The sequence below is a fragment of the Lepus europaeus genome, chromosome 5, assembly GCF_033115175.1.
Source record: "Lepus europaeus isolate LE1 chromosome 5, mLepTim1.pri, whole genome shotgun sequence".
NCBI lineage: Eukaryota > Metazoa > Chordata > Mammalia > Lagomorpha > Leporidae > Lepus > Lepus europaeus.
In genome coordinates, this window is record NC_084831.1 from 84,922,390 (window position 1) to 85,066,568 (window position 144,179).

Here is a 144,179-nt window from a genome sequence, read left to right on the forward strand (position 1 = left end):
CATATGATCAGGAAAAGTACAGGACGTTATGAATGGAGTAGGACAACTCGCCTAAGCTAGGAATCGTGGAAGGCTACTCCTAGGAGCTCACAGTTGAGGAGAGACCTAGCTTGGGTCCTGAGAATACAGGGATGAAATGACACTGTACCTGCCCCCAGGAAGCATACCGGTTAATAGGAATCTGGGGCCTGCACTGTGGCATAGCAGGTTAAGCCAACGCCTGCCATGCTAGCATCCCACATGGACACCAGTTTGAGTTCTGACTACTCCATTTCCAATCCAGCACTCTGCTAATGCACCTGGGAAAGCAGTAGAAGATGATCCAAGTTTTTGGGCCCCTGCACACACATGAGAGACCCTGACAAAACTCCTGGCTCCTGACTCTGGCATGGCCCAGCTCTAGCTATTGCGGACATTTGGGGAGTTGACCAGCAGATAGAAGATCTCCCTCTCTCTCTTTCTCTTTCTCTCTCTGTGTGTCTGTGTAACTCTGCCTTTCAAATAAATAAATAAATCACGCATACATGAGAGAGAGAGAGGGAGAGGGAGAGAGAGAGAGAGAGAGAGAGAGAGAGAGAATCCAAGCTGTGTAAACTAACAATGTCAGCACAGCACGATAGGAGCCATGGAGATGGGATATGCAAGGTGAAGTGTGGAAGAAAGAGGCCCTGGCCAGAACTGTGGTAGGGAGGCATATCAGAAAAGACCAGATCTGGGAAGGGAGTCCAGAGGGAAGTGCAGGCTTCAGTCAGGAGGTCACGGGAGGAGCAGTGTGGCCCTGCAGGACACCGTCTAGAGCTGTGCTGTCAGGCACTGACAGTTAGCCTCGGGACCCAGTAATCCTTCTTACCACAGAAATTTGATCATGGAAATCTTCAAACAAAAAGCAATGCTGAAAGAATACCCAGGTCCTGCTTCTCAGATCCCACCATTAAGATTTTATGCAATTTATCACATGTATGTCCATTCAAATTTCCAATATCAAAAAAGTAAAGAAAAAACACATGCTATTAAGGAACCTTTTAGGCTATCATATGTTATCTTTTTTTCATGGTTATTTTAGAAGTTGAATTTACATAGAATCAGAGGTTTTATGAATGCAATTTTTTTTTGAGAGGCAGAGACAGTATCGCCATCCACGGGCTCACTCCCCAGATGCCTGCAATGGCTGGGGCAGAGCTCGACCAAAACCAGGAGCCAGGAACTCAATTCAAGTCTCTCACTGGGTGGCAGGAACCCAGCTACGTAAGCTATCAACATTGTCTCCCAGGGTTCTCCTTTGTAGGAAGCTGAAATTAGGAGGTGGAGCCGACACTCTAACCCAGGCACTCCAGGATGGGATGCGGATGTCCCAACTAGCAGCCTAACCACACCCACCACACACACACAAAATTTTTATGGGTCTTCAAATAAAGAAGTTAAGGGAGTACCTGGGACAGTAAATAAACAAAAATACTATCAGTACAGAAAAATATAATTCATAAAGTGTTTTCCTCTATCAAGAAGTTGTTTTTTGTGTTATTTGACAGCTATTGAAGGGCTTACGCTGATTAGGAATAGTGGATTTATGAGTTAAATTACAGTAGGTGGTTTAAATTCCCCCATTCGACTGATAATTGGATTTCCAGTTTCTAGATTTTTATGAAGGTTTAGCTGTCAAGCGTTCTTAGGATTTTTAAAGTTTTTTATGCGCTCGTTCTGGTAATTTAAGCATGCTAGTAAGAATCTGTTATGAATATGTATTATAAATATGAAGAAAATGAAAAAATGTGCTGAGACATAATCTCACTCTTAGACGTGAGTGCTTTGCCAATGCGTATTCCAGGTGAGAACGCTTCAGACAAGAGGCATTTCTGGGAAGATAGGAGATCTAATTTGGAACCCTGCCTTAGCTGCGTTGCTCCAAACTTCAGGACTCTTAAGAATTACCTGCAGAGCTCGTACAAATGTAGATCTTGAATGACTCTCCAAATTTTAATCAATAGGCCTAGGATGGGCTTCCAGGATCTGCGTTTCCAGCAAAAGATTAAGACAATGCAAAACCACACCTTCAGAGACAGGTCCTCCTCCTGTGTCACTCAAGTTGACGGAGCCTATTTTACTGTAACTCTCCAGTCCATGTGGATAAGACATTTGTGACCCTTCCTTGAGGACATATATGTTAATATTAGTGATACAGGACAAGTTACTGGAACTAATCCCTTTTCTATGAAGAACTACAAGTGCTGGGTGAAATATGTCTTTAAATATCTTCTTAAAGGCATCTTACCTTTAGGCAAAAAATGTTCATGCCATATCAAAGTGAAGCCAGGAATCCCTAGTGTGGCTGAGAACAAAAATTACTTTTGCCCTGATGCTGTTGGCTGCAATGGGAAAAATTGAGATGTAGTTTCCACAGCTTTGGTTTATGGAACACCCAAGATGGGGAGTCTTAAAAATACAAACACACACACACACACACACACAACAGGGAATGGCACTGTGGCATAGTGGATTAAACTGCCACCTGCAATACTGGCATCCCATATGGGCACTACTTCAAGTACCAGCTGCTCCACTTCTGATCCAGCTCCCTGCTAATGTACCTGGGAAAGCAGTGGGAGATGGCCCAAGTGCTTGAGCCCCTGCATCCACATGGGAGACCCAGATAGAGTTCCTGCCTCTTGGCTTCTGTCTGGCCCTGCCCCAGCTGTTGTATTTATTTGGGGAATGAACTAGTGGATGGAATATCCCTCCCTCTCTCTCTCTGTAACTCTGCCTTTCAGATAAATAAATCTTAAAAAAAAAAAGGAATAGTTCTAGACTGCCATACTTTTCAGATATTTGGAAAAATTAAATGTGATCCTTTATAGCAGAGTATTCCCTCATCCTAGACCTCAAAAAGGAACTATAAATAATTTTCCAAGGAAAGCGAGTGTGTCAGACTACAAAGATGGCCCTGTTCTGCCTCTGTCTCTGTAACCATGCCTTTTGCCATCTAGCTTTGCAGTGTATTGCCACCCTTCCCCTTGACTTTGGACTTCATCGAATGATTTGCCTTTGCTAATGAGAGGTTTTCAGATAAGATGCAAGCAGTGAGAGTTTTCCCTAATGGTTAAGACACCTACATCCCCTTTCAGAGTGTCTGTGTCCAAGTCCCAGATCCACTCATGATTCCAGCTTCCTCCTGTTACACACCTTGGGAGGCAGCAGGTGATGGCTCCAGTGGTTGGGTCCCTGCCACCCACACTGGAGATCTGGATTGGGTTTCTGGCTCCCAGCTTTGCCCTGGCCTAAAGAGGGCACTTGAGGGGTGAACCAGTAGATGGGAGCTCTCTTTGTTTCTCTCTCTCTGCCTCTCAAACAGCAACAGTCATAAAAGATGCAAGCAGAGGCTTAAAATGGGCTTGCTCATTGGAGTTTGCTTTTGGCACCTTTGCCATAGCCATAAAAATAATCTCCAGCTCATCTGCTAGCAGCTCTGAAAGAAATGAATATGAGCCCAAAGGGATTTTTACATTAGAAAAAAAGGCTTCTAAGTTTCTTAAGAGGCATTTGTCACACAGTAGCCTGACATGCTAAGTACAAAGAAATGTACTTTGTGGTAGATAGAGTAACTTGGAATATATAAAAAAAGTGATTTGAATATATAGAAAACTCGCAGGGGCTGGCACTGCGGCATACCAGGTAAAGCTGCCGCCTATGGTGCCAGCATCCCATATGGGTGCAAGTTCAAGCCCTGGCTGCTCCACTTCCCATCCTGAAAGGTGCTTCCAGGTGCTAATGCACCTGGGAAAACGGTGGAAAATGGGTCAAGTCCTTGGGCACCTGCACCCATGTGGCAGACTCAGAAGAATCTCCTGGCTCCAGACTTCAGCCTGGCAGAGCCCAGACTTTTACTGCCATTTGGGAAGTGAACCAGTGGATGGAAGAGACTCTCTCTCTCTCTCTCTCTCTCTCTCTCTCTCTCTCTCTCACTGTGTGTGTGTTCCTCTCTCTGTGTAGCTCTGCCTTTCAAATAAATAAATGTCTTTAAAAAATCAAAAAGTTTCCCATTTTGAGTGGTGTCTTTGCTGCAGTTATCTTGTCCCTGATCGACTATTGTTGGGGAGGTGTGGATGTAGTTTATCTTTAGTTCATGGGACCCCAGATAAAGGGATAAAGCCTTCCCTGTGGTGCCGGCATACCATATGGGCACCAGTTCAAGCCCTGGCTGCTCCACTTCCCATCCAGCTCCCTGCTAATGCGCCTGGGAAAGCAGCAGAAGATGGCCCGAGTCTTTGGGCCCCTGCAGCCACGTGGGAGACCCAGAAGAAGCTCCTGGCTTTGGCCTGGCCTGGCCTGGCCATTGTGGCCATTTGGGGAGCGAATGGAAGATCTCTCCCTCTGTCTCTCCCTCTCTTTATTTATGACTCTGTCTTTCCAAAACAAACCAAAACCCACAATGATGGGACATGGAGGGGTGTGAGGAGAACATGAACAATTTTGGTTATGAGAGTGCACTCTGGTAAATTGCAGAAACACTACTGAGTTTTCACGCCTCCTTGTACTCAGATCCTTTGCCGAGCAACTTTACGGTACTCTTCACCATGGGCAGGAAGATCTGCCTTGTCCCTTTCACAAAGACTGGGCCATGCGATGCACTTTGGCCAGTAGGATATTGTCAGACATCACAGAAGCAGAGGCTTGAAGTGTGCTTGCTCACTTATCTCTGTCTCTGTGGCGCAAAGAGGCCCAGACTAGTCCAGTTGTCCCAGGAATGAAATGATGAACAACAAATGAAGCAGCCACACGCAGCCAAGGTGAACCTTGGCGTGCTATGCCAGCACGCAGCCTGCTGGCCCCCAAGCATGTGAACGTCTCCTGCTGAGATCAGCAGGGCCACTTAGCTGTCCCACAGTGGACCCAGATGTGTTTAATTGATTAATGCTTACTGTAATTTTGTCCTCTGGACAAATGGCCCCCTTTTTGTGAATTTTCTCAAGTTATTCAATGTGAGATAATTTTCTGCAAAAAACCTACTCTGTAAACGTGATAAGTAGACGTCTTTAAAGTATATGAGACATCTTTAAGCTCTCTTCTCGTACAAGAACAGACAACTCCTTCCATGTGGGCAATGTCTGGAATGGCAGAAAGATGTTTGACTTAAAGTCACTCTGACATGGCTTAATAGACATTACGATGCACAAAGGAACCCAGGCTATAAATAAGTGGTTCTGTAACACCAAGGACAACCAGCTTCAATATCTTGACTAAAATCCCGCGGACATAAGTCAAGAATGTAATTGTTCCCGACCCCTCCCAAGACTAGCACTGATTTTTTTTTCTATTGCCATATAACAAAAATTGCTACTGTCTCCAGGATTAATTTCCTCTTGGTAATAGAATCCCCATGTTTCTCTAGCAAAGTACATGGACACCTAGCTAGCAGCTACATTTCCCAGCCTCCCTTGCAGCTAATTATGCAGCTTTGTGATGAATTTCTCACCGATGAAAGCTGAATGGAATGATTTGTGCAAAGTCTGTGTCACCGCCTTAAGAGAAAATAGCTCTCGCTCTACTTCCTCTCTTCCCCTTTTGCATAAACTGCATGCAGATGTGGTGTGAGACCAGTTTCAACCACGTGGTCAAGAACAGCACCCCAGGGGAGTGCTTCTCAAAATTTACTGTGTATAAGAGCCACCTGGAATCTTGTTAAAATGCAGATTCTGATGCAGGACCTTGAGGCACTGAGCTCTGCTCTGCAGCTCAGCTCTTCCCCTCCCACTCCTTTGTTTTCCGGCACAGTATTTTGTGCTGCTTTTGCCACAACAGCATGGCATGTGCCCACCTACTGCATCGTGTAAGCGGAGGGGGGTGCTCGACCTGCAGGCTCAGGAAATCTACCAGAAGATCTGCAGCTGCATCCAGATCCAAGCAGAGAGTTACAGCTGGGGGCTGTGGAGAATGCTCCTTGGGTGGCTTCTTCTTTCTCTAGCGAAGCACGAGCTGAGTTTGTCTTCTGAGAGTAAGGAGGAAAGGAGAGACGAGGTGGCGGCGGGAGGGACAAGTCGCCTGTGGAATGGGAGCAGACAGCTGAGCTGAGTAAGCTCACAGGACTGCGGGCCAGTGCCGAGGGCCAGGCTGCACCTGCCCACTCGGACTTTTTGCTGGTATCGGTAGGTAGAGCTCTGGTTGTCTTCAGGCGCTGGGGAGGGGATAGCGAGGTGTCCCAGGACTGTGCAAAAATGCGCCGCCAGACACTGCACAGCTGGCTTTAGGAAGGACCCTGGTTGGAGCAGTGGTGGAAATGCTCCCACGATGACAGATTTCAAGTCCCCAAGGTGAGGTCGCTGAACTCAGGCTGGGAGAGAGCTGCCTAGGAGCCTCACGCAATACAGCGATCCCCTGATCCAGACCCCAGCATCCTAAAAGCTTCCTACCATAGAAAATAACAAAACATTCAGGAAACGGCACACTTTGACTGTTAACTGGTTCCCTTGTTTCTGTATACTTCTCTTCATTGCATCCAAGCCTCCCAGTGGCTGTAGGAAACCAAACAGGTCCGTGCTGGGGCCTGAGCCGGAGGTGCCACGTGTATGACATGGTCACTTTCCCCAGGCTCTGGGACTCTGTCCTGGGCCTGGCAGAGGAAACCCGAGCTCACTGGGAAAGGAGGGCTTGCAAGGACTGAAAACAACCTGCCTTTGTGGCTTGGAGAGCGGTGTCCGGTGTCTGGCAGGACACGAGCAAGTGTCAGGGGATCCAACAGTGGGATGTCACCAAGTCTGTATCTACTCTATGACCCCGTTTTCTCTCACTGCACCAGAAATAGACTCCAGAGGTCTTCTGGAACCGGCTAGGAGGAGACCTGATGGGGTGGGGGAAGGGCAGGGAGCGCCCTGAGGCAGGCTAAGGATCGGAAGAAAGTCACCCCGGGGAAGGCAAAGCCACCAGGGAGTCCTGCTGATCGCAGCTTCCCTGAGCTGTGTTTTGTTAGAGCTGTGGGGGATGGAAGCTCTCTTGGTTCTAAAATTACACCATGGGAATGAAGGTCTACACTGAAGTTTCCTCTTTGAAGAAGCTTTCTGTGTAAACTTAGAAAACTTTTTTTTTTCCTTAAAGGACTTTGCATAAGGGACAGCCATAATTTGGGTTCAGTACTATTCAATATACTCTTCTGAGGAGGAAGGCGCAAAGTAACTCTCCACAGAGGAGCTACCGCGTTAGGGAGCCACTGGTGTTTATAATCAGGACTGTGTGTAATTCAGAAGTGTGTGAGACAGCTCAGCAGGCAGCATTTTCACTCTCTTCAGAGCAAATATTTCAGAGAGGAGCTGTATTGTCAACATCTCTGTTTGCAAAACCCCTGCTTGTTCAGGCTACAGTTGCAATCGCAAAGGCACCCAGAGATTTAGAAGCAGTCACAGGGGCTGGCGCTGGTTCAAGACCCGGCTGCTCCACTTCTGATCCAGCTCTCTGCTATGAAAGCAGTAGAAGATGGCCCAAGTCCTTGGGCCCCTGTACCCATGTGGGAGACCTGAAAGAAGCTTCTGGCTTCAGATCGGCGCAGCTCCGGCCGTTGCAGCCGTCTGGGGAGTGAACCATCAGATGGAACACCTCTCTCTCTCTGCCTCTCCTCTCTCTGTGTAACTCTGACTTTCAAATAAATAAATCTTTTTTTAAAAAAATTGCTGAATTAGGGGTAAGAGTGACCACTAATGAACGAATGAATAAATAAATAAATAAATAAATAAATAAATAAAAGAAGCAGTCACAGAAGAGGAGGAAAACCAGGGGGAGAAAAGGCAGAATTTGTTAACACACACACACACACACACCAAGGCATTACGTTAGTGCAGCAGTTCCCAGATCAAACAAATTATGGTGGGGGTGAGGGGAGAGGAGCAGAGAGGGCAAAGGAAACCTCACTGGACATTAAAAAGAAATTCCTGCTTGCTGTTATTACCATCTCATGAAAGAAGGCTATTTTTAATACCAGCGAAGTAGTAAGAGAAGAATCTTAGTGTAGATGTCCTTTAAAAGGAATACACTTAGTTGATGGGGAAATTGAACATATGGTTTTAGTTTTTCTCATTTGGGGCTAGTGGTGAAAATACCTTTAAATTTTTTTTTTAATTTATAAGGAAAAGGGGGGGGGGTTTCATCCACTGGTTCATCCTTCGAATATGTGCAATAGTCGGGGCTCAGCCAGGCCAGGGCAAAGAGCCAGGAACTCAATCAAGGTCTCCTGTGTGGATGACAAGAACCCAGTTACTTGTACCATCACTGGCTGCCTCCAAAGCTGTCCCTAAGCAGAAAGCTGGAATTGGACATTGAGCTGGGGCTCAAACTCAGACACAGTAATACTGGATACAGGCATCCCAAGTGGTGTTACTAACTCTATGCCAAATGCTTACTCCTATAAATTATTGAAGGACATTGATATTTGAGCATTATAAAAATTTAATAATTGTTCTTTTACCTTGTTGATAAGTCCTTGATGTTCTGTTACGAGAGAGAGAGAGAGAGAGAGAGAGAGATTGTAGCAATGCAATGTTTATAGTTTTAAAAGGGAGTTTTGAGGCCGGCGCAGTGGCTTAACAGGCTAATCCTCTGCCTTGTGGCGCCGGCACACTGGGTTCTAGTCCCGGTCGAGGCGCCGGATTCTGTCCCGGTTGCCCCTCTTCCAGGCCAGCTCTCTGCTATGGCCCGGGAAGGCAGTGGAGGATGGCCCAAGTGCTTGGGCCCTGCACCTGCATGGGAGACCAGGAGAAGCACCTGGCTCCTGGCTTCAGATCAGCAGAATGTGCCAGCCGCAGCGGCCATTGGAGGGTGAACCAACGGCAAAAAGGAAGACCTTTCTCTCTGTCTCTCTCTCTCTCACTATCCACTCTGCCTGTCAAAAAAAAAAATTTAAAAAAATTTAAAAAAGGGAGTTTTGAAATGGGCATTTGACCTTGACCTCCCGGTGAAGACATCCTTGTTGCACATCGAAGTACCTGAGTTTGGCTCCAGTTCCTGACTCTAGCTTCCTGATTATGCACACCAGGAAGGCAGTGGTAATGGCTCAAGTGATTGGGTCCCTGACACCCATCTAGGATACCTGGATGGAGTTCGTGGCTTCTGGCTTTGGCTTGACGCAGCTCCAGCCATTGTGAGGATTTGGGGACACTTACACATATCCTTCCCCACCTGTGCCAGTTTTTCTGGTCTGGGAACTGTAACACTATATGGGTTTTCCATTGGCAGATGTTTTGAACCATAACTTGATTGCCCTCGTCCCCCAGGTCAACTGTGCATGACCATGCCTGGCTTACTCTGCAGGATCTCTAGCAACTCCTGATCTGCTTCAGTTAACAACCTTACTTCCTTTTTTAAATTTTATTTATTTATTTATTTTAAAGTCAGAGCTACAGAGAGAGAGAAGGAGAGGCAGAAAGAAAGAGAGAGAGAGAGAGAGAGAGAGAGAGAGGTCTTCCATCTGCTGGCCCACTCCCCAATTGGCTGCCATCATTGGATCTGTGCCGATCTGAAGCCAGGAGCCAGGAGCTTCCTCTGGGTTTTTCACACGTGGGTTCAGGGACCCAAGGACTTGGGCCATCTTCTACTGCTTTCCCAGGTCATAGCAGACAGCTGGATTAGAAACTGGGATCCAAACCCGTGCGCATATGGGATGCAGGCGGCAGCTTCACCCGCTATGCCATAGTGCTAGCCCCCAACTTTGCTTTCTTACGGCTATGGATTTTATGAATACCAAACTGTCACAGGCTCTCTTATACAAACCTTCTCATTTGATTGTGAATGAAATAGCTAAACTGGTTCTGCCTGGTATGGAAGAGAGACTTGAGTGGTTAAGAATCTGGGCTCAGGGCCAGCACTGTGGCACAACAGCTCAGAAAGTTAAAGCTCCAGCCTGCAGCACCAGCATTCCATATGGTGCCAGATGGAGTCCCAGCTGCTCCACTTCTAATCCAACACCCTGCTAATGCTCCTGGGAAAGCAGCGGAGGATGGCCCAAGTCTTTGGGCCCCTATACCCATGTGGGAGACCTGGAAGAAGCGCCTGGCTCCTGGCTTTGGATCGGCTCAGCTCCAACCCTTGTGGCCATTGGGGAATGAACTAACAGATGGAAGATTCCCCCCACCCAGTCGCTACCTCTGTCTGTAACTTTGTCTTTCAAATAAATAAAATAAATCTTAAAAAAAAAAAAAGTCTGGGCTCCAGAATTGGATGAGTTGGCTTTAGAGCTCAACTTTACTGCCTACCAAGCTATCTGGTATTCTGACTGGTGGTACAGCTGAGAGCTGCCACTTGGTTTCTCATCTGTATGATAATCATAAGAATAAACATAGCTGTGTGGACATCACTGTGCAGCAGGTTAAGCTGTCACTTGGGACATCCACACCCCTCATTGGAATGCTAGATTGGGTCCCAGCTACTCCACTCCCAGTCCAGCTTCCTGCTAATGCACCTGGGAAGAGCAGATGCTGGCCCGAGAAATGAGTCCCTGCTACCAGTATGGGAGAACTTGAACGGGTTCCTGGCTCCTGACTTTGGTCTGGCCCAATCCTGGCTGTTGTGACCATTTGAGGAGGGAACCAGCAGATGGTAGATTCTCTCTGTTACTTTGCCTTTCCAATAAATAAATAATTTTTAAAACAAAAATAATTATAGCTAATATACACATAGCAGTTATTATATGCCTACAAATTCTGCTAGCCCTTAAATTCTAGCTTGCTTAAGAATAATCGCATGGAGCTATTATGAGAACTAAATAAGTTAATATTAATTAAAAATACCCTTACAATCATAAGCATCTAGCACATAATAAATGCCTACTAAAATTGTGCCATTACAGTTTTCCATAGTTTCCTTTTTTTTTTTTTAAAGATTTATTTATTTATTTGAAAGTCAGAGTTACACAGAGAGAAAGAGAGGCAGAGAGAGAGAGAGGTCTTCCATCTGCTGGTTCACTCCCCAATTGGCCTCAATGGCTGGAGCTGTGCCCATCTGAAGCCAGGAGCCAGGAGCTTCCTCTGGGTCTCCCACGCAGATGCAGGGGCCCAAAGACTTGGGCCATCTTCTACTGCTTTCCCAGGCCATAGCAGAGAGCTGGATCAGAACTGGAGCAGCCAGGTCTCGAACCAGCCAACGCCCATATGGAATGCTGACACTGCAAGCGGCGGCTTTACCCACTACGCCGCAGCGCCGGCCCTTCCTTTTCTAATTTATAATAAATGTCTCATGCTTTTAAGTCAGTCTTGCACTTGTATAAACACTTGGCTCTTTCCTAAAATGATCAGTGGGAATAACCCCAAGTCAGGTGCACGCTGCTCACAGTAACAAAAAGGCAAGACCTCAGAAGCCTTCTCCTAGTGGACTCAGTTGCTTACTCAATGCTTTCAGGCACGCAGAGCTCAAGTTCAGCCCTGGCTACTTTCTGTACCATACCTCTCCTGTGTTATTACGTTTTATTGACTCATGAAACAAATACAAGGTTGAATGTCATGTAAATTTAGCATTGTGGAGTGGTGCTCCTACACTTTGTTTCATTATCACTATCTCTTCATTAGATGCTGGGGTTATGTTAAAAACAAAAACAACACTCACAGTTCCTGCCCCTGTGTGGCTGTATTTGGAGATAGGAATATTATCCTGTATTTGGAGATGGCACCTCTAAGGAAGTAATTAAGGTTAATAAGGGCATCAGGCTGGGGTCCCTCTGTCCCTCCACCTGTGTGACCACAGCTGCCTGGCAGCAGCCCACTCGCACACAGCAGGAGCCTCAGGATGAAACCTCGACCTTGGCCCTCCTGGCCTCCAGAGCTGCAAGACCTCAATGGCTGTTGTTCACACCACCCCGTCCGTGATATTTTGTTATTGCAGCCCAAGCCGACTCATAGTGTGTCCCAGGGCCCCTCAAATTCAGTGAGCCCCACACTGAACTCATCATCATCTCCTCTGCCCCCAGCCAAACAAGCAATAACAACCTAACAAACGAAAGCCAGCTTTTGCTTGGTAAATGGCCCCAGGCCCTTAGATGCTCAAGTCAAAATCCTGGGCGTCCTTCTTGTCTCCTTCCTCTCCATCTCTCACTCTCCTGTCACCCCTCAGCCAACCTGCCGCTCAATAAAAACTTATAAAAATGCAGATCTGCTCATGAGACTTCAACTTCCTTACTTAACACTCTTCCGTGGCTTCCCACTGCCCTTATAATGAGGCAAAAACCCCTGCAGGTTTGACCTCCCTTCTCCCTGCTTGCCCTGCCTCTTGGCTCTCAGTCCCCAGCAGCCCCAGGTTTATTTCCATGCGTGTTCTGTGCTCTCTCATCTCTCCCCGTCTCTCTGTGGGATGGTCTTCCTTCCTGACACGCTCTACTCTGTCCACCCCAAGCTGACACACAAATAAATTATGAATCACTCGAAGCTGCTGTAGTTGGCGACAGGACAAGGCTGTGAGGTGGAAAGATCTAGACTTTCAAATGGCCAGATCTTGGCTGTAGTCAAGTTCCGTGCTCCTGTTTACTGAAGTGATTAGCGTATCTCCGTGTTCTTGTCCTGCGCTCTGACATGTGTTCACATTAGGCCCATGACAAAGCATCATAACTGCTGTCTTGAGAGCGCGCAAAGCCATCTTCTAAGCACAGGTTGGAGGCTCACGCTGGACCTTGCTCTAGAGGGGAGATATTTTAACATATGAAGTCATCCTGAATGCTTTATTTGTTCTAGAGAAATGTAAATCCCAGAAATAAGATATAATGATAGGAAACACACAGTGCAAGAAAATAAATATCACATGATATGTGTTTTTAAAAATGGGGGCTGCTGCTTAGGTCTGTGCTATCTTGTAATAATTTCCCCAAGAAACTCATTAAACCGGGGTGTCGACTTACTGGGCAACACTATATTTTACCAACAATCGAACTGAAGTCATGGAAGGCCATTAAAATGAAATGAATAACTTCATCTCCTCTGTGAAACCATCTGGGGATTCTAATTCACACTTATTGAGAGAGAAAAAATTCTTCTCTTCCATCCAAATTAAGCAATCAGTAAATATAATGTTAAGGCAATTAGACTTGTATTAGACAAGAGATTGAATTACATCAAATTAATCCCTTGTTGGCTTAGATCTCCAGGCCACGTATTTCCAGCAACCACATCTGGGTTTCTGTGGTAACCATAACCTGTATTAAACATATACATATGAGAGATATATATACCCTGTATTAAACATATACATATGAGAGATATATAAGCATATATATAACCTGTATTAAACAGATCCATAGAAGGGATGGGTGTTGTTGTGCATTCATAGCAGAGTGTCAGGGCTAAGCTGCTCTGTGCTTCTGACCCAGCTCCCTGCTAATGCACCCGGGAAGGCAGCAGAAGATGCCCCAAGTACTTGGGCCCCTGTCACCCATCTAGGAGACCAGGGTGGAGTTCCTGGCTCCTGGCTTCAGCCTGGCCCAGTCCCAGCTATTGTGGGCGTTTGAGAAATGAACTGGTGGATTGAAGATCTCTCTGTCTATCCCTCTTTCTCCGTCACTCTGATTTCAAATAAATAAATAGATAAATAAATATTAAATATGTATATATAGATATGCATATGTACACACATATGAGCTACACTAAAATGTATACAGAAACTTTTTTAAGATTTATTTTATTTTAAAGTCAGAGTTACACACACAGAGAGAGGAGAGGCAGAGAGATAGAGGTCTTCCATCTGCTGGTTCACTCCCTAGTTGGCCGCAATGGCCGGAGCTGCACCAGGAGCCAGGAGCTTCTTCCGGGTCTCCCATGTGGGTGCAGGGGCCCAAGGACTTGGGCCATTTTCTACTGCTTTCCCAGGCCATAGCAGAGAGCTGGATCAGAAGTGGAGCTGCCGAGTCTCGAACCGGCGCCCATATGGGATGCTGGAGTTTCAGGCCAGGGCATTAACCCACTGCGCCACAGCACCAGCCCCTACAACAAATTATTTTAAAACAACCAATTAAGAAAGGTTAAAGACACTAATGTTGGTATTAAGAGAGGTAAACACTCAATTACTCAGTGTGAAATATGTGTTTGGTCTTCTCACAGTTTCCTGATGTAACGTTCCTAAAATGCTTAGAATCTTGAAGTAATATGTGTCTTTTATATCCCACTGAGGTAACTGGTGGCTGGGGGACCCTACATGTCCTTGGGAGGAGGTCTGGTGACCAGAGGAACCAGCCAAGTGATTAGAAGATTGGAACTTTCAGGGCTGGCGCTGTGGTGTAGCGGGTAAAGCTGCCACTTGCAGCACCAGCATCCCATATGGGTGCTGGTTTGAGTCCAGCTGCTCCACATCTGATCCAGCTCTCTGCTGTGGCCTGGGAAAGCAGTAGAAGATGGCCCAGGTCCTTGGGCCCTTGTACCCCCATGGGAGACCTGGAAGAAGCTCCTGGCTCCTGGCTTCGGATCGGTTCGGCCTCGGCCCTTGAGGCTATCTAGGGAGTGAACCAGCAGATGGAAGACCTCTCTCTCTCTCTCTCTCTCTCTCTCTCTCTCCCCCTCTCTGTAACTCTGCCTTTCAAATAAATAAGAAATCTTTTTTTAAAAGAAGATTGGAACTTTCAGTCCCAAACGATCCTCTGCCCCTAGCTCCAGAGAAGAGAGGGAAGCAAAAGGTTGAGTCGATAAACCAGTAATTGATGATTTAATCAACTTGTATAACATGTCTACATAACAAAGACCCCCTAAATCCCCAAAAGGACAGGGCTCAGAGAGCTTCCAGATAGCTGACCTTGGAGGTGTCTGCTGTGCCCAGACTGCTCATGGGAGCTCCTTTTCCCTTACCTTGTTCAATGTATCTCTTCCAGCTGGCTGCTCATCTGTGGTCCTACAATGAATGGCTACGTGTAAGCAAAATGTTTGCCATGGCCAGCAACGTGGCTCAATAGGCTAATCCTCCGCCTTGCGGCGCCAGCACACCGGTTCTAGCCCTGGTCGGGGCGCCGGATTCTGTCCCGGTTGCCCCTCTTCCAGGCCAGCTCTCTGCTATGGCCCGGGAGTGCAGTGGAGGATGGCCCAAGTCCTTGGGCCCTGCACCCGCGTGGGAGACCAGGAGAAGCACCTGGCTCCTGCCATCGGATCAGCACGGTGCGCCGGCTGCAGCGCGCCAGCCGCAGCGGCCATTGGAGGGTGAACCAACAGCAAAAGGAAGACCTTTCTCTTTGTCTCTCTCTCTCACTGTCCACTCTGCCTGCCAAATAAATAAATAAATAAATAAAATAGAAAAATGTTTGCCTGAACTCTATGAGCTGCTCCAGCAAATTAATTGAACCCAAGGAGGAGGGCATGGAAACCCTGATTAACAGCCCTGAACTTGTAACTGGCCTCTGAAGTTAGGTTTACTCTTGGGAGATGGAACCCTCAGCCTTTGGCATCTGATATTGTCTCCAGGTAGTGTCAGAATGGAACTGAATCAGAGGACACCCAACTGGTGTCCACCCAAGAATCTGTGGCAGAATCGCTTGCTCCACACATCTAGGTCCCAGGAGTGTTCTGTGTTGTGACACAATAGCAGGAGAAACTTTGTCCTTACAAACTGCCACCAGTGAAACGAAAATTCTTTTTTTAAAAAAAATATTTTATTTATTTATTCGAGAAGTATAGTTACAGACAGTGAGACGAAGAGAGAAAGGTCTTCCTTCTGTTGGTTCATTCCCCAAATGGCTACAATGGCCAGAGCTGTGCCGATCTGAAGCCAGGAGCCAGGAGCTTCCTCCATGTCTCCCATGCGGGTGCAGGGGCCCAAGGAGTTGGGCCATCTTCTACTGCTTTCCCAGGCCATAGCAGAGAGCCGGATTGGAAGAGGAGCAGCCGGGACCAGAACCAGCGCCCAAATGGGTGCCGGTGCCACAGGTGGAGGATTTAACCAAGTGAGCCATGGTGCCAGCCCCCAAAAATTCTTTTTTAGAACAAGTTGTGGAGTGGAAATGAATGAATCTGTAACAGTCAACAGTGTGTCCGGGATGCCTTTCACAGCTCAATAGCTCAGTGGCTGAGCATCTTCTCCAATATCCTACTACACGGGCACCTCTAAATCCAAACGAAAGTTCATTTTTTCTCATGAGCCATGACTCAACATCTTTAAAAATAATAATTCAGTAACATGAGAGAAGCGGTTTCCACCCACTTGGGAAACCAGTGAGGAGCTATGTGGTCCTTCTCGCTCCAATTTATGCCAGAGGTGTCAGCAGGCGGTCAGCCTGTCTTCTGGTGTTGGTGCCCTGAGGTCTGGCACCGTGGAATCCCTTCCTGGGAAGGAAAGGAATTCACATGATTTCAGTGTTTCCTATGAGCCAGCTTGTCAGTTGAATGCTATTTCATTGAATCTCCCTCCAGCAGCTTGATGGGTAGGTTGGTATCAACACTCCAGTTTTGCCTGTAGGGAACGGAGGTGCAGAGGGTTGAAAGGATCGACCTAAAGTTTCAGGGCTGATTTTTGGCAGGGCCAGGGTTAGTGCTCAGGCTCCCCAAGTCGTCTCAGCACATTTCATATTCTTCAAGCTGCCTCGCCTGGCACAAATCCCACGCTGTGAGACACTGCGCTAACATGTGATTCCAATGAGGGTCAGGCAACCAAGCCAGGAGGAGCTGGCAGTGTTTGCTGTTTGCGGGAGCCACAGTGTCACACGTCTGCCCAAATAGAAAACTTCCTTTTCACTTTCAAGGAGGATTTGGATGCAACTCCAGCAAATATTTATGGAATATCTTCCTAAACCAGACCCTGTGCTGCACAATTTCCTGTATCTCTTTTGTGACAAAAAATGATTTCATCGAAATACATGAAGATGATAGAAGCTAAATATCAAAAACTAATGGCATGCATCCTGTGGCGAAGGAGGCACACTACTGGAATCTTCCCTGCATCCCTTATTCATGGGAAGGGGTGTGATTGCTGTCTCAAAAGCAAGCTTATTTAATGCCCAAACAACAGCAGGTAGAGGTGTATTTTGTTCTTTCCTTTAACCAAGCTCAGTATTTTTCAATCCTTAGTGTGACTAAGGATTAGATCTGTGTACCCACTGTGGAAATGTCTCAAGGATGACTTGATGTATGTAATGTCCCACCTTTAGGCTGACCTTAGAGCCTCGCCCCTGCTTTGGTTGACTAGGACCTGGTGTCTACTTGGGTGTCATTCCTGTATTGAGGGAACCAACCCTGTTCTCCGCATGTTAGCCCTATGGTCCAAATGGGACCTCTTGCGGCCATTTGCCTCCTTGGCCATGGTGATTGGTCCAAAAGACAGGCATCAGCCTGAGCTGGAGCAACACAACACTTTCTCAGACTTCGCTAAGCGGAGCTACAGAGAGCCACACGCACACCCCTTCTCCTTTCTGGTTGGGGCTCTCTGGAAGTGAGAACCTGGAGACCTTGGAGCCTCCCTTGAAGGGTCAGAGACAACGCTCCAGGGCCAGAGCCCCTGGGTCCAGTCTCCTCAGAGCAGCTTCTTCTCTGCCTTCTCATGACTTAGCTCTGTGAATCATTAGTTGGAGTTTTTCCTTCAGCAACCAAAGGACCCTGGATAAATACATCAATGAGATACTTTTTTGTTTGTATATTTACTCAAAAGGCAACATGCTGTGATAGAAAGCCTGCTGGAGTTGAAATAATATTGAAAGGACTTTGGATATCACTAGGCACTAAGCAGCTATTGCTGACGTGGGAGTTGGGGAAGACCGTGAAAGATAAGCAGCCCAGGACCAGGGAGGTTGTCAGTCCAGCTCAGAGCTTGCTCTGCTCGCTGCTGGGGCCCAGCTGTATCTGAATAATTTTCACAACCAAGTTCAGATATGAGCATTTAATCTAGTAGTTAAGATATTCACCTCCCATACCAGGGCACCTGCGTTCAACAGCCAGCTGTGGCTTCTGACTTCCACTGATGCACACCTTGGGAGGTAGCAGCGATGGCTCAAGTAGTTTCATTGTGGCTACTCATATGGGACACCTGGGTTGCTTTCCCTGCTGCTGGTTTCAGTCTGGGCCAAATCCCAGCCACTGTGGGTATCTGGGGAGAGACCCACACGAGGGGAGCTCTGTGTATCTGTCTCATAGATGAATAAGTAAATAAACAAATTAATGAGATTGTCTGCTTCTCACTGCCCATTCTCCATTCAGCTGCAGGGCCCCATCCTCTGTTAACCGTGGGCCCCTGTACATGGCTGCATCCTTACTGACCTCCCAGGCACTGAGCTCACCCTAAGCACCTGCAGGGTGAAGAGCAGTCCTGAGTATTGGCTGCAGCTACAAATACAACTCTGCATGGGAAACGCTCAACCATGGAACCCCAGGGGCAGGGATTAAGAGTGGGGGGTTAAACTTTTAATTTAACTCTGTAGCCTTCTAACTCTGAATTCTCTGAGCCCCAGAATATTCATCTATAAAGGGGGAATGATAACACTTTAGCCTTTAGTGCTTTCATGAGAAGTAAGTAAGTATGCAAAGTGCGGGTTACAACGCCTGTTCTAATTGGCAGTTTGTGCGTGCGAATTGCAGGGATGGTGATGTGGTTTTTGGTGATGACAACGTTTTGACTATAAAGTATTCTCCGGCTTTCCAGTAGAGAAATTCAGCAGAGCAAAGTCGTCCTTTTTCTTCAGGATCGTGTGATGAGTCACCAACAAAGACAAGACTCAGATGATGGGCTCCTCCTGGGGATTTCTGTGTCCTGATGAGCCAAAGGCCTGCATGATGGAAGTGCATGGTTAGTGTCAGGGCGGGAAGGGTGAATCAGTGCTAACTGCCTTCCATTTTGTTTCTATATTTTACTTTACAAAATAAAATGTAACTAAGGAATACTTTTAAAACGCCTGCCATCCTACTTGGGGTGGTACTTTCTTATCTTTTAGATTATACTGGGGCCGACCGTACTTCTAAATTCATCCTTCTCGGTTCTAATTTTTTTTCTTTAAGAATTTTTAAGTTTTCTTCACCTGTATTAAAAGTAAGTGCTTGGCCCCAGCCTAGGTGAAAGACAAGGGAGCTCTTGGGTTTTCCCAAAGCGACATCTCGAGGAGATGCAGATCCCTGAGAGGATATTATTAACAGCCTGCTTCTTGTAATTGAGGCCTCTTTGCAGACAAGGCTGCTGTTGAAGCTCAGCTCTCACCAATAACCCTTTCCTCTTTTTGATCAAGTGTTTAATTTCTTTGAAAGATTTTCTCAGATTTCAACTATTACTGAGAGCTTTTCATTTTACCCTAACCCTTTACTGGCTAAATCTTGCATAGCCATTATTTCAAAAAAGGGTATTTCTGTTCCCTTAAGTAAATAGTACAAGGATTTGATCTTCTTTTCTTGCCTAACACTGCTGAAATGAGGAATTATTTGGAAAGTTCTTTTGCTACATGGCTACTTTATAAAAATTAGGTAAAGTTAAGCTTTGCAAAAAAACAGTCCCAGGTGACTCTGTTATCTACAGCAATACCAACAAAAGCATAACTTACAACAGATCAATTCCCGAACCTGGGTTTGGCCATTGTTTTACTTTCTTCTTTGAAAAGTGCCATGTATGCATTTATGCCTCAGCTTTTCTTCCAACTCTTGAAAACATTCTGATTTCAGGAAAGTGTGACATGTTCCTAAGCAGGTAAGAAGGAAAAGAGGAAAGGCTGGCCTGGATGATACAGACGTCGGTGACCATGGGGCGAGCACTTGGTGTCGCGGTTAGGACACTGCTTGGGACTCAGGTGACCCAGGAGTGCCTGGGTTTGAGTCCCAGCTCAACTCCTATTAACGCGCACCCTGGGAGGGAGCAGAGGATGAATCAAGTAGTTGGACTTCTACCAAACATGTGGGAGACTTGGATTGATTTTATGTTTCCTGGCTTTGGCCTGGCCTAGCACCAACTGTTGTGAGCATTTACGGATGAACCAGCAGATGGGAGAGCTCAGTGAGTCTGTTTATCTGACTCTCGCTCTGTCTTCCATGCAAAGAAATAAAATAATTTTTTTATAGTGTAGGGATAAGAATACTTGCCATTAGTACTTGAATAAACAGGAAATTGATTCCTTTTAAAACATAAAAATAACATAAAAAATAAAAAATCACCCCAGCATGGCTTTGGTCAGGCTTTTCTGAAGACTTTGATAATACTTTAACTTGTCTCAACTCTGACCATAGCTTTAGTTAACTCCCAAATCTGGGTTAACTGCTTGTGTAGTTAAAAACAAAACATAACAACAACAACAACAAAAATACTGGCATTATGCCAAAGAGAAGGTCTGGCCTTTGCTCTAGACTTTTGGGAGATCCTGTCATCCCTGAGAGGGGTGTCTTTCTGTGGGGTGGGGTTTTGCTCACATGAGAAAGGCCCACCATGTGCCATAAGGGGACAGCTCTGGGTCTTCTGGTTTTATTGGACCTGGAGACTGGGTTGAACCATCAACCACTCATGCTGATGTGAAGATGCCCCAAGAAAAACTCTGGACACTAGAGCTTAGGGGAGCTTCCTTGGTTGGCAACCCAGCAGGAACATTGTCCCCCATTGAAGGTGAAAGGCAGTCCTACACATTGGATATGGTATGAGGATGTCCTTCAGGGGTCATGGGTTGAAATTTAATTCCAATTGGGAGGTATTAACCGGATACAAACTTAATGCAACCACAGTGTTTAGAAGTAGGGCCTCAGTGCTGGCATTTCCATATGGGCGTCAGTTTGAGTCCTGGCTACCTCACTTCTGATCCAGCTCCCTGCTAATGTGCCTGAGAAAGCAGGGGAGGGTGGCCCAAGTCCTTGGGCCCTTGCACTCATGTGGAAGATCCAGAAGAAGTTTCTGGCTCCTGGCTTCAGCCTGGCCCAGCCCTGGCCATTGCTGCCATTTGGGAAGTGAACCAGTGGGTGGAAGACTTCTCTGCCTCTGCCCCTCCCTCTTTGTAATTCTGCCTTTAAAATAGCCTCTGGGCAGTGATTAGGGTTAGATAAGGTCATCAGGATGGAGTCGCATGATTGAATTCTCATGAAGAGGGAGGGAGGGACCAGCTTTCGGCTTTTGGCTTGCGGCTCAGCAGGTTGAGTCTTGTCTTCTGCACTTTTGATGCAGCTCCTTGCAAATGAGCCTGGGAAAGCAGCAGATAGTCCAAGTGCCTGGGTCCCTGCCATCCATGTGGGAGACCCGGATGAAGCTCCTGGCTCCTGGTTTCAGCATGGCCCAGCCCTGGACGGTGTGACATCTGGAGAGTGAACCAGCAGATGAAAGATCTGTGAATCTTCGTCTTTCTTTCACTCTGCTTTTCAAATAAATAAGAAGAGGGAGGGAGACCGCACACACACACACACACACAAGCTCCCTGTCTCTCATTCTGCGATTTCCTACAATGTCTCAGGATCCTTCTCTTGACCTCCAGAAACATGAGCCAAAATAAAGCCTTTTTGTTAAAGTGCACCTGGTAGTATTGTGTTGTTGGGAACAGCAAGCAGACTATCGCAGATTGCCCTGCCTCCATGGGGAGGGCGCAGTGGAACCTTCACATCTGAGACTCTCTGGCTCTGTCCTATGTCCCTCTTCCTTTGACTGATTTTTATCTGTGTCCTTGCCCTGTTAAACCATGACCATGAGAATAGTAGCCTTCTGTGGGCTCCGAGCCTTTACAGTGAATTACAGAATCTGAGGGTGGCTTGGGGGAACCTCTGACTTTGGAGTTGGTGAAGAATGTCCGGGAGACTGTGCCCTTGAACTTCAAACTTTGGCTCATTGGGTAGCGCTCCTCTTCAGTTTGCCCACAGCTCTCTGTCATCACCTCTACTGTAGTGACCAAAACACTGTTGTTTTTTGTTTTGAAGATGTATTTAATTTATTTGAAAGGCAGAGTGACAAAGACATGGAGGGAGAGACAGAGACAGAGAAAGATCTTCAATCCGCTGCTTCATTCTCCAAAGGGCTGCGAAAGCTAGGGCTGGGCCAGGCTGAAGCCAGGAGCCAGGAGCCTGGAGATCCATCCTGATCTCCCTCCCACGTGGGTGACAGAGGCACAAGCATTTGGGCCATCATCCATTATCTTCCCAGGCACAATGGCAGGGAGCTGGATGCAAAATGGAGCATCTTGGACTCAAACAGACGCTCCGATACGGAGCGTTGGCATCACAGGCTGCAGCTTGATTGCTGTGCCACAAGCTAGTCCCTATTCTTGGTTTTCAGATATTTATTTATTTATTTGAAAGGCAAAGTTACAGAGAAGCAGAGGCAGAGACAGACAGACAGAAAGATCTTTCATCCGCTGGTTCACTCCCCAAATGGCTGAAATGGCCCGAGCTGGGCCAATCTGAAGCCAGGAGCCAAGAGCCAGGAGCATCTTCTGGGTCTCCCATGTGGGTGCACTTGGGCCATCTTCTACTGCTTTCCCAGGCCATAGCAGAGAGCTGGATTAGAAGTGGAGCAGCCAGGACTTGAACTGGAGCCCATATGGGATGCCGGCACTGCAGGTGTTGGCTTTACCAGCTATGCAACAGCACTGGTCCCGTGTTCTTAGCTTTTAAATATTTAATTATGTAGTAGCAAAAAAAAAAAAAAATGTTCAAAGAGTGAAAAAAGGGTCACCATGCGTGGTTATTTCATTAGTAGGGGTAGTACAGTGTCAATAGAGAAACCGAGGTTCAGAGGGGTTAAGTAAATTGGTCAAAGCCACACCGAGTAACAGAGCCAGGATTTGTGGGAACCTCCTCCTTCTACCGGCAGAGCCCAAGCTACTAACCACCGCATCATTCTCCCTTGGCGCTTGTTGCAAATAAAAGAAAAAAGCTGAAGTTTAAATCTTTCACCTCATAGAAAAAACAACAAACAAGGAATTCATTGTAAGTTCTCCTCCCCTCCCTTTTCTTCCTCTCCCATTTCCCACTTTGCCCCTGCTGTTGTCTGTGCTAGATTGAGGAAAACAATGGCTGTACAGTACAAGGAGAAGGTAGCAGTAAATGGAGAGATTTCAAAGGGGAAATCCACTGGACCTTTGGCTAGCCGGATCTGGAAGATAAAGAAGAGAGAAAAATCAACAAAACTTTCAAGTGTTTTGGCTCAGGGGACTTGGAGGATGTTATTGTCGATGACAGAGAGAGTGGATTTGGATTTAAGATAATAGTCTCATTTAAAAAAAAAAACAACTCTATTAAGGTATAATTTACATACAATGAAATTTATACATGTTAAGCGCTTATTTGGAAGCATTCTGAAATATGGAGTATTTGCACCATCTTAAGAAGATGACACTTGTCGGTCGCCAGGAAGCTCCTTTGTGGTCCTTTCTTCCCACATCACACTCCCAACCCACTCATTTGGTTTCTATTACTGTAGAGCCAACTTACCTAATCCACACTGCATGTAAACAGAACCACACGTGATGTGCTTTGTGTCTGGTTTCTTTTGCCCAGCCTAATACCTATGAGAGCCATCCATGCTGCTGAATATACCAACGGTTTAGTGGTTGGGTTTTTTTTTTTTTTTTGGGGGGGTGTGGTGGTGGTGAGAAAATATATTCCATTATATGATTATACCACAATTCGGTTAGACCTTTATCTGTTGGTGAATCTGATAATTTGGAATGAAGCTGTCATGTAGTTTATTCAAGTGCACTTCTTTCTTGGACAGGTGTGTTCATTCCTCCTGTGGGTACACAGCCAGGAAGCAGAAGTGCTGGCTCACAGCACTGATGTATGTGAGCCCTTTTAAAAAAAATGGCCAGTGGCTTTCTGAAGTGGGTGCCCCATTGCGTATTCCCACTCACAACACGTGAGTGTGCCTGTTGCTTCACACTAGTGCTAGACTTTTCCATTTTGGCCATTCCAATCATGCAATGGTGTTTTACTGTGTCTGTAAAATAGTTCTTTTAAGGCTGGCTCTGTAGTGCAGTAGGTTAATCCTCTGCCTGCAGTGCCGGCATTCCATCTGGACTCCAGTTTTAGTCCCGGCTGCTCTTCTTCCCATCCAGCTCTCTGCTATGGCCAGGAAAGGCAGTGGAAGATGGCCCAAATGCTTGGGCCCCTGCTCCTGTGTGGGAGACCCAGAGTAAGCTCCTAGCTCCTGGCTTCAGATCAGCTCAGCTTCAGCTTTTGCAGCCATTTGGGGAGGGAACCAGTGGATGGAAGACCTTTCTCTCTGTCTCTCCTTCTCACTGTCTGTAACTCTATCTCTCAAATAAATAAATAAAATCTAAAGTTTTTTTTTAAAAAATAGCTCTTTTGAGGTATAGTTTATATACCATAAAATTTCACCACTATAAGTGCACAGTTGATGATTTTTAGTAAATTTAGAGGCCTGTGTAAACATCCCCACAAACCAGTATCAGAATATTTCTATCATGCAGAAAAGTTTCCTCATGTCCACCTGCCATCATTCTCTGCACCCCTGCCAGCCCAAGAGACTTGCTCATCCTTATTTCCACCTCTACAAATTTACTTTTCTTGGATACTCCACAGAGACAAAATCACTTAATAGGTAATCTTTTGCTTCTGCCTTCTTCTACTTGTCATATATATGAGGTTCATCCATATTTAACTTATATGTCAAAAACTATTTAAGGTCTGAGACGTCATCCTACTTGCAAGCTAACCAGCTAACTTGCCAGAGTTTTACAGCTGCTCACAGAAGACTTGAGGCTTCCAGGTCAGGGAGAAAGGGTTTCATTCCTCACAGCCAACCAGGCAGCATGAACATAGCATTTGTGTCCCTTAATGTCCACAGGGTGACACAGGTGGGCTGACGTGGATGCTGTGTATGTATTAGGTTATGTCAAAGACATGGGGCCTCAAGCTTAGGAAAACCCAATATTTATAAGGGCTTCGAGCAAACCTACCTACCATTTGGAGAGACATGTTATCTTTATTAAAGAGTACACCAACAATCCGTCTCTCTGCTTCCAGGGATGTACTATCTCAATCTTCCCAGGATGTTTGCTGTACAATCAACCTTGAAAAGATGTTCTGAAAGAAAGCCAATTAGAGCCTCAGACCATGGGTGATTATCTCCAAGCACAATATGCCAGTAATCTGTTTTGTTTCCTACTCCTTCCTTTTTCCCCCCACTGGGTAATACTCCACAAAATAAAATACTATATACATAAAAACCCAGAATTTTTTGTAGCTAACTACAGTATGTTTTTCTAATTGTCAGTTGAGAGATATTTGGATTTTTTCCAGTTTTTGACTATGAGAAAGCTACCATGAAAATCCAGAAACATGCCTTGTGTGAATATGTTTTCATTTCTCTAGATTCTTTGGAATGGAATATCTGGATTGTGTGGTAACTTATTTGAAACTTCTTGAGAAACTACCAAACCATTTTTTCAAATTAACTATACCAATTTACATAAAATGAGTGCTCCAATTTCAGCATATCCTTCCCAATACTGCTATCTAAATATGAAGTAGTGTCTCATTGTAGTTTTTTAAACTTCAACTAATTAAGTAATTAATTAATTTGAAAGCCAGAGGGAAAGAGAAACAGAGAGGTACCTTCCATCCACTGGTTCTCTCTCCAAATGCCTGCAACATACAGAGCTGGGCCATACCTAAGTTGAGAGCCAGGAATTCCAGCCAAGTCTCCCACACGGCCCAAGAACTTGGGCCTTCACCTGTTGTCTCCCAGGGTGCAATCAGCAGGAAGCTAAAATCAGAAGCAGAGCTAGGGCTTGAACCCAGATAATCTGATACAGGATGTGGGTGTCCCAAGCAGTATCTTAACTGCTGTGCCAAACACAGTTCACCTGTTTAAAATACAATTCACTGGGTTTTCATCTGAGTTGTGCAATATTACTCTTATTTTAGAACATTTACATCATCTCCAAGAGAAATTATATCCATTGGTAGTCACTCACCATTCTTTCCCCACCCTGTCCATCACTCTTATACTTTGTCTCTATAGACCTGACTATTCTGTATTTCATATACATGGGATCATATACTATGTGATCATTTGTGATTGGCTTCATTTCTTTAGCATAATGCTTGGAGAGTTATCTATGGCATAACCTATATCATTACTTCATTCTCTTTTATTGATGATAATATTTCATTGCATGGATATAACATATTTTGTGTTGATGGGCATTTGGATTGTTTACACTTTTTAGCTATTAAGGAACAATGCTGCTATGATGTTCATTGAAAATTTTTTTATGGATACATATTTTCATTTATCCTGAGCAGATGCCTAAGAGTGGAATGGCTGCACCATATGATAACTCTTGTTTGACAGTTTGAAGAATTACCAGACTGTTTTCCAAAGTGGTTACACCTTTTACGTTCCCAGCAACATTGTAAGAGGGTGCCAGTGTTTCCATTTCATCACCAATACTTCCTGTCATCTTTTACTTATAGCCACTCTAGCAGATGTGAATTGCTATCTCACTGTGGTCTTAATTTTCATTCCCCCAATGGCTAACGATGTTGAGTATCTTTAATGTGCTTGTTCACTATTTGTTTACTTTGGGAAAATGTCTATTCAAATCCTTTGCCCAGTTTCTAATTTTTGTTATTGTTGCGTTTTGAGTTCCTTTATATTTTAGATCCAAGTGCCTTATCAGATTAATGCTGTTTTTTTGAAGTACCAAAGTTTTAAATTCTGATGAAGCACAATTTATCAGCTTTTTTTTTTTTTAAATAAAAATGTATTTACTTTTAAGGGGCTGGTGCAGTGGGTTACAGTGTTGCTTACAGTGTTGGCATCCCCTATCAGAGTACTGGTTTGAGTCTTGGGTGCTCTGCTTCCAGTCCAGCTTTCTGTTAATGTGCCTGGAAAGACAGCTGATGATGGCCCAAGCACCTGGGCTCCTGCCATACGGGAGACCAAGGTGCAGTTTCGGGCTCCTGGTTTTTACCTGATCTCTATCCGTCCATCACTTCCTCTCTCTGTCACTCTGCTTTCAAATAAATAAATCTTTAATATGTATCATCTGTATTACATAGTTTTTAGTGTACATTTTCTCCTTTAATAAATCAATCACACATATATTTCTGGTGCTACTTTGAATGAAATTGTTTTCTCTCTTTTTTTAAGATTATTTATTTGAAAGACAGCATTACAGAGAGAAAGGGAGAGACAGAGAGTGAGAGATCTTCCATCTACTGGCTTACTTCCCAAACGGCCTCAACAGCCAGGGCTGGGCAAGCCCAAAGCCAGGAGCCAGGAGTTTCTTTTGGGTCTCCCACATGGGTACAGGGGCCCAAACACTTGTGCCACCTTCCACTGCTTTCCCAGGAGCATTAGCAGGGACCTGGATTGGAAGTGGAGCAGCAGGGTCCTGAATTGGTGCCCATATGGGATACTGGTGCTGCAGGCAGTGGCCTAACCCACCGTACCACAATGACAGCATGGATATTGTTTTTCTTTCTTTTTTTTTTTTTTAAAGATTTTATTTATTTATTTGAAAGGCAGAGTTATAGAGAGGCAGAGAGGCAGAGAGAGAGAGAGAGAGAGAGAGGTCTTCCATTTGCTGGTTCACTTCCCAAATCCGCAACGGCCAGAGCTGGGCTGATCTGAAGCCAGGAACCAGGAGCTTCTTCCAGGTCTCCTACATAGGTTCAGGGGTTTAAGCGCTTGGGCCGTCTTCTGCTTTCCCAGGCCATAGCAGAGAGCTGGATCAGAAGTGGAGCAGCCAGGACTTGAATTGGCACCCATATGGGATATGCTGTTGCTGCAGGTGGCGGCTTTACCCACTACGCCACAGTGCTGACCCCTGGAAATTGTGTTCTTTTTTTTTTTTTTTTTTTTTTTTTGACAGGCAGAGTGGACAGTGAGAGAGAGAGACAGAGAGAAAGGTCTTCCTTTTCCCGTTGTTTCACCCTCCAATGGCCGCCGCAGCCGGTGCGCTGCGGCCGGCGCACTGCGCTGATCCGATGGCAGGAGCCAGGTGCTTCTCCTGGTCTCCCATGGGGTGCAGGGCCCAAGCACTTGGGCCATTCTCCACTGCACTCCCTGGCCACAGCAGAGAGCTGGCCTGGAAGAGGGGCAACTGGGACAGAATCCGGTGCCCCGACTAGGACTAGAACCTGGTGTGCCAGCGCCGCTAGGCGGAGGATTAACCTATTGAGCCGTGGCGCCAGCCGGAAATTGTGTTCTTAATTTTGCTTTTGGGCCGTTTATTGATAACACACAGAAATATAATTGATCTCCTGTATGTTTCTTGTATCTTTGGCCTTACAACCTGTTTATTCTAGTAGCTTGTTGTGGATTTTTTTGGGATTTTCTACACATGATATTGTGTCATCTGCGTCTACAAATTTTTTACCTATATTCCAATCTGAATGCATTTATTGATTTACTTGCCTTATTCCTGATGGATGACTCATCTGAATGACGTCAGCCTCGCTGATTCTGTCAATGGCTTCTACCCAAGAAGGCCTGTGGGAGGGCCTGGCCAGGAAATGACAAAAATCAAGACAATGCTAGGTGGTATTCCATCAGCATGGAGGATCTTAGTCAAGACAAAGATAAGCAGGAGCTTACTCTGAGAGGTGGGAAATAGAAGCTCCCTGAACTGGCATTATCTGTGTGCAAATGCTGTTGGAAGGCCTGCGACAGGATGTAGACATGCATTAAGGGAGGGCAAATCCCTTCAGTGTGAAAGTCGAGCTTGAAATATTACATTAGCTGAGTGTACCGGCTGCCCTGCCCATTAAATATTCATGTTAAAATTCCTGTCAATCACCAGGAACAACCTCGTCCCACTCAGATCTACTAAAGAGAAGCCGGGCAGGTTATGCAACAACTTGGAAGGTGGAACGGCTTAGCTTTTCTTGTCCACATGATGCCAAAGAAGCATTCAGTATTGAAGGTCAAACTACTGCCTTCCCTGACTGTCTCAGAAAGAATGTTCTCGGAGGCTGGGGAGTGTCACTGTGGCTCTCAAATTTGGATGTCCATGAAAGTCAACTGTGAGCTTTGTTGGAATGCAGATTTCTGGGCTCCCACCGTCACCCTCCACCCTCCACCTGATTCAACAGGTGCAAGTAAAGTCTGCAGAGGGAGCAGCTTTTGGGTGATGGTGATTTATGAGAAGGCATGGATTTAGAAAAGTTTGCACCAAAAATAAACTTACTTCTTCATTCCATTTTCCACCTACTTTCTGCAGTACGCTTGTCTAAGGCCTGCAAACCATCCTGAAAACACTGAAGTCATTGAGAACACAGAGTTCTGAAACAGCAGTCATTGTTAGGAAGTATTTTTTAAAAGACTTATTTATTTATTTGAAAGGAAGAATTACAGAGAGACAGAGAAGGAGAGATACATAGAGAGAGAGATCTTCCATCTGCTGGTTCACACCCCAAATGGCCACAATGGCCAGAGCTGGGCCAGACGGAAGCAAGGAGCAGTTGGGACTCAAACAGGTGCCCATATGGGATGCTGGTGCTGCAGGTGGAGACTTAACCTACTATGCCAAAGCACCAGCCCCTCCACAGGAACCTTAAATCCAGCCCCTCCACTCCACCTCCCACAACCCTAGGGTGAATTGAGTTGTGGCAGAGTTAAATCTCCTCAGTCAGCTTTGGCTTGGTGCAGAGGCTGACACGGGAAGCCAAGCCTCCCACAGAGAGGTGGCAGCTTGACCCACGGGGAAGTGGTGCGGCGATCCATTGGGCTGGTCTTCTTTACAAACCCTGACCACGAGGCTCACTCTGCGTCTGCAGAGAAGGGGCTGTGGGAGCATCAGTGGTGGTGCCAGGAGCTGAGCTGTGTGAAAGGTCACTGAGCTGACTTCCTGTCCTGCCTCTCCACCTTGCGAGCTGAGAGATTTTGCACGTCAGGCCACTTCTGTCCATTTCAGTTTCCTTATCTCCCCAAATAAGGGCAGATCAGATATTTGCATTGTGGTGTAGGACTTGGGCATACAGTCTCCCTTTTGGTTCCCACAAGTCTGCAGATGCCACAAAACAGGAATCCTTCTCTTATTCACAGGTGAGCAAGCAGAGACTGAAAATGTTACAGGAGTTGTTCCAGGTCCTCGGGCTAGCGTGGACCTGAAGCTGGGCTCTGCCTTCCATTGCTGTGCCCTTGCTGTCAGCCCTGAACGGCAGCTGTAAGGAGTACAACAGGTTGAGGATGTGGAAGTTCCCGGTATCCTTCCTCCAGGTCTCCCACGCGGTACAGGGGCCCAAGCACTTGGGCCATCTTCTACTGTTTCCCAGGCCATAGCAGAGAGCTGGATCGGAAGTGAAGCAGCTGGGACTCAAACCGGCGCCCAAATGGGATGCCGGCACTGTAGGTGGTGGGCTTACCCACCACACCACAGCTATGCCACAGTGCCAGCCCCATGGCATTTTTTCAATATACGATGAGTGTATCAGGATACTGTGTCATTAGAAGGTGGGGAGCACCTAAGCTCAGCGTGCCCATACCCAGCAATACTTTGGGATATGGTTTTCTGAGATGCAACAATAGTTCTCTCTCTCTCTCTCTCTCTCTCTCTCTCTCTCTCTTTTTAGGTCTAAAACATGTTTATAGATTCTTAGGGATTATACCCACAATGCCTTGTTACTATCTCTGCAAAAGAAAACACCATGAGCACCCACAAGGGCTGACTGGCATGCAAAACAGGGCAGGCTTAAGGAGGACTTCCCCACTTCAGAGGCACTGCTGAATCGCGGGGAAGCTTGTAAAAGGTACTGACTCCGAAGGCTCACTTCTTCACGCGCTCAAGGTCCCATCCTCTTCCTCCCTACCCCCACCAGCTCATTTCCCCAGGGAGCGGGTGATTCAGACACTCTCCCTCCTCAAACTCCATCATTCTTTCTCCCAACATCTTTGTTAGGGCTAATTGACTCCCCATCCCCATTCATAAGCATGGCTTCGAAATACCCTTTTAACAAGATGACTGTCCTCCCTCCTCCAAGTCCCTGCTGCAGAATTCCTGGGAGATGGCTGCCTTTAGAGTCTCTCCTCTCCCACGCCTTCACTTTGGCCTCTGAAATCAACATGCCCTTCCATTGGCTCACTCGTTGGCCTGAGTTTCCGCCCACTTCAACTTCCCTGCCCATTTCTTTCCCTGCCCTCATTGTCTCCTGCACCCCTTCTTGGATGGCTCTGCAGACTTGTTGGGGACCCACTCTCTCTTGTTTCCTGCTGGACAGGGACCAAGACTGTGAGGCAGTTCCTCTGACAATGAACTACTTCAGACCAGGTGCAAACTGTGGTTGCTCCCTGGAGCAGCTGCCCTCAGGGAGGTGCCGATCTTGCCATTATGTTTCCTAAAGAAACGTCTTGATGTTAGCAGGATTCCTCAGCTTAATCCCTTGGACTTTCTCAGGCAAGTTTCTGAGGCACAGCAACTTTTGACTTTGGGTTTGGACTAAAGAGATTGAGGGTAGGCGAGAGGAAGGCAGAGAAAGGAGGGAATGAATGTGATATTTACTGAGCATTTATAGGTAGGAGGAAAGATTTCCATGCATTGTGCTATAAATACGCAAAGAAGCCCAGTGAGAGAGACATGGTTATTCCTGCTGCATAGAAAAAGACACTGAGATTTAGGGAGCCTAAATACTTTGTGCAGGCCAAGTTATAAATAGTAATAATGGGGCTGGCATCTCATTTGGAGATGACTCCCAAACCTGTTGTTCTCCCCGTAATTCCCGAAGCTGCTATGGTCCTTTGTTATCTTCTCAGGTTATCCCAGACATCTGGACGACACATATATGTAGGATCCCCAAACTGAATTTTTAGGGACCTACTCTTCCCTATACTGGAACTTTAGAATTTTTTTTTTTACTTCTGGCTCCACAAAGCCCAAGGAAAGACTTCGCTTTTGGAACTGCAGATGGTCTGTAATGTTTGAAAGGCAAAGCCGGGGCATTTGCCTGGGTTATAGGCACATGTGACTTAAAACCCTAAGGCACATGTGATGGAATGAATAGGCCGCAAAGGCCTGGGGGCAGCAGGGGCCTGGGCAGAGCCCGCACTCTGCCACTGACTGGATCTGCGAAGCTTCGGCAGCTCCATGGTTTAAGCCACAGCAGTTGGTTGAAAGAGCTTCTCATGAGTCTACTGTTCAATGCTTCTATTTGGGCTCAATAGTAACATCGATTCTTGGTGAAATGGACGGCCAGTGCTGAAGCTCAATAGGCTAATCCTCCGCCTGCGGCTCCGGCACACCAGATTCTAGTCCTGGTTGGGGCGCCGGATTCTATCCCGGTTGCCCCTCTTCCAGGCCAGCTCTCTGCTGTGGCCAGGGAATGCAGTGGAGGATGGCCCAAGTGCTTGGGCCCTGCACCCCATGGGAGACCAGGAGAAGCACCTGGCTCCTGGCTTCGGATCAGCGCCATGCGCCAGCCGCAGCACGCCGGCCGCAGCGGCCATTGGGGGGTGAACCAAAGGAAAAGGAAGACCTTTTTCTCTGTCTCTCTCTCTCACTGTCCACTCTGCCTGTCAAACAAACAAACAAAAAACAAAATAAGAAAGGTGAAATGGAACTCCTATAATGGAAAAGCAGGACCCAGACTCTTGTCTGCCTCCCTTAGCTCAAGGTGTCCTTGTGTGTCCTTTATCAAAATGAACTCACTGATTTGAGGGAGTGACACAGCTGGCTTTCCAAGGTTCTAGTCACCAGATTCAAGGAGTCCTCCTCTTCTCCAGTAGACAAGAACCTTGCGGCCACTGTTGTCCTGGGGTGGTTTGTGTAGGGAATTCCAGGTCCTGGAAGAATGCAGCTGCTACCTTCAAGTAACCCCCAGGGCAGCTGGAGCCCACCTGGCCACCGTAAATTCCCTACAGAGCATGGCATCACTGACCAATCAAAGGAAGGTCACTAGCACCACTGACCAACCAGGAACTTGGACAGGAGCTAATTGCATGCCTCTCAGCTCTAACAGTCAGTCGATAAGAACCTTCACCTCTAACTGCTTGGGGAACCCAGGGCTTAAGCTGCCTGGTTCTGTGCTCTGCGCTTTGCAATAGCACCTACTTTCCTCCATCGCTCCATGTGCATATCAGGTGCGCAGACCCCGTTTTGGGGTTCTACAGCAATGCCTCCAACTAATTTGGGGTGTTGTCTGGCAGCAAGGGTGATTGCGTAGAGCCTTCCATTTATCAGGAAAACTTTTTTCTCGTGCCAGCTGTGTCCATCAACAGCCACATGAAAATCACGGGAGACAGAAGACTTTAAATGAGAGAAAAAGAAGGGCGAATCAAACAGTAACTCGAGATGGGCCCTTGCTTTTAGCAAATAATCTTCAATAATCCACATAAAGCAAGAATAAAATGTCACAGTTATTAAATGCCCTGAGGTTCTTGCTTTTAATCTCCCTTTCTTTAAAAAGTTATCCGTTCCATATGCACAAGGCACTTCCCCTCCTCCCGACTCCCTCCGTCACCTCCCCTCCCCAGCGCTAGAGTCGTTTATTTGAGGATTTACTCAGTGTCAATCAACAGCCCATCTGCCTTGCACCAAAAATAAAAAGAAAGGAAAAGGAAAAGAGGTCCCTTTTTGTTCTTTCAGCACGGAACGAACGCCCTTCCCCCACGCTGCTCCGCGGTCCAGGGCCTCGGGCAGTGGTTTCCTATGCAAAGCAGAGGATTCCCCTGTGTCCGGGTCCCTCCTGAGCCTGCCAAACCTAGGCTTTGCTCCCGGGCTCCTAAAGTGCTCTCCTCCAAACGCAAAGCTCTGAGGAAGGCGAAGGGCCCCTGGCCGGCATTTTGTAAACCAATCTTTTTGAGAGCTTTTACCCGCCTGGGAAGCCTTCGAAAGTCTTCAGCATTCTGGATAAACACCCGGGGGTGGGGTGGGGGGCAACTGCCAGGACCTGGGAGGTAAGGGGGTGTTGCAGGAAGGACTTGTTTGTTCTCTTTCTGTGGGGTTATTTGCATGAACATTGGTCAGGATTTTTTTTCAAAGAGATGATTAAAATCTGACAGCAACACTAAAGGGGGGGGGGTGAAAACTGGAAAATGCACAAACGTGGGGAGCAAGGCTGGAAGGGAAGTCAGTGAAATGAAGTGATTTTGATAAAACCAAAGAGCCAGTTACCGCATTCTCTCTCTCTCTCTCTCTCTCTCTCGCTCTCGCTCTCGCTCTCGCTCTCGCTCTCTCTCTCTCCCTTTCCTAAATTGACCAGATTCACAGTAGGCAGCTTCTCTCCTCTACACATTGCCTCCTGCGGGATCAGAGTGAGGAGCTCTCTCTCTGAGAGTGGCCAGGAGCAAACACAAGAGCATCCGCTCTCAGGGCCGACGCTACCGCGAGGAGGAGGATTGAATTCAGTGACGGAGGAAGCAGAATTGATGGGGGAGGTTTGAACTCAGGGCTCATTGATACAGCAGTTGGGACTTTAAATATTCAGCCCATACCTGACAAAAGACCTCACTGTGACTAGCTAGCTAGCCCTCTAGGATTACAGCCTTTTCATTACAAAGGTTCCATGAAAAAAGTGTATGCAGGGTGCCGGAGCTGTGGCATAGAGGGTCAAGCCGCTTGCAGTGCCGTCATCCCATATGGACACCTGTTCAAGTCCCGGCTGCTCAACTTCTGATCCAGCTCTCTGCTGGGCCCCAGCACCCGTGTGGGAAGACCTGGAGGCAGCTCCTGGTTCCTGGTTTGGATTGGCACAGCTTCTGCCTGTTGCAGCCAACTGGGGAGTGAACCAGCGGATGGAAGACCTCTCTCTCAGCCTCTCCTTCTCTTTCTGTGTAACTTTTTCAAATAAATAAATAAATCTTAAAAAAAAAAAAAGTGTATGGAGACCTGAGGGTTGCACAGATGTGCCCCCAGATGGGTGACGTGGCAGACAGGGGTGGGTGAGCTCTTGGCTTAGGCAGGGAAAGCCGGAAGGACAGCATTGTTATTGAGGACCCTGTTCTCCCTGCCTGGCTGGCCTGAGGACCCCCTGCCTCCGCAATTCCCAGGAGGCTGACTGAAAATGCAGATGGCCCAGATCTGCCAATCAGAGGCTGAGGGGGTGGGACTGAAAATGCAGATGGCCCAGATCTGCCAATCAAAGGCTGAGGGGGTGGGGGCAGCCCTCCCCCCACCCCTGAAGTAATGAACTTTTCAGATGTTTCTCATGCACATCAAAGTTTCAAAATCATTGTTTTAGAACTGGCTGAGCCTCTCTTACCTGTTTTCATTTAGCAAAGTTAGAAAGAGGTGATTATTCATTGATCCTAGCACATGAATGTACCCTTCACTGTTTTATTTTTATTTTTTTTTCTACAGGCAGAGTAGACAGTCAGTGAGAGAGAGAGAGAGAGAGAGAGAGAGAGAGAGAAAGGTCTTCCTTTGCTGTTGTTCACCCTCCAACGGCCGCCGCAGCTGGAGCGCTGAGGCCAGCGCACCGTGCTGATCCGAAGCCAGGAGCCAGGTGCTTCTCCTGGTCTCCCATGGGATGCAGGGCCCAAGCACTTGGGCCATCCTCCACTGCACTCCCTGGCCATAGCAGAGAGCTGGCCTGGAAGAGGGGCAACCGAGACAGAATCCGGTGCCCCGACTGGGACTAGAACCCTGGGTGCTGGCGCCGCAAGGCGGAGGATTAGCCTAGTGAGCCGCGGCTCTGGCCCCCTTCACTGTTTTAGATGGGTGTCTCATTAGCGCCTGCACATAATCCTTGGGGCCTCCACTCTATCGGCAAAAGGTAACCACAGTGAGACCCTGGCTCTCCAACATGGGATGTGGTGTGCCATGTGGAGACTTAACTACTTATCCAAATACCATTCCGGCTGTGCAGAATTTTCACTTTTCACCAGTCGGTTTCCAGGCATGGGAGCTGGGAGTGTCGTGTGCGCTGGACACTGGGAGACAGCAAATTGTTGGGTTGCTTGTACCAAAGTTGGAGAGAGAAATGAACTGAGTACAGAAAGCACCTTCATAGCAATCATCATAATTGATCACTATGCACTGAGCACATATATCCTACTTAATTTTCATTACAATCCTACAAGTTGGAATTTTATCTTACAGATGTGTGATCTGAAATAAGAACGATTAAATTACTTATCTGAGCCCACAAATATATGGATATGAACAGAAATAGTTTTTGGTTGCATATAAAAACCTACGCTCTCTTCATATACCAAATTTCTGTCTTGACCTTGACTGACAGATTAAATAATTATTCTGTCACTTTATACCCTTTATTTACCAAGCACCAGGAACCACATGAGGTACTTCATATCCATCAGTTCATTTACTCTTTAGAATGAGCCTGTGATGGGGTTCAGGACGGGACCCTGGAACATGACTCCTGCGCATTTGAGGAAACAGAAGCAGGAAGGCCACACTCACCTTCTCCTCGCCCTTCTCTCATGAAGCAGTCCATAAAAGAATTTTCTGGCCGTCCTCTGCAGTGGTATTGTAAGGCCTTCGCGAGCTACCTTCCACCTGGAACAAAGGAACATTGCACACCCAGAGAAGAATCTGGACAAACAGGCCTCGCTGCGTGCGTTCCCTCTAATTCGTTGCTTTTAGATATCACACCCTGGAGTCTTCCCATCACACTTCTGTATGCCTGTCCCTACAAGACAGCTTCCCCTATTTCCCCGAGTTTTCATTTCTGAAGGCTCCCGTATCACATAAAACTTCCATTCAGTTCTCTTGTAGGCTCCTCTCCTGCTATTTTGTCATTTGTCAGAGTGGTCTCGGCCTTGAGCCTGGTGTTGGATTAGAAAACATTTCTCCCTTGCTCCTGAAAGCAGACACTCTTGCCTCTCCCTGCACGTAAGAACCTGAATCCAGAGAAGTTAGTAACCCTCAGAAAGGCTTCACACTGGCTGATTCTGGAGCCTGGCTCATAATCAAGATTAGCCCTGCTGTGGGGCTTCGGCACTGGGGTCACAGAGTCCAGGCACACCATGCACCAGTGTTTTTCCTAGATAAAGCCAGCAACAGATTGGGGGATTTCTCTTTCCTTTAACTCCTTTGTCCGGCTCATGCCCCGAGACCCTGCTGCTCATTCCCCACCCCGAACACACAACCGTACTGATTTGCTTGACAAATACAGGGAACTCCTTCAGTTCAGGCCACCAGCTGTCTTCCTGGGCCAGGGATGGTGGAGGGGACCAGAGCCTGCAGGGGCAGACTGGGCTTGGGATGGGACTGGCGGAGTTGGGGCCAACTGGAGGAAGACGAAAGTTCCATGTGACGGGGACAGAGTGGTTCTTGTGTTGCTGATGCCGGGTGGGGAGCCTCGGCCTGGCCTCTGAGTGGTCTGGCAAAAGAAGCTCCCATACCGATCCTTCTTTAATTTAGAAGGCACTTTGGGTTCTGCCAAGGGAACACATTCAGCAAGCTTACAGTTGTTATTACTACAAGTTCAACTAACATTCACTGAGCCCCCACTATGTATCAAACACAGGGAATATTGGAGAGGGGAACCGACCGACCCTGTTTGCCTTAGGATTGTCTCATTTTACTTCCTAGAGCCCCAACCCCAAGGAACCTCCTGAGTCCTGACTCCCGGGCAATCGGGGTGGATTCATTCTGGCAGGTAGCTGGGATTTGGTGTCTGTCTTCCCGGAGCTCACAGTCCAGAGATGATGGGAAGGCATGGAAAGTGATTCTAGCAATCCAATACTTGTGTTTAATTCATGAATCAATTGAAAGACAGTGACACAGAGAGGGAGGGAACACACACACACAGACACACAGACACACAGACACACACACAGATTCCAACTGCTGGTTCATTCTCCAAATGGCTGCAATAGCTACAGCTGATCTAGGAAAAAGCCAGGAGCCAGGAACTTCATCGCTGTCTCCCAAATGGGTGCCAGGGACCCAAGCACCTGGGCCATCATCTGCTGCCTTCCAGGAACATTAGCAAGGAGCTGGATCAGAAGTGGAGTATCGAGGGGGTGGGGGGTGGGCACAGTGCTGTGGTGTAGCAGGTAAAGCCACTGTCTGCAGTGCTGGCATCCCATATGGGTGTTGGTTCGAGTCCTGGCTGCTCCACTTCCAATCCAGCTCTCTGCTATGGCCTAGGAAAGCAGAAGATGACTCAAGTCCTTGGACTCCTGCACCTGTATGGGAGACCTGGAAGAAGCTCTTGGCTTTTGGTTTCGGATGGTCGCAGCTCTTGCCGTTGCAGCCATCTGGGGAGTGAACCAGTGAATGGAAGACCTCTATCTCTCTCTCCTTCTCTCTCTCTGCCTTTCAAATAAAATAAATAAAATCTTAAAAAAATGTGGAGCAGCAGGGACTTGAACTGGAAAGAGCATTGCGAGCCTTAGTGTAACCTGCTGTGCCACAGTGCTGGCCCTCTAAATGATGGTTTTGATGCAGCATTTGATTTGGGAGGAAAGAGGGTTTAATATATTTACTATGCCCACTAATGCTATGATAAAAACATGTTTTTTCATTCACTAAAAATTCTGAACCTTAACTCATTAGCGGATCTCACTGTGAAACAAATCTAGAATTCAAGCAAAGTTTTGTTTTAACTTGTGACGGGATTCAAGGACATGTTACCCCAAAATATGGCATCCTGGCATTTGGGAAAACAGCAGAAGCAGGCAAGCCACTCTCATCTGCCCCTCTCTCTTCTCACTTGAAATAAGGCAAAGAACCCAGGAAGGTCTCTCTCGCTGTCTCCTCCGCTTTCCTGAAGCAGGTGAAGGACTCATTCCTTCCCGTGAGAGGTGCCCTGTCTTTGTCTCTGAAGACACAGGCACACAGAAAAGAATGTGCACAAATAGGCCTTGTCATGTTCCCCAGGTTATCACCAAAGATCACAGCCCCTTTGTCCAGCTAGACCTCTTTGCCCTGTGCAGTTCTCTCATCAGACCCAGTACAAAACCATACAGGTTTCCTTGCTTCTTTGAGTATTTATTTTAGAAGACTCTGATTATATTACAGAAATTTCCATGCTTTTCTCTTGTCAATAGGCCTTTTGTTATAGCTACTAAAGCCATAAATCTAAGATAGGAAGAAAAGATATTTTCTTTTCTCCATAAATATGAAATAAACTATTTCTTTTCATGGAATAAATTCTCCCTTCACTCTGTTAGTAATCCAACATTCATCATTTCTTGCTTCAACAGACTTTTGCATGTGCGTGTGTCTAGGCATTGTCTGCTCCAGTGCTAATAGAAATATAATGTAAGCCAGAAATAGAATATAAAATTTGGGCTGGCACTGTGGCGCAGCAGGTTAAGATGAACCTGTGCTGCCAGCATCCCATACGGTTGCCAGTTCAAGAGCCGGTTGCTCCACTTCCGATCCAGCTCCCTGCTAATGGCCTGGGAAAGCAGTGGAAGAAAACCAAAGTCCTTGGGCCCCTGCATCCACATGGGAGACCCGGAAGAAGCTCCTGGCTTCAGCCTGGCCCAGCCTTGTTGCAGCCATTTGGGGAGTGAACCAGCAGATGGACGATCTCTCTCTCTCTCTCTCTTTAACTTTGGCTTTCAAATCAATCTTTTTTTAATTAAAAAAATTTCAAAGAATTATTTATTTGAAATGCAGAAATAGACACAGAGAGATCTTCCCTCTACTGACTCACTCCCTAAATGGCTGCAACAGCTGAGGCTGGGCAGGGCTAAAGTCAGTGCATTAGCAGGGAGCTGGATTGGAAGTGGAGCATCCAGGACTCCAACCAGGTAACTATATGGGATGCCAGTGTCACAGGCAGCGGCTTTATTTGCTAAGCCACACCCTGGCCCAAATAAATAAATGTTTATTTAAAAAAAAAAGAAAAATTTTCTGATGGCCATACTGAAAAATATTTTAAAAAGAGAAATTAATTTCAGTGCTTTATATTTAATATATTAAAATGTATTTTAATATGTGATTGTTAAAAATATTCATGAGATCTTGTAGAGTTTCTAATTCAAACCAGCCATGTTTAAAGTGTTCAGTACCCATAAGTGAACAGTACTTACCCTGCAAGACTGCATAGACCTACACAAAGCCAGTGAAACTTAATTCAAGTCAAAAGTCTTTGCCTAAATTAAAGGACTATTTTGGAAAACAGTATTTATTCCTGCACAGGTTTCGGCTCCTCCATAATTCAGATCATCCTGCCACTTGGCTCTGGGTTCCAGCTGAGTTGAACACAGGACGTTCTAAGCCCGAGAACAGAGGAAAACGTAAAGCAAACTGCATGCGCTTAACTGGGCTCCTGGTGAAGAGGCCAGTCCTGGGCCTGCTTTGCAACACCCCCAGGTGTTTCCAGTTATCTCAAAGGGGTATTCTGAAGTCTGTGAAGCCAAATATAAATTCTTGGATATGTAAAAAGCAATGATTGTCTGTGCCTCTTGGCATGTTCTTGACAGGAAAGGAGAATTGTGAAGCCCAAGTGATGCTGTCATTCCCAACAGGCTGCAAATCACAAACAGAAGTAATGTGACAGAGGACATAAAAGGTCCATGGGAACACTGGGTGGGAGTTTCCCTCAGCGATGATAAAGGCACATTCCACTTCACCATCTGTTAAAAATTTTTTGACCCCGTTCCTTTCAATTTTGCTCATTGGCCCCCAAGATAATCATACCCATGCTCAGGTTTTTTTTTTTTTTTTTTTTCATTGTTTATTCCTGTTGCAAATATTTACTGAGTCCTATAGTTCAAGGACCCACATAGGCAATGAGGTTGGGTGAGGAATTTTAAAAATGCTACTGGTGGGAGAGACAGAGAGGGAAACAAATGTGCTGCAAAGGGATTGTGGCTGGAAGCAGGATCTGAACCATGCGCTAAGGGGCCCAAGTGGAGAACTGTGACGTCATTCTGGCTCTGGCTAATCAAGGATTACCCTAGTGCAGATAGCCTTGTACAGTAGTATAACTCGGTCCACTTGGAAGGGGCCAGAGTCTGAGCCAGGCCAGCAAATGCACCCAGATTCACCCTGCATCCATGAACAACGGCAGGGCAGCCAATCTCGCAGTAGCTTGTGGTTACACTGGGGCCCTGAGAGGTACAAGAGGCGGGAGGCAGGGATCCTGGATAAGAAACAACCTTTGCTGCCTTTAACACATTTTTGTTTGGGGCGGTGGCTTCACCCGCCAGGCCCCAGCCGGCCCCAGTAGTACATAAATTAGGCTGCAGGTTGTGCAATGGCAAAGACAGCTATAAGAAATGGGGAGGGTCCCTTACACCACACCTGGGAGATCAGCAGCCAGACAGGTGAGAATAGGAGTATCTAGGCTACTGCTTGCAGTGCCAGCATCCCATTTGGGCGCTGGTTTGAGTCCCGGCTGCTCCATTTCCGATCCAGCTCTCTGCTATGGCCTGGGAAAGCAGTAGAAGATGGCCCAACTCCTTGGGCCCCTGCAAGCATGTGGGAGACCCAGAAGAAGCTCCTGGCTCCTGGCTTCAGATCGGCTCAGCTTCGGCCATTGCAGTCATCTGAAGAATGAACCAGCAGATGGAAGACCTCTCTCTCTTTCTCTGCTTCTGCCTCTCTCTAACTCTGCCTCTCAAATAAAGAATATAAATAAATCTTAAAAAAAAAAGAATGGGAGTATCACCCCATCACTCTCCTGGGTTCTCAGAAATATTCAGGAAGGCTTTGGGGGTCCACAGGTCATGGGATTTAGGGGGGGTACACAAGTGGTGGAGGCTGCATAGTTGTTCGTGGATTTGGAGGGCCAAGGAGACCCCCAGCTGACCTCGTCATTCTGGAATGAGAGACATGACTGGAAGCAACTGACCTGGGAACAACTCACCTTTGGCGTGGTGTGAAGTGTGGGCTGGAGTGTGATGTGGTGTGAGTGTGTGTGTGCCCTCTGAGGACCCTGAAAGAGGGGAGCAAGGCCCATTCCGTAGGCTGTCCCCTGGTTCTTGCAGCAGAGTCACTGTTGGAACTGGAGTGTCCTTAGACATTTTTTCTATAATATACATAGAAGAACACTATATATATTTATTTTGATATGTATTCATCTATTTTTTCCTTTACATGTTTTTGTTCAGAGAGCTCCCATCTGCTGATTCACTCCTCAAATGCCTGGATCAGCCTCCACCTAGATCTACAGGCACAAGGTGAGGCAGAGGCACAATCCAGGTCTCCCACATGAGTGGTAAGGACCCACCTACTTGACTGGCATCTACAGCTAAGCCAAATGTCTGTCCATTTTTCTTTTTCTCCAAACTTTGAGAAATAGACATACACACACACACACACAGAGTTCCTGCTACCGATTTACTCTCCAAATGCCAACAATGTCTGGGCTTGGACAAGGCCAATGCCAGGTGCTGGGGACTCAACCCAGGTCTCCCATAGGGGCAGCAGGGATGCAATTAGTTGAGCTGTCATCCCTGCTTTAGCATTAGTAGGAAACTGGAGTCAGGAGTCAGAGCCAGGAATCGAACCCCGAGCACTCCCACGTGGGACACGGATGTCTAAATGCCAGGCTACATGCCCACACCTGCCATCCTCTTTTTCCTTCTCTAAAGTCCACCCTTTGAGACTGAGAAGTCTGAGCTCTAGAGGAGAGCAGTGATGTGTCACAGGTGCTGTGATTCAATCCCGGGTTTTCCCAAGTCCCTGTGTCACTCATTTCATCTTGCAGCCCCTCTGACCAACTCTGGGACAAATCAGGGCAGCGTAGGAGACCTTCTCCAGCCCTCGCGGGGCAGTTGCGGGCAGCACAGGCCAAGCCCTCTGCACTGCCAGCATCCCTTCCCCACTCCCCCAGCCCAGCTATTTCTGACTGCAGAGACCTGACCTGTCTGTCCACAGCCCAGCACCTGGTGGGTGGGTGGATGGAGATGAGGCCAACTCCACCCACAGTCACACACACCGGACTGAAGCCGAGGCTCTTCCTGTTCTCAGTGGCAGCTGCAGCCTGTGTTCCCAGGGCCCCTGGCTTGTTCCAAACCCATACACTTGCCGGGCCACATTCAAACTCATATAGCCCTGTGAGGTGAGTACTTGCCTGTGAGTGGAAAAGCTTGAAAAGTTCTAGACTTTTCTTTGGCATTTCCATTCAGGCCCGCTAAGCCTGACAAACAATGAGGTCACTGTGTGTGTCATAGATTGAGGGAATTGCACCGTTGACCACAGATGAAGAGTTATCCTAAAATGCATGGCGTTAAGTGGCCAGGCCTCCCCGCCCGTCCGCGGGGCTGTAATTTGTGCAGCTTGGGTATTTCCTGGGTCCATCCCACCTATCTTAGGGGACTTGGAGAACACAAAGGCAGGTTTCTCACAAGCCTCTTGGTCTAGGAGTGCAGAGGAGTTTCTCTGAATGCGGGTTCAGCTTCATGGCTGACTGGAATCCCTGAAGGAAGGGACCATGTCTGCTCTGGTCAATTCGGTGAGCGCAGGACCTAGGTTGTCAATGGATGGACAGAGGGATGGATGGACGGATGGGTGGAACTTTGAAGAGTCTTCCTGCAGGAGAGAAATTTGGAGTCCCATTTCTTTGGCTGTCCAGTTGATTTCTCCACTGTGGAGTGTTTTCATGAGCACAGCCCAGCGTATCAGCCAGCAGAGAGAACGATTTTAAAAGACCAGACGGCAGGGACTTCCCCAGAGGGATTTCCCTCACTGCAAAGAGGAGCCGGGGGAGAAGAATGTTAAACACACACATGCGTGTTTTTGAGCACCAGGCACTTTACCTCGTTCTCACAAAAAGGTCGTAAGAGAAGAAGCCACAATCCAGCAGCTTTTTCCCTGCGGGGGTTGCTTTGTGGGGGACGATTCACACATCATCTCTTCTGAATGTCACGGGCCTTTTAGGCCAACACTACTGCATCCATTTTTCAGATGGGGAGACTGAGGCTCTGAGGGAGGAGCCAGTTTGGATGTGACGGTCGCAGGAATGAAATCGAATTCCCAAACCCGTGTTCTTAACTGCAAGGCCAGATATTTGGTTTTCTTTTAGAGAGGACAAAAAAAAGTGAAGCTGAGAGGGTTTAAAAATCTTCCTGGAGCCAGTCAGGGGTAGAGCCAGGATTCGAAGCCACCTCTGCCTGATTTCGAATCCTGGCCTCCTTCCAACTCTCCACACGCTCCTTTCCTCTGAGTCACTCAGTGGTGTGGGGGCAAACCGGGAAAAGGAACTTCAGGTGGACAGAGAGAGAGCGATTTTGACCAGAAACTTAGCAATGTTATCTTTTGCACAGTTGTTGGTGTTTAAAAGTTTTCCCTAAGGGTCCAAGGATTGGGGCAGCATTGAGCTGCTAAAACAGAAAACAGAATCAGGCCCCTGGGAACTGATTTTACCATTATTTCAATTCTTTTTAAAACTTACTGTATCGACTAGGAAGTTCATGCTCTTGGCATAACATTCAAACCATGCAAAACAGTGTCTACTGAACAGCAATGTCTCTCTTCCCTACCCATCAGTTATCCAGAACCCCACCCAGCCGCAGCCATTACTCCTTCCTACCTGGGGTAGAGCTGGTCTACCCCCCTCCCCCCGCCCCATCAGCTTCCAGGCCAGGAGAGAGGGAGGGGGTGGGAGGAGGAGGAGGAAGGAGGTGATTGAATGAATACCTTCCACTCCTAAGGCCCCCTGGGGAAGCAGGAAGTTAGAGGCCAAGGTGATGCAATCCCAGGGGGCACTGAGTGATACCATGGCCCTCTGCCAGGCTGGGGTGGGACAGGCCTGCCCCTCCACTGCTGGAGAGCCTACCTGGCCTTGTTCTGGCACTGGGAACCTGGGAGTGTCCAGAGTTCACTCCCTCGGTGAACTTCGGCACCTGCTTGTCTCTGAGTCAACTCAAGGCCAAAGCCCGTGGCCTGTCGAAGCCAGACACAAGGGAGGCAGTGTGGAACAGCAGCCAAGCAACAAAGGGTGAAATAGGCCCCCTCTGGGGACACTCAAGGGTGCAGGCGGAGGTCATGCTTTTCCATGGACAGAGGTGATCAGGCGGCAGATGTAGCTGGCGACCGGAGAGGTTGATAATCACCACCAGGCACTACTGTGTCACACGGGTTATGCTGCTTTCCCATTGCAGCCATGCCTAAGACCACCTCAATGGGAAACACCTTCCCCCGGTGTCATCCACTGTCACCAGCTCTCAGCAAGACAAATACTCGGGGGTGGGGGGGAGGGAAAGAAATCTTGCTTGGTTTCCAGAGTGTTTGTCCCTTTCAGAGGAGAAACGCCTGCCTGCTCGCTCCGTTCAACAGCAGGAAGTGTCCTGATGACTTCGACTTCGTTGCTCATTATTGTTTTTGTCTGTCAGCCTGGAAGATCAAGATCAAGCACCCAAATCCCTCCCTGTCATAGATGAAGGAGCTGGGGGCCGCTGCAGTGCCACACCCGAGTCACAGGCAGGAAGTGGCTTCCCCTGGCAGAGAGCACCTGCTGGAGAGCCATCTGGCTGGCAGGTGGAAGGCCCACCCCACAGCCTGGCCAGTGTACAGGGCAGCCCTGTCAGTGCTTGTCAGCAGGGACAGCATCTGAATTCTAGGGCTGGAAAAGCAAGTTTTTCAAGTCCCCAAACCCCATAACCTAGTCTTCATTTCCCCGCAGCGCCTCCCAGAGGCCTCAGGAAGCAGACTTAGGATAACCAAACCCTGTTGAGGTTAAGAGCTAATAATGTACAACAAGGCAGCAGCAGGATTCCTGAATCTTCCTCTCTCTCCTTTAAAGATTTATTTACTTGAAAGACAGAATGATGGGTTGGGGAGGGGGAGAGAGAGAGAGAGAGACAGACAGACTCCATTCACTAATTCACTCCCCAAATACACAGTCAGAGCTGGGCTAGGGTGAAGCCAGGAACTAGGAACTCCATCCAGATCTCCCACGTGGGTGGCAGGGACTCACTGTATCCTCATTGAGCCATCCCCTGCTGCCTCCCAGGTGCATTAGCAGGAAACTGGATTGGAAGCAGAGGGAGGAATTGATCCCCAGCATCCTGATATGGGATGCTCAACTCACTATATTTTAATGCCTGCCTCTGTTCCAGAATCTCTTTGCCTAGCAGAAGGTCTACCTGTGAAATTAAAACCATAAGCATTGCCTCATGGGTAGAAAATTAGATAACAGGAAGTATAGGACTAGTAAAATTGACTCAATATTGGGGCTAGGGAAATATACTTTCACTCGCCCCATGTTTTTGTTGTTGCCATGGCAAGAGTCACATTTTTTAAAATTATTTATTTATTTTTAAATTTTTGACAGGCAGAGAGGACAGTGAGAGAGAGACAGAGAGAAAGGTCTTCCTTTGCTGTTAGTTCACCCTCCAATGGCCGCCGCGGCCGGTGCACTGCGGTCGGTGCACCGCGCTGATCCGAAGGCAGGAGCCAGGTGCTTCTCCTGGTCTCCCATGGGGTGCAGGGCCCAAGGACTTGGGCCATCCTCCACTGCACTCCCAGGCCACAGCAGAGAGCTGGCCTGGAAGAGGGGCAACCAGGACAGAATCTGGTGCCCCGACTGGGACTAGAACCTGGTGTGCCAGCGCCATAAGGTGGAGGGTTAGCCTATTGAGCCACGGTGCCGGCCAAGAGTCACATTTTGAGCTTGAATACTAGTGCTGACATTATTGGTTATGTGATGTTGAGCATGTGGTGTAACCCCTCTACCATTTCTCCTCAGGACACGCCTGCCAAATATAGTCTCTCCCTTACATGGTGTTGGAGGCACTGAGATTTGGGCTCGCAAATGCTGCTAAGTGGACTGTAATTTTTACTAGTCCCTTGCTAGGTGAAAGAACTCACAATGTAGTGAAATTTTTTTTAATTCATATTTTTAAATCATATTCATCCACTAACATATTTGAAATGTCCTTTATTTAATTAAATGATGGCACTGCTGTGCAGTGGATTAAGGCACTGCTTGCAGGGCTGGCATCCCTTATCAGAGTGCCTGTTCCAGGACCAGCTGCTCCACTTCCGATCCAGCTTCCTGCCAGTGCTCCAGGGAAGGCAGCAGAGAATGGTCCGACTATGCATGCCCCTGCCACCCATGTGGGAGACCCAGATGGGGCTCCTGGCTCCTGGCTTTGGCCTGGCCCAGTTCTTGCTATTGTGGGCATTGGGGAGTAAACCGGCAGATGAGCAGATGGACTCTCTCTCTCTCCCCTTCTCTGTGTCACTCTGTCTTTCACAGGAGTAAATAAATAAATCTTTGAGAAATATACAGAAAGACAAATACAGGAAGTCCTTACTTAGCCAGGTAAGAAATTGGTCTCTCAGGATCTGTGCCTCTGCAGCCAGGAATATTTGGACTAGGTGATGCCAACAACTTAAGGAGGTGAGCTCTCTTTTGTTTTCAGGTTTTCTTTTTGGTTAGTGGTTTTCAGGAGCTTAGAAATAAAACTGAAATGTTGGAAACAAAACCTTGAAGCCCACGCCCTTCAGTCTCACGTTCCTGATATTTTTCCGGGAGGTGGATTTCTGCCACCTCTCCTTGTCCCCCCTCCCCCTCCCTGGGGGCTGCTCTTCTTGGATCCAGGCTGATGGGAGGCCTTTGCTTGGGGACTCAGACACAACAACCACCCTGGCAGGAGCGCCCACCTCTTGCTTGCGAAGGTTTGTTGGGCAGGCAGAGCTAGGAGAGGGGGCTTTGGAACAGCATGGCAGGGACCTGCTCTGCTGAGGGTCAGCGCCTTCCAGAGTGGGCCAGGGAGCCGGTGAGGCGGCCACCAGGCCCCATGGCTTTCTATGAAGAGAAAAGAAAGGGAAAGTGGGAGGGAGGGAGGGACTATTAGCTGAGCCAGCCAAGCTCTTCACATCAGAAATCCATATGGTCCACGGGAGAAAAGAAAAAAAAAAAAAAACCAGGGAAAATGAATGTTGAGCCAGGTAGTGAGCAACACCTGTTGTGTTCAGAGCCGAGCTACTTAAATAGCAGCGCCCCAGGCGCCACTTCAGGTGCTGTCAAGCTGTTGCCCGGTGCTCACACCTGGAGCAAGGGGAACGCAGAGGAAAGAGCCTGTGTGAACTCGCTGAGCCTGTGTTGGGGTAGGTGAGAGGCAGAGCCGCGGCCCAGGCGAGGGACGACCAGGCCATCCCTCCTCCTGGTACACTGCTTCGCTCCAGCCAGCCAGCGAAGGCCAAGCTTTTCACTTGCAGCGTCTGTAACTATTTGGATTCTTGGGAACACGGCACGTAAATCTGGTCTGGCTGCAAACCCCAGCACGGCCTTTGCAGCAGCTTTCCCGGCTGCCGGCTCCTCGGCGCAGTTGGGGAGGCGGGTTGCAAACGGGGCTCTGGGAGTTTGAGCGGAGGGTGAAGGAGGCATTTCTTGGCGGCTCCTTAGGGAGAGGGGCCTAGGCTCTTGTATGGGAGACAAGACTGGACAGGTGGGAGTGGGGAATCACACACTCACCCTCTTGTGTCCCAGCAGCAGCTGAAACTGTGGTGGCCGCTGTGTCTGTGGTGGGCACGGAAATGCGTGGAACATGGGGTCAGCGCCAGCTGCATACTCAGGGGAGGCGAAAGTTGAGGCTGTCATGGCCTGCATTCACCTCCTGACCAGCACAGAAGTCCGCTCAGATGGCCCCTGAGAACTGATGGGCTCCTCTTCCCAACTCCCGGCTCAAGGACATCCGGTTTGCAAGCTTGTCCATGGAGGAAGTTATTCACACCACAGTAACCAGCAAGCATCAGGAACCAGGTCTTCTGTTTTTGCCCCAGAGTCACAGGATCAGCACAGCACTTCATTGCTTCCACTCGGGTCCTCCTATCTTCATTTCATTCGCCCATGCAGTGACTTACTAAAAGACAGGGGGAGGGAGGCGCTGTGGCATAGTGGGTAAAGCCACCTCCTGAAGTGCTGGCATCCCATATGGGCACTGGTTCGAGTCCTGGCTGCTCCACTTCTAATCCAGCTCCTCGCTAATGGCCTGGGAAAGCAGTGGAGGGTGGCCCAAGTGCTTGGGCTCCTGCACCTACGTGGGAGACCTGGAAGATGCTCCTGGCTTCAAATAGGCTCAGCTCTGACCTTTGAGGCCATTTGGGGAGTAAACCAGCAGATGGAAGACTTCTCTCTCTGTCTTTCCATATCTTTATCTGTAACTCTACCTCCCAAATAATAAAATCTTAAAAAAAAAAAAAAACACTTTAAAATAAGATGCATGGGGAGGAAGAGAAGGGAGATTTTAAAAAAAGATCCGAGTGTTGTCACCTCCTGCTTAAACCATCCAACTTGACTGTGGCTTAGGAGAGCAGCCCACGTGCTGGGCCCCCAGACCTCCCAGCCTTGTCTCGCTTTAGCCTTCTCCCCGTGACACTCGCCTCATCAGTTCTTCCGTGGAACTGAAGTCAGGCTCTCATCACACATTCTCAGCCACTGGCTGCTCACCACATAGTCACAAACTTCCTGACGGTTCCTAGTCTACTTGCAGTAGGGTGTGCCTGGATGACCACTTCTGTGGCCAGGGAGCTGTGTGGGGAAGTGACATACTCCTGGGTATTTCAGAGCTGCAGGGCCTTCTCCCAGGTCTCCCTGCTACCGCCGCCATCAGGGAGGCCATGTGTGGAGACAGCAGAATGAGAAACAGAGTAAGTAACCTGGGAGCTGAGTCAGCATGTGCCAGGCCGCGGCCTTGAGGGAGTTGCCTGATTATGTGTGAGAGGGAAATACATATCTGCTGTGTTTTGTTCCTACAAAATAATTAATCGCAGCAGTTCTCGCATATTCTGGTCTCAAGACTCCTTTAAACTCTTACAAAATGTTTGATGATACCAAAGAGCTTCTGCTTCTGTGGGTTCTACACGTCAATATTCCCAAATCAGAAATATGAGAAAATGTAACTATTTATATATCAGTTCAGTTAAAAACTACAAGGACAAGGGCAGGTTTTTGGCCTACCAGTTAAGATGCCAGTTGGATCACTTGCATCCCATGTTGGAGCACCTGGGTTTGAGTCCTGGCTCTGCTCCCTGCTAAATGTGTATCCTTGGAGACATCAGGTAATTGGGTCCCTGCTACCCCATGGGAGACCCAAATGAGGTTGCCGGCTCCTGGCTTCAATCTGATCCAGCCCTGGCTGTTGTGGGCATTTGGGGGAGTGAACCAGTCAGTGAATGGGAGCTCTCTGTCTCTCAACTGCTAACTAGCTAGCTAACTAGCTTAAAATGCACAATAATAAAACTCTTAATTTTATCATACATAGCTTTTATGAAAAACAGCTAGCTTCCAAAACAAACTAGTGGTGGTGTTTTTGCAGATCTCTGGATTAACTGAAGACAGCTGAATTCTCATAGCTACTTTTTTTTTTTTTTTTTTTTGGACAGGCAGAGTTAGAGAGAGAGAAAGGTTTTCCTTCCATTGGTTCACTCCCCAAATGGCCACTACAGCCGGCGCACTGCACCAATCCGAAGCCAGGAACCAGATGCTTCCTCCTGGTCTCCCATGCGGGTGCAGGGCCTAAGCATTTGGGCCATCCTCCACTGCCTTCCCGGGCCACAGCAGAGAGCTGGACTGGAAGAGGAGCAACCGGCATAGAACCCGGTGTGCCGGTGCTGCAGGTGGAGGATTAGCCTAGTGAGCCGCGGCGCCGGCCTCTCATAGCTACTTTTGCATTTAATCAGTTACAATCTGGTTTGGTTGGTGTGGTGGCGGTGGTTATTGTTGTTGAGTGTATGAGGAACTTCTGGTCTCATACAACTAATGCAGTTGAAAGGGAGTAAATTCGGGGCTGACGTTGTGGCGTAGTGGGTAAGGCTGCTGTCTGAAATGCTAGAGTCCCATTTGGGCTCTGGTTCCAGTACTGGCTGCTCCACTTTTGATCCAGCTCCCTGCTAATGGCCTGGGCAAGCAGGGATGTACGTCTAAGTCCTAGGGCACCTGCACCCATGTGAGAGACCCACAAGAAGCTCCTGGCTCCACTTGGCCCTGACCCAGCTCTGGCTGTTGCAGCCATTTGGGGAGTGCACCAGCAGATAGAAGACCTCTCTCCATCTCTTTCTGTAACCCTGCCTTTCAAATAATAATAAAAAAAGAAAGTAAATTTAAACAGGCTTCTCTGATCATCGCAATATCCTTTGGGGATACTGCATCAAACCGCCACAAGTAGCAGTTTCCTAAAAGCTAGTTACAATGTGGAATAAGAAACCACGGCAATGAGCTTCTCAGATTCTGTGCCATGAAAACCCATTAGGCTCTCTTGAATGAATCCTTTACCCTTGCGTGATCCCATAAGCTCATGATTGGTTATTTGGAAAAGATTAGTTCACTGAGTTATGCAGATCTTCTAAGGGTTGCCATGTTTCATTATAAAATATTTTTTCAAATTCTCATTAATTCGCATCACCATCAATCTCCTTGGGCCCTGCAAGTACTTGGAAGCTGCCAAGCTCGGGCGATGGCGGCGAGTTTCCTAACATTCTAATTTTTGTTTGAAAGCTTGAATTTTTTCTTTGGCAACAACACTGTCAGTTATTTTCCTTGAAGTGACAGGCTCACTTTATTCATTTTCAAGAAAATGTCTGCAAACTACCCAAGTTTCAATAACCATAGTTTGTCAGTTTTTTCAAGTTAAAAAATGGTATTCCATAATAAAAGCCTGTAGTCCCATCTGCAACTAAAAAAAAAAAATCAAACAAGTACTTTTACTCAAGACGCCCATCGTGGCTGCGTGTGTGGAAGTGCGTTATGCGTGCTTCCTATCCGTCATACGGAATATTAAAAAGATGCCTACTCCAGGGTGCACATAAAAGAAACAGCTCCTACCGCTTAATCAAAGGCACTTGTAAGTGAAACCATTTTTCCCCTCTGCAGTGCGTGGGATAAAGAATGTGAATGTAGTGGCATTGGTACAGATTGGTGCCTCTGCCTTGATTTGTGCTAAGGCACCAGAGCTCTTGCATGTAAATGCTTTTACATCATCAGTGCGAATGTCAACCCAGTGGGAGAGGGCCAGAACATCTTAGTATCATGAAGTAACTGTGACTTCACAGAACCTCTGGAAGGATCTCTGATCTGTGCACCACCAATCTAGACTGTTCTCACTAATTCATTCACACTTTTCCTTCTGGCCAGAATGGGCTCAACACCCATCCTCTCCACCAGGCATCACACTCTCCACCCTAGAGCCCAGGTTCATGATCAAGCTCACAGGGCTCCTCCCAAAACGTTCTAACATTCTCACATACCTCATGGACATACATTATCTCTTACCACAATAGTCATTGGACTTTGGCATCGTCTTCCTTCCTGCATTTTCAGCACCAGGAGAGTAGAGATGAGCTTTTTGACTCACAATTGCAGGTTTAGTGTGGTGGGATTTGGACGTGGCTTGAGCGTGCACCATCCAAGTTTCATGCACTTGAAGCTTATCTTCGGTGTGAAGATTATCTCCCATGCTGGGAGGTGGTAGACCTTTCAGAGGTTGGGGCTTAGTGGAAGATGAGGTCATCAGGCGGGGGTGCCACTGTCAGGAGGGATTCATGTGGCTTCCTAGGGATCCCAGTTAATTCTTACAAGAGGGAGCTGTTGCAAAGTGAGGTCACCCCATGTACTTGCCTTCTTTTGCATGCAGCTATATCCTGACCCACCTCTGCACATGCTGTGATGCAGCCAGGAGGGCCCGCATGAGAGGTCTCGGAGCGTGGGCTGCCCTTCTTGCACTGTCAGCCTCCGCAATTCTGAGCTAACCAAACCTCTTTTCTGGCTTTCTTTTTTTATTTACATGAGAGGCAGAGTTACAGAGATAGAGAGGGATGTCTTCCAGAGATATTTAGCCACAGACAGATGCTTAACCTACTATGCCACGGCACCGGCCCCACCAAGCCTCTTTTCTTGATAGAGTACTCACCCTCAGGTATTTTGTTATAGACACAAAAATAGATCAATGCACAGTTTCTAGCATAGTGTCTGGCAAATGATAGAACTCGAATCTTAGTTCACTGAATGAATGAAGGGGTCTGAAGCAGCCGAATGAAAAGGCCTGATGAGCTTACAGGGGGCTCCTGTTGTTTTGGGACAAACCAGAGGGATTCTGGGAACTTGCTTAAACCATAGTTCACAAAGTTTTTCCTAAGTTCAATGTAAAAACAGATAACAGGTGCCAGCACCATGCATAGAAGGTTAAGCCAGGGCTGGTGCTGTGGCACAGTGGATTAAAGCCCCAGATTGCAGAGCTGGCATCCAGTATGGGGCACCAGTTTGAGTCCCAGCTGCTCCACTTCCATTCCAGCTTCCTGCCAATGCACTTGGGAAAGCAGTGGAAAATGGCCCAAGTGCTTGGGCTCCTGCACCCATGTGGGAGACCCAGAAGAGGCTCCTGGCTTCCGATTGGCCCAGCCCTGGCTGTTGCAGTCATTTGGGAGAGTGAACCAGCAGATGGAAGACCGACCTCCCTCTCTCTCTCTCTCGTTTTGCATTTCTTCCTTTCAAATAAATAAATAGCTATTTTAAAAGAACAGATAACATGTCTCTGACTATGTCTAAAATAACTGTTTAGCACGTTCCTGTTCTGGGAGAAGGGGAGTGTGTGAGCGGGTCTGGAGAAGGGATATTAACAAGTACATTTAGCACCAATAGTCCTTGAAGATATTATAACGCTCTGCATTTATATCGTACCCCATGGACGCTTTCGTAAGAGCTGTTAATGAGTTGGAACTTGACTTCCTGGCCTTTGCATTTGCTCCTCTGGTGAGGGCTGGTAAGTTCTTTGAGGGCCAGAACTGTGTCTTCCTTGTCCTCTGTCTTTATGATGTCCAGCCCAGTCCCTGGCATACGGAAAACATTAAATAAATGTTCATGAAACTGTCACATGACAAGAAGCAAGGGGATGCGACAGGAAGAAGGAACAGCAAAGGACTTGTGTTGGGAGCCAACACCCTAGGATTCCCAATAGCACTATCTCCTCTGTTCAAAACACAGCGGACAAACCCAGTGGCTGTCCTTGGCCACGGTTAGCAGCTCTCAGGCCCACCCCCTCCCTTTCTATTTTCTGTATTTCAAATGTCCAGGACCAAGCCATGCCAGGTATGGAATGGAGTAGAGGCCACACCAGTGGCTGTCAACCGGACTGCACATCAAGTCGTCCCGGGGGAGTGGAAAAGGCACGGCTTGGCGGCATGGCGCAGACATCAGTGTTGTGAAGGGCTCCCCTCAGACGCGGCGACGCTGCCACGCAGCCAGCACACAGAGCTCGGGGATCATCAAGGAGCAGGGAACTCAGCTTCTCATGGAGCATCCCTTCCTCCATGGGAAGGAGGTGGAAAACCAGGCAAGGAGTCCTTGAGAAAGCATCTCTGACTCCCCATTGCCACGCCTGCTGTCAGTGCTGGGGAAGAGGGTGTTGGGTTGGAACCGGCTCCCAGGCTGTGTTGTGAGCTGGGGACCAAGGCAGTGGGGTCAGCTTTGTGCCGGAGGAGCGTGTGTGATTCTTCTTTTTTTAAAGTTTTACATTTTTTATCCTTGTTTTTTTTTTTAATAGAAAACAAATATAAATTTCATAGGTGCAACTTTTGGATTATAGCGGTTCTTCCCCCCATACCTGCCCTCCCAACCCCAAACCGTCCCACCTCCTATATATGCCCTCCCCCGTCCCATTCTTCATTAAGATTCATTTTTAATTATCTTTATATACAGAAGATAAACTCTATACTAAGTTAAGATTTCAACAGTTTGTACCCACACAGACACACAAAGTATAAAGTACTATTTGAAGACTAGTTTTACCATTAATTCTCATAGCACAACTCATTAAGGACAAAAGTCCTACATGGGGAGTAAGTACACAGTGACTTCTGTGGTTGAGTTAACAATTGACACTCTTGGGGCTGGTGCTGCGGCTCACTTGGTTAATCCTCCGCCTGTAGCACCGGCATCCCATATGGGCGCCGGATTTTAGTCCCAGTTGCTCCTCTTCCAGTCCAGCTCTCTGCTGTGGCCTGGGAAGGTAGTGAGGATGGTTCAAGTGCTTGGGCCCTGCACCCGCATGGGAGACTAGGAGAAGCACCTGGCTCCTGGCTTTGGATGGGTGCAACGCGCCAGCCATAGCGGCCATTTGGGGGGTGAACCAACGGAAGGAAGACCTTTCTCTCTGTCTCTCTCTCTCTCACTGTCTAACTCTGCCTGTCTAATAAAAAAAACAATTTACACTCTTATTTATGGCGACAGTGATCACCCGAGGCTCTTGTCATGAGCTGCCAAGGCCATGGGAGCCTCTTGAGTCCACAAACTCTGACCTTATTTAGACAGAGCCATAATCAAACTGGAAGTTCTCTCCTCCCTTCAGAGAAAGGTACCTCCTTCTTTGATGGCCCGTTCTTTCCACTGGGATCTCACAGAGACTACATTTTCTTTTTTTTTTTTTAAGATTTATTTATTTTATTTGAAAGAGTTACAAAGATAAAGAAGGAGAAGCAGAGAGAGAGAGAGAGAGAGAGAGAGAGAGAAAGAGAGAGAGAGAGAGGTCCTCCATCTGCTGGTTCACTCCCCAATTGGCCACAATGGCTGGAGCTGTGCCAATCCGAAGCCAGGAGCCAAGAGCTTCTTCTGGGTCTCCCATGTGGGTGCAGGGGACCAAGGACTTGAGCCATCTTCTACTGCTTTCCCAGGTCATAGCAGAGAGCTGGATCAGAAGTAGATCATTTGGGACTCGAACCAGCGCCCATATGGGACGCTGGTACTGCAGGCAGTGGCTTTACCCACTACGCCACAGTGCCAGCCCCTGTACGATTCACGTTTAAAGCACAACCCTCTCCAAGTCTGTTGTTCACACCTTTCAGCTACTTGAACTAGAGGCAAATGGCATGGCACACTGCCCTAGAAAGACAGGTGTGTGATTAAATTCTGCTTACAGTGTAACTCCCAAAGGGGGGCACAGGCTGAGAGTACCGGGAGCAGTGCTTATAATAAGCCCTTGTTTGTAGTTCAATTAGAGTTCAATAGCACAAAGACCCCTGCCTCCCCGCTTGCTCCCACACTCGCAGCCATGGCTTCCTCTAATAAGGTTCTCGAAGCTACTCTCTGATGGCGGGGTGGGTCTAAGACCAGTTACACTTTAATGGTGTTTACACAGCCAAAGGAGCTCAGCTTGTTAGAACACTGAGCCGCGAGGACAGGCCAGCCTCAGCTCAGGGCTCGGGTAAATTAACCTTTAGTCGGTTTGCCCTGATTGATCCCATGCCTCACTCTCAGGGCATTTGAAGTATTTAAAAGCGCGTAATGAAGGATCCGACAAGCCTGTAACCATGGTGGTTTAAGAACACTGCTCTACTATTCCTTTTGAAATTTCCCACCAAATTAAAACTTATTTAGAAGATATTGGGCTGAACACAAATTAATCATTTTGGGGAGAAATTAGTCTCTAAATGTGGACCACAAACGTATGTACATAAAAGAACTTGTTTGACACCCAAGGAAGAGCGGAGGCCGGGCTCACGTCTGTTCGCATGGACGGTGCTTGGGGAAGCCTGCCTCCCCTCTGCAGTTTGCACCTGCAGGAGGGCACGTGGGGGCCTTCGCCTCCATGTGTCAACAAACGCAAGTTGCCTGGTGTGGAGCCTTCAGAGGACCATCCCAGGCTGTGATTGGGCTCCGGGTCTGGACAGAATTTGGCCAACCAGAGGATGGAGTAGGATTTGGAAAGTGCGAGACCTGGGTAAAATCTCACCTCTCACTTCCTGGCTTTGTGACCTTGGACAGTCTTTTAATCTCTTTAAGTTGCCCTTTCCACATCTGTAGAATGGGGATGGTAATAGTCCCTACCTCTCAGAGCTGCTAGGAGGATGAACAAAGATGGTCTTAGTACACATTCAATAAATGTTAGTAAGACAAAACCTAACCCAACCCAACCAACCAACAGCAAAAACAGAACAAAAAGCCCTGAAGAACCACACAAAGTGTTTTAGCTGTTGGAAACTGCTCCTTCTGCTGTACCTCCTACCCTTGTCCATGGGCAGGCTAATTGCAGTGACTTCAAAGAAAATTTAAATAAATATGTTGTGGAGACCTAATGTTCAGATGTCCAACGTTAAAGACAAAACTGCAGTGTTGGAACTGGCCCCTTGATGGCTGCTGCTCTCCGAAGAAACTTTTAGAATGGACAAGAGTCCACAAGTGCTCTTCCTCCTGAGCAAGACTTAGCCTGCATTTCTCAGCTTCCCTTGTGTTAGACGTGGCCACCTGATGGAGCTATGGACAAGAAATCGGGGTGGAGTGAGGTGTGCCACTTCCAGGCACAATGCTGGCTCTCTTTTGTCCACTTTGTTGGCTGGATTGGAGAGGACAGTAAGGGCACTGAGTGCCTAAGGGAGAGCCCACACAGAGGGAAGAGGGAAGGTCCTGCTCCTGCCTACATGGCTCTGTGGTGTGAATCGATGTGAATTCTTATTGCCTTAAGCTGCTGATACTGGTAGCTGTGGTGGCAGGTGTCCGGTTTGCCTATCCTAATGAGTACAGTGAGCTTTTCTGTTTTCTCACAGGCTTCTGAAGTTTAGGTAAATCACTAGGTCAACAGGAGAGTTGGTCCTAGTTTCGGATCAACCTCTCACTTCCTAATGGATCTAAATGGTCTTAGAGATACGAATATGAGATTCTAAAAATACTGTCAATGAGTCTATCCATTTCTTTGCGGATAACACAACTGCTTCCCTGCCTTTGCATAGACTTGGCTAGAAAAGGGGTTAAGCCCTTGGAGGGAGACGTCAGCGGCTTTGCCTCTCCTTTCTTTGGAGCGTGGCTAATATGCAGGCTATTTTGTTCAGTCGCTTAAATGACTGCCATGACTTAGGCCAAGATCCTTAAGTCCTTTGTGCCTCATTTGCTCTGTCTATAGAATAGGGAATAATGCCACAACCTACCAGATGGAGTTCTAGTAAGAATTAAAATTAATTTTGGTGAAGCGTCGATCATAGTGACTGGCCCTACTAGCAGTCCTTCAATACGTGACTGGTACAATACATTAATGTGCTTAGAACCTGATTTATTTCACAAACAGTTGTTGAGCACTTGCTATGGACAGGCAAACTGTTAGAGAGGCAGAGGCAAATGGGTAGCTAACCACACGCGCACACACACACACACACACACCGCGCCCTCAGTGCATTCAGACCCTGGTCCTGGCAGCCCCTGTCCTTCCCTCGCCATCCCCACTTCCCACACCAAATACACACACAGAGGTGTGAAGTAGAACACAAAGAAGTGGATTTTGAAAGGGCCAAGTTCAAAGGCGATGTGCGGCCAGACTTCTGCTCTTCCTCCGTGGGATCGGGTGCTTCTCCCTGAAGGAGTTTCTCCCTCTCTCCCTAAGGCCCAGTGTTGGCAGCTGCAGGAGGGATCGAATCTCAGGGAGCTCTCAGTGGAGAAACAGAATCCTCGGCTGCGGCTTAGGCCTGACTCCCTTGGTCTGAGGGACTCTGGGGACAGGGGAGAGGTCAGAGTTCAGCAACACTGCGCTATTTCCTTCTGGGGTGGGGTGGGGGGAGAGAAACGGGAAGCCTTGCAAAGTGTTGAGATGAGTTATGTGATAATTACAGGCCCGCACATCATTGTCCTGAAAGCAAAATCTCCAATAGTCATTCCACACGCAATGCTACAAAGCCTTTAAGGATAAGCTTAAGAAGGATTCATTTACAAAGACCTAACAGCTAGAAGGCACCAAACTCACTGTAAACAGGAAGATGATGTTCAGCATCGCAGAGTTTAGGAGCTGGGGAGCACCTCAAAGTCATCGAACCCAGGTCCTCAAATGCTGATCCCTGATGCAAATTCTGCTGATGACATGAAAAAAATTAGGACTTTTTAAATCTCCCAATATAATATAAATATTAATATTAATATAAAATAAATATAAATAATTTTATTCATTTTCTTATCCTTTATTCTTTTTTTTAGAAGTAGAAAACAATTAACTTTTTTTTAAGATTTATTTTTTTATTCGAAAGGCATAGTTACAGAGAGGCAGAGGCAGAGAGAGGGAGAGGTCTTCCATCAGCTGGTTCACTCCCTAAAAGCCCCAATGTCTGGAGCAGGGCTGATCTGAAACCAGGAGCCAGGAGCTTCCTCTGGGTCTCCCACACATGAGCAGAGGCCCAAGCACTGGGGCCATCTCCCACTGCTTTCCCAGGCCATAGCAGGGAGCTAGATTGGAAGTGGAGCAGCCAGGACTTGAACCGGCGCCCATATGGGATGCTGGCACTGCAGGCAGTGGCCACAGAACTGCCCTCCTTTATTCTTAGATGATGGTCTTTCTCATTTTCGGTGTTGAATTATTCCTTCTTTTACAGATTGATAGTGGTATCTTAGATGATAGTTTATTTTTATTTTTCTGTACATGGGATTTTAAAAATCTGCCTGTAAAAATTAAAAAATGGCAATTCTATATTGTCCTCAAGTGTTTTGAAATATATTCTTCCTGAAAATCCAAAATCTAGAAACCGCTCATTGAACTCAATTACCATATATAATATATTAAGGATCTGATTCCTGGGCTGGGTGTTGTGGTACAGCAAGTTAAGCTGCCACTGGAATGCCCATGTCCTGCATCAGGAGTGCCCGAGATCGAGTCCTGCCTCAGCTTCCAATCCAGCTTCCTGCCAATGAGTCTGGGAGGCAGCAGCTGATGGCCCAAGTACATGAGTTCCTGCCACCCATGTGGGAGACCCAGAGAGAGAGAGTGTTCTAGGCTTCCGGCTGTGGCTCACCCCTGGCCACAGTGAACCAGTGGATGGAAGATCTGTCTCGTCCTCTTCTTCTGTTGCTCTGCCTTTCCAAATAAACAAGGAAAATAAACTGACCTAAAAAGTCAATGTAATTTCTCTAAGTTTTGAACGTACATCTGACTGCGGGAGCTTGCTTTGGTATTTGGGAGCAAGAAACAGCTTCCTCAAGCAAAACCAACCTGAATATGAAGAAATCACTTCTGCAGATGCTAAAAAAAGTAACAAAGCCACAAACCCACAAAGTGGAATGGCGGGAAAAGCCCGAGATGAAACACTGTCCTGGCTTCTCGCCCTTGCACTTCTAGCAAGGCCTGCACCAGAGGAAAGTTGTTTTACTTGCTGGGCCTCAGTATCCCCATTTGTAGAGCTGGGGTGTGGGAGCTCTCCCCACTGCTGTTCAAGGCTATCTCCTGTTCAACGTTCTGCTCTTACACTATGGAGTACTACTCAGTTATTAAAAATAAATCCTGCCTTTTGCAACAAAATGGATGCAACTGGAAACCATTCTATTTAGTGAAATAAGCCAGTCCACAAACAACAGATAGCATATGTTTTCCCTGATCTGTGGTCATTAATGGAGTGCCTGAAGTGTAATGTATAGGAGTGCAATGGACATTTTGAGATTCATTGGCTTTTTATAGCCCTTGTCTCTTCTGTTGAGGAATAGTGTTTTTTTCTTCATACTATTTGTTGAAATTTTTACTTAGTGCAAGGTTAACTTTACCATCACTGAAAGTGGATCTTTGTAAAAATTAAGAGTGGAAATGGGGGAGGGACGAGTGTTGCTGTGGATTCGTTCTGAGAGGAGGAGCGTGGTGGGGCAAGAGGTGCAGAGTCACCACACAGACCCTGGGAGTCAGGTGAAAACAGGCCAGAGGTGAGCAGCCCACAGACTCATTTATTTCAGTTGGTACAGCAGCTTCATAGCTGAGGCAGCCAATCCAGTCAAGGGGCAGTTTATGCCCTAACCAATCACAGCCTGTTGCCAGGCAGGCTCCTTTGCCAGCTGGGTGCATTCCTGAGTAACTGACACTCGCTTGCCAGCAGCCATCTTGCCACGGCCTTCACATTCCACCACAGAGGAGGAAGAAGGGTTGGATCGTGGGAAGTAAGGACATGAGGATGGGAAGTATCATTATGTTCCTAAATCTGTATATATGAAATACACGATTATACACATGATTATACACTATACAATATACACTCGTGTAACTTAAATAAAATTAACACGTACACACACACACACACTCTGCTCCTGTAGATGGTGACAGTGTGGCTAGTGGTGGCAGGTGCAGGCTCTGGCAGACACTGAATGCAGACTCCACTACTGACTGAGGGCTCTGGGGTCAGTCACTGCATCTCTCTGTGCTCAGCTTCCTCAACGACAAAGTGAGGCTACCGATGGCCCATAGTTCACGAGGGCTAGATTAGGTAAGTTTACAATGCACTTCGATAGGGTCTGGCATTCAATAAAGTCTCAACAAATGTTAGCTGCTTTTGGTAACAGCCTATGTTTTTTTAAAAGAAAATGTTTCATCGCTTGGGAAAACGATTGCTCTGCACACATTAGGTTACACCGCAGAGCCGATCCTGTCCTGATCGGAAGAACACCTCCAACGTTGCCAACAAGATCCCAAATACTGAAATCGTAAGTACAGACCCCATTCGAAGCCCTTTACACATGGACCTCATTCTTTTAAACAAATATTTAAAATTTTTACTAATTTATTTGAAAGACAGACAGACAGACACACACACACACACACGGATCTCTCATCTGCTGGTTCACACTCTAAATGCTTGCAGCAGCCAAGGCTAGGCTGGGTGGAATCAGGATCTGGGAACTCAATTCAGGCCTCCCAGGGGTGGCAGGGCCCAGGTACTTGAGTCAGTCACCCACTGCCTCCTGGAGGGCAGACAGCATCAACCATTACAGGAGCAGAGCGAAGGCAGCCTTGGTGTGATATAGGAATGCCTTTGACCACACTACTTAAAGTGATGGCATGTTGGTCCTTCTGAAGGGTGGCAAGAAAGGTTTGGGTAACATATTGTAATTAACATAATAATGATGTCTTCAGTAAAGTTTACAAATATCCTGAAGCACTCTGTGATATGATGTACTTCTCATTTTATGGTCCTATCTATTTTTTTTTAATTTAAAGATTTATTTAAATTTAGAGAGAGAGAGAGAGAGAGAGGGATTTTCCCTATGCTGGTTCACTCCATCCAGGTCTTCCAAGTGGGTGACAGGGGCCCATGCGCTTGGGCCACCTTCCACTGACTTCCCAGGTGCATTAGCAGGGAGCTGAAGCGGAAGTAGATCAGAGCTGGTACATATATGGGATGCCATGGTCACAGGTGGCGGCTTAACCTGCTGCACCACAATGCCATCCCCTGTAGGAAAAATATTTAGAACAAAATTACTAAACCTTAAGGGTTTGAAAAAGAAATACGTGATTGCTGGCCCTATGGCACTGTGGGTTAAGCCACCACTTGCTACACTGGCATCCCATATCAGAGCACCAGTTCTGGTCCCAGCTGCTCCACTTCTATTCTAGCTTTGTGCTAATGCACCTGGGAAGGCAATAGGAGACGGGCCCAAGTGTTTGGGCCCCTGCCAACAACATGGGAAACCTGGATGGAGTCCCAGACTCCTGGCTTTTGCCAGGATTGTGGCCATTTGAGGAGTGAACCAGCAGATGGGAGCTCATGCCCTTTCTGTCTCTCAAATAAAAAATAAATAATTCTTAAAGATTTTAACAGAGAAATTCTACCTCTAGAAATAATTCTAGGGACTCTGGTCAAATATTTTTCAAGACTGATAACTAAGTTTCTACTGTATCTAAACTAACAAAGAAAAAGTCCAGCTATGAGGACTTGTCAAATAAATGATGGAGCTATGCAATGAAATATTAGGAAATCATAAAATATTGTTTTCAAAGAATATTTTTTTAACTTTTATTTAGCAAATATAAAATTCCAAAGTACAGCTTATGGATTACAATGGCTTTTTCCCCCCCATAAGTTCCCTCTCACCCGCAACCCTCCCAACTCCTGCTCCCTCTCCCATTCCATTCACATCAAGATTCATTTTCAATTATCTTTATATACAGAAGATCAATTTAGTATATATTAAGTAAATATTTCAACAGTTTGCACCCACACAGAACATAAAGTGTAAAATACTGTTTGAGTACTAGTTATAGTATTAATTCACATTGAACAACACATTAAGGACAGAGATTCTACATGAGGAGTAAGTGCACAGTCACTCCTGTTGTTGACTTAACAAATTGACACTCTTGTTTATGGTGTCAGTAATCTCCCTAGGCTCTTGTCATGAGTTGCCAAGGCTATGGAAGCCTCTTGAGTTCGCTGACTTAGATCTTATTTAGACAAGGTCATAGTCAAAGTGGAGGTTCACTCCTCCCTTCAGAGAAAGGTACCTCCTTCTTTGATGGCCCGTTCTTTCTACTGGGATCTCACTCGCAGAGACCTTTCATTTAGGTCCTCTTTTTTTGTTTTTCCCCCAGAGTTTCTTGGCTTTCCATGCCTAAAATACTCTCATGGGCTCTTCAGCCAGATTCGAATGCCTTAAGGGCTGATTCTGAGGCCAGAGTGCTGTTTAGGAGGTTTGCCATTCTATGAGTCTGCTGTGTATCCCGCTTCTCATGTTGGATCGTTCTCTCCCTTTTTAATTCTATCAGTTAGTATTAGCAGAGACTAGTCTTGTTTATGTGATCCCTTTGACTCTTAGACCTATCAGTATGATCAGTTGTGAACTGAAATTGATCACTTTGACTAGTGAGATGGCATTGGTACATTTGTACAATTTGGGACATGCTCAAGCTGACTTGCCCCAAATGGTAGAGTTAGAAATGTGCCAGGGGATTCCAATTCAATCCCATCAAGGTGGCATGTATCAAATAATATTTTTTAAAAGATTTATTTATTTATTTGAAAGACAGAGTTACACAGGGAGAGGAGAGGTAGAGAGAGAGAGAGAGAGAGAGAGAGAGAGAGGTCTTCCATCAGATGGTTCACTCCCCAATTGGCTGCAACAGCTGGAGCTGCGCCAATCTGAAGCCAGGAGCCAGGAGCTTCTTCCAGGTCTCCCATGAGGGTGCAGTGGCCCAAGGACTTGGGCCACCTTCTCTTTTTTTTTAAAAATTTTTGTTTAATAAACATAAATTTTGAAAGTACAACTTTTGGATTATAGTAGTTTTCTACCCCATAACCACCCTCCCACCCACAAACCATCCCATCTCCTACTTCCTCTCCCATCCCATTCTTCATTAAGACTCATTTTTAATTATCTTTATATACAGAAGATCAACTTAATATATTCTAAGTAAAGATTTCAACAGACTGCACACACACAGACACACAAAGTATAAAGTACTGTTTGAATACTAGTTTTACCATTAATTTGCATAGTACAACACATTAAGGACAGAGATTCTACATGGGGATAAGTGCGCAGTGACTCCTGATGTTGATTTAACAGTTGACACTCTAATTTATGACGTCAGTAATCACCTGAGGGTCTTGTCATGAGTTGTCAAGGCTATGGAAGCTTCTTGAGTTCTCCAACTCTGACCTTATTTAGACAAGGCCATAATTAAAGTTGAAGTTCTCTGCTCCCTTCAGAGAAAGTTACCTCCTTCTTTGATGGCCCGTTCTTTCTACTGGGATCTCACTCACAGAGATCTTTCATTTAGGTCACTTGTTGCCACAGTGTCTTGGCTTTCCATGCCTGAGAAACTCTCATGGGCTTTTTTAGCCAGATCTGAACGCCTTAAGGGCTGATTCTAAGGTTGGGCCACCTTCTACTACTTTTCCCAGGCCACAGCAGAGAGCTGAATTGGAAGTGGAGCAGCCGGGTCTCAAACTGGTGCCCATATGGGATTCCAGCGCTTTAATTCCAGGGTATTAACCAGCTGCACCAGAGCGCCAGCCCCTTCAAAGAATATTTAATGTCATGGAAAGTTGCATCACAACTGTATTTAAGAAAAGAGGGACATAAAACTATAGCCTCACAAACATATCTACAGATACAAAAAGTTTTTATATGCATTTTCATACTCATTTTAAATGCCTTAAAAGAAAACTTGGAAGAAAATAACACCAAGGTGAAATACGAAATAATCAAAATGTTAATAGCATTTATCTCTTGGTAATAGGATTACAAGCGCTTTAATATTTTCTTTTTGTATTAATTTTCCACAATGCATATATGCCATTAATGTAATGGAGGGGAGAAGCCTATTTAAGGCACATGCAAAAAAATGACTGGACTAATCTCTGTTTGAAAGGATGATTATAATCACATTCAGAAAACAAAGCACAGAGACCAAGGTTTTCACTGCCCGCAGGCTATTGACACAGTTGCGGGAGCAAGCAGGTGACCTGATTTGCATCTCCATGTTTTTCCCAGCTCACGCCTTGGGAGAGCTGACAAAGGCAAACCAGAAGTCAGGTTCCCTGCATCTCAGTTACTGAGCATGTACCAAGTTCCTGGTGCTACTGGGAGGGTTTTATGTGACTCGTCAGTTAGCATGCATAGCAACTTGGATACTACTATTTTTTTTTAAAAAGACTTACTTATAACTTTGACAATCAGTTACAAAGAAAGAGGGAGACACAGAGAGAGATAGAGAGATCTTCCATCTGCTGTTTCACTCCCCAATTGGATGTAACAGCCAGCACTGGGTCAGGCTGAAACCAGGAGCCAGGAGCTTCATCCAGGTCATCTAGGTGAGGTGGCAGGGGCCGGAACCCTTGGGCCCTCTACTGTTTTTTCCAGGCCATTAGTGGGGAACTGGATCAGAAGTGGAGCAGCTGGGCTGTGAACCAGTGCCCATATGAGTTGCTGGCCTGACTTGGTATGCTGCAACGCTGGCCCCGATATGATCATTTAATGCTATTATTTGAAGTAGACACTATTATTAACCCAATTTTACTGATGAAGAGACCAGAGAAGAGGACAGCTTGCTCAAGGTCACACAGTTGGCACAGAGTGGAGCCGATGTGCTGGGATGCAGCGCCCAGGGTTATCCTCTCTCTGAAATCGGCACTGGAACTAGAGAAGATCACAGAGGTTTGTATGTGGGAAGGAATTTTTCCCGCATCAAAACCCACGTGTCATTTTAATATCTGAAACACGTTTTTAAAAAGGGGAGCTTACGTTCAGTCCGGGGAGACACCAGCTGTTCTCCCATTTCCTGTTAGGATCACCGGGGAGCCTTAGTTTTATGTGACTCTGCTGGGAAATCGTTGTGTTGACCCAACCACTTCTACTTCGAGATGATAGGCCTGGGCCCAGAGCTTCAAAAGAACCTCCCATGGGCACCCACTTCCTATGTCATGGGCTGATGCTTTTCTACCCTTACACCGTAGGACGCATAGACTCATGTATCAGGACTCCGTGTTACAAGGAACAGACTCTACTCAAACTCACTTAGCTAGAAGAGGGAATTTAGGAATTTATTTGTTCAAATAATCGGGAAGTTCAAGGAGAAATAGCTTCAGGTATAGCTTGATCCACTCAGTTCTAAAGGAGAAAGGAAATGAACACGCAGTGCTGCAAGTGTGGTGAGCCGGGGCTCCTGATACCCAGAGTCCGTCCCACTGATCTCATTAGGTCTCCCTTCTCTTTCCCCGAGGCAATACCAAGCCGTCTCGATTGCCGTAGCTTCACAGTAGGTTTTTTTTTTTTTTTTTTATTTATTTGACAGGCAGAGTTAGAGAGAGAGACATAGAGAAAGGTCTTCCCTCCGTTGGTTCACCCCCTAAATGGCTGCTATGGCCGGCGCGCTGTGCCGATCCGAAGCCAGGAGCCAGGTGCTTCTCCTGGTCTCCCATGGGGTGCAGGGCCCAAGCACTTGGACCATTCTCCACTGCACTCCCGGGCCATAGCAGAGAGCTGGCCTGGAAGAGGGGCAACCGGGACAGAATCTGGCGCCCCAACCGGGACTAGAACCAGGCACCCATATGGGATGCCAGCGCCGCAGGTGGAGGATTAACCACGTGAGCCGCGGCGCTGGCCCCTATGGTAGGTCTTGAACTCAGGCCGAGGAACAATCCTCCTCGCTGATGGCGGCGCCATCCCCTCTTCCTCCTGCTGCTTCCTCCTTTTCTCCTCCTTCCTCCTCTGTCCGTCATCCGCACCCAGTGAAATTCACCTGCTTCCCGTGTGAACTGGTGTAAGAGCTCACCGATGGCTCCAGCCTCACGCCCGCCGCGATCCCGGCCGGGAGCCCTCTCCTCACAAGCGGAAGCTCCCGTGTGCCCCTCTCAGCAGCCTCCAGGCCTGCCCACCGCTTCTTGTCAGACTTCCCCCTTCAACAGCTTCCGCAGTCGGAGCCCCGCGTCCTGCCTGTTGTCTCGCTGCTTTCACCTAACAGAACGCTTTGGGGTGCAGTCACATTTTTCCATTTGTCACTAGTCTGGTCCTTCTTATTACTCAAATGCACCACTGCATGACTACGATGAACTTTGTTTATCTATTCACAGGTTGGAGCTCTTTACGAGACTGGCCATTACAACTGAAGCTTCCATGATCATCTGTCTTTCGGTGAACAAATGCTTTCGTTTCTCTTTGGTAAATATCTGAAATTGCTGGTTACATGGTCAGTTGATTAACTTGTTGAGAAGCTACCAGGGGTGGGCTTTCGAAGCAGTGATTAAAACTCTGCTTGGGACCCCGGCTCCCTGTACTGGAGCGCCTGGTCTGGATTCTAGCGCCGCTGCCTCCCATCCGGCTGTCTGCTGATGCACACCTGGGAGGCAGCAGGTGGCGGCTCAGGTTCTTGTTCCTGTCATCCCGTGGGAGACCTGGACTGAGTTCTAGGCTCCTGGCCTCAGTGTGGCCTACGCCTTGGCTGCTGAGGGTGTTCGGGGAGTGAACCTGTGCATGGAAGCTTTCTCTCTGTCCATCTCTCTGCCTTTCAAGTAAAATGAAAGGAAATAAATAGGCCGGCGCCGTGGCTCAACAGGCTAATCCTCCGCCTTGCGGCGCCGGCACACCGGGTTCTAGTCCCGGTCGGGGCACCGATCCTGTCCCGGTTGCCCCTCTTCCAGGCCAGCTCTCTGCTGTGGCCAGGGAGTGCAGTGGAGGATGGCCCAAGTGCTTGGGCCCTGCACCCCATGGGAGACCAGGAGAAGCACCTGGCTCCTGCCATCGGAACAGCGCGGTGCGCCGGCCGCAGCGCGCTACCGCGGCGGCCATTGGAGGGTGAACCAACGGCAAAAGGAAGACCTTTCTCTCTGTCTCTCTCTCTCTCACTGTCCACTCTGCCTGTCAAAAATAAAAAAAAAAAATAAATAAATAAAATAAAATAAAATTATAAAAAAAAAAAAAAAAAAAGGAAATAAATAAACATTTTCAAAAAGCAAGTGCTACACTGTTTTCCCAGTCAGATGGGCCATTTTTCACCCCGGCTGGCAGTTTGTGAGGCCACCAGTTTCTCCGTACCCTTCCTTGTCCCGGAAATTTTCTCTCTTTTCGCTTATGACCATTCTAGTGGGTGTGTGGTGGTGTCTCGTTTCAGCTTCGGTGCGTATCTCCTAATGCCTCACAGTGTAGAGCATCTTTCTGGGTGCTCATTTGCCATCTGCATACTTTTTCTGGAGGAGTGACTTTTCAAATACGTTCGCCAGTTTTAATTGTTTGTTTTCCTAATATTGGGTTAGATAAATTCTTTTTGTATCATAACTCTTTTGTGGATATATGTTTTGAAAATACTTTCTCCCAGGCTAGGACTTGCCTTCCCTTTTTTATAACAGTACTTTTTGAACAGAAAGTGTTTTCAGTTTTGATGAAGTTCAATTTATTGATTTTTCTTTTTTTTTTTTTGAGTCAGACTTAAGAATAATTTTCCAAGCCCAAGATCATTAAGATTTTTTTTTGACAGGCAGAGTGGACAGTGAGAGAAAGAGACAGAGAAAGGTCTTCCTTTTTGCCGTTGGTTCACCCTCCAATGGCCGCTGCGGCCGGTGCGCTGTGGCCAGCGCACTGTGCTGATCCGAAGGCAGGAGCCAGATGCTTCTCCTGGTCTCCCATGGGGTGCAGGGCCCAAGGACTTGGGCCATCCTCCACTGCACTCCCTGGCCACAGCAGAGAGCTGGCCTGGAAGAGGGGCAACTGGGACAGAATCCGGTGCCCCGACCGGGACTAGAATCCGGGGTGCTGGTGCCGCAGGCGGAGGATTAGCCTATTGAGCCGTGACGCTGGCCCGATCATTAAGATTTTATTCTATGTTTTCTTCTAGAATTTTTATGTTTCTAGTCTTGTATTTAGGTGTATTATCCATTTCAAGTGGCTTATTAATACTGCATGATGTAATGATCAAGTTTCTTTTTGCATGTGACTATCTAGTTATTCCAGCACCATTTGTTGAAAAGGCCATTCTTTTTCCAAACTGAATTGCCTTGCTATCCCTGTTAGAAATCAATTGAGCCTTTACTTATGGGTCTATTTCTAAACTTCTAATTCTATTCTATTAATCTGTATGTCTATCTTTTTAAATGTTTCAATTATTTGATCTTTATTTATTTTAAAGTCGGAGTAACAGAGAGAGTGAGAGAAAGAGAGTTAGAGAGATTTCTCATTTACTGGTTCTTTCTTCAAATAATGATTACAGCTGTGGCTGGGCCAGGCCGAAGCCAGGAGCCTGGAACTCCAAGCAGGTCTCTCTCACGTGGGTGTCAGGGACTCAAGCACTTGAACCATCATCTGCTGATTTCCCAGGGTGCACATTAGCAGGCAGTTGGATTGGAAGTGGAGTGGGGATTCAAGCCCAGGCACTCTGACGTGAGGTACAGGTGTCCCAAGCAGCAGCCCAACACCTGTGTTACAATGCTCGCCCTGTACGTCTATCTTTATAACAAAGCCAGCGTCACACTATTATTGTGTTGATTATTGTGCTAAAAAACACAGAGCGTGAAACATACCCTCTTGAGATTTTAAATGCAAGTGTAGTGTTGTAAGTGTGTGCACATTGCTGTGTGACAGAGCGCTAGAAGTTTCATTTCGCATGACTAACGTGATCTACCAATTAGACAACAGACTCCCATCTCTTCACTCCCCTGGTCCCTCACAACCACCATTTTCCTATCAGTTTCTGTCGATCATTCATGTAAGTGGAATCAGAGTGCCCTTCTGTGATGGACTTATTCACTTGGTCTTCACGTGATTCACAGCCATGTTGTAGCATATGGCAGACTTTGCTTTTTTAGAGCTGAATAATATTTGTGTGTGTGTGTGTGTGTGTAGTTCGTGTCCTGGCTACTCCACCTCCAATCCAGCTTCCTGCTAATGGCCTGAGAAAAGCAGCAGAAGATAGCTCAGGTGTTTGGGCCCCTGCTACCCAGGTGTACCTGGAAGAAGCTCCTGGCTCCTGGTTTTGGCTTGGCACAGCCCTGCCTGGCCATTGTGGCTATTTGGGGAGTGAACCAGCAGATGGAAATCTCTTTCTGTCTCTCCCTCTGTCTCTGTAATTCTGAATTTCAAATACATCTTTCAAGAATGTGTTTATTTATTTATTTTTAACTTGAAAGACAAAGAGAGGCAGAGAGATCTTCTACCCACTGGTTCACTCCCCAACTGCCTGCAACAGAGGGGGCTGGGCCAGGCTGAAGCCAGGGGCCTGGAACTCATTCAGGGTCTCCATGTGGAGCCAAGGGACCTAAATACGTGAGCCAGCAGCTGATATCTTCCAGGGTTCACACTAGCAGAAAGCTGGAATCAGAAGCAGAGGTGGAACTCAGAACTGGAGCTTCAATCCTGGCACTCTGATATGGGATGCAAGGGCTCAAGTGGCATCTTAACAGCTATGCCAAATGCCTGTCCCAATAGCATTTATCTATTGATAGATGTTTAGGCTGTTTCCACCCTTTTGCCATTGTGAATGCTTTAATAAACATTGGAATGCAAATATTCTTTGAGATCCTATTTCATTTTGTGGAACATTTTTTTAAAAAAGATTTTTATTTTGTATTTGAGAGGCAGAGTTACAGTGAAAGGGAGGGACAGAAAGAAAGATCTTCCATCCACTGGTTCACTCCCCAAATGGCCTCACAGCCCGAGCTGGGCCAATCCAAAGCCAGGAGCTAAGAGTTTCTTATGGGTCTCCTACACAGGTGCAGGGGCCCACGGACTTAGGCCATCTTCTACTGCTTTCCCAGGCCCTACCAGAGAGCTAGATCAGAAGAGGAGCAGCCAGAACTTGAACCAGTGCCCATATGGGATGCTGGCACTGCAGGCGGAGGATTAATCTACTGTGCCACAGCGCTAGCCCCTGGTTATATAGTCAAGACAGTATAGAACTTGGTGTATAAAGAAACATGCAGACCAAAGGGACACAATAAAGAGCCAAGAAACAAATCCATGCATTTATTGTTAATTGATTTTTGACAAAGGTGCTAAGAACATATAATATGGAAAAGACAGTGTCTTCAATAAATGATGTTGAAAAAAGATCCAAAAAATCTAAAAATCCACATGCAGAAGAATGAAACTAAACCTATCTTTGGACCTTTCTCTAGTACTGTATATAAGAACTGACTGAAAATGGAATAAAGACTAAAATATAAGACTGGAAACTATAAAACCACTAGAAGAAAAATACACAGAAAAAGTTTTTTGATATTAGATTCGACAATGATTTTTGGGGGAGCCCATGACCACGTAAGTACAGGCAACAAGAATTTTATATTTATGGGATCCATTTTGTGGCCCAGAATATGGTCTGTTTTGGTTGATGATCCGTGCATATCTTCAACGAAAGATCTTTGGTTTGGATCACCTTAATTTAGAACCATTTTGGTGATTTTACCACCGGTTAATGAATGAACACCTGGGGCTTCATTGCAGACATTAAAAACTTCTTCCGTGGCCGCTTCTTTCAGCTTCTGATGGACTCTGACAATACAGATTTTGTTTTGCATGTGTAAGGAAGTCAGATGCTATGTTCTTCTCCCTTGATGTATGAAATTCTTCAAAGTCAATACCTTGTTCACCATCTTCACTGAACATTGTCACAGACCAGTGGCTGAGTCAGGCCAGCAAAGTTGCCTGTAGACACCATGTTCCACGCATTGACAGCCACATTCACAGCCTGCTTCATGCTGAACTCCTTTTGCAAACCTTCTCTACCCATGACCCTGTCAGTTCAAGGAAATGTTTTTATATTTATGGATTATTGGTTTAAATGCCTGCTTTAATGAAGTCCCATTTGGAGCAAGGCTCATGGCAGGAAACATTGTTTTGATGAGAATTCCAGCCGGAGGATGAGCAGACCAGCTGTGAAAGAAGAGCAAAATCTTGTAGTGATCGCCCAGTCCAGATTCCTGCAGTGAGCACGAGCCACTGGTTGAAATGTTTGTGAAACCAATCAGAAGAGATATCTGGTGAGCTGTGCCTTTTTGTTGGCATGGTAATGAACTGGTGAGCAATTCACCCCATTGGAACAGCAAGGACACAAGCTTTTGTTTACACGGCGAGTTTACATACAAGTGTGCCTGCTGCTAACACATCCCCACACAGTTATTCTGTCTCTGACAGTCCTGATTCCTGTAGGGGCTGTGTCATTAGCTGTAGTCAGTGTCTTTCTGGGACATTCGTGCCCTAACAGTAGTGTTTCATCAGCATCATAAACTTGCTCTGCCATCAGATTTTCTTTAGTAATGGCCTTGTGAATCCTCAATGAATTTCTCAACCACTTTCACGATCAAGAGATGTTTTATCACCACAAGTCTTTTAAAACTGAATGCTCTGTCGTCCCTCAAATTTCTGCAGTCTAATATTCACAATTGTCTTCAATTTTCAGTTCATCATGATAGAGCTTTGCTTGTTTCATGACCAACATGCTGTGAAGTAGCACGTGTTCATTGCAACACTGGCAGATCCAGTCTTTGAATACACCATCAAGATCTTCCTTAGCTTTAAGTGTTGTTGTCCTGTTCTTATCTCTGTCCATCCTTTCAGCACAGACCTTCAACAGCTTATTTGTTTCTTCAGATTATGTGTGGCGGTCATTTCAACACCATACTCTTCTGTAAGATGTTTCACAGTGGGGCCGGCATTGTGGTGTAACGGGTTATACTGCCACCTGGGATACCAGCACCCCATATGGGTGCTAGTTCCAGTCCCAGCTGCTCCACTTCCCATCCAGCTCACTGCTATGGACTGGGAAAGCAGTGGAAGATGGCCCAAGCCCTTGGGCCCCTGCACCTGTATGGGAGATCTGGATGAAGCTCCTGACTCCTGGCTTTGACCTGGCCCAGCCCTAGTCATTGCAGCCATCTGGGGAGTGAACCAACCGATGGAAGTTTCTCTCTCTCTCTCTCTTTCTCTCTGTAACTCTGCCTTTCAAAATTGAAAGGAAGAAAGAAAGAAAGAGAAAGAAAGGAAGAATAGATATTTCATGCCTACACTATTGCTCAGTTTCTCCAGCACTTGAGTAACTATGCTACAGATAAATACAAATTCTTCCTCTTTGTCTTATTACTGTCACTCATGGGGTATCTCAGACTTTTTTTTTTTAAAGTTTTCACCAATATATTTGTATCACACACCAGAGAAAAGCAAAAGCAAACCACAGTGAGTAATGCACTTTGGTCTTGGCCCCACGTGGAGCTCCGAGGGGGTCCTGCCAAGGGTGGGTCCAGCTTGCACACATGCATTCTATTTTCATTTGTGGGCATGCTTGCAGGGGGAGATCTGGGAGTGCATGGAAAGGACATACCGCAGCTGAAGTGGGCTTGTTTCCATTGGGCATCACTGAATAAAATGCATGTTGTGCATCTGTGTTAGACTGCAATGTGTCACATGAGGTTGGATGTGAAATTTTTCATATATTAGCACTCAAAACATTTTGGATCTTGGGGCCAGCTCTGTGGCATAGCAGTTAAGCTGCCACTTGCTATGCTGGTATCCCATACAGGAGTGCTAGTTCAAGTCCTGGCTGCTCCAATTCCAATCTAGCTCCCTACTAATGCACCTGGGAAAGCAGTGGAAGATGACCCAAGTTCTTGGGCCCCTGCCATTCATGTGGAGGCTCACATGGAAATGCAGCAGCCAGATATTGAATCAATGCCCACATGGGATGCTGGCATCTCAGGTGATGGCTTAACCGTTACACCAGCCCCTGTATATATCAATAATTTCATTTCATCTTCACTCTTAGTTTACTTAGCTACATCTCTTTCATTTTAAGTGCTAATTTAAGTACAATTTATAATATCGATTTTCAACTTGTTACAGACTCCTTCAAGTACTATCCTGCCCTTTGGGTGTGGTGTGAGATTCTTATAAAACAATTCTCTCTGCTCCTGCCTGCCCTTTTGCTACTGCTGCCATATATTCTACTTCTACACACATAAACCCCACAGTGCGTTATCACTCTTCCTGCTGCAAATAGCCGGTTATTTATTTATTTATTTATTGAGATTCATTTGTTTGAAAGAGTGAAAGAGAGAGAGAGAGAGAGAGACCTTCCATTCATTGGTTCACTTCCCACGGCTGCAACAGCTGGAGCTGGGTCAATCTGAAGCCAGGAGCCAGGAGCTTCTGATGGGTCTCCCATGTGGGTACAAGGGCCCAAGTACTTGGGCCATCTTCCACTGCTTTCCCAGGCCACAGCAGAGAGCTGGATTGGAAGTGGAGCAGCTGGATCTCGAACCAGCGCCCATATGGGATGCCAGTACTGCAGGAGGCAGCTTTACCCACTACACCACAGCGCCAGCCCCATCACAAGCTGTCTTAACCTGCTGTGCTACAATGCCGGCTCCCAGTCAGTTGTCTTCTAGACATTTTTAAATTGAGAAACAAATTCTTACTGACATATTGGCCGTTTCTTGCTGCTCTTGTGTTCCTCTCGCGGGTCCAGGTTTCCATTTTCCTTGTGCCCGACAGACTTCATGCATACCCTTGTCAGCAATGTGCTGGGAGAGAGCCCTGATGGCTTTGTCAGTTTCCAGGGTGTAAATACTTCTACTCTGACCAATTTGAAGCTGCAGTTTAGCAGCTTCCAAGGCTCTAGAACATTCGACAATTAGTCTGCCTGAACCGGTATGAGCTGGCTCAAGCTTGTAGAGCTAGTTTGCCAACGGTGAGTATTTTCAGGCTCTGTTTATCTGAAAGAAAAGTCTTTAGCTTCTTTCCCTTCAAAAACAAAATAGATTTATTTATTTGTTGCTTGAAAGTCAGAGAGAGAGAGAGAGAGATTTTCCATCCACTAGTTAACTCCCCAAATGGCTGTGATGGTCAGGGCTAGGCCAGGCCGAATCCAGGAACCAGGGACTCCATCTGGATCTGTCATGCAGATACAAGGCCCAAGCCTTGGACCATCTTCCAATGCCTTCCCAGGTGCATTAGCAGGGAGCTGGATTGGAAGTGGAGCAGCCGGGATTCGAACCAGTGCTCATATGGGATGGAGGTGCTATAGGTGGCAGCTTAACCCTCCATGCCACAGCGCCGGCCCCTCCTTTCCCTTTTTTAATGATTTAAAAAAAATTTTTTTTAATTTATTTGAAAGGTAGTTACAGAGAGAGAGGGAGAGAGTTCTCCCATTCGCGCTCCTGGCCTCTTCCAGGAGCTCAAGGGTGACCACCCACCCCGACTGCAGGCAGCTCTGCAATTTCTCCTCCATTTACAGGCTCCTCTGTCTGCACACACCCTGGCGGGCTGGAAGCCTTGTCAATCCACTCCAGGATCGAATTTCACCGTAACTGGCCCTCTGCTGTCCGCTTTAGGATGTCACTGAGGGTTGGCTTCCCACAATCCTGGGAGGCAAGAAACCCGCGTTCTCACCCAGCCCTGTCACTTCATCAGCCGCGACTTGGAGACCTCATCAGTTCCCCGCTCAGGCCCCCAGCTTCCTCATCCCGCAGCCAGGGTCGGGAATCCTGGCTCCAAGTGCCCGGATGCTGGGCCCTCACAGCTAGTTTTCCAGGGCACCGCATACTAGGGTGGTGTTTGTCCCAGGGCTTTACTGTTTACATTTCAGTGTTTTATGGCTTGCCCTGTTTGGATAAGAATTCCGCCAGGATTCTGACAGCACTTCTCCAACTCCAACCCCCTTCCCTCATCCTCAGCTGCCCTTAATATTTTCTCTTTATGACTGTTTTTCAGATCTCTGATAACCGAGGTGACTTGGTGTGGCTTTCGCTGTCATTTTTTTTTAAAGAATTATTTTATTTATTTGAAAGGCAGAGTTACAGACAGAGAGAGAGAGAGAAAAAGAGATCTTCCGTCTGCTGGTTCTCTCCTCAAATGGCTGCGATGGTAGGGATTGGGCGAGGCTGAAGCCAGGAGCCAGAACCCCCATGCTGGTCCCTCACATGGGAGGCAGGGATCCCAGCACCTGAGCCATCCTTCCCTACCTTCCCAGCTGGTACCACCTCCCTGATTCTTTAGCTTGATTCTGACATGCTCTGCATTTCCTCGGGTCCTGGGTCCTTGTGCTGAGATTGGCTGGGCTTATCTCAGATGCATTCTCATGGCCTCAGGCCACCAGGGCCTCTGCTGGCAGAGTAGCCCTCCAATATTAGCTGCAAGTCGTCGTTGCTTATTACTAAGGATATTTCACATTTCTAAGGCAGGCACAATTGTATAAGAATTTAACTAGCATTCTGTTAGCATGTAGTTTTACTTTTTCAATAAAGATATTTTATTAACAGTAATTATCCATATTTATGAGTCACAATGAAACTCTGCATACCTAGAAATATTTTTTAAATGTATTTATTTAATAATTTTTAATATTTCACCATATTTACTTAACATGAAGATATTATATATACATGTATATTCTATTGTTTCTTGAAAATGAAGATATTAATGTCACATGTGTGATTCATGCCAATAATCACAAAGAAAGGAAAGATATAGTGTCTTGTACATGGTCTAATCCCGTAAAGACAATATTCACAACTATCATACACCAAATAATATGATATCCACATAATTTTTATGCTCTCTGTATATGAACTTCCACATATAAAAGAAAGCATGTGATATTTATCTTTGTGTGCCTGGCTTATTTCACTTAGCATAATGATCTCCTGTCTCATCCATTTTGTTGCAAATGTCAGAAACTCATCCTTTCCTATGGCTGAGTAATATTCCATTGTGTATATATACAGCACATTCTTGTTCTCCAGTCATCAGTGATGGGCATCTGAGTTGATTCCATAGCTTTGCTATTGTGATCTTGGCTGCAATGACCAAGGAAATGCAGGCAGCTCTTTCATATACTGACTTGGCTTCCTGCGGATACATTCCCAGAAGTGGAACAGCTGGACTGGATGGTAGATCCATTTTTACTGTTTGGGTGAATCTCCATACTGCTTTCCATAATGGCTGTACTAATTTGCATCCCCACCAACAGTATAATAGGGGTAGCTTATTTCCAATATAGCTGCACCTCAGAGCCAACGGAGGATCTTTTCCAGAGTCCTGGGGAACAGTTGGGACCTGGCAATTAGAACCTGTGGGAGAAGTTCTATTTTAGAAGCCTAGAGAAATCAGAATGTGCTCTGGTTCATATTTATAACAAAAGCTCTATAATGTAGATATGTTTATCTTCTTTCAGATGAAAACTGAGGTTTACTGGGACTGATCGCTTGCATGAGGTTTGGAAGCTCATTGATGACTGAATTTAGAAAGTGAACCTAGGCCGGCGCCGCGGCTCACTAGGCTAATCCTCTGCCTTGTGGCGCCGGCACACCAGGTTCTAGTCCCGGTCGGGGCGCCGGATTCTGTCCCGGTTGCTCCTCTTCCAGGCCAGCTCTCTGCTGTGACCAGGGAGTGCGGTGGAGGATGGCCCAAGTCCTTGGGCCCTGCACCCCATGGGAGACCAGGGGAAGCACCTGGCTCCTGGCTTCGGATCAGCACAATGCGCTGGCTGCGGCGGCCATTGGAGGGTGAACCAACGGCAAAGGAAGACCTTTCTCTCTCTGTCTCTCTCTCTCTCTCTCACTGTCCACTCTGCCTGTCAAAAAAAAAAAAAAAAAGTGAACCTAAGTCTTCTGACTCTTGGCTTGGGACTTGTGTGATACCAATGACCTCAGTCTTCTGGGCACTAGGTCTTAATTTCAACATTTAAAAAAACTAGTTTATTTATTTGAAAGGCAGAGTGAGAGAGAGAAAGAGAAGTGAGGGGGGGAGAGAAAGAGAGAGAGAGAGAGAGAGAGAGAGAGAGAGAGAGAAAGAGAGAGAGAGAGACTCTTCTGCTCATTGGTTTACTCCCCAAATGGCTGCAATAGCTGAGGCTGGGCCCGCCTGAAGCCAGAACCAGGAAATCCATCTAGGTCTCTCATGTAGATGGCAGGAACTCAAGCTTTTAAGTCATCATCTGCCAGCTCCCAGGTGCAGTAGCAGGGAGCTGGATTCTGTCAGAGTAGCCAGTATTTGAACCAGCACTCTGATATGGGACTTGGGCATCCCAAGCTGTGGCTCAGTCCGCTGTGCCACATGGCTCACCCAAATAAGTAAAATACTTTTGATACTATCTGCCGCCACCCCCCCCCCCCCAACAGTATACTATCTACTGGACTAAAAATGAAGTCGCTGGCTTTGGGCTTTCCTAATCACAACAGCTTCTATGAACACTTCAGAAAGTTATGCATGTGTGTACAACGAGCATTAGGTATTCAGAATTCAAATTCTGCTTGGATTTGACATCTTCTGTAATAGCTCCAAATGCCCCCGGGATCTGTGGTTGTGAGACTTACCTTGCTATGTAACAGATGATTGTGGCCACAGTGGTTTATGGTACTTGTAGGCAATCATTAACCTCCCATAATCATTAGATTTAAGCGGGCAGGAGTGGGGGGGGGGCGAAGGGAAGGGGCAGCCATTTGGCCTAGTGGCTAAGTGGTCCACTGGGACGCTTGTACCCTATGTCAGACTGCCTGAGCTTGAGCCCCTGCTGTGCCCCTGATGCCAGCCTCCTGCCGACGCACACCCTGGGAGGCAGCAGCTGGGTGTGCCAGCTCTTAGGGAGACCCAGATTGGTTCATGGTTCCTGGCTTTAGCCTCAGCCAGATTGGCATTTAAGGGAATGAGCAAAAGGATGGAACATCTCTTTCTGTCTCTGTCTCACAAATACCATAAACAAATAAAAATGTAAAACACGTTATAAAGGAAGGACCATTTCTTAGTGTGAGTTATCATGTGACACAGGCACCATGAGTTTCTCAAATTCACCGATTCTTAGAGAATAGATGATAGGCTTCAAAAGCAAAATTGTAGCCCAAACCCATTTTATTCGAAAGGCTTCATGTAAAATCAAGTCTACATGAAGAAGTCTCGTGTTGGGGCTGGGAAAGAGCACGCGTGTTGCCTGTGCTCTAGCAGATGGAGGGCATTCAAGTAGGACGCTCAGGGACACACGGGCTGTTACGATGAGCCGCTCAGTGCCCGCACTGGGCTCCTCCGGATCCCTCTGGTCTTCCCCGCCTCCCCGGCTCGCGTCCCACGTCCCGGCTGCTGCGGGAGTCCACGCTCCCCTCCCATCGAGAGTGCGTGTCGGGAGAAGAGGCCACGCTGAGTCCGGAGCCTCGCCTGGCCCAATGGGGGAGACGCCGAGGAGCCTGCGGGGAGGCTGGAAGCTGACTGGCAGCCCCAGCCCAGGTGTCTGCCGTGGAGCCCCGAGCCGTGGTCTCTGCGCTCCGTCAGTCTGGAGAGAGCCTCCTTTTCCCAAATACCGCTGTGTCTTTGGAGCAGGGGAAGCTTTGCTCCAGCCGCCTTACGGTAGCCCCAGCCTTCCGAGGCCTGTGGCTGGAGACCCTGGCGCGCCTCTCTGCCGCAGTCCGATCTTCCTCCTAGGCTTTTAATCAGCAGCGCTTTTGCAGAGAGGCTGGGGGTGCGGGATTCCACCGTGTCTCCAGGCTGAAAAGTCCTGAGCAGAAACGGAGCTAACGCGTCATGGGTATTAGTAGAGAGCAGGAGGTGAGCGAATGGATTTGTTCACGTGAGGTGGCCCCCAAAGCAGAGCCTGAGACAGAGGCTGATATCCAGGTGGGTTTACTTGGGAAGGTGGTCCCAGGGGCCGGGAATGAGGGGCCGGCAAGAATGAGACAGAGCAGTGGGGGAGGGGGAGGCATTTGGGGGCAGTAGTTGAGATGCCACTTCTGATGCCCATGTGCCACACTGGAGTGCTCCACTCCCGATTCCAGCTTCCCACTAATGTCCTAGGAGGCAGCAGGTGACGGCTCAAATGATTATGTCCCTGGCACCCACGTGGGAGACCCGGATTGCGTTCTGGTCTCCTGGCTCCCACCTGGCCCATCTTGAGCCATTGTGGACATTTGGGGAGTAAACCGGGGGCCGAGATCTCTCTCTCTCTCTCTCTCTCTCTCTCTTTCTCTGTCTCTCTCCTGTTCTCTTTCTCTCTGCCTTTCAAGCAAATTAAAAACAAACTAACAGACAAGAATCTTAAAACAAACAAACAAACAAACAGTGAAACAGAGAGGAAAGGAAAGCTGATAAAGAGTGTGTTTTGAGTTGGCCACTCCAGGTCAAGGGTGCATGATCCTATGGGACTTTCTGCAGAGCTGTGTGACGTGTGTCCCAGACCGTCCTATGCGGGGAGAAGGAAGGGAGCATTTATTTTATCCGTTTTCCTGGGGGTTAAGCCCCGGGGGTTAACGCCCTGTGTTTTTAGCTGTTGGTGTGGGAAAGCTACGCCACACTGCCTTGTGGTGTGACAGAAAAGTCACAGGGCAGGACGTGAGAAGGAGACACAGGCTGAGGCTTGACGCTGCGGGCAGAAGCCTACACTAAGCGGGTGGTTTTCCTTGCCCGGAGGAGGAGGAGCCCGGGCTGGAGGGATTTGGAGTGGTACGCAGCGTGGCTACTGCCCCAGCGCGCCGGGAGACATCTGCCAGCTTCCAGATTACATCTGTGGCTTCTTTGATTCTAGCCCACCGGAAGGGACATCCAGGACCTTTGATTTCAAATGCTCCCATCCTAGGTTGGAGTCTTGGCTGTCTCACCTGCAAGTTTCGTTCCTGTCCCCCTTTTTAATATTTATTCATTAATTTATTCAGCAGCAGAGCAATAGAGAGAGAAAGAAAAGGAGAGATCTGGGTGGGCTGAAGCCAGAAATCAGAAATTCCTTACAGGTCCCCAGTGTGGGTGGCAGGTGCACAAGCACTTGAGCCAACCGCTGCTGCCTTCCCAGGCGCATTAGCAGGCAGCTGGATCGGAAGCACTGCAGCCAGGACTCGAACCAGCACTCTGGTGTGGGACGATAGCGTCGCAAGGGCGGCTTACCCCGCTGCACTACAGCACTAGCCCTGTTTCGTTCTCTTGAGCAAGCTGCCCAACTAGCTGACCCTCTGCTTCCTTGACTGTCAGACTAAGGCAGCCTACCACCCTCGCTGCATTTGTCCTAAGCGTGAACTGGGAAAATGTACATTGAATTCTTAGCATACTGCCATACGTGCCAAGGGCTAAAGGCGTGGCAGCATGCGTTGTCAGTAGGATTTTGTCCTCACAACAGGAGTAGTTGGGAGGCATACATGAGCATGGAAAGGGAGTTCCTAGGGACTAGGACTGGAGGGAGGGTGGACCAGTTGCTCCAGGAATGTGGGATAGGGGGCTGTGCACCTCGTTTTCACTAAGCCAGGCTCTGAAACGGGCTGGCTGAAGTTGGACAGGGCGCCAGGCCCTCCATCCGCTGAGAGAGCTGAGGTCTCCGGGTAGAGGATCTGGAGTGCCATGGAGGAAACAGCAGCAGTGAGGAGATTTCAGGGGTTGGGGTGCTGTGGAGGGGTTCAGGGAGGACCTCACACCACCTGGCCGAACACAGATGCTTCCAGCTGCCCCCAAGCCCGGCCCCAGGTTTAGAGCAGCCCACCTAACTCAGCCAAGCACCCGGGCCCCCTGCACTGACTGTGCTCCTGTATACGCAGGGTGACTCCAGGGGCCCAGACTGTGGGAAGGTTAGACCTGCAAGTGAGGGCGCAGGTGCCATCAGGTGGAGCTGGGGTGACAACCCAGAGACTTACCTGCAGCTGAGCAGGGAGCTCCTGCTTGAAGGAGGCTGGGGCAGAAGCCCTGACTCCACACCGGCCCACTGATCCTCAGCCTGCAGGTGAAGCTGGCTGCCTGGCCTTGGCTGATGAGGTAACCACCCTGTTGTTAACATTTGATCCTTTGCAGCCTGGTCCAGACCCTGAGCCGGTAGAAGCGGTTCCCTGGACCAGGAGGACATATACCATAGATCCTTCTCTCATGGTTCTCTGTTCAGAGCATTCTCGGGACAGCACCAGGATTTTATCTCCCATCCCTCCCTGTGCTTTCACGTGGGAACAATGTAACCAAACTCGGCCCTACCAACTTGCCATTTTAATCTAGTGAATGTTAACACCTCTCTTTTATGTTGTTCAAAGAAATCTCTCAGATACTCTAGGTTTTCATGGAGAAAAATGTGATTAAAGTCAACACATGGAATTGATGTTTTTGATGGAAAAACATACTTCTGAAGCCGATTTAAATTAGCCACATGGCTTCCCACGTAGCTGGTGATGAGGCACAATCGGTAGGTTAGCATACCTTTATTTTTCTTCAAGGGGGAAAGAATACCAATTGAATGACGTCTTGAAAATAGCTGACTAGAAGCGTGAGGGACTTGCTGGGGAGCTGGAGGTGGCAACTGAGTCAAGACGACACACGCTCACGGCTTCCCCGGGCGGAAAATTCCAATTTAAAGGGACTGGGCTGCTGTGTTATTTCTTCAGCTGGAAGAGCTGGTTTTTCTTAAGGAAACAGTAGATGTAAATGGAAGAAAACTGGGACAGAAAGAGATTTTCTTTATTCTCAAGGTGTTCCACTTTCCCTTCTTAGTGTCCCCACAGTGATCGGAGGCGCTGAGGTCTTTCACTTGGTGCTGACACTCATTCGCCTTGCCAGCGGCACATGGAACAGTCCCAGGGGGCGGCTTCGGGGCACAGGGGGCGTGCCTGCTGCAGGCTCCACTTCCCGGGGTGCATCCTCATCTCCAAGACGCTGCCCTTAGTGTCCTGTGTCCCTTCCTCAGCACCACCCGTGTGCTCTCTCATTTGAACACCTCTTCTCCTGTTCACTGGGACACACACTTACTGCCCAGCTTCCTGGCCGTGGATTCCAGATGTGATGAGCAGTCGGAGTTGCTGCAGTGGGCTGCTCCTGGAGCAAGGTGCCACCACCCTACGGGAAGTGGGTTGCTGCAGGCAAGTGAATTTGGTGTGGAAACAGGCGCATACCCATTGGGCTTGCTTCCAGCAGTTGTAGCTCCGGAACACCCTGATAAAAATCAGCAAGTTTCCTAAGCCACTAGTAGAGCCACTGTCACAGAGTCTACATCGCTTTATCCCTTTGATTAAATTTAACAGTTATTGAGTATTTTCTATCTGCCAGACACTGCCCAGGATGGTGGGAAGGCTTGGATGAATAATTTATTTCTCTCCTTTCTTGTTCCAGAAAGGATCTGAGGCAGCTTGTAGCCAAAACGTACAGAAGTCATCTAGGGCCAGGGTTGTGGCATGGTGGGCAAAGCTACAACCTGCAATGCCAGCATTGCATATGGGTTCTAGTCTCTGCTGCTCCCCTTCCAATCCAGCTCTCTGCTAATGGCCTGGGAAAGCAGCAGAAGATGGACCAAGCGCTTGGGCCCCTGCACCCATATGGGAGACCTGGAAGAAGTTCCTGGCTCCTGGCTTCAGCCTGGCCCAGCAGAATGAACCTAAGAGGATCAGGATGTGACTGGGGCCACGGCAGGGGACATAGAGCACAGCGAACATGCTTTCTCTGGTGAGCATGGACCTGCTATTTCATTATCAGCCACACACTGGCTTTTCTGTGTGGCACATCACATCTCACCAACTGTTTATGTACCTCCGTTTCAACCTCCTGGCATCTGGTCTAAACCCACAGGGACCCATGGCGACCAGCAGGGGATAGGGTCCTGGCTGGTCTCTGCCTGGGCCCTGTGTGGGTGGTGGGGTTTTTGAAGGGACACTTGCTCTCTGCACTGTAGGGGAGATGACTTGTGGTGAATTCACATGGGAGGGTATGGTTTCGCTTGTTCTTCAAAGTACCTAACAATTCACTGGATTTTGCAGACACAACCTTTCCCTTAAAAATAGCAGAAAGTGGCCAGCGCCGTGGCTTAACAGGCTAATCCTCTGCCTTGCGGCGCCGGCACACCGGGTTCTGGTCCCTGTTGGGGTGCCAGATTCTGTCCCGGTTGCCCCTCTTCCAGGCCAGCTCTCTGCTATGGCCCGGGAAGGCAGTGGAGGATGGCCCAAGTACTTGGGCCCTGCACCCACAAGGGAGACCAGGAGAAGCACCTGGCTCCTGGCTTCGGATCAGCGCGATGTGCCGGCCGCAGCGGCCATTGGAGGGTGAACCAATGGCAAAAAGGAAGACCTTTCTCTCTGTCTCTCTCTCTCTCTCACTGTCCACTCTGAAAAAAAAAATAGCAGAAAGTGCCAGTACCTTTTATCAGAATTTAGAAAAACCAATGCCTTAGGGCTGGCGCTGTGGCATAGTGGGTTAAGTCTCAGCCTGCAGTGCCGGCATCCCATATGGGCACTACTTCAAGTCCCAGCTGCTCCACTTCTGATCCAGCTCCCTGAAATGTACCTGGGAAAGCAATGGAAGATGGCCCAAGTGCTTGGGCCCCTGCACCCATGTGGGAGACCCAGAAGAAGCTCCTGGTTCTTGGCTTCAGTCTGACCCAGCCCTGGTCATTGTGGCCATTTAAGGAGTGAACCAGCAGATGGAAGATCTCTCCCCCACAACCCTCGTGTTTGTTTGTGTATGTGTGTGTGTGGGTGTGGGATCTCTGTCTGACTCTGCCTCTCAAATATATAAATAAATAAATCTTTTTTTTTTTTTTAAAAAGACAGACAAACCAGTGCCTGAAGTTGAATGGTGCCTTCACATGAGGACAATTGTTCTGGGCTTCCTCACACTGGCAGGGTTTGGCATTAGATCACTTACACCAGGGGCTACTGAGCACAGCCCCCAAAGTCCAGGGGAGAGCTTCAGGACAGGATTCCCACCGTCTAACCCCGTGACAGGCAGAATAATGGCCTCCCTCCACGTCCTAACCCCTTGAGCCTGTGAACACGAGACCTTCCATGGTGACAGCGGTGTCTTTGGTTTCTAGTGATGCTGTCACGCAGAACCACACGCTAAGTGCCTCTGTGAACAGAAGCTAATGTCTCTCTGTTCTGGAGGCTGAAGCCCACACTCAGGCTGGAAGGGTGGGTTGCTTGTTAGGCTGTGAGGCAGGGATCTGCTCCAGGTTTCTCTCCCCTCAGGTGGCTGTCTCCTCTGCCCGTTGGCACCATCTTCCCTCTAGGCCTGTCCACGTCTGTGTCTAGGTCCAATTTTCTTTCCCCTCTTTATAAGGACACCAGTCATCTGGGGACAGGGCCTATCCCACAACCACTATCTTATAGTAGCTAAACACATCTGCAACAGCCCTATTTCAACTGAAGTCACTTTCTGGGGGTCAGGACTTCCACATGAGGGTTTTTGGAGACACAGATCTGTCCCAAGGAACTTTGTAGATATGAATAATGATAATAAAGCTAAGGACTGTGAGGGGTGGTTATTGTGAGTCATCTGTGTAGGTCCAATGTCATCATATGTGTCCTTGCCATGGAGCATCGTCCACATCTGGGAAGCATGAGGAAGAGCTGTGATGACAGAAGTTTCAGAGAAATGCAGGAAGAGGAAAGTGTCAGGAGCTGACAATGCTGAGGCCCCAGGAGGTGGAGAAGTCAGGGGTACGGATCCCCCTGGAGTGCGATCAGTGAGACCTGTGGGACAAGTGTCCGGCAATACATTTGTGTTGTTTGAAGCCATTTATTATGGCAGCAACAGAAAACTAAAACAACCCCCTACACTTCCTGTGTTTCCTGTGGTCACCCTCTAGTGTGGGGGGAGATGGGTCTTTTTCTGCCAAGGTCCATTTGGATATGTATAACATGGTTTGCAGGCCATACAAAATTACCAACCTAGAAGTGAGCCTGCTGTAGATGTATTGACTTTTGAGGCCCTCCTGTGGTTAGTTGGTAGGGTCAGACCAGGTAAGTGGTGTTGTGGGCAGGGCGTTCCCCACCCCTGCATGGGTGGTGCTTCTCTGGTGGAAGTAATTGGGTACAGAACAGTCCCCACCTGGCCACAGCCTCGCAGCAAAACCAGGTCGTGTTAAGTGGCAGCTTCCTCTTGGGTGTCTGGCCAGCCCACGACCCGCTCCTGTGCACACAGGTGAACCTCGGTAACCATGGTTATAGGAGACCCTCGTGTGTGGACACGGCAGACTGCAGCAGGAGGGACATGGGACCCACACTGGACCAAAGAGATCCCCTCTTGAGATTTTGGACTTGGAAACGCTGACACCAGGAGACGGGAGCTGACTCTCATTCATGACAGTGGTCCGGGTGAGCTGCTGAGGATGGTGTGGCTACACAGCAGTGGGCTTGTGTGAGCTGCCAAAGAGCCGTAGAGCACAGGCTGACCACGCCTGAGATTCTGGCCGGAGTGCACAGTGGACAGAGGAAGAAAATATGGGGTAGGAGGGGGCCGGCGCTGTGGCATAGTGGGTTAGGCCTCCACCTACAGCACTGGCATCCCATATCAGCACCGATTCAAGTCCCAGCTGCTCCTCTTCCAATCCAGCTCTCTGCCAATGGCCTAGGAAAGCAGTGGAAGATGGTCTAAATACTTGGGCCCCTGCACCCTTGTGGGAGACCTGGAAGAAGCTCTGGCCTTTGCAGCCATCTGGGGAGTGAACCAGCAGATCGAAGACCTCTCTCTCTGTCTCTCCCTCTCTCTGTCTGTGACTCTGCCACAAATAAATAAATAAATAAATAAATAAATAAATAAAATATTTAAAAAATATATAATTCCCTTGAGAGCTACCGATTTCACTGTGAGTCGGAGTTAAGAACAAGGAAAAAGGGCCGGCGCTGCGGCTCACTAGGCTAATCCTCCGCCTTGCGGCGCCAGCACACCGAGTTCTAGTCCCGGTCGGGGCACCAATCCTGTCCCGGTTGCCCCTCTTCCAGGCCAGCTCTCTGCTGTGGCCAGGGAGTGCAGTGGAGGATGGCCCAAGTCCTTGGGCCCTGCACCCACATGGGAGACCAGGAGAAGCACCTGGCTCCTGCCATCGGATCAGCGCACTGCGCCGGCCACAGCATGCCGGCTGTGGCGGCCATTGGAGGGTGAACCAACAGCAAAAGGAAGACCTTTCTGTTTGTCTCTCTCTCTCATTGTCCACTCTGCCTGTCAGAAAAAAAAAAAAGAACAGGGAAAAAAATCAGCGATGGAGCAGGAAAGACCCAGGGCAGGATGCTTGCTGATGGCCCCCACCTAGGCACAGATGCTTCTGGAATGTTGTCAAATGACTGCTCTCTTCTACGGGCCCAGTCGCCAATTTCCTCCTAGAATAATGGCCTTCTAGCAGGTGGTTATTGGTTCCCACCGGCTCTCTCTTTACACAAATGATTTCAGAATGTGCAAGCGCCTTTCTCTGCTTTTGCATTTCGTTGTTTTGTTTTAAGGTGTTTGATTTCTCTAAAGCAGTTAAGCCCAAGATGGGAAGATCTCAGATGATCAGATCATCCTGGGTGTCAGGAGGCAAATGCGCTAGTCCCTGCTTAAACAAGCTCTGGTCTTCTCTTTGTATCGATTCCACCAGGAACTGCTGGAGATAAAAGCAACTGTCTTAGAGGAGCAAGTGTGACATCTGCTATGCTATCAGGAATAAATCTCTACCTGCCAAGCAAGACTGAAAGGCAATCTGGAACTGGTTACTATACAAAGTTGTTTTATTCCCAAACCAAATCACCTGACTGACTTTTCCATTTATTGCCCGACTTGAACTCTTTCTCCATAGCTAGATGCTGCTAATGAAACCCAGTTGACCTGAGCTTTAAGGTGAATTCTAAGTAAGAGAGGGGTTGGTAAAAAGGACTGAAAGGGAAAAAAACCTCATTTCCTTTAGCTTTTAAAGGAATGGTGTTAACCACAGAGGCTGAAAACAAAATGGCAGGGCAGGGCAGGGCAGGGCAGGGAAATCGCTGGTGTTTTGATACCCAAACCTCCAGCCCCAGGGCCTGGCTTTAAGCCATGCTGATTACACAGTGCATTTTTGTGCTGATGTGCGCCAGAGCCACTTGCCTGGGACACCTGTGCCGTGGTCTGGCGAGCAGGGCGACACAGCCTCGTACTTTGCAAAAGCCCTGGGCTGATTGACAGTGGATGGGGTACCTGGCAGCTGTCCATGGTGTGACCAGAGAGTGCCTCGTGGCCTGGCTCTCCCAGATGCCAGTGTGTTTCCAGGTGAGTTTTCAATGTGCAAAAACCTGGAGATGCCAGTGGGCGGGTGACTGTGCCCTACGTGCCATGTGTTCCAAACTGAACCCCAAATTCATTTGTTAACAGTGTTTAGATGTGGAAGCTTTGGGAGGCGATTGGGTCATGAGGACTCTGCCCTTTGCTTCAAAAGCAGCTGTCTGGGGACGCTCGCTTCATCTCACCGTGTGACAATGCAGCAGGAGGGCCCTCCCCAGAAGCCAAGCAGGTGCCAGCGCCGGACTTGTGAGTGTTCCAGTCTCCAGAATGGGAGGCAAATGACCCAGTCTCAGGTATTCAGTCATAACAGAAAAGGGACCAAAATATTGGAGATTCTGGCAGCTGCCCACGCTGACCCGGCAGTGCCTGGCGTCCTGGCTTTCCCAGAAGGCAGTGTTTCCCCAGGTAGGCACTCAGTGTGCAAAAGCCTGGTTGGCGCTGCCATCTGACCGGCAAACCCACTCTTCCTCAATGCAGGCACGGAGACAGGGCGGCAGGCTGGGGAGGCAGGGCTGTCAATACAGACTAGCTCTGACACGCCTCACACACGTTTATACACGTTTTCCTGTGGTACCCTCCACAGCAACTTGGGCAAGCTGCCGTCTTCCCCACTACCTGTGAGGACACGGCATCTCGGAGCCATTCCCAGCTGGTCAGTTGAGGGGACGTGGTCTCCAGCTGTGTTGGAAGGACTCTCGTGCAGGACTCTCAAGCTCAGACACCTAAGAGGCCAGAGCAGTAGCCTATGAGGAGTGCTGGCAGGAGAGACACGCCCCGACCAAAGGGCGGCCATTGCTCAGCAACCACTACCAGCCACCAGCCACGAGAGCATGTCCTAAGTTGCCGGAATCATCTGTTTTTATTATTATTATTATTTATTTGAAAGGCAGAGTGATGGAGAGAGAAGGAAGACAGACAGAGAGAGCTCTTTCATCCATTGGTTCATTCCTCCAAATGGCCACAACAGTTGAGCTGGGTCTGGCCAAAGCCAGGAGTCAGGAACTCTATGTGGGTCTCCCATGTGGTGGCAGGGGGCCAAGCACTTGGGCCATCTTCTGCTGCCTTCCCAGGTGCATTAGCAGGGAACTGGATCCGAAGTGGAGCAGCCAGGATTTGAACCAGTGCTTTGACCTGCTGCACCACAATGCTGGCCCCAGAACCTTCTGGTTTTGAAGAGAACCACAATGTGGAGATAGTAGGCAGTCTATCTAAAAGAAGACTTTGCGAGGCCCCGAACATCAAGTCTTTCAGCCCTGTCTTGCTGTCCCGCCAGTCTGCAGCTGGTGCCTGTGGTCCTTGCCCATGTGTTGGGCACCTGCTGAGCCAAGGAGCCGAGCAGAGTGCAGGGGAAGGCACAGTCCCTGGGGGAGCGACCTCTGCCTGAGGGTGGAGGCTTCTTTACTCCCATGCCTGGGTCCATGGAGATCCACTGCTACTCCTGGGCGAGTGCTGGGCCAGAACTTCTTAAAGACATAAAGCCCACACGGCTGCCCAACAAGGTACTCAGCACCACCACCCATGTAGTTAAGATGCTAGATTTCATATTCTGTATATTTTACCCAATAAAAGCCATGCTACCAAAAAAATACATTTTTTAAAGATTTATTTATTTTTTACTTGAGAGTCAGAGGAGTTACACACACACACACACACACACGGGGGGCGGGGGGTGTCTTCCATCTGCTGGTTCACTCCCCAATTGGCTGCAGCAGCTGGAACTGTACCGATCCGAAGCCAGGAGCCAGGAGCTTCTTCTGGGTCTCCCACGCGGGTGCAGGGGCCCAAGGACTTGGGCCATCTTCCACTGCTTTCCCAGGCCATGGCAGAGAGCTGGATCAGAAGAGGAGCAGCTGGAACTAGAACCGGCACCCATTTGGGATGCCAGTGCTTCAGGCCAGGGTGTTAACCTGCTGCGCCACAGCATCGGCCACAAAACCATACATTTTTTAAAAAAAGATTTTATTTGTAGAGTTACAGACAGAGAGGGAGAGACAGAGAGGTCTTCCATCTGCTGGTTCACTCCCCAGATGGCCACAAAGGCTGGAGCTGAGCCGATCCAAAGCCAGGGCCTAGAAGCTTCTTCTGGGTCTCCTATGCAGGTGCAGGGCCCCAAGCACTTGGGCCATCTTCTACTGCTTTCCCAGGCTATAGCAGAGTTGGATCAGAAGTGGAGCAGCCGGGACTAGAACCAGTGCCCATATGGGATGCTGGCACTGCCAGCAAGGCTTAGCCCACTAGGCCACAGAGGATAAAAAACATTTTTATCTTCAAGGAAGATCCAGTCTAAATGAGGAGCGAGAACCTGGTGCTAGCAAATGTTTCCACTGATCTGATCATCCGTGGTTGACCAGGCCTGACCCCGTGCATTGGGAATACACAGTCGGCGGAGAAGTTGGTGCTCGGCGGTGAGTGACAGAAGGAGACCTCGCCGGCAGGCCGTCCATCACGGGCTCCGTGCTCTCTGCTGTCCACTTCCCCGAGCCTCGCAGCACCCCCACGCAGCAGACTACTAAGCACCCCCACGCAGCAGACTGCTAAGTCCTTTCTCCAGAGGAGGCGGCACCGACAGAGACTAAGGACCTTGACCCTTCTGGACCCCTTGCCACGCGGTCCAGACCCCACGGGCAGCAGCGTACCCAGCGCCCACGTGTGGCCAGCGCAGCCGAGCCCAATGCGCAGCTTGGGCAGGGACCCCAGTGAAGGTGCCGCACCTCCGTCCAGATGTCCTCTCGTCCTAACCACCTTGTGCGTCCTGCTCCTGTCCTCAGGGGCAGCGTCACAGAGAAGGTCACTGATACCGATTCCTAGACGATGAGAGACGGGCGACACGGGGACGGACATCTCGCTCCCTGCCACGTGGTCGCTGCCTAGGCTAACCCTGAGGAGTCTCGGGACAAGGGCAAGGTAGGCTTTTAAGAGACCAGGCGTTGCACCGTCGTGCAGGGTGGAAACCCAGAAGGGCAGGAGGGGCGGGGGAGCGGGGAGGCTGGAGTGTGCGGAGGGGGCTTGGTGGGGAAGGCGATGGTGGGGCGCTCTGCCCAGCTCGGAGCCAGGCAGGGAGGCTGGTTTCGGCGCCACCTGCTGGTGGCCGGGCGCTGCTGCTCCTCTCCCGGCCCCACCGGAGGCCAGGAGCGCGTTTGTCTCCCCTGCCAGAGCGGCCTCTGTGCGGCAGGAACCCGGGAGCGGGATCGAAGGCCGGGCGAACGAGCCTTACATCCCGCAACCACTCGGAGTTGCGGACAGCGCCGCGGCCAGGCCAGGCCAGGCCCTCGCGGGGTGGCATTGAGCCCGGGAGGCCGTGAGGGCTCGGAGAGAGCGGGGTCACCTGCGGGGAGTGGCGCAGCTGGGCTCTCCCTCCTGCCCGGAAGATGCCGACAGCAGAGGCGGCCGGCTGGAAGCCGGGGCCGCCGCTTCCGGCAGAGTTGGATGGGGCAGGGCTCGTGTGCGCGCGCGGTGGCGGCGATCAGAAGAGGACTTGCCGCTTTTGAAGGACATGGCGGGTGTTTATGCAAACAGCTAATTAGAATAACAAACGTCGAGAGACGAGAGGTTCTGTATTTCCCCAAGGCAATGTCTCTCTGTTTTCCTACTATCAGAATGACGCATGCCAGTCGACATTCAAAAATATACATTGGCAGAAGAATCTGCTCCAGGCTCCTACCCCGCGATGCCGAGCGCTCTCCAGCTTCTTCCCGGGGCGCGTTCTGCTTTGCAACCAGCAGGTGGCAGCGCACCACAGCTTTAAAGGCGGCGGCCCATCAATCAGAGAACTTGCACAATGACTTGAAGTCCAGTTTTCCTGTTTTCTCAAATGTCATCAAGACCATTTCCTGGCTCAGAGCAATTCAGCTTTGGTCACTGTGCTCCACATAAAGAAGTGATTGCCCCTGAGCTCCGGGGGCTAGGGAGCCAGAAAAAGGAGCTTGTAGAACAAAGGGGATGCCCTGTCACCCTGACACTTCCTGCCAGTTTGGGCCAGGGGCCGCCAGTCCAGGCCTCACAGCCGCTGGGTTCACCTTGCAGAGCCCCGGGAAATGCGGTCTGACCCGAATCTCTCGCCCAGCTTGTGACTGGGAGATAGGGTGGTGTTCACCGGCTACAGCCTAACCCCCATGGCCCGGGGTGCAGTCAAGTGCTCCCCAAGTGCAGGGGCTATGTTGGGGGATCAAGAAGAGTAGTTAGCCTGGGGGGGGGAGGCTGTCTCATGCCCTGGGAAGAAAGTGGGTGTAACTCTGGGCGCAGCCCCGTGGTCAGCCTCCTGCAGACCCGGCCGCCGCCAGCCTCCTGAGACTCCCCCAGATTGCACACGGCACTGCCCTTCTAAAAACCCTGCTGCTGGGGGCCATTATGTGAGCTCAAGTCCCTCCCATTCGTTAACGTGGCTCCCGGAGCCTCCGCCCCCCAGCCTTGTCTGCCTCCGCCCTCTGACCCTGCAAGCTCAGCCACGCGGGTCTACTTGTTCCTTCTCTCCACTATGTCCATGCCCCAGCCCTACCCCAGGCTCTGCTTCTCTTACACCTTTCAGACTTAGCTTGAGTGTCACCGGCTGCTTGAGTCCACCTCGCACCCATGCCCTAGGCTGCGTGGTGACTTTGCCCTGGGCTCCCCTCGAAGCCTGGGGACTCCCTCAGATGGCTGTAACCACTTGGTATGGAAGGGGTGTTTGCCTCGTGCCCGTCTCTGGTGGACTGGGAGGTTCTGGGTGGCACAGCACCTGCAGGGGCTGAAGCAGTGTTTATGTACGTGCTGGGGGCCACCAGCAGTCCTCCTCCTCCCAGGGGCCCCTGCCCTGCGCTGGGAGGCAGATCTCCCCCTCACTCAGCCCTGAGGTCCTTGGCCTGAGAGACCTCAGCATCCTTTCATGCTGAGTGGTTACACAGGCTGCCAGTCAGAGAGTATATGGTTCCTTACTGGCAATAGCATTGGAGGAGCTGGAGAAGCGGGCGGGCCCCACTGGTTAAAGATGGCGCCTCCCTGAGAACTTCCCCACAGAGAAAGTCGAAGTGGACCCCTCTGGATGTGCTGGGTTCCTAGGGAATCACATAAACTCGTGCCCACAGCCATCTCAGTCCCCATCCACCACCACCCCTTTCCCACCCCCACTCCCACCACCACCAGAAGGCAGCAGGTTCGTTTCTTCAAGGATTTCTAGTCGTTTTCTGCCAGGGTACCAAGGCCGCCCCAGTGGTCTTTGAATGCACAGGGAGAGAACGATGGAGCCGAGCTGCTGGGAGTGACATTACTACAGCCGCTCAGGACAGCTCACGCTGCCAGTACTCACGCCGTTAGCTGTCATTTTAAAGTAGAAAAGAAGTACTAAACCATCCAGTGTTTACAAAGCCCTGTGAGGTAGGCATCAGTATATCCCCATTGTACAGACAAAGAAACTGAGGCACAGAAAGGCTAGAGAGTCTTGCTGAAGGCCGTGAAGCTAGGCAATGGCAGAGATGAGATTCAAACATAGGTGGTCTGGTTCTCCGTGCCCTCACCCACCATCGCGTGCTGCTGGTCTGTTGCACGTGGTGGTGGAGGGAGCAGGAGAGAGACCAGTCTGGAAAGCGGATCCCATCTGGTCAGCCTCCTTCCCCATGGCTACTGTGGCTGCTGGCTTCCAAGGCCAAATGTGGTTCACCTCCCCCCACACAGGAGTCTTGAAGTCATTCTAGGTAGAATTCTTGCTGTGAATTCCTGCCCGCAGTGTTCTCAGAACGCATCACAAGCCCTGTGTCCTTAGTGACTGGCAGTGGCTCTGTGACACACTTGTATGGACTCCACTGTAGAGGGGCCAAGGCTCAGCAGGGCCAAGGGACCACCCACAACCCCCACACAGGTAGATGGAGAGTGGAACTTGTGCTGGCCGGGTCACCGTCTGTGGCCCCAGGGGATCTCCTTCCCTGTGGGTGAGGGCCTTCAGATCCAGGGTGGCTCCATCTCATTCTCCTGGTCCCTTCCCCCCCGGGGGACAACCCTGGGGTCCGTGGCCTGTCCGGCTCACAGCACCCTGCTGGGACGGCAAGGTAGGGCTGAGAATGGCCGTCCCGGCCTCTGAGACAGGGACAACTTACGCCCCTCACCCGTGCCCACACTTCCCTCCTACAGCCCCTCTCCCTTCATCCCAGACGTGCAGGGGGTGTGAGAGTTCCTGCCTCTGAGGGCACTCACTTCTGCTGAAGGTCAAGACTTCCCTAGGATTCGCATAAGGCAGAGCTGACTGCTTCCCTGGGCCACCACTCACCATGTCCTTCAGAGTCCTTGGGGCTGTGGACTTCCGGTGACCTTGGCGCGCCTCAAGTGCTGTCCAACGCTAGGCCCAGACTTCGCCACCTTTTCCAGGGTCCATCAGGTCTCGCTGGAGCTGGTCTCAGCGAAGAGGGAAGTGAGAAGGTCATGTTTCCAGTCTTCTGTTTAAGGAGGAGATGTTGACGGATGTCTACCGCCCCCATGATTCAGACTGCCAAGGAACAACGGCTCCTGAGACACAATCCCTATTCTCCCCACCAGGGTCCCCAGCTCCACGGCAAATCCCTCCACTAACCCTCACTTACTTACACGGAGGCCAAGGATGTGGCAGGGAGCCAATGGAGTTGAGCCATTTGGAATGACGTCACTAAAGCAGCCGACGCGTTTTGAGAGTTCACTTTGTTAAGATTTATCAAGCTCTCACTAGTGCAAAATATCATCTTAACCCAAATGTGTAAATAATTCAATATTCACCACGTTCCATGGGATAGGCAACGTCATCATTCCCACTTTATAGAGAAGGAAACTACAGCAGGAAAGTAAGTACCATGTCTGAGGCCGTGAAGCTTGGGTGAATAAGAGCAGTGAGGGCCCGGGATCAATTTCTGCTCCGTTCCCAGGCTCCACAAGCAGGTGGGCACATTGGCACACTCATCGGTTTGAGTGCCTGTGATGAGTCTGCTGTAGGTGCTGAATTCAGGTTGTACAAAGCAAATGAGGCCTGGGCCCCGGCCTCCTTAAGTTCAATGTGCATGAAGTAAGTGAGACAGGTGTGTATGTTTCAGTGCAATGCTGCAGGTGCTGGGAGAGAGGCAGTAAGAGGTGGGGGGGACCACAGGATGGGGAGTCCAGTGGGGGGGGCACAGGATGGGGATTCCATCAAGAAAGAAGGGGATTCCACTTGGGAGGAGCTGCAGGTACCAACGTGGAGAACCAGAAAAGGCCTTTCTTCCTGGGAAACTATCCTACAATCCACAGCCTGGCCGGAAGGGAGGGCAGCGCCTCCCCCCACCCCCCAAATAACTTACGTATTCCCAAGATTCCCAGCCACTGGCCAACTGACATTTTCTACAGAGTCAGCGGTGGGTAATGGTAAGAACGGGTGAATCACCAGGGATCTTTCAGGACAGTGTAAATCCTGCTTTCTGGGCTCTTTGAAAATGCACGCTGTGGTTTTCTGATATTTTCCGTATGTCACAAAATTTACGAGTCTGAGCTCACAGAGCAGCCAGAGAGCTCAGAGGCAATCGGTTATGTATAGGAGCTGCCTGGCTCCTCGGAGAGAGGATTCAATTGTGCCTCTTAAAGTCATTTAGTCCTAAATCTTCGGCTGGAACAAATAGAAAATGCAAATCTGTCTTCCTGGTTTAAGGATTTTGCATTCTTTGATAGTTTGAAAAACAATCATGCTGAGAAAAAACGTATCTTCAAAGTATATCTTGTTGGAAAGTGTAGATGCTCTGACAAATTAGAAAGCCAACCAAGTCATATACTTCCTTGTCAACCCTTGCTTCCAGCTGGCAAGCATTTAAAACAATATTCCAAGGAGGTTTAATATTCATGATTACATTGTTTGATTATTGCACTTTCTAGATAATGGTTTTTCAAAATTGTATCTTGCAGCTAAAAATTAAATAGTGACTTCTGGGTATGCATGGCACTCTTTAATAAAATGAGACCCAATATAATATTCTCAGAGGCCGAGCAGTAATATAGAAGAGATTTACTGTAGTCCAAATGACTGAGATCACTGATCCTGTAAGATTCTTATTATTTTCTCAAGATAAACCCCAGAGAATGCTGGGAAGGCAGCCACAGTCTCCATTCGCATCAGCCAGGATCCTAGATAGGCCTTCCTTTCCCACATGGATAGCTAAAGCATTCTTATGGTCTTTTGACTGCGAAATGGAAAAATACCTCCTCGGAGAGAGCTGTGAACGGGGTCGCTCACGAGTGTCCACTCTAAAAACCGGATCTCTGACACTTAAGGCAGTGGGACTATTCTGTACACCACCATCACGGTGGATCCATGTCCTCATACATTTGTCCAAACCCACAGCAGATACAACAGGAGTGACTCCTCCTGTGAACTCGGAACTTTGGGTGATAACGATGCACCAGTGTAGGTCCGTGGATGGTGCCACTCGTACTGCTCCAGGGCAGGCTATTGATAGTGGGGGAGGCTATGCATGTCAGGAGGCAGTGGGCATATGGAAACTCCCTGTTCTTCCTGCTCAATTTGGTTGTGAACCTAAAACTGATCTTGACTACATACACACACACACATGCACCCCATGGACACACACACACACACACATACCCCTCCTGGCAGGTCAATACACCACGCAGCCCTTCCCCAACAATGCCGGCAGCCACTGCTCTACCAGCGTGCCTTTCTCAGACGGCTCCTTCCAGCCTCCCTGCAGGCTCTGCCAGCTCCCAGCCCTTGACTCCACTTCCTGCTTGTCCCCCGGGCTCAGGATGTGGTTCTTCCTTCCTTGCTGCTGTGTCTGTGGGGATCCTGATTCGTGCCAGGCGCCGGCTCTTCCTAGGATTCCAGCTTTGCTCTTGTTACTCCTCAAGGACTTTGGCTCAGACCCAGCCTCAGAGCAGAGAGTACTTTGAGGAGCCCCCAGGTATGTCTGGGCACAACATGAGGTGCGATGGGCTTTTGCATCTGGAATATTTATTTAATAAGAAAAGCATTTACAAATGTGCTAGCAACAGGGGGCTGGCTGGCTTCCCAGAGTGAGAGCGTGTTGACTGACAGGTGGGTCTTGTGTTCATGCAGCCGAACAGAGGCGAGATGCACCTGCACGAGACGTCCGTGTGGAGGGGCCTCGTGCTTGTCCACTGGGCTGCCAGCTTCCGGGGGTCAGGCTTGGCTCGGCCGGGTGCCACAGCAGACAGCGGCAGTATCTGAGGCCTTAGCGCCATGAAGAAGCGATTCTTCACTCACAGAGTTCAGCGCCAATGCCACTGCTTGGGCCGTGCTGAGTCATGAGTTCAGGGGCGCAGCAGCTGACATCCTGTGTGTCTCTGACTTCCCAGAGCCCTTTACTCCATGCACAGAGAGCAGAGAGAGGACCACGGAAGAGCTCATGGGGGCATACACGCTTCTTCCCGATGTGCACAGCCCAGTCACTCCTTCCTCCCTAACTGCCAGAGAGGGAGGGAGACAGAAGCCATGCGTCTCAAGGAGCACCCGGTTTCAGCTGCACACGCTCCTTTGACACAGGCGTCCTGAGCCGCCCACTTCCTGCCGGAGCCACTAGAACACTCTGGGTGGTAGGACACGGGGCGCATGGATGCTAGTCCTGCAAGAAACACCGGGACATCTGTAGCGTAAATTCTGTACAAGGAACCAGTAAGGAAAACAGTCCATAAGCCCGGAGGACATGGCACGTCCTGAAGTGTAAATTAATCCTAAATTTGGAAAGCATCATTCTCTTCCTAACTGGAAATTACAGTTAGAACCCAAAGCACACCGTAATTTTTGAATCAGTATCTGAAAACTTTTTTTTTTTTTTTTTGATAGGCAGAGTGGATAGTGAGAGAGAGAGACAGAGAGAAAGGTCTTCCTTTTTGCCGTTGGTTCACCCTCCAATGGCCGCTGTGGCCAGCGCATCTCGCTGATCCGAAGCCAGGAGCCAGATGCTTCTCCTGGTCTCCCATGGGGTGCAGGGCCCAAGTACTTGGGCCATCCTCCACTGCCTTCCCGGGCCATAGCAGAGAGCTGGCCTGGAAGAGGGGCAACCGGGATAGAATCCGGAGCCTTAACCGGGACTAGAACCCGAGGTGCTGGCACCGCAAGGCGGAGGATTAGCCTGTTGAGCCACGGCGCCGGCCCTGAAAACGTTTTATTTTGAACTAAGTCATCGTAGAAAAAGTGATGATTATGAGGTCTATTAAGTTTAAGGAAAAATTCAGTTTTCCATCGTATTGCTTTGGGTCATTAGAGCTTCACTCAAAAGAGCATCCTCACTGGAGATCTCACAGCAGACACACGAGAGAAGAAGAAGGGTGAGAGGCTGTGTTTTCTCGTGGATGCATGTGCTGTGGTCTGGAACCTGCCCAGATCCTCCGAGCTTGTCAATAGTTTGAAGTGTGCCGTGATGACGGTGCCTTGATTTGTGCCCTTGGGACCTGCTTCTCTGAGAACCAGAAACAGAGACTTCGCTTTGAGAGACAGACAGTTGATGGACATTAGAGAGAAGCGAAGTTGCCTGAAGGGGGCAAAAATGCCTCCAGGGTCTCAAGAGACCAGTAGCCACCCAGGGAAGGGGCAGCACACACAAGGAAGCAGCAGCCCATCAGAGGAGCAGGCGCTCAGCCCTGGGAGTCTGGAGAAAGGAGAGAATCCAGGCCGTGTGCTGACGGCTCCGCAAAGGCCCTCAAATGCCAGGGCAAAGGAATTAGGACAGAACGCTGGAGGCAATGGAGGGCCTTGAAGAAGAACCACATCAGACAGAGGTCAGGGTTCTGGTGCACACTTACTCCTTCTTCGTTATAAATGTTTACATAGATGCTCAAGTAGAAGAGGGTGATTTAGGAAATTTTCATTTAGTTTACTTGTTTGGAAGGCAGAGAGATAGAGGAAGGGAGAGGGAGACAGAGAGAGAAAGAGAGATGTTATCTGCGGGTTTATTCTTCAAATGCTGGGCCAGGCCAGAGCCAGGAACCGAAATTCCAATCCAGGTCTCCCATGTGGGTAGCAAGGACCCAATCTCTTGAGCCATCAACCTATGGCCTCCCCGGGTGTATATAAGTAGGAAGCCGGAATTAGGAGCAGAGCCAGGGCTGAAAACTCAGGCACTCTGATGTGGGATATGCCTGTCCCAATTAGCTTCTTAACTAGGAGGCCAATGCCTGACCTAGATGATTAAAAAAAAAAGGCTTGGTAAAGAGGAAGTAGCCTTATTTTTAAGACTTAAAAAGGTCCTCCTGAGGCCTCTGTCTCAGTTCCGTTATCGTGAATAACAAAGTGCTATTCACGTGCGTGCGGAAGTTCTTCCAGGTTAAATGGAGTTGAACTGCATAAACGGAGCCTCTCTGTCCTGTCGGCACAGGCATCCTTGGTGTGAGGATGACTGCAGAGGGTTGAGGCCGCGTGAGTTCTGGTCTTCTAGCCCTGATTAGTTCTAGTTCCAGTTGCCAAATGGAAGCCTCAGGCTCCATTCGTTGGATTTCATTAAATATTTAAGTGCTCTAACGCTCCTTTTTCTGACTGCCCCTTCAATCATCTGATCATGCAATCATCTGGTCATGACTTGGGGCCTGTCTCAGGCAAAGAATGTACTGGACACGTAGACTTCTGAGTGCTATGACACTTAGCACCCCACCATGGCTATTGGGTCTCTACCTAGACAAATGGATCTGCTCCTGGTGGGTCGGTGAAGTTCTCCGTCTGCAAGACTGCAATCCAGACCAGTCCATAAGCAAGCCACGAAGCCATGAAGTCCACCAATCAAGTCTTCCAGCACATGGACTGCTGATCTTGTTCTTCAAGCTCTCTGAAGAGCTGGTTGAATGAGTGACAAGAGCCGCTTGTTTAATTGCCATATGATTGGGTATTTCCCACCCCAGTGACAAGCTTACAAACTTCGTAACTGCACAGCACCAGGTTGCTTCTCTTCTCATGGCCTAAGAAAGAACTTCCCAAGTGACACCACAATCTCTATGTCACTGGCAATTTTGGAGGCAAAAAAACCCTTCAAGTTCTTATTCCCAAAACAGAAATCACAGAATATCCAACATGAGGTGTGTATAAGAGCTGGGCTGATGTAAGCTGTGTCCTCAAGATCTGAAGGCAAAGGGTGGAATGGCTAAGGTTGACAACCAGAACTTAGTTGGCTTGAAGTGAGCTCCCCGAGGTCCTTGGGCGTCCACTTCTTGGCAGGCTGCCATGCACATTCACATGCATGTGTGTGTCCTTCTGAAATAAAGCCGTGGCAGGTCTGCTATCCCTTTATTCTTGAACAACGTTACCTAGAAATGTTGAGTTAGCCTTCTCTACCTGAGGGAGGCTAAGTTAGAACACAGGAGCCACCTGCTGCTTAAAGACTTTGGAACAAGGCTTCCCTGAAGTCCTTTAGCACAGGAAAGCAGAAGTCTGGAGCTAATGTAGTAGCACATCATAAAGCCACTGCCTGGGACACTGGCATCCCATAGCGGCACCTGTTCAAGTCTTAGTTGCTCCACTTCTGGTCCAGCTCCCTGCTAATGGCCTAGGGAAAGCAGCAGAAGATAGCCCAAGTGCTTGGTTCCCTCACCTACATGGCAGACCTGGGTGAAGCTCCTGGCTCCTGGCTTCAGCCTGGCCCAGTGCTGGCTGTTATAGCCCTCTGGGGAGTGAACCAGTGAATGGAAGACCTCTCTTTCTCTCTCTCTCTCTCTCTCTCTCTCTCTCTCTCTGTCTTTCTCTCTCTCTCTCTGTGTTACCCTAACTCTGACTTTCAAAATAAATAATAAACATTTTACAAAACAACAACAACAGCAGCAGCAACAATGAAAGCAAACTCCCTTTCCTCTGGAAGCTCAGCACCTAGTACCATGCCTTACTAACATGTAGGAAAAACGTATTGGATGAATGAAGAATACACCATCCAGGGGACTCTGTCTTTCACCTTTGAGGCACTAATGGCTGGCAGAGTGCCTGGCATGGTGGGAGAAAGGAAGCAAGGGTTGGAGGCAGGCAGGTAGAGGTCGGCTCCATCCCGTGGCCCTAGTGCAGCTGGACTTGAGGTCTCCTGATGAGGATTATTGCAGGGAAAATCCCAGTCTGTTAGTAAAGGATTGAAAAATAAACACAGCGCCATCTAATTTAATTTGAGCAGTAAGGAAAGTGAGTAACGAGACATTTCTGGTTTTGGGTAAGAGGAAGGTACTCTAAGTGCTACCTGGAAAAGACTTTAGTTACTTTGGTGACTGTTATAGTCTTGCCAGAATAATCTCCTCTTAATAAGGACAATTACTTAGATTTATTACTCCTCTGTGGTCTTGTTAAAGATCTAAGAAGAATCCGATTTAAATGAAAAGAACAATAGGAGCTTTTTAACAGGAAGCAAGGTTTAATTAAAACGCATGCATAGGATTGGTACCTCTGTGGCTGGGTGGAAAAACTGGGTTTAAAAAAAGAAAAGGAGGAGTAAATAGACAATGGTCCCTACTTTTGGAAGAAGAAATCCACTGTGAATGAAAAGCCTCAAAAGGATGTGTGTGTTCAGGGTACAGCAAACATCTCCTTTTCCATGAAGGCCTTTCGGAATCAAGCCTTCCTACCTCATTTAATGAATTGCTCTTTAGACTTGAGATAATGAACTCTGTTGCCTGCTGGGTGCCCAGTCCAAGAGGGAGAATTGGGATGACCAATGAGAGTCACTGTAATAACAACTCTGGTGTGTTTAAAGTACTTTGTAATGTTCCCAGCCAGAAACAGAGACCCAGAGCACTCCCAAAAAATCACAGGATCTCAGAGTCCCATCCCTCAAGTAGGAATTCAGGATTTTCCCTGCCGGAGTAATAATAACAAAAGCTGCTTGGAAGCTTCAACATTTCTGGCTCTGGAGAAATGATATTTTTAAAAATTGCAATTCTATGACCCCCTCCTCGAAAGGAAACATGTGGGCTAACCCATCAGATGGATGGCGCCTAAGCGGAGGGCGAGCGCTCAGCAGACAGCTCATGGCTCTCTGTTGGGGCTGGTGTTTCCAAGTCAGAGCGGTGAATATAAACACTGCTGTCTGTCCACTGGCAGCATTTTCCTGCTCTAAATAAATAACCAACAGCAGTCACTTAGATGCATTTTGGGTGACAATGGCACTTGGGAACTCATGTCATATAACCTAAGCCAGAAGTAGTTCCACATTAATTTCTATTATTGAAAACAGTGCTGGAGCAAGCTTGGGGTGGGCTGGGGCCGGAGGGGCTTTTCCTTGCCTTATGGGGTACGTTGTGATTTTATGTCACCCTAGGGGTCAACAAATGTCATGCCAAGAACAGATGAGCACTAAATGAATCTCTTCTTGTGATGACTATAACAAGACTGTAAAATGGAAAACAGTAAATATAACTCATCCTTATTAAGACTCTCTGGTATTTGTTTCCAACCAGAGCTCCTAACAAGAGAGTAAACAATACTTGGTCTCTTGTGATTGCTAATTAAAATGCAATAAATTATGGAATCAATTTAAATTCTGGATCAGCTCTACAGTGAGTTCCATAAACCTCCTAAATTTTTATTTCCCCCTTGGGGTCCCTGTTCCTTGAGAAAGGGGTGTGTGTGTGTGCATGACCTCTCTTTTGTCTGATTTTTCATTGCTCTGGAAGCTCCTTTGGGGACAAGATAACCAATAGCAAGACAAATCCCCAGATCCTGGCATATATTGTCCCTGGCTCTGAGCTACTGCAGGCAAGACCGGGGCAAGACTTGCAGTCGCTGCCCAAAGTTGTCCAGTGGCAGTGGCCTTGGCAATGTACCTTGGACAAATAGCCTGGTTTCTCACAGTCTTGTCTGAGCCCGGGAAAACAGTGGGGACCAGATACTAGCCTCCGTGTGCCTACTGCATGAAAGCAGAGTGGCAGCGAGGCCCAGTGGGAGGCCAGTGCCTCTGAGAGAAGACTGTGTTTGTTTGGAGACTTCTAGTCTAGGAGACTGTGCAAGAAAGTCCACGGAAGAGTTACTTTGACCAGGTGTGGCAGTGGCTCTTTCTAATTGGCAAAGAGGAAACTTGCAATTTACAACACTATCCCCAGACCCTGGGAAAGATCCCCTGAATGAGAATCCTTGGAAACCTTTGCTGACTGCTCCAGCTTCCTCCTAGGGGCAGGTAAAGTGTGAGAAATGTGTGTGTGTGTGTGTAAGGTACACACACTTCTGTGTGTTCCAGAGGAGACATAGTTTCAAGGAATATCACAGCTCATATCAGAGCTGAGGCACACCCCAAGTCTGTATAGAATATTCCTAGCTCTTCTCTGGCTCCTTCAGACAAGCAGCCACACCAGCAGTTTTGCCTTTTGCGACCCGAGAAGCAGTGCTTGACACAAAGATTGACACAAAGAAGAGTGCTTGACAGTTATCCAACTGTAACTGGGGAGAGTGGACGTCTGTCCCATTTGAATCCGGGAAGGCTGCTTAGTCCCAGCCCCAGCGCTGCCCTCCCAGACTGTACCTAATCGACACTTGTCAGTTATTGGTGAGAGTTAGTCCACCTGTGCTGCTGTAACGAAGTGTCACAGGTGGGGTGATTTACCCACAATGAGAAGTCCAAGACCCAGACACTGGCAGGATTGGTGTCTGGTGAGGGCTGTTGGCTTCTTCCAGGACGGGGTCTTGGAACACTGTGGGAGGAGCACCGTGTCTGCACAGGTGCAAGGGACAGGAGGCTAAGATTGCATTTCCTTCAACCTGAGCCCCTCCATAAGGCTGCTAGCCTCACTATAACGTGCTTGGCCCTCACGACTTAATCACCTCCCGAAGGCCACACCTCTTAGCACTGTTAGATCAGGGACTAAGTTTTAACGTGGACTGTGGAGGGGACACCATCATTCAAATCATAGCGGTGAGATGAAGGACATTTTCACCTTACAGGTGGACCCTCTGGTGTCTTGAAAGGTCATCATAACATTGGGGAATAAACGTGGACTTTAGGGTAAGAAAGACGTGGGTTCAAATCTGCTCTCTTATTGTCGTGCAGTCTGGAGGATGTTATTTCGTCTCATAGATAAAATGGGAATAACGGTGTCTACAAACTTGGGACCATTGAAGAACCTACACGAGTTCTTAGACATACAAGCTTCGGATTGCCATCACCAGCAGGAAGGCGTGTGTCCAGAGTGAGTCAAGCTGGGAGCTGACTCCTCGCCCCCCCCCCCCCTCAACTGGGAAAGAATCGAGCCAGAGGAGTGCAGCAGGAGTGGGGTGCAGCAGGGGCTTGCAGATCAGGACGACAGAAGCCTGTCTGTCTGCGTTAGAATCCAAACCACTGGACCCCAGCAACTGCTTGCTCTCACACAACTCCGCAGTAACCTGGCAAACACGGAACGCCGGCTCTTCCTCCTGCCCTGGGGTCTCTGGCACAGGAAATCTGTTGGCAGAGCTGCAATCGCTGAAAAAGACCTTGTCCCTGGAGAGAGCAGTCAGGCCACCGGGCGGTTTCTTTTCTCTGACTTTCTATTTGTTCTGGCATTTTCTGTCTGACAGGGCTGTGTTCAATGAACCTCTCCTGCTCTGACTCATTCTTGGGTGGAGAGGAAATCAAACATGGTCTTCCCAGGTCTCTTCGGCCCTGATGTTTCTGTGCCAGTCGGTGTTGCTCAAAGCCAGAGGAGGTGCCGGGAGAGCCGGTGCTGAGTCAGCGCTCAGGAAGCAGGAGGTGGGGGAGGGGACAGGGGCAGTGCCCAGGCTGGAGAAAGGCTGTGGGAGACCCCCGTGGCCTGACGGGACGGTGCTCAGAAAAATACAAAGGGCTGGAGGGTGACCAGCAAAGCCCTTTATCACAGAAGGCTACCGATCCCACAGAGAAAGAGGCGGGAGGAATTAATAAGCCCACCAAGAAGAATGTTAACTTTACCCCTCTCCGTCTTTTTCAACATTTATTTTATATATTCGAAAGGCACAGTTACAGAGGGAGTCAGGTAGAGACAGAGAGAGAGGTCTTCCATCTGCTGGTTCACTCTCCAAGTGGCCGCACGGCTGGAGCTGCGCCGATCTGAAGCCAGGAACCAGGAGCTTCTTCCAGATCTTCCATGTGGGTGCAGGAGCCCAGACACTTGGGCCATCTTCTGCTGCTTTTCTAGGCCTTAGCAGAGAGCTGGATCAAAAGGGGAGTATCTGGGACTTGAACCCGCGCCCTTATGGGATGCCAGCACTGCAGGAGGTGATCACCCGCTACGCCACGGCAGCTGGCACTGTAGGCAGCGGCTTTACCATCTATGCCACAGCGCCGGCCCCAACCCCAGAACTATTGACTTTTCTTCCCTTTCATTGTCCCTCAACCCCCTCATCTCCTCCTTTCCCAGTTTAAAGTCCAGAGTTGGTCATCATTACTTCCAAATTCACACCTGAAGCTCCAATTTCTCCCTGAGGGAGAAGGTACCTAATCACCTGCTGATCTTCGTGGGCATCTGATGGACTCTCCGGCTCCAGCAGAGCTGAGTCAAGCTGAAGGTCTTTCTAGTCTGCCCTTTTACAGCCTCCTCCATCTCAGTGAGCAGTAGCGCCTTCTTCTGAGTGCTCAAGTTGAGATCTTTGGCATCATTTTGGGCTCACACTTCTCATAGCTCCTAACCTGCCAATAAGGCTTGTCAGCCCTACTTTATTTTTTTTTTAAAGATGTATTTATTTATTTATTTATTAATGTGGAGGGACAAGGAGAAATCTTTTTTTTTTTTTTTTTTTTTTTTTTTGACAGGCAGAGTGGACAGTGAGAGAGAGAGACAGAGAGAAAGGTCTTCCTTTTGCCGTTGGTTCACCCTCCAATGGTCGCCGCGGCCGGCGCACCACACTGATCCGAAGGCAGGAGCCAGGTGCTTCTCCTGGTCTCCCATGTGGGTGCAGGGCCCAAGGACTTGGGCCATCCTCCACTGCACTCTGGGCCATAGCAGAGAGCTGGCCTGGAAGAGGGGCAACCGGGACAGAATCCGGCGCCCCGACCGGGACTAGAACCTGGTGTGTCAGCACCACAGGTGGAGGATTAGCCTGTTGAGCCATGGCGCCAGCAGAAGGAGAAATCTTATATTCACTGGTTCACTCCCCAAATGCCTGCAACAGCCAGGGCTGGGCCATGCTGAAGTCAGGAGCCTGGAACTCCATTTGGGTCTCCTACATGGGTGGCAGAGGACCAAGTAGCTGGGCCATCATTTGCTGCCTTCCCAAGTACATTAGCAGGGAGTTGGATCCGAAGCAGAGTAGCAAGGACTCAGAATGTAATTTGATATGAGATGCAGGTGTCCCGAGAGGCAGCTAAAGCCCAGTGCCACAGTGCCTGCTCTGTTGGCCCTACCTTAAAACTACATCCTGTATTTGACCGCTTCTCACCATCTCCACCAACACACACTAGTCTAGGGCACCAACACCTCTTTCCCGGATTCAACAGTAGCCCATTAATGGGGCCCTTGCTCTCCTTCATCTGTTCCCACAGAGTGGCTACGTGTCACATCAGCCTTCAGCTGCACACCACCTGGGACTTCCCACGCCCCTCAGAGGAAAAGCCCCACCAGGACACACCTGGTCTGTGCCCAGGCTCGTCCCACCCGGCCTCACCTCCTGCTGCTCCCACCACAGTGGCCTCCCGCCCTCACTCATGCCAGGAGAGAGCTTCTCCCTCTGGGCTTTCACACTTGTCATGCCTGTTGCCAGGGCTTCCCCTCTATTGCAGCCTGTCTTTATACCTTTGCAAAGAGGCCTTGTGCAGCTAGCCTGTCTACACCTCCCCCAAACACCTTCTAGTTTCCTTCCTTGTTTTATTTTTAATCCTTATCACTGCCTCACATACTACACTGTATCTTTGCTGTGTTCTAGTTTGGGTACTGTCCTCCTATCCTCCTACTTTAAGAAGGCAGCCTTTTTTTTTTTTTTTTTTTTTTTTGGATTTATTTATTTGAAAGACGGAGTTACAGAGAGAGACAGAGAGAAAGAGAGAGCGAGTGAGCAATGATTCACTTCCCAAATGCTGTAATAGCTGGGCCAGGCTGAAGCCAGGAGCCAGGAGCTTCTTCTGTTCTTCCATGTGGGTGCAGGGTCCCAAGCACTTGGGCCATCCTCCACTGCTTTCCTAGGCCATTAGCATGGAGCTGGATCACAAGTGGAGCAGCCAGGACTCGAACCAGCATCCATATGGGATGCCAGTGCTGCAGGCGGTGGCTTTACCTGATACTCGACAGCACCAGCCCTGGCAGTCATTTTTACCTGTTCTGTTTACTGCTGAGTCCCTGTTGCTCCATATCATGCCTGGCCCACAACTGTTGAGAAAGTGAATGAGTACATCAGGCTTTGGGAGTGGCTCACTGGTGGCAGGACAGTGCGGGGAGATGGGGTGGCGATGTAGACAGGAAGATGGGGTGGCGACGCAGGCGGGACAGCCTGGGCTTCGGAGGGAGAGGGGACATGGAGGATGATGGGAGAAGCCAGCTCCGGGAGATCTGGCCAGCCTGTGCCGTTGTTACATCCCCTGTGTCTGGCACACGGCAGGCGCTCGGAACTGTTTACTGAATAAAAAAACACACTTTCTTCTGATTGGAGAAGCCTGACGAAGGCAAAACTAATCTGCCTTCTTGGCTTCATAAGCCTCCTCTAACCGGAGGTTACCAAGAAGTCTGTTCCCTGGGTGTCTCCCTGCCGGCTCTGCTTTTTCTTTACTGTCTAAATGAGAATGCTCAAGTGCTGAGGACTGAATGCTGTGGGGAGTCCAGGGACCTTCCCAAGATCTCTGGGTTGATATCCCCAAGGCTGCCACCCCCCACTGGACATGTGTCAGAGTGGTCTTTTGCTATCTCTGTTTTGCTATGGAGACTGAACCCCTTTACACTCCACCAGTGCCCAGTAGTGCACATAGCAGGTGCATCCTCAAGTTGAAGGCAACACAACACAACCCTTCCAAAAAGTAACGCTGAAAATTAGTTTTCCCTGTTCCTAAATGTGCGTCCACCATCTCCCCTCTCCTCCCGGGACTTACTGCCTGGCTTTGCTCCTTGGGCCCCACACAGAAGCAGGGGATGCCCAACCTGTCGCTATAGCTCTCCTCTAGGGTCAGGAAAAGAACCCCTGGGACACCTGCACCCTGCAATGTCAGAGACATGGAAGCTGTGATTCAGAAAGCTGTTTTCAGTTTCAATTATGTTGCGAGATGAACTTGGGAAGACGATATTTATCAAGTTCCCACACCTTGATGCCCTTGCCCCTTACCTCTGTGGCCCTATGGTAGGCAGTGCCATGGTAACCGACAGGCCCGCCTCCCTGGCTAGTTGCCCACAGCCCTGTTATGTAACGCCTTGGCTCTAGGTCCACTATTATCTGTAAACCCATATAAGCCCCTGTGAGCACAGCGGGGCATGACTATTGGTTGGCGTGGCTGCCTGTGGATGGGCGTGAACACGTGTGGATGTGTGGCTCTACGTGGCTATGTGTGGGTGTATGGAGTCGTCCCTGTGTATGTATCTGACTGCCACCACGGCACAAAGGCGATTGTCTCCTGTGGCCCCACCACTGTCAGGGGCTCGTGCCTGTTTGTTGTGGTTTCCTCACTGCCACTGTGAGTAGAGGAGATTGAAACCCACACACAGCTTAGGGTTGTTCTCTGACCAGTTGGATTCTGGATCTATCTAGTCCCGAGCCCCAAGCCCCAGGGAATATAAATGATCTAATTGTGAGTTGGAGTTTGGAAAACACAGTTTGGGGTTACCTTAATTAAATGTTTTATGAGCACAATTTCCTGCTTGCAAATAGTTACAAAATGACTTCCTTTTCAACCTTAGTGGTGGAGAATTGAGAACCATTTACGTAAATTTGATGTGTTACCTGAATCTTAATTTGAAGATTTTTAAGTTTATCTCAAAATGTACATCAAGGACATTGGCAGATGGAAAACATCACAAGTATACTAATCTATTTCTCTTTGACATAGAATTAAAATCTGATTCTCTGTTAAAGCAATAAGTTAAAGTAATTTGTTATGTTTTCTTGATGTCTGCTAAATTCTAATTGTTTAAAAACAGCTAAATTTTTATTAAGAGCTATGGGTTATTTAAATATGAGCTTATTTTCAAATATTAAATAATCACCTTGTAACAGTGATCAGATTTGGTCTATATCATGTCATGATTTTAAGGAATCTTATTTCAACCAGATATTTTGAATTTTGAGCCTTCTTGACATTCTTGACAGACATTCAAAAAATCAAAAATCAAAAGTTTCAAAGAATTTGGACTCAAATTTCCAGTAAATTTTGGACTTCGGTTTTTCCAGTTCAGGCTCAACTGAAAAAATCGAAGGACTTATGTCTCTCATCTTGTAGAGACACCAACTAATCAGACTATTTGGATTATATTAGAAGTACTGTCAAGATGTGAAGTGGTACTAAATTTTAAGTTTCTATAATATAAAGTGCTGTTAATACAAATGTCTGAAAATTAAAAAGTCTAATAATCTTGTATTACTAGACATGATGGTTATCTTAATGAGAAAGCCCCAGAGGCCTAAAGATGGAAAATGCTTTGTAAAATCCTACAGGTGCTTTCAAAAATACTGTGTGCAGTAAGCAAATGCCTCTTGTTGGTTAATTAGTTTATAATTTTAAATGTGGCAACTTAAAGTTTTGTCATCCACAGTTTTATATCAAAATTGCTGCTCATAAAACTAAAGCATTGTTGGTTCTGTTTAGCTGTCCTCCTATAGGTTCTGATGAAATTTTTCCAGCCACATGTATTGTATTCAGTACTTTGGAATGACTCTAAACAGATGAAGCCAATAATATATTAAAGGTACCAACTGTAAAAAAGTATGGTTAACTGAGGTTACTAAAACAAAAGGTAATTCAAATCAATTGGTAATTTACAAACAGGAGTTAGATTCTCTTTAAAAAAGCTATTAAAACTGCTATATTGGTCTATTATGTTATATGTGTATACATATTGTATGTCTACATGGAAAAATTTATTAAGAGTTTCATTTTTAATTGGCTTACAGATAAAAGATTGTCCATAAATTTAAACAGCTAAAATTATTCAAAGATATATTTTAATTCATGTGACCTAAATCTCTGTATCACATGTTTTAAACTTGTTGGTAAAAAGAAACTAAAAACATTTTATATGTTTGTGCTTAAATTTACTGGTTAAACAAGCTACATCATGTTAGATATTTAAGAGATGTTTCCAAATATGTATTTTTAATATTTATGGAAGGCATTGGACCTTCTGGTAAATGTTTTCTTAAGTTGTTATCTAATGGTTGAAACTGTTTGCTAAGTATTCATGTGATATTGCTATTGTCAGTAAGCGATCTGGGACTCGCTCCCTCATTTCTCTATTCTAAGCCCAACTTGTTCTCTCTCTATTCTCTTGAAGGTAGGAAACTAATTCTATTATGAAGGAATCTCCAAGATTCAAAATTTGATTTTTAGTTCTTATAAAAGGGATAGCTAACATTTTTCTGTAATAGCATAGCCAAAATAAGAGCTTAAATTATAATTTCTTAGCTAGATTTACTTCGCCAGCAGCGAGGTAAACAGTAAACGGGAAAGACCTCCCTTTCAGAACAAAGGGAAAGAAAGTTTTAAAGTGAGAATATAGTTTTCCTCATGGGCATTGTCTGCCTCAACATAAACTACTACAGACCATGCCTGTGACTATAGTCTTGTAGTTCAGGCCACCGAAGATTAGAGATGGGACTTGGGCACTCCTTGACTTGCATCCTCTGGTCTGCTTTAACAAAAATCAGGAGAAAAAGAAAGCTAGGCATCAGAAGCAATGGGTGACAGGCCTATTAAATGTAGCTCTGCACAGTGATCTGCCCTCAAGGAGACCCAACAGGCCAGTCCACTACAGTGGCTGTCAATGTGGCAAGCCTGGGCTTCAGCAGAAGTCAGCTATGAAGAGCCCTGGCAGCTCTGCCAGCCGAGTTGGATCACTGGAAATGGACCTGCCCTGGAGTCGAAGGATGCCCAGGTCAGAGCCATAGATCTTATTGGCTCTAAGCTGAAAAGCTCTTCACTCAGCCCAGTTTCCAAGGTGACCACTACAACAGAGGAAATGGCCAAGTAGGGTCAGCAACATTGCAGGCAGAACTGTATATTTCCTGTTGGAGATGCCACCTGCCTTTACCTGGCCAGTTCTCCTCCCAGGCCAGGTAGGTAATGGAAGTCAACAGGGTGCCTTCCCCAAGGAGGTTCTCACCTCCCTTAGAATGTAGGCTATATGAAGAGATAGATGGATGAGTCTGGGCCTCATAATTTACAATGCTTTAAAGCCCACCTGATTATTATCAAGCCCCTTCAGTCAGGTTCTATTTGCCTCTCAATCAGAAAACTTATTTGTAGCTTAGCACCTTTCTTAGGTTCTCTAATAACAACTCCGTCCTCTCTATCTAGCCCACTTGGGCCTCATTCCTTTGTAACCATAGCCTCTACTCTACCACCAATGACTCTTCTCCCAACCTGTGTGTACTGATGGTCCTCTTCCCCACTTAATGTTGTATGATTGTTCACAATTTCTCTACAGACAAACCCCACTACCTGCAAAAGTTAAGTGGCCTCTCTCCAATCTTGGCTGGAATCAGCTTTAAGCCACATCCATCAAACTGTCCCCACAAGGGTCCAGAGACCCCTCCATTCCTCTCTATAAAATCCTCTCATTACATGGTTAATGCCACTCTTAGGATCATTGGTTACTCTTCTCACCCTGTCTTTTATACTTCAGTGTCTAAGTGTTTACAGCAGGTTATAATGGAACAAACGAAGGCCTTCAGCAACCCGGTGGTCAACCAAATGCTGCTACAAGGATATACTCGGCTCCCCACCCAGGAGACAGCGGCTTGAGACATTGCCCCATGCCAGCGAAGAGTACCTCGTCGCCCCATGTCAGCAGGAAGTAGTTCTAAAGACAAATCATCGTCCCTCTACCCCTCCTGGACTTTTGGGACTAATATAATCCCATACAAATCCTGCTTTATAAAAACAAAAAGAGGGAATGTTAGGAAACTGGCGCAGTCTTAGCCAGGTGGCCGCATGGCCCAGCTACCTGAGCCAGGCTCCACCCCCATCCTAATGGGATTTGCTGCTTCTGCTTCCCTGCCCACCCTCAGGCAAAGTTTTAAAAGGGCCTGTTCCTGGACACGTGCACTCTTGGCTCTCGGTTCTTCTCTCCTGCTCTCTCTCCTCTCTCTTGGCTCGTCTCTCTACTCTATCTTCTCTCCTCTGTCTCTCTCTCTCTTATACTCTCTTTCTCTTTTTCCTTCGCCGCCCCTTCACTATGGTCTGTTGGGTGTTCCCAATAAGCCCTTTCCATTAAAACAACAACAACAACAACAACAACAACAACATTTACATGGGTCTCACCCTACCCAAAGACCACAAGGCTCACCCAAAACCCCAAGCCAACCTGCCACTGTGGATGTAGGGGAGGAAACAAGAGGAGGAGGAGTGGGGGTGCCCCACCTATTGGCACTGTGCCGTGGGGAGAAAAGGCTACGAGGGAAGCTCTGCCCCACACTGCACCTGCCATTCTCAGGAATCAGGTTGCAAACAACCACTTGACCCAAAGAACAGACCCAGCTGGCCCCCAGCCTGCCTCCAGGGAATCCCCAGCTCCTGCAGGAGCGCACAGGTGACACTGGCCACCTGCCCATCAGTGATGCACATTCTGCTTCAGATTAGCTAAAGCGGTGGTTCTCAGAGTGTGGTCCCCACACCAGCAATGTCAACATTACCATTACCTGGAAACTTGCTAGAAAAAGAAACTGAAACATGTTTTTTAAGATTTATTTATTCATTTGAAAGAGTTACACAAAGAGAGAAGGACAGGCAGAAAGAGAGAGAGAGAGGTCTTCAGTCCGCTGATTCACCCCCCAATTAGCCACACCAGCCAGAGCTGTGCTGATCTAAGGCCAGGAGCCAGGAGCCTCCTCCTGGTCTCCCACGCAGGTACAAGAGTCCAAGGACTTGGGCCATCTTCTACTTTCCCAGGCCATAGCAGAGAGCCAGATCAGAAGTGGAGCAGCTGGGACTCGAACCAGATGCCAGCACTGCAGGTGGTGGCTTTACCCCTTACGCCATAGCACTGGACCCTGAAACATGTTTTTATTAGATGGATGAACAACAACAACAAAACGCACAGAGATGGTGCTGGCACTAATTTAAAAAAAAAAAAAAAGACAACCATGGAGTATATATTTTTATTTGTTTGTTTGTTTAACATTTATTTATTTATTTGAAAGGCAGACTTATAGAGAAGCAGAGACACAGAGAAAGGTCTTCCATCCACTGGCTCACTCCCCAAACGGCTGCAACAGCCAGAGCTGCGCAGGTGCAAAGCCAGGAACCAAGAGCTTCTTCCAGGTCTCCCACGCAGGCGTAGGGGCCCAAGGACTTGGGCCATCTTCCACTGCTTTCCCAGGCCATAGCAAGAGCTGGATCAGAAGAGGAGCAGCCAGGACTCGAACTGGCACCCGTATGGGATGCCATCACTGCAGGAGGTGACTTCACCCGCTACGCCACAGCGGCTGGCACTACTTTAAAATCTTGATCTGTCTATGTCTTCAGGGGTGAGGTGCTGGCAGTTTCAGCCCCTCCTGCCCCATGCAAGGTTGGGAAGGGAGCCAAATCGTAAATCAGGCCCTGGACAGCCGGATGAAAGGCCTGAGGTCCTCTCTTAGAACCCATTTACACTTAGGTGTCCTCCACAGACACTGAGGAACTGGCCAAGTCTCTGGGCTAATTCCAGGCAAGCAGCATCTCATCCTGCATCAACTCTACCAGTAGATATTTCTGCTCCATTTTAGGAACAAGGGAACTAAGGGCATTGTTGAAGTTCACACAGGCAGTAAGTGGCGGAGCTGGAATGAAACCCAGATGTGCTAGACTCCAAAAGCCCTGCTCTCACCTGTTTCCTCTGCCTCCCTCTGGTTAGAAGCGGTAAGGGGGTTTATGGCACGGGTACACTGAGCAGGAGCCGGAACCACGAAGGCTGAGGAGAAGCCCTGAAAGAAAGCCGCAAAGGACCCTGGGAGCCATGGCTGGCTGGTAACTGGTGCCACTGATTCTTCTTCACACGCACAAAGTTATGTTCGCTGGAAAAGTAGGCAAGTACACAGTTATTTTGGAAGGACTAAAATGCAGTATAGTTACATGGAGTGGTCTAAAATAAAAATGTAAGTCAGTTATTTTAGAAGATTCATTTTTAAGGCTTTTATTTAATGAATACAAATTTCATATGTACAGCTTTTAGTGTTTCTTCCCCCATTCCCATCCTCCCACCCCCCACTCTCATCCCACCTCCTACTCCCTCTCCCATTCCATTTTTCAGTAAGATTCATTTTAATTGACTTTATATACAGAAAACCAACTCTATGCTAAGTAGAGATTTCAACTGTTTGCACCCACACAGACACACCAGTATAAAGTGCTGTTTGAAGACAAGTTTTGCTGTTAATCCTCATAGTACACCTCTTTAAGGACAGAGGTCCTACATGGGGAGCAGGTGCACAGTGACTCCTGTTGTTGACTTAACAATTGACACTCTTATTTATGACGTCAGTGATCACCTGAGGCTCTTGTCATGCACTGCCTAGACTATGGAAGCCGTTTGAGTCCACAAACTCTGTTGGTATTTAGACAGAGCCATATGCAAAGTGGAAGTCCTCTCCTCCCTTCAGAGAAAAGTACCTCAGAAGATTCACTTCTATAGCAAACGACCCATTACAGATGGCCTTAGATAAAGGTGGTATCACAGCAATGTGCTTTTTGTTCAGTGAAGAGAGTGAGGTTAGTGTTAAATTCTGCACAGCTACATAGTGTAGCCATTTCTTGCATTTCACCCCAGAACCTAACAGCATAAAGGCAGTCCGAAGCACTTCTTTCACAATTTGGGCGAGGAGTATCCTTCTAGCACCTGAACCGAGAATCTTGAACAAAAGCCAAACCCATGCACCTTGTTGTTACTTTTATTGCTTTGATAAACACCTGCAGCCAACTTGCCAATCATCCTGCGAACAAGAATCTGATCCTTTCTCCTGCTCACAAGGGGACGATTTAGGGAAAATATTGCCCTATCTACGTAGAGTGACACAAAGACAAGTAACATGCAGCCTAGCGGTTGATTAGTCTCTGGGCCTCCTGCCTCTCTCTGATGTGTGGATCCGCCCTGCCCTGCCAAGTGGGGCTGTGCTTTTGCCACAGGAGACACTGGAGAGAGCCGAGCTTGCCTGGCCTGAGGATGCCGAACCACTCGTTATTTCTTTGAATTCTGCTATGTAGAGTGGTTTTTGTCCCCCTTCTCTTCCTCAAACACAACAGGAGAATCATTTCCTAATACAACTTCCGCTGGGCCAGACGGTGTTGATGGAACATAACTTTTTGTGTTCCATGGCCTGGAATCTGACAGATATTGGCAGAGTGGGTGCCCCTGCGTTACAAAGCTGACTGTGGTTGACAGTAGCGTCCCTGTTTCCTTATGTCTGCTCTTCGTCAGTGCAAGGTTAGACAAATCCCTTCCCACCAGCACAAAGCAGCAACCTTCCAAAATGTATGTCAGTGCTGTATTTACAGCCAAATCCAGAAGGGGCCGGCGCTTCTTACGCTGCTCCCATTAACGAGACAAATGTCAGCGTCGGTAAGCTATTTTTTTGTTCCTGCTTATCAAATCTTTCAAAAAATTGATAACTAGTCTTTATAGATTGTGAAAGTCAAATATAACTCTGAATGTATTACTTTAGGAGACCCCTTGGGGTAAACTTATCACCTGGAAACCATTTTACACGGACGATTTGACTTTCATGTGGAGTGTCATAATGCACCCTAGATGGAGATCGCAAATAAAATATCTGGACCACAGCCTTCCTCTTGGTGGAATTTATGATTCCCTCAGTACAATAATTTTGAAAATTGTATCCCTTAAGCTACCCGACTTGATATATTATTAACTGCTCGAATTGAAGAAGCTTTCCAATAGGCCTACGCGCTGTCCAGAGGCACGGATTAATTTCTACGGAACGGCAAGCTCCTCTCAAACTGTTTTCAGCATCTAAACTGCCAGCTTCATCTTCTCTCTGGGCCAGCAGGGAGCGACCACTGCATCGCCGGCAGCTCCGAGATGTGCTGCTTTTAGAGAGCTCTTCCAAGGGACGAGAGGTCCCCCTGAGCCCTGGGGGTCCCCACGCTCCAGTACCTCAGCCAGCCTGGCCTCCCCGGGGCTCTTACCTTTCTATCTCATGGCATTTTCTGGTTTTACTTGTACGCTGGCTGACCTGGACCGCTGCGCAGAGAATGGGAGGGAGTTGGAGGGCATTGTTTTCCTGGATTTGCAGAGAGAGAGAGAAATATCTTCCACCTGCTAGTTCACTCCCCAAATGGCCGTAACAGCCAGGCTGGGCCAGGCTGAACCCAGGAGCTAGGAGCTTCTTTGTGTCTCCCACATGGGTGCAGGGGCCCAAGCACTTGGGCCATCTTCTGCTGCCTTCCCAGGAGCATTAGCAGGGAGCTGGATCAGGAGTGGAGCAGCCGGGACTTGAACCACACTTGAACAGCACTGCAGGAGGAGGCACTGCAGGAGGAGGCTTAACCTTAACACAAGGAAATTTTTTTTAAGAAAACTTTTGTTTAATAAATATAAATTTTGAAAGTACAACTTTTGGATTATAGCAGTTTTCCGCCCCCCATAACCACCCTCCCACCCACAAACCATTCCATCTCCTACTCCCTCTCCCATCCCATTCTTCATTAAGATTCATTTTTAATTATCTTTATATACAGAAGATCAACTTAATATATACTAAATAAATATTTCACAGACTACACCCACACAGACACACAAAGTATAACATACTCTTTGAAGACAAGTTTTACTGTTAATTCGCATAGTATAACATATTAAGGACAGAGTTCCTACATGGGGAGTAAGTGCACAGTGACTCTTGTTATTGATTTAACAATTGACACTCTTATTTATGACGTCAGTAATCACCCTAGGCTCTTGTCATGAGTTGCCAAGGCTATGGAAGCCTCTTGAGTTCACAAACTCTGACCTTATTTAGACAAGGCCATAATCAAAGTGGAAGTCCTCTCCTCCCTTCAGAGAAAGGTACCTCTTTCTTTGATGGCCCCTTCTTTCCACCAGGATCTCACTCAGAGAGATCTTTTAGGTCATTTTTCTGCCAGAGTGTCTTGGCTTTACAAGCCTGAAATGTTCTTATGGGCTTTTTAGCCAGATCTGAATGCCTTAAGGGCTGATTTTGAGGCCAGAAACACGAGGACATTTGAAATTTGGCAGCTCATATATGAAAGAAAGAAAAGTCCCAGATTTGACAACAATCCTCACCTTTTCCTAAAATCACTATTGCAAATTGTGGAAAGGAAATAAATTTTTCTAAACTACCCATACTAAAAGATGCATTTTTATTACTCATATAAAAAATAGATTGAAGAGGCTGTCAACTGTGTAGAATCTACACACTGAAAAAGTGTGTCAGCCAGCAGATCATTATGTATTCATTTTCTTAAAGAGAGCCCTCCAGGGGCCAGCGCTGTGGCACAGCAGGTTAAAGCCCTGGCCTGAAGCACTGGCATCCCATATGGGTGCTAGTTCTAGTCTCGGCTGCTCCTCTTCTGATCCAGCTCTCTCCTGTGGCCTGGGAAAGCAGTAGAAGATGGCCCAAGTCCTTGGGCCCCTGCACCCACGTGGGAGATCGGAAGAAGCTCCTGGCTCCTGGCTTCGGATCGGTGCAGTTCTGGCCATTGTGGCCATTTGGGGAGTGAACCAGTGGACAGTGCATGGAGGACCTCTCTCTGTCTCTACCTCTCTCTGTAACTCTGTCTTTCAAATAAATAAAATAAATCTTAAAAAAAAAAAATCCCTCCAAATGGTGTAAGCCTCAGGTCTCACAATGGTTAGATGCACCTCATGGTGGGCCAGCTCATCTTTCTCTAGTCCTAAGGGAACAAACACTGGGGAATATGATCATCTTTGCATGCAATTTGATCAATAACAGCTTTTTTAGAATTTATAGTTTTACATCTGTTTAAACCAAAACCACTATATGCATCTCCATAAATCACTGTAAGATAATATACGGTATAGACTATATTAGCAAATTGAAATTCACTCTTTTTCCAAGTTAGAATAATAGAGTTGTCTAAAGTTCTCTGTGAAGCACATATATTGATGATGAATTTCCAAGTTTTCTTTTCCCCCTGCTAGCTATTTAATTATTTATGAGCCATCTTTAATTCTCTCTTTTAAAAAGTGTATGTATATCAAGGAATTTATTCATCCAATAAATCTTAATGCATAGGTTTTGGAAATATGTTGAGGATTAGTTTCCTGACTTATTTAAAAAATAATAATTCAATGATCAAAAGTGAAATCAATCTGAATGGAGTCTGTTGCTTAAAGGAATATAGGATACCAGTTTTCCGAGAGAAAACCTGAAGTTATTTACCTTAGTAGTCACTATTTGTGGAAAAATCTACTCCACAAGGGAGGGTGAGGGTTTTGCCTGGCCTGCAGCTAACACACAGCACATGATTTGTAAATCACCTCTGTTTTGCAGCTGGGGCAGGAGACAGGGCCAGAGTCAGAGGCGGGACCAAAATTTGGGGTCTGCTTCAGAGAGGACCGCCTACCTCCTTCAACAGCGTGTGGCACTCATGTGAGGGGCGGTGAGCATTGTGGGGTAGCAGGTTAAGCCACCTCTTGCAAAGCCAGCGTCCCATGTAGATGCTGATTCCAGTCCTGGCTGCTCCACTTCCAATCCAGCTCCCTGCTAATGTGCCTGGGAAAGCAGTGGAAGATGACCTCAGGCCTTGGGTCCCTGTACCCACATGGGAGACCCAGAAGAAGCCCCTGGCCCCTGGCTTCAGCCTGGCCCAGCCCTGACCATTGCAGCCATTTAGGGAGTAAACCAGTGAATGGAAGATCTCTCTCTCGCCTCTGCCTCTGCCTCTTCCTCTCTGTAACTCTACCTTTCAGATAAATAAAAATAGATCTTTCAAAAACAAAAAGTGTGAGGAGATCCAGAAACTGTCTCTTGGCCGCCTGCTAGCAGGCCATGAAGTAAGGAACCACTGGTGGGCATTTTAGCAAATTCGCGCAAATTGCTGGGCTACCAAATTTCCCCTCTCATCTTTGAACCAGGCTGTTGAAAACTTCTTAGAATATGGAAAGTTGAGCTTCCTTTGCCCTTCAAGAAAAGGTTGGCCCTGCTGTGGAGAGACAGGGGTCAGAGAGAGCCAGGTGGTCTCTTCCCAGGAGCCCCCAGGGCACACAGCCCTCTGTGTTAGCTGTGGAGAAAACCAAGTTTGTAGCTGACGACGTTGGCTGTCACAGAGCGCATGCATTTGTAGAGCATTTAGCTTAGTGACCTAAATGTTCTCATCTTCAGGGTGGGGGGAACAAGGAGTTTAATTAATTCATAATAAAAAAAAAATCCTCCATTGCATAGAAGCTAAAACTCATAGAACCCTAACAGAATTGGATGTGTGATATGATGCAGTCATCAGCATGCCATGGCCTTAAAAATTACAATATCTGACCTTAATATGTGTGAATCTATCAGGATTCCATTGTCGACTTGTATATTTTTCAATATTCTACTCTGAGCTGAAATCATGTCATTTATATGCAAATGACCACATCTTCAGCAGCTGCTGCTTCTCCGTGGAAGCCCAGGGACTTATTTGCACTTAATAAAGCCTCATAAATAGGTTCTGCCTCTAAATAGGCGGGGGTGGGGGGGGGTGGGGAGCAGAACGCCCATGGTAGCCTTTTACAGTTACAAGCCGCTTTTTTGTTTTGAAAGCGAGAGTGGCCACCTCTAACGGGATGGTTCTCAGCTGCTAAAGAAACGCGGGTCCTCGTTCAGCCACTCTCCCCCTTCCCTCCTGGAAAAAAAAAAAAAAAACACTCTTCTCCACCGGAGCCTTCTTCCCCACCACAGCTGCCGGTCCGGCACAATCTCCAGCGTGGGTTGTGATTTAATCCAGACTTCAGTACCGAGAGAGTTGGCCTTTGAGCATCGTCCCCTGCCAGGGGGTCAGGGCAAGTGTCCAACTGAGAGAGACCCCCAGCTCCCCTCAGGCTGTCCCGTCTGAAGGGGAGCGAGGAGCGGGACACGTGTGGGCCAGTGCAGCAGGCTTTTTCCATAACATGACTTCTGAATTTCCCTTTTGAAACACTCTACACAGGGGAAGGACAGCGTATGGGGACCGCTTGTTCACTCTGCCCAGTCAGCAGTAAGACATCATTAAAAACTCACCCTAATGCGTGTGATAATCACATAGGACTTCCCGTCTCCACGTTCCTAGCTGCTCGCTCTTTTTCATCAGCAACGAATGGAAAACGAATACAGTCTATGCCCTTGGCATGCATCCAAGCTGCATTCTACCCAATCTCTAGCCAGGACCCTCTCACACCACCCAGGCTTCTCCTTTGGTGTGAACCAAATCAGCCCATTGACCGTTTAAAATCACTTAAGACATGTTTTTAAAATGTAGGAAAGTATTACAGGGTAATTGTCTCCTGCTGTTAGATGCGAGACAAACTGGAGGCACTTATGAAAAATAAATAATGCCGGGGAGCAGGGTCGTTCATTTCTGAAGCACTGGCTGCTGATTTGGTAATAATGACCTATTATCCTTGTCAGAGTAATAGCCTGCTTCTGGAGCTCCGGTTCTGGTGTGTGAGCAACCAGCAGAGGTGATTATGCTGTCTGATAAATGTGTGTAATCAACAAGGACACTGGTTGACAATACTATCATTAACTTGTCATCAGCTTGGCAAAGAGACAAACATCCTTACCGTGACAACCTATCAGAAATATTTATAATCGCACAGCATCCTGGCACAATATCAATCTAGAAAACTGAAAACACACACATGCGCATGCACACACACACACGTCTAAATGTAGTCACTAGGAGCAGGGGGCGCCAGGGGAGATTTAGAAAGGAGTGGCAGCTGGCCCTGCCGAGCGGGAGTCCTGCGAGCTAGACTCAGCTTCCTGAGCCTCAGTTTCTTTAATTTGAAAAAAGGAGATCGTATCTGTTCTGGCCATTTCACACTATTTTGAGTACCAAACGTTTTTATACAAGATCCAAAGTGTCTAAGAATAATAGATTCAATCTTATATAAAGCTACTCTTGTTATATTAAATGTTTTATATTGGTTTCTTTTTCAAACAATTGTGAAATGTACATAGCATTCACTGTCTTCACCATTTTTCACTCTGCAGACCAACGGCGTTAAGTATTCATGTCGTTGTGCCTTATCACTTCCATCTCCAGAACTCTTTCTCATGTTTTGTAAAGCTAAATTTTGTGTCCATCAACCAATAACTGCTCCTTCTCCCTTCCTGCCCAATTACTATTATACTTCCTGCCTCTATGAATTTGACTTCTCCAAGAACCTCATATAAGTAGAACCACATACTTGATGGTACTTTGATTCATGCAAAATTTGCATTATCTTTTAATCCCATTTTCCACCAAATTTCTGAAGTACTGTAGTAGGGTTTGTACTTTGTGATTGGCACATTTCAATTAGTGTAATGTCCTCAAGGCTCTCCCATGTTGTAATGTGTTAACATTTCCTTTCTTTTTAAAAGCTAGATAATACCCCACTATATGTATATGCACACTTGTATATCCACTCCTCTGTTGACAGGCACTGTGGTGCTTCCTCTTTCTAGATAGCATCGTGAACAATGCTGCTGTGAACGCAGCTGTACTAAGATCTCCTCAGGACTCTGCTTTCCATTCTCTGGGGTAAGTATCCAAAAGGAAAATTGCTGGATCACGTGGTGATTCTGTGTGTAGCATTTGGAGAACCACCATACCGTGTTCTGCAGTGCTGTTCCCTTCCACATCTAACTTCTCCACCTTCTTACCTTCACCTGCTTTCTATGTTTTTTTTTTTTTTTTTTTTGTAGTGATCCTCCTCATGGCTGTGAGGTGGCATGTACTGGTTTTCTTTTAAATGCACTGATGTACAAGAACCTCTGTCTAGTATTATCATGAGTTTTCTTTTTTTAATATTTATTTTATTTATTTGAAAGACAGTTGCAGAGAGAGGGAGAAAGAGAGAGAGAGAGAGAGTCTTCCATGCACTGTTTCACTCCCCAAATGTTTGCACGGCTGGGGCTGTGCCAGTCAGAAGCCAGGAGCCAGGAGCTTCCTCTGGGTCTCCCATTTGTGGGTGCAAGGGCCCAGGGACTTAGGCCAACTTCTACTGCTTTCCCAGGCCATAGCAGAGAGCGGGATCGGAAGTGGAGCAGCCAGGACTCGAGCTGGCGCCCATATGGGATGCTGGCACTGCAGGCTGGGGCTTTAACCCACTGCACCACAACACCACCCCCATGAATTTTCACATTTGAAATGGCTTTGTTTTTCTTTTTTTATTAAAATTTTTTTTTTTCTTTTTGACAGGCAGAGTTAGACAGTGAGAGAGAGAGAGACAGGGAGAAAGGTCTTCCTTTTTGCCGTTGGTTCACCCTCCAATGGCCGTTGCGGCCAGCGCATCGCGCTGATCTGAAGCCAGGAGCCAGGTGCTTCTCCTGGTCTCCCATGGGGTGCAGGGCCCAAGCACTTGGGCCATCCTCCACTGCCTTCCCGGGCCATAGCAGAGAGCTGGCCTGGAAGAGGGGCAACCAGGATAGAATCCAGCGCCCCAACCGGGACTAGAACCCGGTGTGCCGGTGCCGCAGGCGGAGGATTAGCCTGTTAAGCCACGATGCCGGCCAGAGCTTTGTTTTTCTAACCATAGCTTAGCTCCCACTCTGCCAAGCTCATTTACACTACAGTAAGGAGTGACTTAGGAGCTTCTCTGACACCTACATTATATGTATTTTTAATGGCGCAACTCCCCCCAAATTATTTAAATGTCTAATTATACTTGCACATATATTATATTATATATTGTATTCATATATACACAGTGATTCCCAAGAAGTTTTTTTATTTAAGATTTTTAAATTTATTTATTTGAGAGAGAGAGAGTTACAGAGAGGGAGAGTGGAAGGTCTCCCTCACTCACTTCCCAAATGGCTGCAACAGCAGAGCTGAGCCAATCCAGAGCCAGGAGCCAGCAGCCAGGAGCCAGGGATTCCTTCCAGGTCTCCCATGCAGTGCAGGGGTTTAAGCACTTGGGCCATCTTCCATTGCTCTCCCAGGCCATTAGCAGGAAGCTCGACCGGAAGTGGAGCAACCAGGATTTGAATCAGTGCTCATATGGGATATTGGCACCGTAGGCCAAGGTTTAACCTACTATGCCACAGATGCTGGCCCCACCAAATTTTATAACTTAACGTATGTACATAAATTGCAAATCTGCTGAGTTATATGTGAGGGTACTTCAAAAAGTTCGTGGGGACCGGCGCCGTGGCTCACTTGGCTAATCCTCCACCTGCAGCACCAGCATCCCATATGGGCACTGGGTTCTAGTCCCGGTTGCTCCTCTTCCAGTCCAGCTCTCTGCTGTGGCCCAGGAAGGCAGTGGAGGATGGCCCAAGTGCTTGGGCACCTGCACCCGCGTCAGAGACCAGGAAGAAATACCTGGCTCCTGGCTTCGGATCGGCGCAGTGCCGGCTGTAGCGGCCATTTGGGGGGTGAACCAACGGAAGGAAGACCTTTCTCTCTGTCTCTCTCTCTCACTGTCTATCTGTCCAATAAATTAAAAAAAAAAGTTCATGGAAAATGAAATTTAAAAATAAATTTCTTTGGTACAAAAAATTTTTGAAACATAGTTTTTTCCATTAACTTTAAAAATTTTTAAAAAGATTTATTTATTTGAAAGGCAGAGTGACAGGGAGAGATAGATTTAGAGACATAGAGATAGAAATAGAGATGGAAATGGAGATAGATAGAGATAAGAGATGATAGAAATATATATAAAGAGAGAGAGAGTGAGAGAGAGAGACAGAGACAGAGACAGAGAAAGGTCTTCTATCTGCTGGTTCACTCCCCAAATGGCCACAATGGCCTGGGTCAGGCCAAACTCAGTAGCCAGGAGCTTCTTCCAGGTCTTCCACATGGATGCAGGGGCTCAAGCACTTGGGCCATCTTCTGCTACTTTCCCAGGCCATAGCAGAGAGCTGGGCCAGAAGTAGAGCAGCCGGGACTTTAACCTGGGCCCATATGGGATGCTGGCACTGCAGGTGGCAGCTTTACCCACTGCACCACAATGTCATCCCCTCCATTAACTTTTTGAAGGCCTCCTCATATGTATACACATTTACAAAACTTCTTAGATATCTCAGTCTTAATCTAGAGAATAAGAGTCACTGGAAGGCATAACAACATGCAGGTGCTCAAGCGTCAGTTCCAGAGATTCTAATTCAATTGATCATGATCAGGCAAGGTGCATTTTTGAAGTTCCTCAGGTGGGTCCAGTGATCTAGTGTGGTGAACCCCCACTAACTTATATCCATTCCACTGTAATTTTATGTTAGTCTTTTGCTTTGTAAACTGTGGTTTCCGGTCATGATAATCATCTTTTCCTGAGAGTTTGGAACAGAATCTCAGGTTCCAGAATCTGCATTTAATTGGATCCCCAGGTAGTACATATGTGCATTAAAGTTTGAGAAAGACACACCAGTGGACATAGAGAACAGTCATTCTCTATCAACCACACAGCATTCCTTTTCACAAAGCTGCATGCTAATATGACGAGCCCTCCTTTGAAACAGTCGAGGAAAAAGAAAGCTCATCTTGCTTCTGTTTTAAGTGGATGGCAGCTCAAGTCAATTCTACTGTACAGAGGATGGCCATGAGTTCTGGTGGCCATGATACACTTTCCCTGTGGACATCACTACTTCCAGTGCCACAGTTCATCCGTGCTCAGGCCACACCCCATTCTGCCCCAAATTTGGGCAAAGATTGGTCCAACTGGAACCCATGAAGCCGAACAGTGATTGTGTGGCTGGAGTTACGGCTGGGGTACTTAGAAAACTCAGTCCTGTCTGCTCACTAGCTGAGGTCGGCAACAATGAAGCGCCGGCTCTGACCTTTTGGCCTCTCTTTGAGCAGCATGTTTTCTTCACCTTCATCCCAGCGGGGCTCTGATGAACTGTAGGACCAAGAACACAATAGGCTCTAATAAATGCTTGATTCTAGAATCCTGGTGGTCAAGCTAGACCCTCCATATAGTAGAATCTGCTCTAATGTCTTCAAATGGTTGTCTTCTCTGTGCTTGAAAATCTCCAGGGCTGGAAGCAAATAAACAAAATTGAGCTACACTGGCCTTGCCTTTTTTTTTTTTTTAAGATTTATTTATGTGAAGGACAGTTACAGAGTGAGGTAGAGACAGAGAGAGAGAGAGAGAGAGAGAGGTCTTCCATTTGTTGGTTCACTCCCCAAATAGTTGCAACAGCTAGAGCTGTGCCCATCCAAAGCCAGGAGCCAGGAGCTTCTTCTGGGTCTCCCACGCAGGTGCAGGGGCCCAAGGACTGGGGCCAACTTCCTCTGCTTCTCCTGCCATAGCAGAGCTGGATCAGAAGTGGAGCAGCTGGAACTTGAACAGGCTCCCATATGGCACTGCGTTTTGCACTGAATTGACATCCTAACCTTATGAGATATATGTTATCCCAACTTTACAAGTGAAGAACCTGTAATTTAGAGCTATTAAGTATCTTTTCAGAACACAGTAGACATTAGGCCTGAGTCCCAAGCCTATGTTCTCAATTGGTGTATTATACTATCTTGGGACACAATGGCTCAGATGTGGAATCTTAAACAAGTTAGGTCTCTAGTTCCTTCTTATCAACATTAGTTCCACCCTTTCCAGTCGACTCTGATGAGCTGTCTTCCGTGCCCAGAGTTGGGGCAGGGGTAGGGAATTAGTAAAATAAGAGCAGAGAAGTTCTGCTTCCTCATTACTGTTATGTACTAACCTAGCATCATTATTTTCCAGGTGGGGCCTTCCCTTCCCACAACTTTCTGCTCTTTACTGTTTTCTTCAGCACTTTTATCTTGTTCTGAAGACTAACTAGTCTTCCTGCCCAATGTTCTTGGCTGTGTTATTCCAAGACCTTGAGTGTGTGTCATCTTGTTTAATCCATGCTCTTCAGAAAGCTTACTAGTCAACCTAACAGGTTCATTGGATTCCTCCAGCTTTTCTTTCTCAGTGGGAACATTGGAATGGTCAGATTCAAAAGTATGCAGAATACTCATTTTAGTTGTTGGCCTTGCATCTATTGGAGACAATATCATGACATCACTTGGCAAGCTTTTCCACTACGTACGTAATGGCTATTGCGCTTGTGTTGCACAGTCCGCTCATTCTTTGCTAACTATTTGGCAGGACTTTGCTTTGTGTTGTATGTGATATGTTTCCTCTGGAAAACTCTTCCTGCATTCTCAGGACTTTTCTAGGGAAGAATATGAAGAAAATGAATCTGCCAGGACTGTGTCACCTACAAAACTTTCCAAGTTGTTGGCTTGTGATATCGAGAAGGGAAGGGACATAAAGTAGTGGTAAACAACCCAGGCTTAAAGTGATTCAGACCTACACTGAGTCTGCTGTAGGTGCAGTGGAGATGGTGCCGTGTCTTAAGTTTTAATTTGAAAATGGGGATAATAAGCCTGAGCTAATGAGATAAGGCATGTATTCTCTAATGTGATATAAGTGCTCATTAGCACAGCAGCTGTTACTATTATTGAACTCCTTGACCCCATGTGCAGTTTTGCAAAGCTCCTTCCTAACATACTCTATTAGCCCACTATCACATCCAAAGCTTGTGGCTCCCAGAGAAGACACTTAAGCCACTTTCCAAGGGCTTGGTGAACATTCTCCTCATCCTCCAAGTAATTCACTCTTGCTTAATTCTGAATAAAGAACAGAGGCCAAACTAATGACAAGACATTGTTTATGGTTATAAATATCTTTTCAGATAATGCTTATGGGTCTTCAAATTTAGGCGAGAGAAGTCAGCTCCCAAGAAAGCTGATTTCTTCCTACATTTAGGAGCCCCAATACTCCATTTCTTTAAAAATCTGACAACATATAGAAGCAAATCAGTGAGCTTGTGGTGAATAAAAGGCAAAGCTAGATTTGCTGTAGGGCCTTCCTGGATTGTGGTCATAGCTTTGTGTTGGATTACAAAGTTCAGTTTAGGAAAGTCAGTTCAATCGAACTAAAATGTTATGAATGTAGCTCTGTGCCGTGAGCCCAAAGATGTTGTACAAGTTTCTATTGATGTTGATACTAATTATCACAGATTTAATAAGTTAAAACAATAGAAATTTATTACAACATAAATTTATTGTTTACACTTCTGGAGGTCAGAAGTTCAAAAGTTAGTGTCATTGAGCTAAAATCAAGGTTGTTTGATTTTATTTTTACTTATTCCTTTTTTTTAAGATTTATTTTATTTATTTGAAAGAGATACAGATAGAGGTAGAGGTAGAGGTAGAGGTAGAGGTAGAGAGAGAGAGAGAGAGAGAGGTCTTCCACCCAATGGTTTACTCCCCAAATGGCCACAACGGCCAGAGATGCGCCAATCTGAATCCAGGAGCCGGGAGCCAGGAGCTTCTTCCGGATCTCCCACATGGGTGCAGGAGCCCAAGGATTTGGGCCATCTTCTACTGCTTTCCCAGGCCATAGCAGAGAGCTGGATCGTAAGAGGAGCAGCCAGGACTAGAACCAGCACCCATATAGGTTACCGGCGCTTCAGGCCAGGGCTTTAACCTGCTGTGCCACAGCGCTGGCCCCTATTTTTACTTATTCTTAATTCATTCCTGAGATACACACACACACACACACACAGCTCCCATCTGCTGACTCACTCTCCAAATGTCCACTAAGGCCAGAACTGGGTTGGGCTGAAGCCCGGGAACCAGGAATTCAATCCAGATCTCTCATGTGAGTGGCAGAGATCCAACCACTTGAGCCATAACCTGCTGCTTCCTAGGGTCTGCACTGGAGGACCAGAATTGGGAGCCGGGGTCAGAGCCAGAAATTGAACTTAGGAACCCCAATACGGGATGCAGATGTCCCAAATCAGCACTTTACCTGTTAGGCTAAATGCATGCTCTGAAGTTGCTTGATTTTAAAATCCAGGGCTATGTAGCCCCTTTTCTCCATTTGCAAGGCTTTTCAACTCTCTTTCTCTCTCCTCACATACCTTTGTTTCTGTCACATCTCCTTCCCTGATTCTAAAGACCTTATTATGCTGGACCCACCTAGATAATCTCCTTATGAAAAGGTCCTTAACTTCACAAGTACAAAGCTCTTTTTTTCCACATAAGGTAACATATTCCTGAAATTTTAAGGATTTTAGAATGTGGACATCTTTGGCAGCTATTAGTTTGTCTGCTACAGGTGTGCATTGTATGTTCTTCCCTGAGTCAGAGGCCCAGGTATGTTCAATCCCAGTTTATGTTTTGTAGTCAAGACTTCTAATGGAGCAAGTTGGCATTCAGAGAAGTAGAAGTTAATCAAATAAAAAGCAGGTATCAGCATGCACTTTATCACATCACCAAGAGAATCAAAACAGTATGATAGTAAATTTGACTTCTTGTCGTGCTGAATACTTCTTTCAGTGCTAGGGTTTCAGAAAGAGGCAGGTTGTTATAATGTAATTTATAGAGTGCCTTCCCCTGAGTGACAAACAGAATATTCCTTAGTATCCTCAGAGAATTAGTCTCTCTATCTCTTTTTATCCCAGCTCAACTACTCCAGCAATATAATATCTGTGTGCAAGAAATAAATCAGAGTTACTAAATTTAAGGATGTTTACTTAAAGAAATTCCTTTTGGAGTTACTGTCTCCCTTCCCCCCAATTTGAAAATGTTCTTCTTTGGGCACTATAATGCCATTGACCTGCATTAGATTAATTTAGTTAATTAGCATTTATATAGTAATTACCACTCAGGATGGCCTCGAATATTACCCTTTTAATAAAGATGTGCTTTAAAAAGAGATTATCAGTGTAAATTTCTGCCACATAGTAGCATTAAAAAAAAAAACATGCATTTAGCAATTCTTTCTGCAGTGTGACTCTGGGTATAGCAATGATATTTGGTAGATAAAGCTTAAGGATTTTGCCTTGATAAGTTGATTAATCACACTCATACTTTTTTTTTTTTAAGATTTATTTTATTTACTTGAAAGAGTTACACAGAGAGAGGAGAGGCAGAAAGAGAGAGAGAGAGAGAGAGAGAGAGAGAGAGGTCTTCCATCTGCTGATTCACTCCCCATTTGGCTGCAACAGCCAGAGCTGTGCTGACCCAAAGCCAGGAGCCAGGAGCTTCTTCCGAGTTTTCCACATGGGTGCAGAGGCCCAAGGACTTGGGCCATCTTCTACTGCTTTCCAAGGCCATAGCAGAGAGCTGGATCGTAAGAGGAGCAGCCGGGACTAGAACCTGCACCCATATGGGATGCCGGCGCTTCAGGCCAGGGCGTTAACCTGCTGCGCCACAGTGCCGCCCCCACTCATACATTGTTAAAAGCCATATTGGGTATTTCCCATTCAGAGAGGCCATTAGTAACCCTGAATGCTGAGACTAATTTGGAGTAACTCCCTCTCTTTCTCTGTCAGGAGTGGGGAATGTCCAGTCCCTGGGCCAGATAAGGCCTGAGAAATCATTTGATCTGGTCTTGCAGATCACAGGTGGGTGCAGGCAATCACAGGTGGGACTCGACATTCAATAAAACTATGGAAGGCTAATTTTTAAGTTGATAATTTTGTGAGGCTTATGAATGACATAAAGATCCAAATGGCCCTTGGTAGAGCAAACGTTCCCTACCCCTGCACCTGTTTTTAGTAATTCCCCCATTTTGGATTCACATTGATCCTAGCACCTAACCTCAGACTCCAAACAGCCATAAGGACAATTTTATATTTTTGCTATTTGTCCTCTACTTCAACAACGTCCCCGTATTTTATCTTAATAATGACAATAGCTACCACTTAGTGAGGTTCTAGGTTCTAGGCTTCATAGTCATCATTCCTAATTGTTTCCATGAGTTAACTCACTTAAGTATTTGCTGAAATATTTGCTCTAGGTATTGGAGATACAACCAATTGGATATCCTCGTCCTCAGGTAGTAGTCGAGGCAAGTGAGACTTACGGGAGTTAAGGGACTAGCCCAAGGTCCTACAGGACATGAGTATGGGCAAAGCCAGAGTGTCATGGCTCAACAGCTTAGCTCATGCCACCCTACCAGGCTGCTCCAGTTGTAGCATTGGAACTGTTGTCTGATCTGGTCACTGTGTCTGAAAAACTATTCATCTGTTTGGGACATAAAGTTACCAATGAATTCAGAACTTCCAAGAAAAATTAAAAGGCACTTTAAGAATGAGGTTGAAAAATAGAAAACTCAACAATTACTCAGGTTCCATTATTAGTTACTACAGATTTAAAAAATGTTTTTTCAGACTTGAAGATTTTTTAAAGTTTTAAAAAAAGATTTATTGGCTTATTTGAAAAGAAGGGTTATGGAGGAGAGAGAGAGAGAGAGAGAGAGAGAGAGAGAGATCTCCCATCCACTGGTTCACTTCCCAAATGGCTACAATTTGAGCCAGGGCTGGGCCAGGCTGAAGCCAGGAGCCTGAAACTCCATTTGGGTCTCCATGTGGGTTGCAGGAGACCAAGCACTTGTGCCTTCATGTGCTGCCTTCCCAGACACATTAGCAGGGAGCTGACGCAGAAGTGGAGCAGCCAGGACTTGAAGCAGTGCCCAAATGGGATGCTGGCATTACAGGTGGTGGCTTCAACTGCTGTGCCACGATGCCAGGCCCAAGGATTCTAACGTACATACAAAGCTTAGTGCTAAAAGTTGATACACTACTAAAGAGAATGCATATGAATGGAATGCGAGGTAGTTCCAAGTGTACCCTTTTGCTTTCTCTGTCTGTTAGGTTTAGGTCAGGAAAAGCCAGTGCCAAATTGTCCATTGTACAATATCAGTATGTTTCATAGTCTGCCATTCCACACAACAGTGAACTCTGATTAATTTTACTTGATTGCTGAGAGTACACATTTGGATGGCCTGGAGTTTTGTTTGTTTAGGTCTTTTTTTTTTTTTTTTATGAAAGTCAGAGTTACACAGAGAGAAGAAAGGCAGAGAGAGAGAGAGAGGTCTTTCTTCCATTGGTTCACTCCCCAATTGGCCGCAACGGCCGGCGCTGTGCCAATCCGAAGCCAGGAGCCAGGTGCTTCCTCCTGGTCTCCCATGTGGGTGCAGGGCCCAAGCACTTGGGCCATCCTCCACTGCACTTCCGGGCCACAGCAGAGAGCTGGACTGGAAGAGTAGCAACCGGGACTAGAACCCGGGCCCATATGGGATGCCGGCGCCGCAAGCGGAGGATTAAAGTGAGCCATGGCACCGGTCCCATCATTTGTTTGTTTTTATGAACATTTTAACTTTCAGAATCTTCTAGGAATCAGAAAATTTCATAGTGGGAATGTAAAAATGGTATATTTCTGAAGAATAATTTGACCATTTGTTTCATAACTTAAATGTACATTCTAGCAAAAGGCAAGTAGATAAAGCTGTATGAGAATAAGGATGCTCATTACAACATTGGTTATGATAAAAAACTGGAAGAAAGCCATGTGTGACATGCAAAAATTATTTTGAACAGTGATATATTTATATTGCATTGTTAAATAAAGATTAAAACAGGCCGGCGCCGTGGCTCAACAGGCTAATCCTCCGCCTTGCGGCGCCGGCACACCGGGTTCTAGTCCCGGTCGGGGTACCGATCCTGTCCCGGTTGCCCCTCTTCCAGGCCAGCTCTCTGCTGTGGCCAGGGAGTGCAGTGGAGGATGGCCCAAGTCCTTGGGCCCTGCACCCCATGGGAGACCAGGAGAAGCACCTGGCTCCTGCCATCGGAACAGCGCGGTGCGCCGGCCGCAGCACGCTACCGCGGCGGCCATTAGAGGGTGAACCAAGGCAAAGGAAGACCTTTCTCTCTGTCTCTCTCTCTCTCTCTCACTGTCCACTCTGCCTGTCAAAAAAAAAAAAAAGATTAAAACAGATTAAATAACAATTAGATATCTTTATTAAAAATAAAGATTAAAATATGCCAAAATATACTGTCGTTAACACCAAGTAGTGGGATTAAAAATGATATTAAGTTATTTGTACATTTCTGTGTTATCTGCAAGTATTTTATTCTGTTTTATATCCATTTCTCAGCAATATCTCCCAATCACCTACCCCAAACTCTCATACATTGATAACTATTCTAATACATTCTATGTAAATCTTTTAGCTTGTATGTATTCCTACTGTGATGGTTAATTTTAGCTGTCATTTTAATTTACTCTGTCCTTGTGGAAAATCCTAAGACAACTACAACTGTTGTTGCTTATACAGGTATTTTAAATTTACTTAAATAGTATCATATCTGGTTTCTTAAATTTTTCACCTGTACTATGTTTTTTTAATATCTATTTTGCTATGTGTATTTCTAGTCTATTGGAGAGAACTAAATTTTTAAAAAATAGCATAGGTATTGTAAATAACCATGTGCTACTTTTATAATCAGAAAAAAATCCAATAGAGCCATTTTTGTTATGAAAAAAGAAAACAATCTTTCTTCTCACTAAAAAGCACACAAAGTCATAAATCACTATACATAATTTTGTCAATGGAACTACTCAAGTGGGGAAATATTTATTATACTAGATATTCTGTTTTAATAAGCACAACTACATTCAAAAGATGTTTGCAATATGGAGCTTTTTTCTATACACATAGACAATTCAAAGAGGAAAAAGAATATTTCTTGTAGACTCTAAAGTGCTTGACTTATTTTAGGAGATAAAAATTTCAAAAGATAAAAGTTATTTTGAAAGTGGAAGGTAGTGAAATGAATTTATTACAGTGTGTTCTCACTATATATTAAAAATGAAATTAAAATCACTTAAAAGAAATATGACACTGTAATGCAAACAGAAATTAAGGAAAATCCCAAAAGGATAGGAAACAGTTGGATGATGGACAGCACAGGAAAATGAAGACAGAGGAAGCAATAAAGCCTATTGAGGAAAACTTGAAATTTATATATTGAAAGTTCATAATTTTTAACATAAAAATCTAATAATAACTGCTAATCCCTTTCATTTCTTTAATTTAAGGATAAAAATAGAACTTCAAGAGTATCTTCATTCAGCCATATTTTTATAATATGGTTATCAAATTGTTTCAGTAAAGATTTGTGTTTAACATTCAAGCTTTTCTTCAAAACAGTATCATTCTCCCAGATGAGAGGTGTAAAATAAATCAGAAAGGACTGAATACCATGGGGCTAGGGGAAATGATAAATTTCAAAGCAGGACTTAGTGAAGTCCCATGATCCCAGGAAGTCACAAAGGACTGCATTTCTTCCCTTTCTTATTTAGTTTTTCCTGCCAAATGCAGAGAAGCTGCGTAACACAGCACTGGCAGACAAAACTAAATTGCTCCTACTAGGAGTACTGTTGAAAATAGGGCGTTCTTCCCCACCTCCCTCCACAATGTTGAGTGTGGAATGAAGTCACTGACCCAGAAAAGATAAACAGTCTTCAGGGACCCAGAAGCAGGTCATCAAAGCAAGCTTAAGTATAGAAGTCTAAGTGTGAAAACAAAAGAGCAAATTAGGGATCTGAGGGTTGTGGGCCAAAGGGGAAGCAGAGATGTACACTCACAGTGACCTGCAAAGGGGAATCAGTCAGCCCACTAAGACAACTTCAGGAGAAGGTCATGGCGGTCTTGTTTCTCTGGAAACTACAGCTAAGCTTGAAGCCAAGACTCGGGGATGTGTGTTGGCCAAGAGTGTGTGTTGTCCTCTTGAATTTGCCATCTGTTTTCCACCAGAAAATCTCCAAAGAAAGATTAGGAAAAACATGGATATTGGTGATTTGATTAACTTTAAAGATGTAGTCAACAATTCATCCATTTCTAAGCAGACTAGCAAAATGGCTACTCTAAGGACTCTTGAATCTCAAAGGCTCAAAGTATTGCAATCCTTGGCAATTTATTAAGCTTTCTCATCTATAGAATATATGAGTTTACATAATAAAGGAACTTACCTCAAATGATTATTGAAAGATTAAACTAAACAAGTCTTCTAAGGGGTTGGTACAAATTCTAGCACAGAGTACCTCTCAATAAATGTTACCTAGTGCTGGTAGTAGTTATAGTAGAAAGTTAGGAAAATAGGGGGAGATATGTTCAGGTATCTATCAACCTGAATTTTTATACCAGTTGAGATTAGTATGTTGTAATGTTTTTTATAGATAAAGCTGAATTTGAGGAAGATATTATTTGCTACTAATAATAGTAAGAAACAAGATTTTTGCACAATATATATCATTATTAATAATACAATGCGTATAAATATCAATCCATAAACTCAAGTGCTATGGTTTGAATATGATTTGATTTCCAAACTCACACACATTAAATCCCAAAGTCATAAGTTAACAATACTAAAATGGGGGCCAACACTGTGATATAGTGGGTAAAGCTAGCACCAGCAGTGCCAGCATCCCATATGGGTGTCAGTTCAAGTCCTGGCTGCTCCACTTCTGATCTAGCTCTCTGCTATGACCTGGGAAAGCAGTAGAAGATGGCCCAAGTCCTTGGGCCCCTGCCCCCGCGTGGGAGACCGGAAGAAGTTCCTAGTTCCTGGCTTATAATCGGCCAGCTCCAACCATTGCGGCTAACTGGGGGAGTGAACCGAACCAGCAGATGGAAAACCTCACCCTCTCTCTCTGCTTCTTCCTTTCTGAACCTCTGTCTTTCAAATAAATAAATAAATCTTTAAATAAAATAAAATACAGTTAAAGACTGTGAAAACTGTCCAGCTCTTAATGGAGCACCTTTGTGCAATTGTCTATAATCTATCCCTGTAGTATACTTTTTTCACACTCACATTTACTTTTTCTTTTCTTTTTTTGTTTTCTTTTGTTTCTTAAGTGCCCCCTCCAAAATTTAAATTGCCAGCATTATTTTTTTTTCAATTCACTATGCTATGTATTTAATCATATCATTTCCAAAACTAGAATGCATAAAGACTTTTAGGGAGTTCTAATTCATTATACTTTTTTTTTTTTAATTTTACCTTGTGAAATTGCATTATCATGACATTGCCTTCGTATGTTAGCATTATACATGCACATCAAAACATTGAAAGGTCAATAAGTGAAGTGGTGTCTTTTTTGGATATCTGAATTTGTGAAACACAAAATTTCTCAAGATCTCTGCTCTTCAGGTGACTACATATGCAGTGGCAACCCACCAGTTTCTGACAGATCTCATCAGAAGAGTCTGTTTGTTTGTTAGGGTATTTCAGATGACCGCAGTTGTAGAGCTGTGTGCACACACTTATCAACCATAGTGAAGTGCATTTGTACAGTTCACTTTTTGAGTTATCTCTCTGCCAACAGTTTGTCTGCTCATAATTGTTATACCCACATGGCTGTTACTATACATGAGCATTTATGCCAGCAAAAATAAGTATGCTATTATTGCCCTTTTCATGTGTAAAGTGAAGTATAAAGTATTCTGTTGTTTTTATATATTTCTCAAATAAAGGCCTTTTTAAAATGTCATTGTCTTTAAAATAATTTTTTAAAATTATTTTTTGCTACATTATATGATTTTTCAGGATTTAGATGTCAGGGATTTTGATCTTTTGGGATTCCAACACTTGAATTTCAGCAAACAGGATTGTGTCTTTTGGGATTATGGCCCAACTCTGATACCTTACTCTTACCCTCATTCTCCCCCTACCCCTCTGCCTCCACCTCACCTGTTGTCGTCATCACATCTAGCTGAGGTATGTGTTCTGGTCTTGGTTGCCAGTCTAAAAGGTTCACATCTGAGTCCTCCTGGTGTTAGACACGACCTTTTATGATTTTTGAAAAAGTGAGAAAAATGAATGGGGCACTAAAAGCCCTACACCATGCCTCTACTAACCTCTGGCTCATGGCAAAAATCATTCTGCTGTTCCCCCATGTTATGTTGGGCACAAAGGTTCCCTATGAGGCTATTTCAGCACTCCCTGGTAAGTCTAACATACCACACTGCCATCTCTACCAAATTGTTCCTGCATTGTTAGCACAGGGTGAACTCTGGGGTTTTCCACATTCCCAGATTAAATACAGAAAGTGATACTCCTTTTGCTCTTGGATCATCAAGAGAAGAGTGTTGTATTGTTCCTTAAACCTGTCTCCTACCTTAAATTCAGAATCAGTCCAGAAGCAACTTGGGCATAGACCCTTTTTCAGGTATCCACACTTGAGCTCTTTTCTTTTCCTCTGACTTCTCTCATTTTCTACAAATCTAGAGACTCTTTAGTCCATAGACTAAAAACTGGTTTTGACCATCAGGTGTTTTTCCAATTCTTTTGTCTCAAGTCTGGATCTTGGCTTCTGAAATTAAAAAAAAAAAAAAAAAAAACAAGAATATAACAACTCTTCCTTGAGCAATATCTATTTCATAGTCTAGCTGCCAGGAAAATGAAAACAAAAGACAAACACCAAAAATGTTGGTTAATCATCAAAGTATATTCAGTAAAAAGAGGCTATATTTTTGCTTTCCATATAAAACTACATTCTAAATACATGTAAGTAAAATACTTTATTTTTTTAAAAGATTTTATTTATTTTGAGAGGTAGAGTTACAGACAGTGAGAGGGAGAGACAGAGAAAGGTCTTGCTTGGTTAACTCTCCAAATGGCTGCAATGGTTGGATCTGTGCTGATCCGAAGCCAGGAGCCAGGAGCTTCTTTTGGGTTTCCCACATGGGTGCAGAGGCCCAAGGAGTAGGGCCATCTTCTACTGATTTCCCAGGCCACAGCATAGAGCTGGATTGGAAGAGGAGCAGCTGGGACTTGAGCCAGCGCCCATATGGGATGTTGGTTCTGCAGGCTGGGGCTTTAACCCACTGCGCTACAGCACCGGCCCCAGAAAAAAAATTTCCTAATACATTGAAGGAAGAAGAAAGTAGAATGAAATATATTTTGCATTTCTTATCAAAAGATAAAAATTTATGAAAGTGAGCATTGAGATATAACACTAGAGGAACTAAAGTAGAAAAAGCAGAGAACCAACTTGGATTCCGGTTCTGGTTCTACCAATTATTTGCTGGGAAACTATGGGAAGTAATATATTTTGGGGTGGAGAGAGTCTCAGTTTTCCCTTAAGTTGAAGTTCTAGACTAGAATCTCTAAGATTCTTTCACTTATACCTTTAGATTTTTTTCCCTTGCTTAAAAATATGTCTGATAAAAATGGAAAATGATTAAAAAAATAAAACTGTTAAAATTCTGGTAAAATCATTTTAGCTTTAAAAAGATGTTTCTGGCCAGCGCCACAGCTCACTAGGCTAATCCTCCACCTGCGGCGCCGGTACCCCGGGTTCTAGTCCTGGTTGGGGCACCGGGTTCTGTCCCAGTTGCTCCTCTTCCAGTCCAGCTCTCTGCTATGGCCCGGGAAGGCAGTGGAGGATGGCCCAAGTGCTTGGGCGCCTGCACCCGGGTCAGAGACCAGGAGGAAGCACCTGGCTCCTGGCTTCGGATCGGCACAGCGCGCCGGCCGTAGCGGCCATTTGGGGGGTGAACCAATGAATGAAGACCTTTCACTCTGTCTCTCTCTCTCACTGTCTAACTCTGACTGTCAAAAAAAAAAAAAAAAAAAAAAAAAAAAAGATGTTTCTATGGGATGGGTGTTGTGGTATAGTGGTGTAAGCTGCACTTGGGACACTTGTATCCCTTATTGAAGTGCCTGGGTTCAAATCCTACCTCTAATTCCAATCTACCTTCTTGCTAATGTATAGCCTGGGAGGCAGCAGATGATGGCTCTGTACTTGCATCCCTGCCACCCACATGGGTGATCGGGATGAAATCACTGGCTCCTGGCTTCTACCTGGCCCAGTCCCAGTTGTTGCAGGCATTTGGGGAGTGAACCAGGAGACAGAAAATCAATCTCTTTATCACTCTGCCTTTTAAATAAATAAAAACAAAGAAAGAAACTTTAAAAATAAATAACATTGGGGCCAGCACCTTGGCATAGTAGGTTAAGCCTCTGCCTGTGGTGCTGGCATTCCATATGGGCACTGGTTTGAGTCCTGGCTGTGCCTTCCAATTTCCTTGCTAATAAAAGCAGTGGAAGATGGGCCAATTGCTTGGGTGCCTGAACCCACACCAGGAACCTGGAAGGTGCTCCTGGCTCCTGGCTTTGGATGGGTCCAGCTCCAGCCATTGTAGGCATTTGGGGAGTGAATCAATGGATGGAAGATCTCTCTGTCCCTCTCTCTGTCTGTAACTCTGACTCTCAAATTAAAAAAAGTAAATAATGTGTGTGATTTCCAGTGTTAAAAGTTTTAAGTTTCAGGGCCAGAGTTGTGGTGCAGAGAGGATTAAGCCACTGCCTGCCAATATCAGCATTCCATATGAGCACCAGTTCAAATCTCAGCTGCTCCACTTCCAATTCAGCTCCCTGCTAATGGCCAGGGAAAGCAGTGGAAGACGGCCCAAGTGCTTGGGTTCCTGTCACCCATGTGGGAGACCCGGATGGAGTTCTAGGCTCCTGGCTTAGGTCTGGCTGTTGCAATCAACTGGGCAAACCAGCAGATGGAAGATCTCTGTTTCTGTCTCTCCCTCTCTCTAAATCTTTCATATAAAAGTTAAAAATCTAAAAAAAGTTCGAAGTTTCCAAACTGATCAATGTAGACTAAAAAAATGACTTGACTTTGTGTATTATGTGTGAAGTTCCCAAAGCATTGAAGCCATCTACTGTCATAAAGAGGTACTTCAGGCAAAACGCTAATGTCAGCTTAACTTTAATTACATGTTTAAATAAAGAAATTTATAGCTATAGCATATAATACACAAGTGTAGGTTGAAATACATTTTTTAAAATCTTTCAGAATAGAATACTATGAAGGCTTTTTATCATTGTTTATTTTGTTTTGTTTATTTATGTAGGAATTGTTAAGGCATGCTAGTTTAGGGAAAGATTTCCAAATTGAAAAAAAGGTTGCTCTTGTTGAATTATCTGCTTTTATTATGTTAATTAAAACAAAACTCTGCAGAGTCTAAGTGCCTCTCAAGCTACATAAACAATATCCAGGTGATACATGAGAATTATAAAGATAATTTACACAGTTGGTGAAGAAAACAACCTATACTGAAAGGCAATTAAACAAGAGCTATATCAGCATACTGTATCTTAAATAGGAAATATATGTGCAGAAAACCAAGTAATCATCATTACTCTTACACTTCTCTTCTGGAATGGATTCTCTTAAAATTCTGATATAACCTCCTTTCCTTCCCATCTTAAACAAGTGCTTTTCTCATTTTAATATGTGTGTAAGCATCCGGAGATCTTGTTAAAATGCAGCTTCTGACTCAGAAGGCCTGGGGTGAGGCCTGAGACACTGAGCTTCTAACCAGCTGCCAGGAGTTTCCCATATTACAAGTCTTACAATCAAACTTAGGGTAGCCAGGAATTGAAATGACAAACAATAAGAAATGTCAGAGCTTCCCTTTTGGTTTTGACCCACTAATGAAACAAAACCCAGACTAAAATTCTTAGCTTATTACTTGACTTAATTCTAAGTGCAGCTTAGCTTAATCTTCTTTGCCTCAACTTCCTTCTCACTGGTATCCTCTTGATTCCTATAAAAGTAGGAGTTCTTAAATGCAGACATCTTATTATCTAGGATTCCACAGATAAACATTATCCATGTGACTCTGAGGCTAGAGGTCTTCAAAGAGTGGCTCTCTCTACTGTGGTTGATGCAGATGTTTTCTAGAAATTGGATTACAGTAAAGAGACTGTGCATGATTCTTCTAAGGAATAAATTGTGTCAAAACCTAAAACAGTCAATAATTTCACAATCATTTCTACTTGGATTCAGACTGTATTATACAACTTGCAGAAGATGTTTTTGAAAAATTTTATTTATTAATTTGAAAGTCAGAGTTACAGGGAGAGAGAGGGAGAGACAGAGAGACACATCTTCCATCTGATGGTTCACTCCTCAAATTGCTCAACAGCCAGGGATGGGTCAGGGAGAAGCCAGGAGTCAGGATTTTCTTCCAGGTCTCCCACATGGGTGCAGGCACTCAAACACTTGGGCCATCTTCTGCTGCTTTCCCAGGTGTATTAGCAGTGAGCTGGATTAGAATTGGAGCAGCCAGGACTTGAACTGGCGCCTATAAGGGATGCCAGCTTTGGAGGCTGCAGCTTAACCCCCTATACCACCATGCCATCTTCCAAAGATTTATTTTCTAATTATATTTTAGTTAAGGTAATAATAATACAGATTTATATTCTCTGGCCATACACTCCGCTAATAGTGTTAGTGAGGAGGTGATGGAGTGAAAAGATCTGCCTGAAAGCATGAGAAAGCATAGGTAAGAGGGCAATCTACCATAAAACTTTTTTTGTGGATGATATATCTGTAGAAAATCAGGAGTTCATTTGTCAAGTTCTTTTACAACTCAACACAAATTAACATATTTCTATTTCTCTCCTCAATGGGTCATTTAAAGTGCTCTTAGGGGGCCAGCACTGTGGCACAGCAGGTTGTCATAACCTGCAGCACCTGCATTCCAAATGGGTACCAGTTTGAGTCCTGGCTGATCCACTTCTGATCCAGCTCCCTGCTAATGTATCTAGGGAAGCAGTGGAAGATGGTCCAAGTCCTTTTGGGTCCCAGCACCCACGTGAGATCCAGAAGAAGCTCCTGGTTCCTGGCGTTAGCCTGACCCATCCCAGGTCGTTGTGACCATTTGGGGAGTGAAACAGTGGATGGATGATTTCTCTCTGTCTCTCCTTCTCTAACTCTGACTTCCAAATAAATAAATAAAGTGCTTGTAGGCATTTTTTTGGTTACAAATGGCCACTACGTACTGAACATATATTATGTGTTCATCCCTAAACTAAGATCTTTCTGTACATCAGCTTATTAAATTCTCACCACATATCTTCAAGGTAGATGTCATTATGCCAATCAAACAAGAAAAGTGAAGCCTACTGAGGAACTTCCTTAGAATAGTTTTGAAATAAATTAACCCAACACAGATTTTTGTGAAAAGCTTTGTTGTATGGTTTGGCCTACATAAATCAATAAATCCAATATATTTAAAACCTAAAAACAGGATTACTTCAGATTATTATTCACACCATGGAAAGAACAGCCAGCAATTAGGCTCTTCTAAGTGGTTAGTACATATTACAGCAGGGTTTTTGAGTCACATATATTGAATGTACACATAATTTTCCAGGTAAACACTTGCACAAAGTGAGACATGGTTATGACAACTTGTGAATTGCCATTTATTTTGATTACTTAGGAAGTGAACCTATTATCTACTCAAGTATTTCTCAAATTGACCTGATCAAAAGAACCACCCAGAGTACTCTTGATAACCACTAAATTTCCAAACTCCTCCATTGGAGATACTGAATCAATAGACCTGAGATGAAGTTCAGGTATTTGTATATTTAATATACTTCCCATGTGTTTCTTATAATCAAGTAAATTTGAGAATACTAATCTAATGAATATACCTTGCATTTCTAAGCTTAGCATCTGAAGCCCTCCAAGGTTTGGCCTTAAGGAACATTTCAAACATCTATATTATTAATATCAACCTACGTTTAAAATTATCTATGGAGGCCAGCGCTGTGGTGTGGCAGCTAAAGCTTCCTCCTGCAGTGCTGGCATCCCAAATGCTCCACTTCTGATCCAGCTTTCTGCTATGGCCTGGGAAAGCAGTAGAAGATGGTCCAAGTCCTTGGGCCCCTGAACCTATGTGGGAGACCTGGAGGAAGCTCCTAGCTCCTGGCTTCGGATCAGTGCAGTTCTGCCATTGTGGCCATTTGGGGAGTGAACCATTGGATGGATGACCTCTCTCTCCATCTCTGCCTCTCTGTAACTCTGCCTTTCAAATAAATAAATAAATCTTTAAAATAAATAAATAAAGCATATTTAAATAAATAAAAATAAAATTATCTATTAATTATTCCAAAGTAGATACTTTCCTCCTTTGGACCTTTGTTCAGGCTATTCCCTCCACCATTTTTGATATCTTCGTCCCCAGAATCTTCTTCATCTTTCAAGTTTCAACTCAGATTTTAACTTCTCTATAAAGGTGTCACTGAACCCCATGGCTAGGATTACATTTTCCTTCTTTTGTATTTCCATTAGCTCTTTAAACATTTATTGCAGTGATATAGAAAGTGTGGTCTCTGGGCAAGCATCATCTGAGAACTGGTTAGACATACAAATTCCAGGACCACCCCAGACCTACTGAGTCAGAATCTCTGGGTACAGTGCCCAAAAATCTGTTTTTAAACAACCCTTCAGTTGATTCCAATGCACCCTGAAATTTGAGAAACACTGTGCCAATGTATCCTGCATTTTTTAATTACAGGGATATCTTGGTTTCTATGTTTTGCAGATATAATGTTACTTTACAAATTTCACAGAAAATGCCTATTATGAAAGACTGTACCTGAATTTCAAAGATTTTTTTGCACCAAAGTAAATCTTTTAATTCCATTTTCCCCACAGCTTTCTGAAGTACCCATATATTGCATTATTCACAAACTGAAGGTTTGTGGCAATGCTGCATGGAGCAAATATATTGGCTCCATTTTTCTAACAGCTAAGATAATTGTAATGCTTCTTAGCAGTGGTTTTTTTTCCCCCCAAGATACTATTTATTTAAGGAGTACAAATTTCATAAGTACAACTTTAGGAATATAGTGATTCTCCTCATCATACTCACCCTCCCTTCTCCACTCCCACACCACCTCCTCCTCCCTCTCCTATTCCCAGTCTCATTCTCCATTAAGAAAAAAACAAAACAAAACTGCTCCTTGACAGTTAAGACAAGGGCTGTTCCAGTCATTGCTTCTCAAAGTGTCAATTTTACTGCTACAGATTTCCTTTTGGGTGCTCTATTAGTCATCACAGATCAGGGAGAATGTATGATATTTGTCCCTTTGGGATTGGCCTATTTCACTAAGTATGATGTTTTACAGATTCATCCATTTTGTTGCAAATGACTGGATTTCATTTATTTTTACTGCTGTGTAGTATTCCAGAGAGTACATATCCATATTTTCTTTATTCAGTCTTCAGTTGATGGGTATTTATATTAATTCCATGTATTAGCTATTGTGAATTGAGCTGCAATAAACATAGGGGGTGCAGATAACTCTTTAATTTGTTGATTTCACTTCCCTTGGGTAAATTCCCAGGAGTGGGATGTCTGGGTCATATGGTAGGTCTATATTCAGATTTCTGAGTTATCTCCAAACTGATTTCCATAGTGGTTTTACCAGTTTACATTCCCACCAACAGTGGATTAGGGTACCTTTTTCCCTACATCCTCACCAGCACTTGTTGTTTGTTGATTTCTGTATGAAAACCATTCTAACTTGGGTGTGGTGAAACCTCATTGTGGTTTTGATTTGCATTCCCCTGATGGGTAGTGACCCTGAGCATTTTTTTCATGAGTCTATTGGCCATTTGGATTTTCTCTTTTGAAAAATGTCTGTTTAAGTCCTTGGCCCATTTCTTAACTGGGTTATTTGCTTTATTGTTGTGGAGTTTCTTGATCATTTTATGTATTCTGGTTATTAATCCTTTATCAGTTGCATAATTTGCAAATAATTTCTCCCATTCTGTCATTGCCTCTTCACTTTCCTGAGTGTTTCTTTTGCAGTACAGAAGCTTCTCAATTTGATGTAATCCCATTTGTTGATTTTGGCTTTGACTGCCTATGCCTCTGGGGTCTTTTCCAAGAATTCTTTGCCTGTGCCAATGTCTTGCAGGGTTTCCCCAATGTTTTCTAGTAATTTGATGGCATCAGATCATAGATTTAGGTATTTAACCCATTTTGAATGGATTTTCATATAAGGTGTAAGGTACAGGTCCTACTTCATATTCCTGCATGTGGAAATCCAGGTTCCCCAGCACCATCTATTGAACAGACTGTCCTTGCTCCAAGGATTGGTTTTAGCTACTTAGTCAAATATAAGTTGGTTGTGGATGCTTGGATTGATTTATGGCGTTTCTATTATGTTCCACTGGTCTATCCATTTGTTTTTGTACCAGTACCAGGCTGCTTTGATTATAACTGCCCTGTAGTATGTCTTGAAATCTGGTATTGTGATGCCTCCAGCTTTGTTTTTGTTGTATAAGATTACTTTAGCTATTTGAGGTCTCCTGTGCCTCCATATAAATTCCAGCATCATGTTTTCTATATCTGAGAAGAATGTCTTTGGTATTTTGATTGGTATCACATTGAATCTGTAGATTGCTTTCAGAAGAGTGGACATTTTGATGATACTGATTCTTCAAATCCATGAATATGGAAGATTTTTCCATTTTTGGTATCTTTTATTTCTTTCTTTAATGCTTTGTAATTCTCATCATAGAGATCTCTGATATCCTTGGTTAAATTAATTCTAAGGTATTTTTTGTAGCTATTGTGAATGGGATCAATCTTAGA